This window comes from Monodelphis domestica, chromosome 3, assembly GCF_027887165.1.
Source record: "Monodelphis domestica isolate mMonDom1 chromosome 3, mMonDom1.pri, whole genome shotgun sequence".
NCBI lineage: Eukaryota > Metazoa > Chordata > Mammalia > Didelphimorphia > Didelphidae > Monodelphis > Monodelphis domestica.
The window spans coordinates 30,488,585-30,619,116 of NC_077229.1; the positions used below are offsets into that span (position 1 = coordinate 30,488,585).

Sequence of the window (130,532 nt, forward strand, 5' to 3'; positions counted from 1 at the left end):
TTTCTCATAAGTCCCTCAGAATTGTCCTGGATCGTTGCATTGCTGAGAGTAAGAGCAGAATTTTAAGCCATTTCTCCTGACTCTCAACTTCAAGTTTTTTCTATCTTTTCACAGGATCTCAGAAGCCAGCAAGAGGTTGAAAGTCCAGGAAGAAGAAATGTAGCATCTTAGAATGGCAACATAGAACCCTATGGCAACTTGGGTTCTAGTTTTGGTCCTGCCATGTAAAGTGAGTCTTTTTCCATAACTCATGAGCCCCCACCAGTATGTACTTTTATTCATCCAATCAGAGAAGACACATTAGCTTAAAGCAAAAGGTATTTCATTAAATGACCTAGAAAGATGTTTCCTATGTGTAAAATGAGAGAATTGAACTGGGTAATCTCCAAACTCTACTATTTTATGAATCTACAAATAAGAATGGGCTCCCACTTTCAGACAGAGATGGACTATGGTGAAAAAAATCCTCTCAGGCATTTATAGCTCTAAAAGTAGCACTAAGCCTACAACTCTCATCAGGCTTCTCCTTTGAAGGCAGGCTATTATACAGAAGTTTCTTCTGAGAGCTCAGCATCACAGATAGTGTTTTATCAGCTGTTCAAGTAAGCCTCTAAGCATATTTGGGATTTAGTTCTGGAGCTTCACAGAAACAGAATATAGAACATGTTTCAGAAATCTGGCATATGGGTGTGTGCTCTAGCAAAGAGATTTGGTCAGAGCAAAGGTCCTGGAAGATAAAAGTCCTTTCATGTTGGTCCAGCACTCAAGATAGAAGTCCTTGAGCAAGACAAGATAGAAATAAGCTTTTGGGTGAATCCAGAATCCCCCATTCCCCTCACCTACAAAACAGGTAGTCCAACCAAGCAGGTGACTAAGGCTATGCCTCTCTCTGCACCCCCCCTCTCTCTCCATCTCTCTGTCACTCTCTGTCTCTCTATATCTCTCTCTGTCTCTGTCTCTGTCTCTGCCTCCCTCTCTCTCTCTGTCTCTCCCTCTCTGTCTCTCTCTGTCTCTCTCTCCATCTCTCTCTCTGTCTGTATCTCCCTCCCTCCCTCCCTCTCTCTCTCTCCATCTCTTTCTGTCATTCTCTCCCTCTGTTCTCTCTTTGTCTCTCTCTCCTTCCCTCCCTCCCTCTCTGTCTGTCTGTCTGTCTCTCTCTTTGTCTCTCTCCTTCCCTCCCTCCCTCTCTGTCTCTCTCTCCCTCTCTCTCCCTCCCTCTCTCTGTCTCTCTCTCCTTCCCTCCCTCCCTCTCTATCTCTGTCTCTGTCTTTTTCTCTTTCTTCTTGGTCTCTAATGGTTAGGCAAAGTAGTGTAGAAGAACAAGAATTCATTCTTCTTCCACTGGTGGGGGCTCATGGCCAACAGATTTTGGAGTTTGGACTCATAGAGTACCTTGAACCCATTGGCCCGACTCCAGAAATATGAATGTGTTTGGTGGTAGCTCTGATGAGAATGCTGCCTAAGGTCTTCCATGATGGACCTAGAGCTAAGAAGCCGTAGATTAAAATCCTGTCCCCTATAACAAAAAATGGAAACAGTCAGTGGAAGTGCCCATCCCTTGAAGAATTGCTAAGTAAACTCTGGCATGTGGATATTTTGCCGTTGTTGTTCAGTCATTTTCAGATGTGTCTGATTCTTCTTGACCCCATTTGAGGTTTTCTTGGCAAAGATACTGGAGTAGTGGGCCATTTCCTTCTCCAGCTCATTTTACAGATGAGGAAACTGAGGCACACAGAATGAAGAGACTTGGTCAAGGTCAACCAGCTAGGTTTACTATTTCCTTCTCCAGCTCATTTTATAGATGAAGAAACTGAGGCACAGTGTAAAGTCCTTTCCCCCTGGGCACTTAGTAAGTTTCTAAGGCAAGATTTGAACATGGAAATGAGTCTTCTTGACTCTAGGCCTGATGCTCTGTGCACTGTGCCACCTTGATGCCCTTGTATGAATATTATTGCATGATATGAAAAGATGAGTGAGGAATACAGAGAAACATGGGAAGATTTGCATTAACTAAAGAAGACCAAAGGAAGCAGAACTCTGAAAACAATTGTCAGGATGACTATAAAAATGTAAGTGCAGATGACAATGAAATGAATCAAATGATAGAGAATTCTAATGGACCATCTTGGCCCTAAAGGGGAAATAAGAAAAATAAATATGGAGTGGAATATTGTAGACCCTACCACATGAGAGTGAAGTTAGTGCTTAATTGTTTTGTTCTTTTTCTTAAACCCTCGCCTTCCATCTTAGAATCAATGTTGTGTATAGGTTCCAAGGCAGAAGAGTGGTAAGGGCTGGCCAATGGGGGTTAAGTGACTTGCCTGGGGTCACACAGCTAGGAAGTATCTACAGTCAGATTTGAACCCAGGACCTCCTGTCTCTAGGTCTGGCTATCTATCCACTGAGCCACCTAGCTGCCCCCTTTAGCATCAATTCTAAGACAAAAGGTAAATTTTTTTTTAATGAATAAGTGAATTGGTACACAAGTCAATGAGTAATCAAGCAAGTGAATGAATAGGCAAGTGAGTGAACAAGTCAATGAATACATGAATGAATGGATGAATGAATGGATATTGATATCGATATTCTAAGGATACTCAGATCCTAAGAAGTGACTGCATCACTCAAGCAAATAAGGCTTCATTTCCTATACTAGGGAGACCAAGGGATTAATTTTCATTGACAAAGCCCTTGTGATAGAGACAGAATTTCCCAGATGCCTCTCCTTCCTTCCCATCCACAATATGAGAAAAAAAAAAAACAAAACCAAAGTCGTTCCCTGGAACCTACCTGGCTTTGGCTCCCTTGAAGCAGCTCCCTCATCTTCTAAGGACATAAACAGTCCCAGCCACATGAGTCCGGGACCCTTGGGCTTGCCATATTTCTGATGCCCACTCCAGGACTATGACCCTACTCTAATGACCAGAAGAGTTTCCATCTAGAAATGAAGGAGGTTGAGTCTAGAAATGGCGGGTACCACTGCATCTTTTCTGTTGGCTCAGTGACTCCCAAGGGACTCGTTTCATATCCATTCTGAACTGGATCTAAGGGAAGGAGCAGTGTTCGAGCCTTTAATAGTCTGGATCCTTCTGGGTCTTACATTCCAAAGGAGGGACAGGACTTGTGTCTGGCATATTCCCCCACCAGTTCTCCATCCTTTAGTCATCTAAGTACTTGAGTTTAATATAATGCAAGGCCAGGTCTTATGGGGACAAAGGAGAGCTCCAGACAGTGCTTGAGGAGAACTTGAGTTCTGTGAACCCCATGAGAGTGTTCTATTTAGCCAGGAAACTATCTGGAAAAATAAGGGGAAATACCTGAAACAAAAGAATGCCATACTTTAGTATTTGGTGAAATAGAAGATTTTCATCTGGCTGGGGGAGTGGGGCAAGGGAGAAGAGAGGGTCCAGAAGGTAGCATCTCTCAGATTGATCTCCTGAGGCTGTTACCCCAATCCAAACTCTACTCACTTCTGGCTAGCCTCCCACTTTCCCTACATCCGGACTCTTCCTCTTCTGTCCACCCTCCAAATGCTAACTGGGTATTCTTAAACATCTGAGTGCACCACTCCCTTTTATTAGAAGCTTCCTTCTTTTTAAGCCCTCACCTTCTGTCTGGAAATCAATACTAAGTATCAGTTCCAAGGCATAAGGCAGTGGGAGTGAAGTGACTTGTCCAGGGTCACCCAGTTAGGAAATGTCTGAGGCTAGATTTGAACCCAGGACCTCCCATCAAAGGTCTAGTTCTCTATCCACTGAATCACCCAGCTGCCCCCATCTTTTAGGGTTTTTTATTTGATAGAATGAAACACTTTCACTTGGGATGGAGGAGAGGGGAATGAGCATCTCTTGAATCCATCCCCTTCTCTCTATATATAAGCTACCACCTTAGCACAGGCCCCCATCACCTCTTGTTTAGAATTCCAAAGGTGGAAAATGTCCTGGACTTATGACATACAGTCTTAGAGAATTACTTGGAACTCTAAGAGGTTAAGGGACTTGTCCAAGACCAAACAGCTCGCATGTATCCAAAACAGGATTCAAACCTTGATCTTCTTCATCCAATGTCAACCTCTCTCTTAACCACCATACTTTGCCTCTGGTGTATTAAAAAGATAGTGACCAAGTGGGACAGTGAATACAGTGCTGGGCATGGAGCAGGAAGACTAATTTCCCTGAGTTCAAATGTGACCTCAGGAGGCAGCTGGGGAGCACAGTGGATAGAGAACCAGACCTGGAATCAGGAGTCCTGTGTTCAAATTTGACCTCAGACACTTCCTAGCTGTGGGACCCTGGGCAAGGCACCTGAACCCCATTGCCTAGCCCTGACCACTCTTCTGTCTTAGAACTGATACTGAAATAGAAGGTAAGGGTTTAAAAAAAAATCCATCCTTATTAGACACTTATTAGCTGTGTGTCCCTAGCCAAGTCATTTAATGCTGTTGGCCTCAGTTTCCTCATCTGTAAAACGAACTGGAGAAGGAAATGGCAAACTAGCTGTGTGACCCTGGGCAAGTCACTTTAAGCTGTTGGCCTCAGTTTCTTCATCTGTAAAAACGATCTGGAGAAGGAAATGGCAAACTAGCTGTGTGACCCTGGGTAAGTCACTTTAACCTGTTGTCCTCGGTTTCCTCATGTGTAAACCGTGATGGAGAAGGAAATGGCAAAAGAGTTGTGTGACCCTGGGTAAGTCACTTTAACCTGTTGTCCTCAGTTTCCTCATCTGTAAACTGTGATGGAGAAGGAAATGGCAAACTAGCTGTGTGACCCTGGGTAAGTCACATTAACCTGTTGTCCTCAGTTTCCTCATCTGTAAACTGTGATGGAGAAGGAAATGGCAAACTAGCTGTGTGACCCTGAGAAAGTGCCTTGCCCTTCCTACCCTTCTGTCTTGGAACTAATACTCAGGGCTGATTCCAAGTCGGAAGGGAAGGGCTAAGAAAAGGGGGGAGGAGTGGAACCAAGGTCAGAGAGGAGCCTTCCCGCGGGGCATCGCTTAGCCTCAGGTAGCTGAAGCAGGGGAGCAGGTGGTGCCGGGAAGATTGCTGGGAACCTGAGGGGATGGTTTATAAATAGCAGCATCTCCCTGCAGCTTGGAAGCTAAGTGTTCTGCCCCTGCCAGTCACCGGAGGGGAGCCACTGGGCCCTCCGCCGCTCACAGCTCCAGCCACTGCCTCCCTCCTCCCGGACCCCCGAGCCTGCCCAAGGGCTCTCGAGCCACGCCGCCTCCTAGTCGCATCCGATGCCAAGAATTTCAGCGGGCGCGCAGTGAGAGCGGACGCCTCTCTTTAAGGCCGTGTCACTGCTCCCTGGACCAGCTTAGCTCAGTTCGGAGACTCCCCAGCAGGCTGGCCGCGGGGGGATTAATTGTTCAGCCGGAGCAGCCCTCCAGATCATCCGCTCGGTCAGAGAGCTGGCGATCTAGGTCAGAGGAAGCGATGGCCCGAGCTGGCCAAGGAGCGCATCCAGGGACAATTCCGCCAGTATCTACTGTGCTTCTTCTCTGGGCCAAGAACCGTGCTGGCGCTGGAGGAGGCGCACAGTCCCGACAGGCTTCCCCCAGGAAATGGGTCCTCGGGCTGGGAAGGACTCCACGAGGGCACACGGGACGGGAGGGAGCGCTCACCCGCTGCAGGTGACAGTGGGACAGAGAGGGGAAAGCTCAGGGGGCGTCAACGAGAAAGAAGAAGCAGGAGGGAGCGGAAAAGACGCTCCAACCCCGAGCTCGGCCCTGGGGACGCCGGGCTGGGACGAGCGACTCTAGCTCCAATTTCAAGCCATTTCCAAATCGTGCCCCTCCCCGCCAGCCCTAACCCCCAACCCCTTTCCAGACCCCTTTTCCGTGTTTGTCTGGAATTCCTTGCAGAACTGCTAATGCCTTCTCCGATCAGACTACCGTCCTGTCTATAGATCCACGGACTGGCTTATTTATAGGTTGGAAGTAAGCTCCCCGAGATCAGGGGCTGTGTTAGGGAAACCTTCATGGCGGCTTGGAGGGTTGTTGGCTTAGTTTGGTTTTTTGTCCTTCTTTGTAGCTTCCCTGGCTTAGCACGATGCCTGGAACATAACAGACAGGGACTGTCATCTTGCCCCATTTGATGGCAAGCACCTCGAGGGCAAGAACTGGATTGTTTATTTATATTTGTATCCTGAGAATTTAGCACAGGACTAGAGGGCATAGTAACCTCATTTATTCATTCATTTAAAGGGAGAAAGGTGTGACCCTGGGCAAGTCACTTCACCTCCACTGCCTAGCCCTTACCACTCTTCTGCCTTGCAACCAATACACAGTATTGATTCTAAGATGGGAGGTAATGGTTTATTAAAAAGGGGGGGGGGGGCAGCTGAGTAGCTCAGTGAATTGAGAGCCAGGCCTAGAGAGTCCTGGGTTCAAATCTAGTCTCAGACACTTCCCAGCTGTGTGGACCTGGACAAGTCCTTTCACCCCCATGGCCTAGCTCTTACCACTCTTCTGCCTTGGAACCAATATACAGTATTGATTCCAAGATGTAAGGGAAGGGTTTTAAAACATTTTTTTAATAAAGGTAGAAAGGAAGGTTGGAACACAAATTATGTAGGCTCTTTTATACCAGGCTAAAGAGTTTGGAATGCCATGGGAGGAGGGAAAAACAAAGGTCAACAAATGATGCCATTATCCCTGTGTATTTAACTTTTTTTTTAAACCTTTACCTTCCATCTTAGGATCAAAACTGTGTATTGATTCTAAGGAAGAAGAGTGGTAAGGGCTAGGCAATGGGGTTAAGTGACTTGTCCAGGGTCACCCAGCTAGGAAGTGTCTGAGTCCAGATTTCAACTTAGAACCTCCTGTCTCTAGTCCTGGCTCTCAATCCATTGAGCCACCCAGCTGCCCCCTGAATTTAACTTTTTATAAAGAGTCTTGAATAGGTGTCTTTTTGAAGTGTTTTTTGAAAATAAGGATAATGTAGCTGTTTGACTGTGGCCAAGTCATTTAACCTCATTTGTTTAGCCCTTTCCCTTCTGTTTTTTTTTAAACCCTTACCTTCTGTCTTGGAGTCAATACTGTGTATTGGCTCCAAGGCAGAAGAGTGGTAAGGGCTAGGCAATGGGGGTCAAGTGACTTGCCCAGGGTCACACAGCTAGGAAGTGGCTGAGGCCAGATTTGAACCTAGGACCTCCCATCTCTAGGCCTGGTTCTCAATCCACTGAGCTACCCAGCTGCCCACTCCTTCTGTTTTAAAGAAAGAAAAAAAGAAAGATGGAAAAAAGAAAGAAAGAAATAGAGATGGAGAAAGAGAAGAAGGAAGAAAGGAAAGAAGGAAGGAACAGAGGGAGGGAGGGAGAAAGAGAGGGAGGGATAGAGGGAGGAAGGAAGGAAGGAAAAGAGAAAGAGAAAGAAAAACATAGAAACAAAGAAAGAGGGAGAGAAAGGGAGGAAGGAAGGAAGGAAGGAAGGAAGGAAGGAAGGAAGGAAGGAAGGAAGGAAGGAAGGAAGGAAGGAAGGAAGGAAGGAAGGAAGGAAGGAAGGAAGGAAGGAAAGAAGGAAGGAAGGAAGGAAGGAAGGAAGGAAGGAAGGAAGGAAGGAAGGAAGGGAGGGAGGGAGGGAGGGAGGGAGGGAGGGAGGGAGGGAGGGAGGGAGGGAGGGAGGGAGGGAGGGAGGGAGGAAGGAAGGAAGGAAGGAAGGAAGGAAGGAAGGAAGGAAGGAAGGAAGGAAGGAAGGAAGGAAGGAAGGAAGGAAGGAAGATGGTAAGACTTCATTAACTCTGATTCAGGTACTCTGAGGTCACTGTCAAATCTACTTTCAACTCATGACTGCCAGAGAAATGCTCCCGAATGTCCCTTCCTAGTTCCTGCAGGTTGGTGGTCCCCTCCTTCCTCCTCTCCCCCATATGAGGGTCCCTCAAGCTTTCTGCCCCTAAGAAGGACTCTTCCTTGCTCCTCAATCCTCCCTTTTCTTCCCTCCCTCCTCCATCCTCTCCCACTGCAGCCCAGTGATTTTCCTGCCTCTCACATGGCGATTTTATTAAACATCTCGAAAAAATATTCTCTCTCACTCCCTCTCTCTTTATTTATAAAAATCAACTTAACACCCTGCTCCTTTGTTCTATTTGGAAACGGGAACAGCCTGGTTTATATTTAGCCGGAATCCTGCTCCTTTCCCAGCAGAGCCCTGGGAGCCAGGAGCAGCTGGGGGAGGAGGAGAGGGAGAGAGGGCTGCCACTGTTGGAGGGAAGGGTGCTTTGAATGAACCCCATCAGCAATCAGGAGGAAAGGGGAGAAAGAACCAGCCCCTCTGCAGGCTCAGTAGGATATAATGAAATAAGGCAGATGGATCTGTCACGACCAGAGTGTGACTATGGATAAGTCACTTCAAGTCTTTGGACCTCAGTTTCCCAGTCTCTAAAATGGGCATAGCATGCTTTCCATCACATATTTCTTGGGATTGCTACAACTGAATGAGATAATGTGTGTAAAGAACTATATAAATGTAAGCTATTATTATCCATCTCATCTCCATGTCCTCAGAACCAGGTCTCCCCTCCTTCTTGCTCCCACTTTTATTTATAGAATTCAGAACTTCCCATTCTAAGGCCAGTGTTCTTGCCACTAGTCCACAGCCCATGGGGAACAAAGACACTGAATGAGAATCTACAGAGACCACTCAGTCTGTGCCCTTCAATACCTGACCATCACAAGGGGGCATCTACCCCAAGTCCATGAAGACTTCCCCCAGAGGAATGGCTGGATGAGAAGTTTGTTCCAACAGCCGTGAAGTCGGCAGAAGCAGGTACTGTAGTTAGACAAGGAAGACACCAAGGTCTTCCACTACATTCCGGCATATATCCATCAATATATCCACCAATAGTCCTGACTTTGGCCACTGGACTTCAAGGACTCTGGAAGACAGAGTGAGGCTGACGACTTGGCAATTCTGCCTCACTTCAATCCATTTTATGCTTCAGTCAAGATGCCACCAGTGCCGCCATTTTGGTCCTCCTCCAGTAAAAAGGGCAACATGCAACAGACGCTGCAGAGATCTTTACGAACCCTTCGTTTTACAAATGGAGAAACTGAACCCCAGAGAAGGGAAGGAAGGGAGGCAGGATTCCACAGCTGGCTTTTGGACTCAGTTCCATGTTCTGAGAACAGCAATCACACACATCAACACTGGCATTCCTAAAAAGAACATGTCTAGCAATAGTCCTGTGGTTCCGCCACATCCCTGGAATCCCCCCAATTCAAAACAGCCCTCACTGGCCACCGTTCCTTTCTAGGTGTAGTCTTCCCCTGTTCAAAGTAAGCTGATTGAGGACAAAGACCATCTTGATGGCATTTGTATTCCAAGTGATAGCACAAAGCCTTGGCATATAACAAAAAGATAATAGCTGGCTTTTATAGTATTTTAAACCCTTATTTTGTCTTAGTTAGTGCTGTATTAGCTCCAAAGCAGAAGAGTGGCAAGGGTATGGGCTATGGGGATTAAATGACTTGTCCAGGGTCACACAGCTCAGAAGTGTCTCAGGTCAAATTCGAACCCAGGACCTCCAGTCTCTAAGCCTGGCTCTTAATCCACTGAACCACTTCATTGCTCCTCCTCCCATTTGTAGCATTTTACAAACATCTCATCTGAGATATCGCATAGTAAATTGTTTTTCCACTTACTCCAAACCCAGTGTGCTACAATATCCATAACAGATGGGCACATCATTTCCTTCTTAAAAAATTTTCAAGGATGGTAGTTTTAGAGCCAGAAGGGACCTCAAAGTTCATCTCACCCAAACCCTTTTGGAAACATTCTCCCTAAATGACAGGTCAAAATGTACTTTGCCTCAAGAAGGTAATGAAGATGGACCAGGTCATCTAGATCAACTCTCTCATTGATAAAGGATGCTGAGGCACAGAAAAGTTAAGTGGTCTGCTGAAGATTACACAGGCCAGAAAACAAAACAACAAAACTCATCATTTCCTAAGGACTTTTAGCCCCAGAAAGGTAAGTTAGAAGGATTGTAGATTTGCAGAGAGAAATGACTTTGGAAGTCCTAACATCTGCTCCCCAGATAAGATGGGTGAGAGGCATGGAAGTAGAGTCTCTGCTGCTTGGTTCCTCTGTAACCTTGGGTAAGTCACTTAACTTGCACGTACTCTTATCAATGACACCAGCCTCCTTGCTCTTCCTCCTCTCAGCATTCAGTGCATTTTCAAGCTTGAAGACTCTCGCTGTATCCCGTTCAGGGTTTTCCTGGTTTTCTTCAAGTCTCAGCTAAAACCTCACCCTTTTACAAGGAGCTTTCCCCCCCTCCATTAACAACAGTGCCTTCCCTCTAAAATGACCTCCAAGGTAATTTGTACCTTTCTTGTATGAACAAAATTGTCTCTCCCATTAGATTATGAACTCCTTGAGCTCTGGTTACTGTTTTCACATTTTTCCTGCCCCCAAATTTGTATTAGCAACTAAGACAGGTTTGGTAAAAGGGCTTAGCACAGTTCTTGGCACATATAAGTGTTTAGTTCCTTCCTCCTTTTCTTCCTCCCTCCCTTCTTCCTTCTCTCTCTTTTCTCCTTTCCTCCTACATTTCCTCTTTCCCTTTCCCTTTTTCTTCTTCCTTCCTCTCTTTCTTTCCTTCCCCCCCCTCTTTCCTTCCATCCTTCCTTCCTTCCTTCTTTCCCTCCTTCCTTCCTTTCCTTCCTTCTCTCCTTCCCTCCCTCTTTCCTTCCCTCTCTTTCCTTCCTTCCTTCTTTCTTTCCCTATCCCTCCCTCCTTCCTTCCTTTCCTTCCTTCTCTCCCTCCCTCCCTCTTTCCTTCCCTCTCTTTCCTTCCTTCCTTCTTTCTTTCCCTATCCCTCCCTCCTTCCTTCCTCCCTTTCTTTCCTTCCTTCTCTCCCTCCATCCTTCCTTCCCTTCCCTCCCTCCTCTCTCCTTCTTTCCCTCCTTCCTTCCTTCCCAGTGCTTAGCACAGTACCAGGAGCATGGTAAATAAATGCTTAATAAATGATTATTGGCTTGACTTGACTTAGATCTCAGTTTTATCATGGGAAAGAAAGGACTTCTGAGGTCCCTTTAACCAATTTATCATTCCACAAACACTGGGGTTTTTTTTGTTTGTTTGTTTTGCCTATGGAAGGGATCCACTTTCCACCTATAGATTTATCATCCTATGAAACAGACCCATTAATGTTAGATGACTTGACCAAGGTCATACAGCTAGTAGAAGGCAGAGCCCAGATTTGACAGGCGATTCCCCTGTCTCCAAACCCAGAGCCTTTTGCACCCCCGGCCCGGCCTCCCCTCAGTGGGGAGGCAGTCTAGGACGCCTAAGAGACAGCCCCACCCCCCTAGCCTGGCTCAGTGAGTCTTGGCTCCCCGGTTATTTTTGACAACCGCCAAGGTCTGAGGGCGTCACTGGCAACCTCCAAGGAACCAGATGCCTAAAGTGGAAATAGATCGCAGGAGGAAATACTGACCCCCCCCGTGACGTCAGCCCCACGCACTGTGACGCAACAGAAGGTCTAGAGGAGACCGCCGATATCTTTAACTCTTTCACTTCCGGGGGCCTCGGCACCTGCCCTGAGCACTTTGAAAACTTCGGAGCAATGAACTGCCCGGCAGTTCAGTGGTTGGCGCAAAGTTGGACAGTTCTGTCCTAATTCAAGCCGGGAAGCAGAGGCTGGCCAACGTTTTGGGGTCGGGGGCGGGGTAGGGAGGAGAGAACAAGGGCGGTGCTGGGGGTCTGTGGAAAGTTGGGGAGATTAACGCTGGAAGGGTCCGAGGCAGCCTCGGGGAAGGAGGAGCCCAGAAGAACGAGCTGCCTGCCGAGCTGCCTTGGAAAGATGCCAGCTCAGGAGGGAAGGAGGGAAGGAATCATCCGGAAATCCGAGCGGGAGGAGGGGGCGGTTGCATCTCCTGGTAGGCGACAAAGAGGCGGCTGGAGAGCGATGGAGTGATTGATCACTGTGGCGGAAAGACAGAGACTCTCATAGAGACAAAAACACTAGGAGAGACACAGAGATCCAGAGCAGGGGAGAGTCAGATTAAACAGGAGAAAGAAAAAGAGAAAGGGTGACCGAGACAGGGAGAAGAAAGAGGGGGCGGGGGAGAAAGAGAGAGGGGGAGGGAGGGAGGGAGAGAAGGAGGGGAAGGAAGAAGGGAGGGGAGAAAAAGAGACATGAGGGAAGGGAGAATTCACATGGAGACAGTCAGACCAGAAAAGAGATCGAGACAAAGAGCGACATGCAGATAAGAGAAAAGTGGGAGACAAAAGAAACAGACTAAGAAAAAAGGGAATGAGAGAAAAAGAACTGGAGGCACCACTTAGAAATTTCGGAGCAGAGATGAGATAAAACGGGCAAAGAGGAGCTCCAAAAATAGTGGAGAGAGGAGGAAAAAAAGAGGGAGAGAGGAGAAGGGGGAGAGGGAGAGGGGGAGACAGAGAAAGGAACAAGAGAAGGAAGGAAGGAAGGAAGTAGAGGAGGAAAGGAACGAAGATAGGAGGGAGAGAAGGAGGGAAGGAGGGAGGGAAGAAGAAAAGAGAAGAGAAGAGAAGAGAAGAGAGAAGAGAAGAGAAGAGAAGAGAAGAGAAGAGAAGAGAAGAGAAGAGAAGAGAAGAGAAGAGAAGAGAAGAGAAGAGAAGAGAAGAGAAGAGAAGAGAAGAGAAGAGAAGAGAAGAGAAGAGAAGAGAAGAGAAGAGAAGAGAAGAGAAGAGAAGAGAAGAGAAGAGAAGAGAAGAAAGGTCCTGGGGTGGGAAATGTTGCTGTCTCAATTCATTCCTTTTAAAATTAGGCAGATGTTGCACTAGAGACCGGCTCAGGCAGGCACCTACCAATCCCCAACCTAGATGTAGGGCCCTCCTTTGACTTCAAGACTTTGGACCTTCGGTCCAAAGAGGCCGGCTGGGACCGCTTCGGACTAGTGTTATTGAGAGGGAACTGAGCAGCCTGAAGGGAGAGTGTTGTATGGGGTCAAGTCACCGGGACAAGACAGGATCATAAATTTAGAAGGTACCTTAGAGGTGACCTAGACTTTACAGTCAAGGAAACTGAGGCACAGACAGGTTAAGGAGTTGGCAAAGTCACCCAGGGAGTAAGTGGAGGAGTCAGGATTCGAACCCAGATCCATCCTTCAAGCTCCGTGGTATGGAAGGTGGTTCACTGAAGGTGCCTCCTGTCCTAGGCATGTGTCTCTGCACGTGAGAAGAGGCGGGGTGGGAGGGGAGCTGACAGCTTTTGAGGGCGCTGCCGCCAAAGCGCTTGTGACAGGCGTGTCGCCCCCTCCCCTGGTCCAATCCGCCTGATTAAGAAGCGCGCGCGCTCTCCCTCTCCCCCGTGCTGCTCAGCGGCTTGGTCCGAGGCGGCCCCAGCTGTTTCTCCCTGGCAGCTTAGCCCCAGTAACCTGGCGTCTCGGCGCTGCCACGGGGCAGCTCAGCGTAATTCCCACCTCAGCCCCCGCCGCAGCGCTCAGTGTGCCAGATCGCGACGGCGGCCTCCCTGGTCTCTTACATAAGGAGCCCTCCGCAGCCCTTGCCCAGGGCTTCCCGGGCAGCTCGCTCTGCGCAGACTCCCCGGGGAGCCGCCGGCTAAAGGGCCAAGGTGAGCCCACGTTGGGGTTGGCGCTTCAATTCCCTTCTCCTCCCTGCACACAGCCTTTCCGTGGCTCGCAGAGACTCCCGGAGAGCTGCCGTTGTGTCCTCCTTTGTCTGTGGCTCCCCTGCACCTGAGCGAGGCTCCTGGAGGCTGCAGGGAGGGCGGCACCCCCGGAGTGCCAAGCCCAGAGAACCCCGGGGCCGAGAGGGACCTTGAACCAGGAAAGGAGAAAAGACTCCCAGGGAGCACCGAGAAGAGAACCCGGAAGGATTTTTAAGGCCCAGACTATAGGAGCTGGGAGTGACCCGGAAAAGGAGAATGTCAGGGCTGAGAGAGGGTGCAGAACAGGGAATGTCAGAGCCTGGAGAGGGCTTAGAACAGGGACTGTCAGAGCCTGGAGGGGGCTTAGAGCAGGGACTGTCAGAGCTGGGAGGGGGCTTAGAACAGGGACTGTCAGAGCCTGGAGGGGGCTTAGAGCAGGGACTGTCAGAGCTGGGAGGGGGCTTAGAACAGGGACTGTCAGAGCTGGGAGGGGGCTTAGAACAGGGACTGTCAGAGCCTGGAGAGGGCTTAGAACAGCGACTGTCAGAGCCTGGAGGGGGCTTAGAACAGGGACTGTCAGAGCCTGGAGGGGGCTTAGAACAGGAACTGTCAGAACCTGGAGGGGGCTTAGAACAGGAAATATCAGAGCTGAGAGAGGGTGCAGAACAGGAAATATCAGAGCTGAGAGAGGGACTAGAACAGGGACTGTCAGAGCCTGGAGAGGGCTTAGAACAGGGAATGTCAGAGCCTGGAGGGGGCTTAGAACAGGGACTGTCAGAGCCTGGAGAGGGACTAGAACAGGGACTGTCAGAGCCTGGAGGGGGCTTAGAACAGGAAATATCAGAGCTGAGAGAGGGACTAGAACAGGGACTGTTAGAGCCTGGAGAGGGCTTAGAACAGCGACTGTCAGAGCCTGGAGGGGGCTTAGAACAGGGACTGTCAGAGCCTGGAGAGGGACTAGAACAGGGACTGTCAGAGCCTGGAGGGGGCTTAGAACAGGAAATATCAGAGCTGAGAGAGGGTGCAGAACAGGAAATATCAGAGCTGAGAGAGGGACTAGAACAGGGACTGTTAGAGCCTGGAGAGGGCTTAGAACAGCGACTGTCAGAGCCTGGAGGGGGCTTAGAACAGGGACTGTCAGAGCCTGGAGGGGGCTTAGAACAGGGACTGTCAGAGCCTGGAGGGGGCTTAGAACAGGAAATATCAGAGCTGAGAGAGGGTGCAGAACAGGAACTGTCAGAGCCTGGAGAGGGACTAGAACAGGGACTGTCAGAGCCTGGAGAGGGACTAGAACAGGGAATGTCCAAGCCTGGAGGGGGCTTAGAACAGGGAATGTCAGAGCCTGGAGAGGGACTAGAACAGGGAATGTCAAGGCTGGGAGAAACCTTAGAACAGGGGCTGTTTTCAGAGCTGGAATCTTAGAACAGACTATAGTAAATATAGCTGGTCAGAACAAGCTGTCCTATAGTCCAGATCCCTTATTTTATGGAGGGGGCAACTGAGGTTCAGAGAGAGCAAGAGACCTCCTCAAGGTCACACAGGAGCAGATCCAGGACTAGAAACAAGGTTTCACGACTCCCAGGTCCAGTTTTCTTCCCACTAGATGCTTTGTCTCTGGCAGAGGGACCCCTTCCTCACAACCTAGGGTCCTTCTTTGTAGGCCCAAAGGCCAATGGGGCCCGAATTCTTCCAGGCCTCTCTTGGGCCTTTCTCTTTAGGGTACCAAACAGCTAAGACCCCTTCCAGCTTCCCGGATGCCCCAAGTGTCCCTGATTCTCCGTCTGCCTTCTGTATGGGAGCCGGGGGCCTCCCAGGCCTGGAGGATGAGTGGGGGAGATGCAGAGGGAGCAGGGATCGAGAGGCGATGATGCTAACCTGAAAATGCTTTGGATTTTTTTTAAAGGAGAGAATGGAGGACATCCCCTCCTTCCTTCCCTGCCTCCCTGCCTCCCTCCCCCAAGCATACCATGAAATTCAACTGGAAATGAAATTCGAGCCTGCCCTGGGGTGACAACCTGAGCTGGGCAGCCTCTGATGCCTCGATGGCGGCCCGGGCATCGATTTCCATACATCCAGGCCTTGCGAGCTAGGTCAGAGGACCCAGCTGGCTCTGGTTTCCCAGGGCCCCCGGGGAGGAGGGGGAGGGGGCCGATGTCCCAGTGTCCTGGGTGTGTTCTGGCTGAGCCCACCACTTCTCTATTCCTGCCTCTGGCCTGGAGCCACGCTGGAGAAGTGACAGCTATTTTCCATTTTTCAGGCCCTCCTTCTGGGTGGGGGAGCGATGGGGGGGAGGAGAGCCTGGCAAGCACAGCCCAAGCTGGAAAGTGGGGGAGCCTGGGCAGGCCTCCCCCACCCCCATCCCCTGCTAGAGTAAGGGGGGGCTGGAGAAAACAGCAGAGGAAAGCTGGGAGTGTTCGTGGTTCTCTGTATCTGGAGAAGATGTGACAGACGGAGGTGAGAGAGGGACAAAGGAGAGAGATCCAGGCAGAAAAGGGGGAGAGGCCAGGATTGGGGGGGGCTCCTGGGAGGGCTCAGAGGACAAATGTTCCCAGATCCAGAGATGCCAGTTTCCGCCTCAGTGAGCTCCAGGTCACGGGGAAACTCTCAGAGCCCCCGGCAATGGCAGATGGAGGGTTTAATTTGAACCAGATTTTTTGTGCATGTTCTATTGGGGCTTTACATGGAATTTGTTTATAGGATTAGAGGGGCTTCAGGCCCTGGACTCCTGACAAGGGAGGAGGTGGCACAATAATGAAGGAGGCTTCTGAACGGCCCATGGCCCGACCTCCTTGGCCCTGAATGGCTTCTAAATGCCCCTGATCCTTCCTGTTCTAAAATTATAGATTTGGAGGGGCAGCTGGATAGCTCAGTAGAGTAAGAGCCAGGCCTAGAGATGGGAGGTCCTGAGTTCAAATATGAGTTCAGACACAGGTGACCCTGGGCAAGTCACCTAACCCTATTTGCCTCAGTTTCCTCCCCTGTCAAATCAGCTGGAGAAAGAAATAGTGAATCAGTCCAGTATCTGTGCCAGGAAGATCCCAAAGAGCCAAACATGACCAAAATCTCCTTTTATGGTGAGGAAACCGAATCCCAGGAAGGAGAAATCTTTGCTGAGTTTGTGGAAGTGACTCATCGACTCATCCCTGACCCACACAGCCACCCCTGTGGTACAAACCCTCCTCGCCCCTCTCCTGGCCTAGAGGAGCTCTACTACAGTATGGTGGAGGGGATCTAGCAGTGGGCACTCCGGGTCTCCAGGCTCCAACCAATTCATCCAATTCGCCAAGGCGACTCCCTAAAGCTCAGGTCTGACCATCACACATCCCATCAGTCCCCTGAAACACAGAAAGAAAGAGAAAATCATCCTCCTCCACCCAGCTTTCCAGGCATCTTCCAGCCTTCGCTCCTTCCTGAACGCCTCCAATGTTCTTCCTCCTCTCCACTTCCCTGGACTCCTTCAAGACTCCGCTTCCCTCCCAGCTTCTGCAGAAGCCCTTTCCTCGGCTCCTTCCCCTCTTCCCCAAGTCATTCGTTTTGAGATTATTTTCTATTTGTGCCCTATTTATCTTGTCTTGACGACAAGCTTAGACTGCTCTGATGGGCCACAGCCAGACCCGCCATACCTTAGCCCCAACTTAGCCATGCCATTTGGGTCCTCTTCAAAGCAGGAAGGACAACGGCCACCATATAGAGCTCCTAGGAGGGCAATTACAGGTCTAGCGTGTCCCCCACTGGAATGAAAGCTTCCTGAGGGCGGGGGCCTATGTTTGCCTCTCTTAGTGTCTTCTTAAGAGTAAATATTTAATAAAACCTCCTCAATTGGGCTTGACTCATCCACCTCTTGACCTTGGGCAAGTCACAGTCTCCAGGCCTCAGTTTCCTCACCTGTAAAATTTTGGAATTTGGAATACGGGATGACTTCTGAGGTTCCCATCAGCTTGATTTTGAAACTCTCGGCCATATGAATGAAGGACAGAAGCACCTACTCCATGCTTGGTACCATGACAAGTGCTTTATAAATATTACTTTGTAATATGGAAATGGGTCTTGATCAAGAACCCATGTAAAACCCAGTGGAAGTGCTCATTGGCTACAGGAGGGGGCCGGGAGGAGGGAAGGGAAAGAATGTGAATCATGTAACCATGGAAAAATATTCTAAATTAATTAATTAAATAAAATGTTTCCAATTTAAAAAGTCGGTCTTGTTCAATGACACATGTAAAACAGGATGGAATTTCTCGTTGGCTACAGGAGGGGGGTGGGAGGAGGGAAGGGAAAGAGCATGAATCATGGAACCATGGGAAAATATTCTAAATCAATTAATTAAATAAATGATTTTAAAAATATATTATTCCTGGGTGGTTCAGTGGATGGAGAGTCAGGCCCATAAATAAGAGGTCCCGGGTTCTAATTTGGCCTCAGACACCTTCTAGCTGTGTGACCCTGGGCAAGTCACTTAATCCCCATTGTCTCCTCCTTACTGTTCTTCTGCCTTAGAACCAATACCCAGTACCAATTCTAAGATGGAAGGTGAGGGGTTTTAATATATATATATAATTTTGTTTGATCCTCACAACTCTAGGAGGTAAGTGCCATTATTAAGCCCATTTTACAGTTGAGGAAACTAAGGCAAACAGAGGTTAAGGTCCCACAGCTGGTAAATATCTAAGGCTATAGTTGAACCTCATTTTTCCTCATTCTAGGTTCCATGCTCTATCCATGGTGCTACTGATGTAAAGAGATGAGCCTTGAGTTGGGAGCCAAAAGTCCTGGGTTCCAGGCTGGACGAGCCACTTCCAAAAATTCAGCAAACATTTCTCCTCTCTGGGATTCTGTTTCCTCCTTGTAAAAGGAAGAGGTGGACCAGAGGAACCCCAAGGTCCCTTCCAGCTCTTCGTACTTTGAATTAGAGTCAATACATTAAGTGAGTGGCAGAGCCAAGACCAGGACCCAGGCGTCCTGACTCCGTGAGCTTTTTCCCATGGGACAGTCTCTGAGCAGTCTATCAATAATGAATAACTCGGTTCCAATACGCTCTTGGTGGATCAGGTTCATGGAATCAGAGTTTGAGAACTGAGAGGGAGCGTGGTGGCCATCTGTGTGGCATTTCCAACAAGAATTCTCCATGATAACAAGCCTGAGAGAGCTGGGTTTTCTCTACTTGAAGACCTCCAAGGACAGGAAATTCAGTCCTGCCTAATGTAGCTGGGTAGCTCCGTGGATTGAGAGCCAGACCTAGAGATGGGAGGTCCTGGGTTCAAATCTGGCCTCAGACACTTCCCAGATGTGTGACCCTGGGCAAGTCACTTGACCCCCATTGCCTAGCCCTTACCACTCTTCTGCCTTAGAACCAATCCATAGTGTTGATTCTAAGATGGAAGTTAAGGGTTTAAAAAAATAATAATGGTAGCTAACATTTATATAGCACCTACTATGTGCCAGGCACTCTAGTAAGTGCTTTACAAGTATTATCTCATTTGATCCTCACAATCCTCTGGAAGATAGTTTCCATTATTATCCCTATTTTGTTGTTGTTGAGCTATTGCAGTCTTATCCGACTCTTCATGACCTCATTTTGGGGTTTTCTTGGTAAAGATACTGGAGCACCTTGACATTTCTTTCTCCAGTTCATTTTACAGATGAGGAAACTGAGGTCAAGAGGATTAAATGACTTGTCCAGGGTCATACAGCTAAGATACTAGAATGATGGGCCATTTACATTTCCAGTTCATTTTACATATGAGGAAACTGAGACAAACAGGGTTCAAGACGATGTCCAGGGTCACAGAGCTAGAAACTAGAATGGTTGGCCATTTCCTTTTCCAGTTCATTTTACAGATGAGGAAACTGAGGCAAACAGGGTTAAATGACTTGCCCAGGGTCACACAGACAGTAAGAATCTGAGATCATATTGGAACTCATGTCTTCTCTAGTCCATATCCAGCACTTTATCCATTGTACTACCTTACTGCCCAGATCCCCATTTTATGGATGAAGAAAATGAGGCAGAGGTTAAGTGACTTGTTCAAGGTCACAGAACTTGTGTCTAAAGTCTGGTCTTCCTGACTCCAAGCCTTGTGCTCTCTCCACTCACTGTGTCACCTAGACAAAGTGGCCATTCAAGTACTTCAGCCAATCATTCAGCAAATACTGCAAGGTTCTGGGGATATGAAAAAAAAAAAAAGGATATATGTGTGTGCACATAGACACGGCACCTAGATGGCATAGTGGACTAAACAGAAGACTCATCTTCATGAATTCAGATCTGACCTCTGATACTTACTAGTTGTGTGACCCTGGGCAAGTCATTGAACCCTGTTTGCCTCAGTTTCCTCATCTGTAAGATGAGCTGGAAAAGAAAATGGCCAATCATTCTAATGTCTTAGCTGTGTGACCCTGGGCAAGTCATTGAACCCTGTTTGCCTCAGTTTCCTCATCTGTAAGATGAGCTGGAAAAGAAAATGGCCAATCATTCTAATGTCTTAGCTGTGTGACCCTGGGCAAGTCATTGAACCCTGTTTGCCTCAGTTTCCTCATCTGAAAATGAGCTGGAAAAGAAAATGGCCAATCATTCCAGTGTCTTAGCTGTGTGACCCTGGGCAAGTCATTGAACCCTGTTTGCCTCAGTTTCCTCATCTGTAAAATGAGCTGGAGAAGGAAATGGCCAACTGCTCTAGTATCTTTGCGATATATAGATGTATGTATTTGTATATACATATAAAACACTTCAAAAGCAGTAAGTCCAGAGTACATCTTGTAATCAATGGTTCCAAGGCAGAAGAGTGGTAAGGGATAGGCAATGGGGGTTAAGTGACTTGCCCAGGGTCACACAGCTAGGAAGTGTCTGAGGCCAGATTTGAACCCAGGACCCCATCTCTAGACCTGACTCTCTATCCATTGAGCTACTCAGCTGCCCCCAAGGGTTTGTTTTTTAAGGACTATTGTAAGAGGGAACTAGGGTCAGAGCTATCTTTTGCCTCTCTCTACATCCCCAACTAGGTGGTGCAGTGGATAGCGCAGTGGGCTTAGAATTGGGAAGACCTGAGTTCCAAAATGATCTCAGACATTTCCTAGCTGGGTGACCTTGGACAAGTCACTTCACCCTGTTTGCCTCAGTTTTCTCATCTGTAAAAGGAGCTAGACAAGGAAATGGCCAACCACTCCAGGATCTCTACCAAGAAAACCCCAAATGAGGTCAGGAAGAGTCAGCATTGGGGGGTGCCCATCCGGCATCCCCAGCGGCAGTGTGGCCAGCGCCCCCCGCCGTCACTAGCTTCTCCCCGGCCCGAGCTGTCCTTCCGCGCCCCTTCCCAGCTCAGGATCTCGCTCCCCAGCCTCCACCCCCCAGCCCCCAGCCTGATTCCCCCAGGCCTCCTGCTCCGCACGGCGGGGGCCCGGGTGATTGCAAACAGCCGCCTGGCCTCATTAGGAGACGTGTAATTAGCGGCTGGCTGAGCCGGGAGACTGAGCCCGTTAATTACCGCTGGGAGCTGGCTGCGCCGCCGCCGCCGCCGGCACGCCCTAGAGCACCCACACACACACCCCCGGACAGGGAGGCAGGAGGGATGCTCCGATCCCGGCGTCTGTCCCGGCGACGGTGTCGGGCTCCCAGGAAGGGGTCTTGGAGATGGGCTCATACTGCACGACCCTCCCTTCGTTGGCTAGACAGAGAATTCGAAGTCCGGAGATAGCAAGGGACTTGCCCAAGGTCACACAGCGCCCTGGTGGCACACCTGGGACTCGGACCCGGATCTCCGGATTTCGAGGAGACGAGGGGGCTGTTTGGGCGCAGGGGAGGACGATCTAGATCTGCCTAGAGCTCCCGGCAGGCAGGGGCGGGGGATGGAAGTCTGGCCAGCCGGAACCGGTCCCGGGCTCTCTCTCTAGGTCTATTAAGCGCTAGACGGGATCGTTCAAACCATCAAGGACAAGCCCATCATTTTTACAAATGTGGAAACTGAGTCCTGAAGGGCGATTTGCCCGCGGTCGGTCACACAGGTTGTGGCAGAGTCAGGATTCAGACTCGACTTCTACCTGTTCCCAATTCAGTAAACCGCCTCTTCCTCCTTTCCTCCCAGAGCCTCTCGCTCCCTGGCCCCGGCGGAAGGGGAGGGAGCAAAAACTTTGCGATTGGGGCTCGACAGGCACCCTCCTTCCCCTCCCGAAGCCAACACGTCCTTCTAGAGCATCTTCACCCGGGCGGGCGTCTTGAAACTTGTCGCCTGGTCCAGACGGTCCCTGAGGAGGAGCAAGTCCCCCGTCTGTGGGCTGCCGGAGCCCCCTGCTGGTGAGGAAAAGGGAGGAGGCATCGTCACTGGCACTGCCGAGAGGCTGAGCCATTCAACGGAACTTTCCGGGAGAGGATGGACAGCAGAAGAGGAATCCGGAGATCCCCGAGTCCAACCCCCTCCTCTCGGGGAATGAGGACACAGGAAAAGCCGCGTTTCCCAGCAAAATCAAGATCGGAACACAGGCAGGGCTTCTGAGACCAGAGGGCGAGGGAGAGGGAGAGGGAGAGGGAGAGGAGGAGGAGGAGAGCGGAGAGAGGAAGCCTTTCTGAGCCTTATTTTCCACTAATGATCTCTCAAGTCTCCTAAGCCTTCCAGTGCTTAATATAATGCTTGTGGATTTTTAAAATGATCATTGCTAGATCTCCTATGGAGCACCGAGTGTCCCTCGCTTGAATGTAAACTTCTTAGGAACAGACACGATTTCTGGCTAGTGCAGACATTTTCCTAGCTATGTTCGACTTGAGGTTAGCTTACATTTACAAACTTTTAATGTCGCTAAAACCCCCAATTAGATCATGAGGTCACTCCTGAGGAAGGAAGGAAGGAAGGAAGGAAGGAAGGAAGGAAGGAAGGAAGGAAGGAAGGAAGGAAGGAAAGAAGGAAGGAAGGAAGGAAGGAAGGAAGGAAGGAAGGAAGGAAGGAAGGAAGGAAGGAAGGAAGGAAGGAAGGAAGGAAGGAAGGAAGGAGGGAGGGAGGGAGGGAGGGAGGAAGGAAGGAAGGAAGGAAGGAAGGAAGGAAGGAAGGAAGGAAGGAAGGAAGGAAGGAAGGAAGGAAGGAAGGAAGGAAGGAAGGAGGGAAGGAAGGAGGGAAGGAAGGAGGGAAGGAAGGAAGGAAGGAAGGAAGGAAGGAAGGAAGGAGGGAGGGAAGGAAGGAAGGAGGGAGGGAAGGAGGGAGGGAAGGAAGGAAGGAAGGAAGGAGGGAAGGAAGGAGGGAAGGAAGGAGGGAAGGAGGGAAGGAAGAAAGGAAGGAAGGAAGGAAGGAAGGAAGGAAGGAAGGAAGGAAGGAAGGAAGGAAGGAAGAAAAAGAAAGGAAGGAAGAAAAAGAAAGAAAGAAAGAAAGAAAGAAAGAAAGAAAGAAAGAAAGAAAGAAAGAAAGAAAGAAAGAAAGAAAGAAAGAAAGAAAGAAAGAAAGAAAGAAAGAAAGAAAGAAAGAAAGAAAGAAAGAAAGAAAGAAAGAAAGGAAAGGAAGGAAGGAAGGAAGGAAGGAAATTATCAATTAAAAAAAACATTTAGAAAAGTTTACAATCCAATAAACAGGGAAGATATTGACAATTACCTGGGACCAGGGACCAGTCCCAAAACTTATTGATGTCTATAGCAGGCATCAAAGAGCTAGCAGAGTCAGTAAGGATTTGAATTCACTTCTAAAAATAATTCCAGGGGCAGCTGGGTGACTCAGTGGATTGAGTCAGGCTTAAAGAGGGGAGGTCCTGGGTTCAAATGTGACCTCAGATACTTCCTAGCTGAGTGACCCTGGGCAAGTCACTTAACCCCCATTTCCTAGCCTTTCCTGATCTTCTGTCTTAGAACCAACGCACATTTGTTAATATAAGATGGAAGGAGGGGGAGCAGCTGGGTGGCTCAGTGGATTGAGAGGCCTAGAGATGAGGGGTTCTGAGTTCAAATGTGACCTCAGACACTTCCTAGATGAGTAACCCTGGGCAAGTCACTTAAACCCCATTGTCTCGCCTTTACATAGAACCAATACCCAGTATTGCGTCTAAGATGAAAGGAAAGGGTTTAAAAAAAAATTACCCTGTCCATCACATGTAAAACCCAGTGGAATTGTGCATCAGCTATGGGAAGGGGTTTGAGGGAGGGGAGGGAAAGAACATGAATCTTGTAACCATGGGAAAATATTCTAAATTAACTAATTCAATAAAATTTTTAAAAAAAGCTTAATAAATAAATTACCCTGTCCATGAGGAATATAGAATGCTGTAGGAAGGATACAAAAGATTTGTAAACATACTATGTCCCAGGCACTGGGAATACAAAGAACAAAAATCACAATCCCTTCCTTCCCTCTAGGAGCTCAAACTAGACAGGCATTTAGTAAGCACCTACTGTTTGCATGTTTGTTTTTAATCTTTATCTCTTGTCTTAATATCAGTGTTTGTTTTTAATCTTTATCTCTTGTCTTAATATCAGTTCTAAAAGAGAAGAATGGCAATCCAAGTGAAATGACTTGCTCAGGGTCACACAGCTAGGACGTTTCTGAAGTTAGATTTGAATCCAGGTCCTCCTGATTCCAAGTCTGGTTCTTTCTCTACTGTGATACCTAGCTGCCCCTTAAGTACCTATTGTTGTTGGCCAGGCCCTGTGCTAAGCAAGCTCTGGGGATACACAGAAAGACAAAAACAGTTAGCCTTCCAGCATCCCTAAGTGTAAAATGGGAGACTTTAAATAGAACTAGTGACTCCCAGTATCATGTAATGGCTATCTACATCAGTTTACTCACCTTTAAAATAGGAAAAATAATAGCCTCTACCTCCCAGTGTTATTGTGAGGATCCAATGGGAGATAGTCTTTATAAATCGAAATGCAAACCCTAAAGATTACCTAAATGCCAGCTGTTATTATTATAAGTAGATAAACTATTTACAGAGTAAATAGAGTAGAATATTTACAGCTGAAACTAACCTTAAAAGGTTAAGGAAAATGTCTACAGAAGGCAAAAACTATGTCTGCCCTCAAGAAGCTTCCATTCAAATGGAGAAACATGGTTCATAGGACAAGAATTTAAATGATGCTTTAAGGTTTACAAAGGGTTTTGCAAACTATTCTCTCCAGACAATCCTGGGAGGTTTGTTGTTGTTTAGTAGCATCTAACTCTCTGGGACCCCATTTGGGGATTTTTTGGTGGAGATAGTAGTGTTTACCCTCTCCTTTGTGAAGGGGAATTTTTATTCCCTTTGTCTATTTTAAGTTAATCAATCAAGAACATAAAGTATCCCTACTTAACACTTAGTAAGTCACTAACAAAGAAAACTGTATATAAGTGGGAGCCTGAGAGAGATTCGACTTCTGGATTCTTGCTCTCTTCATTGCTTGGCGAGCTCTGGTGGGATTCTTGGTGGTCCTGGCCTCGCGTTCTGGGAGGTTTTTCAGTGTCTTTGGCTCTTCAGATTTTGGCTTCCTGATCTGGACTTTGGATTCTGGTGAAATTTGAATTCTGATTCGAGTTGAAGTCTGGAAGTTCTAAGATTAGGATTTAGGGTATTTTTAGCTAGCCGAGATTTTCTACCTCCTTTCTATATTTCCCACTTTTAATATCTCTGCCTTGCTATAAAGTGACTAATAGCCTACTGACTCATTTTAACTTTAATAAACAGCAACCACAATTCTTTTTTAATCATTATTATTTTTGTCAAACCGATATTTTTTCATTCTTTTTTTTTTAAACCCTCACCTTCCATGTTGGAGTCAATACTGTGTATTGGCTCCAAGGCAGAAGAGTGGTAAGGGATAGGCAATGGGGGTTAAGTGACTTACCCAGGGTCACACAGCTGAGAAGTGTCTGAGGCCACATTTGAACCTAGGACCTCCGGTCTCTAGACTTGACTCTCAACCCACTGAGCCACCCAGGGGCCCCCTTTAATTCTTAATATTAGTCAAACCAAATTTTTAACTATTACATTTAGTCACCCAAATTTTAATTATCACACCTTCTCCAGCTCATTTGACAGATGAGGAAACTGAGGCCAGCAGTGACTTGCCCAAGGTCGCTTTGGCTAGAAAGTGTCTGAGGTCAAATTTGAACCCAAATCTTCCTGATTCCAGTATTCTCCCCATCACCCAAAAGGTAGGACGCTACTATGATCTTCATTTCAGAGGCAAGGAACCTGACCAGGCAGGTTACATAATGTGCTCAGGGTCACGAAGCTAGTATGCGTCTGAGGCAGGATTTGAACTGATGAAACGAAATTTACAGTGTAGGTGGAAAGGGGAAACATTACTGTGGGGGAAACAGGAAAAAGAACCTCTCACAGAAGATGAGATCTGCTGAGTCTTGAAGGAAACCAGGTGCATGAATAAAGAGGCAAAGTATTGCGGAATAGAGGACTGCCACTCAAAGGCACCGGGTTCGAGAGGTCTCTGGCACCTCCCAAGCTCTAAGGAGTACCAGTCCCCAGAGTTCTAACAACCCAAGCCTGAAGCTGAAAGAAGCAACTGGGTACGCATGACGCATGCGCAGTTCACGGGTCTGGGGGGAGGGCAAACCCTGGAGGGAGGTGAGAACTCGCGCACGCGCATACCAAATGAACCGCAAGGTATTTTAAAGCCCCGCCCATCTTCCACCACTCCGAGATCTGAGTGGCTGCCGAGTCACGGCGGTTCCACTTTCATTGGTCTGAGAGCCGGTCCATCCGGCCGGGGACCCCGGATTTCCGATTCGGACAGCGGCGTTGCTGTGGAGATGGTGCGCTTCAAACACCGGTAAGGTAGCTTCCTTTCCCTGCCCGCGGGCTTCCGGGGCCCGGTTCGCTAACTCGCTACCCCCTGTCACACCTCCCTTAGGTACCTGCTGTGTGAGCTCGTGTCCGAGGACCCTCGCTGCCGCGCCTGCTTGGAAGAGAGGATCCTGTTCAACCTCGTGCGGGACGCCATCGCCCGGGCTCACGGGGCCTTCGGCGCTGCCGCTTGTGCCCTCGCCTTCACGGGTGAGTGAGGCCCGGAAAAGCGAGAGGAGCGGCTGCGTTTATTTAAGCCTAAGGTCTGTGCCTTGGGCATGGTACCTCAAGGGGACAGGCGGGTGTCACATGGGTTCGAGAGCCAGGCCTGGAGACGGGAGAACCAGGGTTCAAATACGGCCTCAACACTTCCTCGTTGTGTGACTCAGGACAAGTCCCTTAAACCCCGTTGCCTAACCTTTACTGCTCTTCTGTCTTGGAACCAATATTCTGTATTGTTTTCAAGATGGAAGGTAAGAGTTTTTTTAAAAGTGGACCTCAAACTTAGAACCCCCTGAATCCTGGGCCAGAACTCTCCTTTGTACCATGCTGCTCCTTCTCGTCCTAATAGCTTTACTCGCCTCTACCTAACCTCTGCCTGTTTCTCTAGAGAATACTTAGAATCCATCACCTTCTTGACATTTACTTCCTAATTGGAATCTTCATGGCTTACAACCAAAGCTGTGCCCTTGTGGTCTCCCTTTTAAAATTCCTACCTTGGGGTAGCAAGGTGGCCCAATGGATTGAGAGCCAGGCCTGGAGACAGGAGATCCTGGGTTCAAAGTTGTTCTCAAACACTTACTGGCTGGGTGACCCTGGGCAAGTCACTTAACCCCAACTGTCTAACCCTTAACCCTTCTTAGAGTTGTTAAACCCTCCTACTTCATTCCCCACAACCAATTAAAACCTTTCGTTTCTCCTCTCATCACCCCCAGGTGCCCACATACATTTAGAGCCAGTGACTAGCATCCTTCTTCACTGTCAGATAGACGTTCAGTACCTAAGCTCCCTCTCCTTGTCTCAGAACTACTCAAAAACCTCCACCTTCTCCTCTAAGTTAGAGATGACCATACCTCTCCAGTACTTCTTTTATCCCTTTTTTCTTAAATCCTAACCTTCCATCTTGAAATCTATACTATGTATCATTTCCAAGGCAGAGGAACAGTAAGGGCTAAGCAACAGGGTTAAGTGACTTGCCCAGAGTCACATAGCTAGGAAGTGTCTTCAGGCCAGATTTGAATCCAGGAACTCCTGCTTCTACATCTGGCTCTATCCACTGAGGTCCCCCCCCCCCCCCAGGTTCCCCATCTTCCCACATTCTTGATCTCATTCCCATCTTCTTCCTTACTGCCCTCCTTTCTCTCGGTCCTCAATCTTATTTTTTCTGTCATGTTCTGCTTCTATCCCATCTCTCTCCTCCTCTTCCACTGTCACTTGGAAAAAAATATCCCTTCAACATCTCAACTTTTCCCCATCTTTGGTTTAGATATATTGTGGGTCAGCATAATTGGGAATTGTGGGGGAATTTTGCAGAAGCCAGCAGATAACACAGAAAAAAGTTCAGAAACTCATGTTTACCTAACATTGGCCTGCATATAGCCTTTGACCAAATAACCCAAATTTTATAATAAGGTATTGTTAAGAAAAAGAAAACAAATATCTCTGGTATGAGGGGAAGGCAAAAAAAACCTTATATTTTCCAGATCAAGGGGGTGCAGTATCCCAGCCCCCAGGATGTAGAAGAGATACCTGTAGATTTTTTTCTGCCTGACTCCGTTAGGAACAGACTCCTTTCTGACTCCTCTGTTAGGAGTTAGGTACAGCAGGTGGAATTTGCCAAAGGGCAGATGGGCTTGATGGAGATCAAGGTGACCTAACTAGCCAGAAGGATAGTAAAGATTCATTCACCAAAAGTCATCCAGCCTTTGCTTAATGATAATCCTCAGGAATATTGTAGAGGGGATCCTTATTCAAGTATGGGTTGAGTTAGATGTCAGTTGAATTTCTAACACTGAAATTCTTTAAGTTGAAAAAGCTTCTTCCTATACATGACTCACTCCCACCTCCTTACCTTTCCCCTGGTCAGCCCCTTGAAACTAGGCTTCCTGCCCTCACCATTCATATTGCTCTTTCAGGTCAGCAGCACTAAATTCAATGGTTCTCTTTCAGTTCAACTAACATTAATAAGCAGGACATGGGGCTTGCCTGATCTTTGTATCTTGTAATAATTGACATCCCCCTCCTACTACATCAGCATAACTGCTCTCCTGGTTCTCCTCAGTCTTGCAGATCTCTTCTAGACACCCTAAGGGTCTCCCTGGGTCCTCTTTCCTTAACTAGCTCTTGGCAATTTCCTCTTCCATGACTTTCACTAATCCTAACTTCTCCTGGTCTGAGCCCACACCTCCAAATGAATGGCCCACTAGTACATCACATTTTTCCCCTGAAGCCTCCTGCTTTCATTCAGTCTGTGATCCTACTTACTGGTCACTTGCTTGAGTAGCCTGGGGATAACCATGACTCTTTCCCAGTAATTTACCCATCCTAACCCTCCAGCCTTTTACACTACGAATTTAAATCAAGGTTTGGCTATATCACTCCTTTGCTTATACGTTGTAAGTAGTTTCCTATTATCCATGCCTTGGATGAGGGAGAGAATGGTCTCGTAATCAAATGTACAAGTGACCCAAAGTACACGGGGTGGTCACAGGATCTAAAGGGATCAGCATAGGCTAGAGCACAGGGCTGAACCCAGGGGGGTGGAATTCAGCCAGGCCTAAGTGTCAGGTACAAAAACAAGCCACTTGGTAAACCCAAGATTGATGGTGAGGCAACAGTTATTGGGGGGTTTCAAGAAAAAAGAAAAGATCTGGCAGTTTTAGTGACTGCAAGTTAATAAAATCTCAGGCTGCATTAAGCTCCCAGGAGGAGAGGTCTTATATGGCTCTTGGGCTTATTATGGGGTACAGTGTTCAACTTTGTTTAAAGATATTAATAAGCCAGATAGATGGTAGCCAAGAGAAAAGCTAGACTCATAAAAACGAGATCTGGTAAGGAGCTGAGCTTAATAAGCCTGAAGAAGACTCAGAGGGACAAGATAAATGTCTTCTAGTGTATAGACTTGAGCTTTAATAAGTTTTATTGAGGATTCCTTCTGTGCATGGATTGGCCCTTTCAACTCTTTAACTCTTAATCTGATCCGTCCTTTTTTTACCTGCCATTCCTACACTGCAGGAAGCTTTCCCTGGTTCCTAAACCTCTCACTCCCCTGGCCCTTTGGTGGCACAGTGGAAAGCACCTGCTGACTCTGGTAGATCTCAGCACCTTTTTCTCCATGGTGATTGGGAGGAAAGGGCTCTATAAGCCCAAGTCCCACATACCCGTGCTGTTGCACTCAGTCAGCATTCAAGGATTGCCCATTGTTTGGGAGAGATCAGATCAGAAATAATTGAGTGAGGACCTCCCCATCCTTTCTGGCCTCTGCTTCCCACAGTAAGAAGCTGGACCACACCAAGGAAGCGGCAGCACAGCCAGCACAGCCATCCGCTGCCACTACAGCTTACAAATAGCCACACCCTTTATTTACAGCTTGGTCACCAAGAAAAAAACAACTCTGATTTTGAGGCTAACCTGGTGACACTACAAAAAGCCTGGCCGTTTCGTCTGTATGGGCAGGGCTCTGGGGCTGAGGTGAAGGCATCCTCAATAGTTAATCAGCAAAATCCCAGGCTGGCCACACTACCTGCCAGTCAAGCATGGGCAGGTGGGCAAGCCATCTTTCTGAGAGGATTCTGAGAATTCACTTGCTAATTCATAAAAACCTCTGGAAATGTTATGAGACAGCTTTTTTTCTCCTAGTGAAGTACCTGAATGCCTACACTGGGGTAGTACTACTTCGATGTCGGAAAGAGTTCTACCAGCTCCTGTGGTCAGCTCTGCCCTTTATTACTTATTTAGAGAACAAGGGACAGCGATATCCCTGCTTCTTCAACACACTGCATGTAGGAGGTGAGTGAGATGGTGGAAAAGCCACTCCTGGATATTTGGCCCTCTCCAGAGCTGGTGAGAGCCCTCCCTTGATCAGACGCAGTCACAGCAGCAGAATAAGAAGAAAGGTCCCCCCTATGATGAACTCAAAAATGCCTTCTTTAGACCTAGCAGCAGGGCCCTCCCACACAAGCACTCCAGCTTTGTTGTTGACCACCAGATTCTTTCCTTTGTCAGGGACAATCAGAACCTGTCAGAAGTTCTTGATTCAGTACAACAGGCGTCAGCTTCTGATCTTATTGCAAAAGTGCACCAATAAAGGTAAGTGACCTGATGCTAGTGATTAAAGGGCAGACTCTCCTACTGGGGCCCAGTGAGGAAGAAACAATATGAGCGGGCTCACACAGAGACCTCTTTCATGATTATTCTGCTTTTGATTTTCTGCAGAAGAACGGGAATCCATCAAAAAGTCGGTCATGAGCTGTTCATTAGAACAGCAGGAAGATGAGCTTTCAGGAAGTGAAAGTGAGGAGGATGCCACAGAAATGGAATGAGTGTCTGATGGGATGTCCTTCCCAAAAGCAATAAAGTTTCTATTCCCCACCTAAATCCCAGCTAACAGTGGATTCAACCCAGACACCTTGGGCACATAGGCACATAGCCTCCCTGTTCTTTCAGAAGATTCAGGAGTAAAATTCTGCTGGTCAAGAACCATGAGTTTATGAAACGAAAACTATTTTCAAACCAGATTTCCTGCTGTTTATACTTTATTCAATAATTTTTGTTGCTGTGAATAAATACCTTCTTGATCCCTTTTAAAGTGGTTCTCCAGTTTACTTAGAAGCTGTTGGCAGAACAATGCAGTCAGGACTCCCTCCTCCAATGCCACCACAGAAGTTATTCATCATAACGTATCTAGCTGATACTTCTTCCCTTGTTTTTAGGAAAATCTTAGTATTATTAAGTGAGATCAAAAAGACATTGCAGAGCAGCTAGGTAGCTCAATGGATTAAGAGCCAGGCCTGGAATCAAGAGGTCCTGGGTTCAAATGTGGCCTCAGCCACTTCCTGTATGACCCTGAGCAAGTCACTTAACTCCCATTGCCTAGTCCTCACCATTCTTCTGTCTTAAAATTGATACTAAGACAGAAGATAAGGGTTTAGAAAAGAAAATAAAAACATGTTTGATGCTATTAAATGTAATTTGTATTAAACTGTGTTGACTTCCTTGGTTGGTCTTGGAACTTGAAATAAATTACTCTCCTTAATGGTTGCACTTAGCTCCAAAGAGAAAAGGACTAGCCCCACTTTGTCCCATTCCACTTGGTTTTCTTCAAGAAAAAAAAAAGGGGGGGGGGTCAGTAAGGCACTGCAGAAGCTAACCAACCCTAGAGGTTTGGATTGCTGGGTGAAGAATCCACAACCCAAATCAATCGCTGAGCTTGGGCCTGATCTCTTCCTCTTCACTTCCCAAACTCACAACTGCCCATTCCTCAGGCCTAGTACAGTTTCTCATCTCCAGCTCCCCTCTTCTTCCAAAAATGGAAGACTGCCTACTATGCAATTTGATGCAAAAGAAAGAAGGCCGCATGTGTGTTTTTGAGCTGGATACAGACTGGAGATGATTACCTGGGGTTCCTTTGGTTTGGCCAACAATCCTCAGTTTGGTTGTGTTTTTTTAAAAAAAGAAGGCTCACGCTTCCTCTTGTGCATATGATTTATTGCAACTGTTTGCCTTCGCCATTACGTTACACCTAGAGGTCACTTTATTCAACAACAAAAAACCCACATCACTGAAACTGCTTCAAACCAAACCACAAGCAGCGTGTAATGAGACTGCTCCAGAAAATGAGGGAGGCAGGTAGATGAGGCATTACTGCTTACAACCCAGCTCAGCACCAAGCCCGTGCAACCCAATCTGCTCTTCCTACATCCCAGCCAGAGGTCCTAGCTCAGCAGTGGTTCCCTCTGCCAGAAACTCTGCTGTCCCTGCTTGTGTCACTCAAACCCATCCCATAACTACCTCCTGCCCCAACCCTGAGGGCAGGGATACTGTCAACAGCAGCTTTCTAACCAATCCGATTTAATCACTTTTCCTTCTTGAGCCATCAAGGTAAGCGATTGAGAGAAGCCTCCCCTCTCCCAGACAAACCCAACATCCAACTACTATGTACCTGGAGGCCTAAAGCCCTATGAAGTTGGCACTACAGGCTCTCTGCTGGTCAGAAGAAAAACAATTGCAATTTGAGCTGGATGTCCTAAATCCAATCTACTCCCACACCCTTCTGTTCTTTAAAAAAGAAAAAGAAAATCCAGAACAGGTAGAAGAGACTAACTTGTAAAAAAAAAAAAAGATGTGAACTGTGATTAGTGTGTCCTCTAGAACCAAGATGCCCTGAAGCTTCCCCTGTGAGACAGGCAGCAGAAAAGGGGGTCAGATTAGTACAGCTGTACCCCAGAGTGAGTACACACTGTGGCTGCAGAAGGAGGGCTTGGCCTCCCAGGCACCAGAACGAAGCTGGACTCCAATGGTAAGACCACCCGCACATAGGCCAAAGGAGACCGAGTTGGCATGAACTCGAAACCTTGACTAAAGGTTCATTTCTGTGAGTGTCAATACTTTATTCTGGTGTAAATATGGGAAGCTGGAAAATACACTGTATTTAAATTAGTTCCTTTGGTTTCCCCTGGATCTGTGGAAACCCCCCCCTCCCCCAACAGAGCTAATCTGTGCAAACTCAAGTCCTTAAAAACTATAGCAGCAAAACAGAGCAAAGGGGAAAGCAAACAGCAGACGGAGAGGACAGGGGCCTCATCTGGAACATCACTTGGTGTGGACCACCGAGGTGCTGAACAGCAGCTTCTTCTTCTGTTTCTTCCTTTTCTTTCCTCCCTTCTCTTCTGTTAAAGGAAGTGCAAAGCCAGAGCTTAGCTCACAGGGCTCAGATGGCCTGGGGCAGTATTAAGCTCCTGCTCTGGGTGAGGCCCAGAGAAATGATGGAGCCAAAGGCAGGCCCACCCAGAAGAGAAGAACCAACCCTGAGTCTGAGGGAGCCTCAAGAACAAGCCAGTTGTAACTGTGGACACCAGGGGACAGAAGTCCTCCTAGAGGCATTCAGCACTCTGGTGTTGCCACTGAGGCAGAGATTAAGACAAAATGGTTCAAGTAGGGGACATGAAGGGGAGAGATGAGAAAGGGCCCTGGAGGGATGACAAACAGGAGCTAATAAGCAGTCTCAGAGAGATGGATTGACTTCAGGCTTTGATCCTTTTTGACAATTAATTCCACTATCAAAATGGGCCACAATCCTCCAGCTGCTGAGGAGGAATTTCATGTTTAAATATAATGTACTGAATAGATTTGGCTTCTCCATCCTTACCAGAGAGGAAGTCAGAGGAGGCCGGTGTGTCCAGTTTCAGGAAGGCTGCTTCAATTGCTTGGCTGAAGGAATTCTGGAAGCTGGGCACAGGCACACGATCAGAGTTGTCACTTTCCCCATCACTGTCCACAGGGGCAGGAGGAGCCAGAGTGTTCTCATCTAGAAAATGCCAAAGCACTCTCAGTGCAAGGATCCTGAGCCACCTAGAACCACAAGACTCCCCTTACAGCTAGGGATCTAAACTTAGTCTCCCTCACCTTTCTTGGAGGCAGTTTTGGGCCACATGTCTGCCTTGGCTTTTCCAACCCTCAGCATCTGCCAAAGAAAAGATGGGGTTAAGCAGGTCAACAAAACCTATTTGGCCTTATTGTGTTCCAGTTTCTGATATGCCCCCACCCTTTTACCTTGAGGGAAATATATCCTATTAAGCCTGGACTAGAGCAGTGCTTAACAGAGTGGCCCAGGCTAAAGCCAATCTATTGACCTGGATAAATTTCTTCACATGTGATTGGAAAGAATATAAGGTGGGGCAGAGCTAGGTGGCTCAGAGGATAGAGTACTGGAGACAGGGACTCCTGGATCCAGATCTGGTCTCCGGTACTTCCTAGCTGTGTGACTCTGAGCAAGTGACTTAACCCCATTTGCCTTGCTCTTACTTAGTATTGATCCTAAAACACATCTTCTACCTATCCTCTTTTAAAATCTCTGCTAAAGCAATGCAATGACCCAGGACAATTCTGAGGAACTTATGAGAAAGATGCTATCCACATCCAGAGGAAGAACCGTGGGAGTAGAAATGCAGAAGAAAAACAACTGCTTGATCCCGTGGGTGGATGGGGATATGATTGGGGATGTAGACTCACTCCCACTGGAAGTGGGTCTTGTTCAATGACACATGTAAAACCAAACCCAGTGGAATTGCAAGACAGCTACAGGAAGGGGGTGGAGGGAGGGGAGGGAAAGAACATGAATCTTGTAACCACAGAAAAATACTCTAAATTAATTACTTAAATAAAATTAGATATTCAAACCTTCAAAAAATAAAATAAAATCTCTGCTAATCTAGGAATTCAGATGTGATGAATATGAACAATTTATGTGTTCCAGTTCCAATAAAGGCAGAGAGGTAGTTAAGTGAATAAGAGTACTGGGCCTGGAGTCAAGAAAACCAGAGTTTAATAAATTCAACCTCAAACCCTTGCTAAACTGTGGGACCTTCAGCAAGCCATACCCAACCTGTTAGCCTGTTTCCTCAAATGTAAAATGGAGATAATGACGCCTGCCAAACAAGGTTATTTTGAGGATCAAATAAGAGAATAATTGTAAAGTGCTTAGCCCAGTGCCTGGCACATAGTAGGTGCTTCTTTCCTTCTTTTCCATACTAACTGCCTTCAGCTTATCAATTCTCCATTTTAATATCTCCATTCTCAGACCGCTCATATCCCTTTGCTTCAAGTTATAACCTCCCATTACAGTCACTGGCTCTCCTGAGATTCAGCCTTTGCATTTCCCCCAAAGTATTTGAAATCAACAGCCCCGCCTCCAACCCAGAAGAAAAGTGCATTTCTGAGCAGCAGCCCCACCCCTCCAGGCCAATGAGGCCTGCTTTGTCATGCTCATAAGCCAGCATACCTATCTGCCATTTGCAGACAGTGTTGTAACTAGGCAAATGTCTGGAAGCTGTTACATAATAGAAAAGCACACTGGTTTTTTTGTTCTTGTAAGGATGACTGGAAGCTTAGTGACAGGAACAGAGTCATTCTCAGTAGGATTTCCGGGTTCTAAACAGGTACTGCTTTACTTCTTGATCCAGGCAGATGTTCTTGCCCATAGGACAATAATTTTGTTGAAGGAGACGTGCCATCTGGATTTTTAATGTGAGGTCCTTAAGGGACCTCTAGGCTAATCTAATTTCAAAAGGAGGGAAATCAGCAAACCTAAGATAATTGCCAAACTCCTGGGCACTTGTCTGCCAGCTCGGACATCTGGGGTTAAATATCCGGCCCAAGCTCATTCCCTCATATGCCAGTGTTCAGTTTCAATCCATTATCTAGCAGCACCAGCTTAAATGGTCTTTGGTGAGGGCCAATTCTAGGTGCTCCAAGGAACTGTCCTGATCAAGATTTTAAATCAGCTCAACCACCTAGACTTTTAAATAATAAAACAAGTCATTCTAAACTAGTGGTCAAGGGAAAATAAATTCTCTCTCAAAAAACTTAAGCCACGAACAATCTTCACTAGCCGTAAGAGAGCCATTATTAAACTATCCTGTGAACTGGCTTGGCTAGTCACACTGCCCTATTATTTCAAAATATTCTACCATCTTAAAATAGTAGGGCTTCACTGCCAAGGGTTTTACCTAAAACAACCTTTATTCCCCCACCTCCTCCCCTTGCCAAAGTGAGGACAGGATCATGTGAAACAAATCTCTCCCTGAACTGAAAAGTTAAAGGGAAGGAAACTGCCCCTGCAGCTAGGTGGCTCAATGTATAGAGCCAGGCCTGAAGATGGGAGGTCTTAGTTTCAAATGTAGCCTTAGGCACTTCCTAACTATGTGACCCTGGGCAAGTCATCCAACTTCAATTGCCTAATCCTTACCACAACAGATACTTAGTACTGATTCTAAAAGAGGTAAGAGGTTTTTTTAAATAAAGATGGGGGGGGGGGGGGGGGCAGCTGGGTAGCTCAGTGGATTGAGAGCCAGATCTAGAGATGGGAGGTCCCAGGTTCAAATCTGACCTCAGACACTTTCCAGCTGTGTGACCCTGGGCAAGTCACTTGACCCCCATTGCCTAGCCCTTACCACTCTTCTGCCTTGGAGCCAATACACAGTATTGATTCCAAGATGGAAGGGAAGGGCTCCAAATAAAAAAAAAATAAATAAATAAATAAAGGAAGGGAACCCAGACATCCATTTTATACCCACAATTCGGTAACTTTCAAAGCTCATTAATATCCTTCCCATCCACAAGGTCACTGTTGGCTCTTCCTTGCAAAAACCAGAGCCAAGGCTTGCTCTCACCTCACACTGGCTGCTCCATCTCTAAGCATTCCTATCCAATAATGGCATCTTCCCCATGGTCATCATGGGAAGTATGGCTATTACATGAACTTGTATGTCTATTTCCAAAAAGAGGAATGCAGAGGAGAAGTTCATCTGCTTTATAGCCAGCTCTCAGTGACACCCACAGATCTGGAGAAGCCTAGAGAATTAGGCGTCAGGGTTCTGAACATGTTAGCAGATAGTTTCATTCACCAGGTCCTTTCAGTTTAGATGGCATGGATCTTGGAAAGGTCTAAGACAGAGTAAGCACAGTGCCAAACAGACTTCTGCATCTCTGACAGCAAAAGGTTTACCTGGGCAAAAGAAGGGAAGGGAGACTCTTCTTCCAGGCTCCCGACACAGAATGAAGGGTTCGCCTGACCATCAGTGGGTGACAAAGAAGCCAACATAGAGTCTGCAAAGGGAGAACCAGAGACCCAATCACAACAGTGACTCAATGAAAAGGAAAATAAGAATATGAGCTAAATAATCCATATAAAAGATACTAACCAAATGAAACCTGTTATCTAAAATTAAACCACTTCACTTTTTCACCTTCCTCAGAAAGTTAAAATGCTTGGTCTGGTCTATCACCCAAGAGGAATTCAATTTGGAAACAGAAGATTCCTTTCACCCTTCCTTCCCACTTGAAATGTCATCTAGCTCCCAAGCTCCAGAAATCTTGTCCTAGTCACTGTTCTTGAAAGCTAGTTTTATATAAAAAATCTCCTCTTGGAAGATCTAAAATGGGTAGATTGGTCTGTTTGCCCAAGTACAAGGACAAGGATCTGGGCAAGCCCACCAGCACAGCTCCTTTCTAACTTTGAGCTGACAACATGGCTCACCCTGCTAGAAGGGCCTCCAAGGACCTAGTACAACCCATACCTGAGCTTAGAAGAAGCCATTTCACAATATGACAATGTGGCATCCAACCTGACTCCACTTGAAGACCTCCAAAGAAGGGGAGCCCACTGTCTCCCAATGCAGCTCATCCCATTTTATAAGAGCTTTAATAGTAAAGAAATTTGTCCTTATGTCAACATTTAATTTGCCTCCCTAGGATGTCTATTCATGGCTCTAAGGACATGATGGTGAGAGCCTAGCTGGGAAAATGAATGGCTTCTCTCCCTCAATAGCTCTGTGTTCATTCCCAGCTACAACTGTCCAGTACTGACACTCCTGAAGCCCTTTGCCTGGGCTGGTCACCTCAGCCTACTTTAAGGGTGGTCTTCCTGACCTTCAGAAATATATCACAAGGGGACAGCTGGGTAGCTCAGTGGATTGAGAGCCAGGCCTAGAGACAGGAAGTCCTGGATTCAAATCTCTCAGACTTCCCAGCTGTGTGACACTGGGCAAGTCACTTAACCCCCATTGCCCAGCCCTTACCATTACCACTCTTCTGCCTTGGAACCAATACACAGTATTGATTCCAAGACGGATACACACACATAAATATATCACATGAAAACAACAAACAATACCCCATATATATATATATATATATTGAGGAGTTTTGGAAGGACAGGCTAATAACTTCAGCACTGGTGTTTAGTGCTGGCATCCAGGTAACTTCTGTGACTTTGGACCAGTGGAGAGACAATGACTTGACATATTCACCTGCGTGGGACCCTGGGCTTCGGCTAAGAGGAGACTGTGGAAAAGAGCCATGGCCCTCAGTGCCGGTGAGAACCAAAGTAGGATCAGAGGAACAGGCATTGAAGGCAGGAAACTGCTGCAGATTCTCTAGAGCAATGTGGACTTCAGGATCTGTGAAGGAAGGGCAGGACAACTCAGTCACAACCAGGATCCTTCCCTCAGGGCAGAGGCTCCAGAGCTTGCTCAAGTTTATGATAAGATCATAGCATCCCTGTCCTCATCCTCCACCCTACCCACCCCAAGCTAAAACTATGCCCAAGAGAAAGAGGAAGAGGATGGGTGTTCATCAATCCACAAGAATCTCCCAAGCCCAACTGCAAGACCAGACAATGCTGGGAATGGCAGAAATCAAGGGCAGAAAGAACACTAGGATCAGTGTCAGAAACTTTGTTTGAATTCCAGACAACTTACTTCACCTCTCTCTGGGTTTCAAATTCCTCATTTATAAAATGAAAGCACTGAACTAGATTTTCCCTAATTTGTCTGGTGTCTAGAATACTTAAAATGGAGCCCCAAGGTAACCCTTAAGTGCATGATCATGAGGAAGCCACACTTGGGGACACTCAAAGGACAAGCTTCTTTATTAGTAAACTGAGGATGGCCTTTAAGACCAAATTCCATGAGGAACATATAGCCTCTCCTGCCCTCCAAGGCTGCAAAAATTCAAAGATCCTCTCTAGCCAAGAGCAGATAAGCCATTGTCATCTCGGGCTTAGGCCACCTTTTTTTTTAACTCTTTTATCTTTTATTTTAGTATAAATTACTACTACATAAGAATGGCATGGATTAAGTAATCAGAACTAAGTGACTTACCCAGAGTTATAGGGCTAGGAAGTGGTCAAGGCCATATCTGAACTCAGGACCACCCATCTCCTAGCCTGGAGTTCTTTCCAAGGAGCCACCTATCTGCCCTAGAAAGGCAGCCTTCTCACTTACATTTGCCCTGCTTCTTGTTCTCTTCCATCTCAATCCTGCGCTCTCTCCGCCTCTCTTCCCGAGCCTTTTTCTGCCGTAGTCGTCGCCTCTTCTCAATGTCATCTATGGGTCAAAGGATAGGACTGAGTAAAGTATGACAGTGGAGGCACAGTCAGATGTCTGGGACCACACCTTCCTCATTCCCAAGCAGCAGTGCACACAAATTGGGTTATACTGAGGTAACCTTTTCCACCAAACATGACTCAGGCTGGAGAAGCTGCCACACACTGGTTTTCTGACCATAAGAGTAAGTAGAACACACTAGGGAGAGAAGCTCACCTGAAAACATGTCCAAGGTTTCCTTAGAAACAACAGGTGGCTGCAGAGCCAGTTCACAGATGCTGAATTCACAGGTGAGAGGCAGATGGCAGAGGTAACGATGCCGTTGTCGAACATCCTACAGTGCAGAGAAGCAGAGTGTCCGAGAGGGAAGAGGCTCTACCAGCCTCAAGCATGGGCAAAGGCCTCAGTACTAAACCAGCCGCATCTTGGAGGAAGGGCTCTCCCAAAGCTGCCCTGTCATCAGGGCTTGGCAGTTTAGCCAAGCTCAATCTCCGCCAGCCTTTTTTTAAACCCTTACTTTCTGTCTTAGTAACGATTCCAGGACAGCTTACTGAAGTTCACAACTAAGAAGTGTCCGAGGCCAGATTGGAACCCAAGACCTCCCGCCTCTAGGACTGGCTCTCTATCCACCGAGCTACCCCCTCATCTCCACTCATCTTAAGGATTCAAAGAATTATCAGTGCTTGTCTGCTCACAGTGCCCACCATCACTCAGACAGAGTAGCCAGCTCTCTCCACCACAGCTGCTCACCTCAGACATAGAGTAGCCAGCTATCTCTACCACTGTTGCCGTGATCTTCTCAGGACTCTGCTCCAGACTGCCATATTCCCTCACAAGGCAGCGTACATTCACGGGATGCAGAAACATGTACTGTCCATCCTCAGCTGTGGGCAAGAGTCACCATCACCATTCATCAGCCTTCTTCCCTCTCTTGGATTTACTCCTCCTCAAGTCTCGAAGCCCTCCCAATGGTTGAGAATAGGACCAGACCCCTTTGGTAATCTGGTCATCCCTTGGATTAAGTCATAAAAAGGTTCAAAGCATGTTCAGAGACACCCAGCCCGCCTCAGTGTCACTAACCTTGATAGAAATAGTAACAAGGAGAACTGCCCAAGGATCTGGCACCAAGTGTGGCCTTGGACTCCTGTTGGATGAATTTGCTGCAAGTGGTCCCTTCCACACCATTTCCATCCACTATATCTGAGTCATATACCTCTGGTAGCATCTCAGGCTCCAGATCAGTCACTGCTGCCTCCTCCTCTTCCAGCAGGTGAGAAGAGGGAAGAGGAATAGGAAGCGGAGCTGAGGAAGATCCTCTAGGGTGAGGGGCCACAATTTCTTCATCAAAAGCAGACAGATACTCCAGTATACACTGTTGAAATAAAGCAAATCTAACACCATCCTCAGGAAAAGGCTCAGGCCTGGAAACCAGGCCATCTGGACTCTCATGCTCACTGTCTTCTTTCTGAGAAATCACTTAGCTAGCCTAAAAATAGGAATCTAACCACCAAGCCTACTCTTTGGCAGAAATGTTAAAAATGAATAAGCACATGGTTAAAGGTTATGGGAGCCCTGGTTACCAAGACAAAGTACATGTCTACAAGCTCACTAGAAGTGACAGGTAAGCAATGACACAGAATAATCAGCATCAATGAACACACTCACCTCAGGGCTGGGTTGGAGCAAGGGCTCTTTGTCCAGGGGAGGCTCTTTGTCCAGAGGGGCTGCTATCAGTACCAATTCTTCAACTGCTGTCACAACATCAGTGACCTGGCCACTTCTGGTTTCATCCAACCCTGACAAAGCTTCTTCTCGAGCCTAATGCCAGGAAGAAACCAGTAGTTCATCATCTCATCTTGTTGAAAAATAAAATTGTTTTTTCAAGGAAAGGAATCATAACATCCTCTCCCAGGAACAATAGTCTGACAAAGAGGATTGTGTATATTGTACAAACTGAGAATCTCAGGTTGAAGACACCATCCCACAGGGAAAGGAAACCCAATCTGAAAGTTCTCTGGGAGCCAGATATGTTCTTCCTTGGTGTGGGTGGACTTCCCTAGGCTTTTTCTCTAACAAAATAATCCATCCATTCTTGCTAGCTCAGGCATGATAGATCTCTGCTCTAAGTCACTGTGATCAGGATAAAGGATGTGTGAGAAAACAAGGACACTCACCACCAGTGTCACCACAGCCCCAAAGGTCAAGGGCAGACTACTTTACCAAGCCTGCTTGCAGGCCTCCCTCACTTCTTCCCCATTATATACAGTCCTATGTGAAGAAAATCAAAAACATGGGCGGTGGTAGAAATTAAAAGACTAAAAATAAATATGATATTTTAACTTGAAATCCAGGCTTCTAAGAAAACACCTATGAAAGGTCCAGTTTCTGCCACTGTCGATGCTCTGAATGTCCACTGGGGGTCACTGGAGGGGAACCAAAAAGTCTCAACAGAAGGCCAATTTCCTCCAGGCTAAATTCTCCCAAAGGTACTTGGAAAACCTAGAAGTTAGAAAGCTTTCTAGAGAAAAAATATCAATTGACCAGAATGCTCCAGGAATAAGGGTTCTATGGCTTAATTACACAAAAACAGAATGAAAAGAGCACAACCAAGAAAAAAACAACAATACTATACCAATTTAAAGTCAACCCAGAGGTCAAAAAGCAGTTCCTATAATAAGAACACAGTATCCATCCTTCCTTTCTGGTCATCAATAAACTGAATGTTTTGGGGGTATATATTTGTTAGACTGCTGGGAAATATGTTTTGTCAAAACAAAACATATCAAATGAAAATGTTTAGAAATTTCTTTTTGTAAAAAATTCTTCTGCATGCTCTCCACATCCAGAGAAAAAACCGTGGGAGAAGAAACAGACAAGAAAAACAACTGCTTGATCACATGGGTTGATGGGGACATGACACATGTAAAAACCCAGTGGAATTGCTCCTTGGCTATGGGAGGGGGAAGGGAGGAAAGGGGAGAGAAAGAACATGAATCATGTAGCCATGGAAAATGTTTATTAATTAAATAAAGTTGAAAAAATAAAATTTAAAAAATATTTTTAATTCTTCTAAAATCAGTGTGTATAAACAGGAAGGGCTCTAAGATAAACTTGGCCATACTTCCCCCCCCCCCTTCACAATTACAGATACGTGTAAACCTGGCCTAAATGCCATTTGGATATTAGAATCAGTACTTCCAACTCAGCAAGTCAACCCTACTTCTATCTGCTTTGCACTCTTGACTTCCTCTTCCAAGTCACCGTGACTTGAGATCAAGATCTTCAATTCCTTCTTCCCTGGCCCCTTGAGGCAACAAGTCCCCACCTTTGGGGCAAGCACCTGTCCTCCCTCCTCCCCCTTTGAAAAACCCTTACCTTCCAGCATAGAATCAATACTAAATATTGGTTCCAAGGCAGAAGAACAGTAAGGGCTAGGCAAATGGGAAAAGGTGACTTCCTCAGAGTCACAGTTAGGAATGACCTATCTTTTTTCAACCTTCTGCTTGCTTACCAACATGTTTCTAACACTGATCATTTCTCACCAGAACTATTACTGGAAGCAAGAAAATCATTTAGTTATTCTACTTATTGCCTTTGCTCAAAGCCTCCAAGTCCTTAAATTTCCTTAAGATGGCATCCAAAGATATGGATCATCTATGGTCTCCCTCCAAACTTATCTCTCATCATCTCTTTCTCCTACCTTTATACTTTGGCCAAACTGCACTTCCCTGAGGCTGATCTTCCCCAGGGCTTTCCTCACTATGCTCCATATGCTGATCCCTAGGTAATCCCACAGGGTGCCTTTATCTTTCACCTCAGGCCATAAAAAACATACCCACCCTTCAAGGCTTGGCTCAAATGCTCCTCCTTTCCTCACAAAGGCTTTTTTGACTTCTCATTCAATAGCAAAAACTCTCACTGATGGTTCCAAAAGCATTTCTCTGTACCTCAATCACAGCACCAATCAAATTCTAATCTTGCATAATTAAAAAAAATTACAAACTCAACAATCACCAACCAAAAAAAATAATCAAATATAAAACAGAGCTCAAAATGTGTCTCAAATGTCTTGGCTTTTAACAAGGAAGAATTAAGTGAATTAAAAACAAAGATGCTAGTCTGTGATTTACAAAGCAGTCCAAAAATCTACCTATTTTTGACCTTGTTTTCTGCCTTCCTAAAAAAGGGTTGTATTCTATTAGATTATTTACATTACATTATAAACAGATATATATATTTGAAGTCTGTGAGTACAGTTCTGGTTGTGAATCGCTCTTCAATACTTTCCCGTACACCTTTGCACATTTTCCTTGTGTCTCAAATTCATTTTTTTAATGGCACCCATCTCCAGTTGTAGAGCACATTGACTATTTCCAATTCTTTGCTATTACATTTAGAATAGCTGTCTTTGACATGTAGCCATTCATAATTTTGCAATAAAGTCCCAAGGATGGAATCTGAGTCACATCAGATCATTGCTATTATGGCTCTTCAGGATATATGCACACCTGTCTGTGGCCCCACAGACAACATACTTGAGAGAGCCTCAACTTTGCTTAGAATGATACCACTTATTCCAGTAGAAGGTCCAAGAGGATAGGAACCATATTTTATTCATTTTTTCATCCCTCATGGAACCTGCCTATGTCTCAGTAAAGCAAGCACTCTATAAATATATCATTGAATAAGATACTTAAGGATTTAATGGTAATAAATCCTCCCAAATCTATGAAAATAGTCCACTGAAAAGAAATGAAAATAAAGGATTCGGGATCATTATTCTAATCAACCCACTGAATAAAACTAACTCATGGGAAATATGTGGCGAGTTAAAATCTCAAACTTGCCAATGTACATGATTTCAACAAGAAATCCCTCTCTTCAGCTTGCCTCTCAAATGGCAACTGCTTTCCTCCTTAGTCTCCTCACCTTGAGCTCTTGGAGGGCCGCCTCCACGAAGCAGGCCTCTGGAGAGTGCTTCTCCTCTGCCAGCTGCTGTTCCAGGGCTGCCTTCTCTTCTAAAATCACTCGTTGGAGCACCTGCTCCTTGGAGGCCAGGAGGAGCTTAGAGTACTGGCTGTGCTGGTCATCTGTCCGAGGAGGGGAAAACCCCCCAAAAAAACCCACTTGGTGAATCTACTAAAGAATCTATCACTATCAAGGTTACTATTGTGTTTAAAATATAATCAGGCTTGAAAGCTGAGGTTTCACTTCATTTTGCTGGTCTTATAATACTAATAAGAGAATCAATATCCAGCAGCACAATTGAGAATAGACCAAATTAGGATTGTCAGTAATGTCAGACTCAAACAGAAGAATCCCCTCTATTTGTAGCCACATATCAACTTAGAAAACTACAAATTAACATCATCTATATTGTTTTATTTTTATTTATTATCAAATATTTCCCAATTTCATTTTTAAAAAATCCCTACCTTCTGTCTTAGCATCAATTCTGAGAGAGAAGAGCAGTAAGGACTATGAAATTGGGGATAAGTGACTTGCCCAAGGTCACACAGGTAGGAAGTAGCTGAGGTTAGATCTGAACCCAGGTCCTCCCAACTCCAGGCCTGGCATTCTATCCACGGTGCCATCTAGCTGCCCCCTCTTCCCCAATTATATTTTAATCTGGTTCTCGTAGCACCTGGGAGTTTGAGGACCACTTGCATTGCAGGTCTCAAGTTTGATAACTATCTATCTACTCCAAAGTTAAAGATCATATTCAGCAGGCTCTGGAGAAGTTGTGCCAGGGTACTAGTAAGCAAGCAGGTAACTTAAACTCACCTCCCAGATGAATAGGCTGTTCTACATTCATCCATTTGGATTTGGGTAAAGCCACTAAAACACCCTTCTCCCTTCTCATGAGTTGCATTGTGATGGTATCACCAACAATGTATTGGCGTGACTCCGTGGCAACAACACTATAATTTGAGAAGAGAACCGTCAAGTGGAGAATCTTGCATTCACCTGAAGGTCTATAGGCTGCTAAACTGCCTCTGATCTTTACCTCTTGAGGTCCTTCTTGTGAACAGAGCTGTAACAAATGGGACATTTACTCCAGGTCTTCTCACTCAATGAAAGGTAGTGGAGGATGCATGCCCAGCAGAAAATATGCCCACAGCGAGTAATCTTGGCTGCAGTTGGTGGGTAAAGGCATATTGGGCAGGATGGCACTTCATGACTACAGATGCGCTAGAAAAGCACAAGAAACAGAATCAGTAAGAACACTTGCCAACCTGCCCTGGCCATTCCACACACTCTCCAAAAATCTTTGGACACTCGTGTGTTGGATTGTAGATGAGAGAAATGATGGGTGCATCATATTTCAAAGCAAATCTATTACATTTTAGGACTCTTATATTACATGGGTAACCCATTAGGTGACATGAAGTCAAAGTGTGTTCTATGCCCAGCAGAATTCAATTTCCAATCAGCTGAAAAGCATCTTGAGTTTGCCTTCAAGTGGCATTGAGGTTCATACCAACAGGAGTCCATGTTCTTTCCAACGCAGAGAGAAGAGGAAAGTGATTCTTAAATGTTTTCTCTCGCGTTAAAAGACATATTAGATATCAGGCACACTGGGATGAGTCAGCAAGAGACCATTCAAAGGCTTCCCAGAACTCAGCATTCGTAATGAATACTGAAAACAACAAGGACTTTTATGATGACTTTATTTTTCCCTTCTTCTGATGAGGAAATACAGCTGTGTGGCTCATTCAGCTGCTGGCTCTCTCCCTGGAAACTGGATTTGGGGATATTTTTACTTTGACTGGCTCTAAATATCTGCACAGCATGTATGATATCCAAATAGTCTGCTGCAAATGAAATCATGTTCCATGTAACAATCACATTCTGGGTCTAAAAGTCAATTCTTCCCCTCCTCCAAGTTCAAGTGGCTATTGCTTCTCGATATGAGATTTTTAATGGAAGGTTAGACCTTTTGCTAGAGCTCAGAGACGACAATTGAGTTTGCTCTATCCCAACTATCCTCAGAACCAGGGCTACATGCTGAGTTTCTGATCCATGGAAATAAAGGGGGGGGGGGGGGGGGCGCTTAAGAGCTTCACAACTAGGATTCTCCATTGGAGGACACAGAAGTCTCAGCAGAAACCTGATCTGACAGAGGGAGAGAGGGATCCCTTGGATTTCCTCACCCACACCCACTGTCAACAAGCTTAGCTGTGCTACTGACCACTTGTTCCACAAAGTCCCAGTTGACCAAGGTATCGGGGTCAGCAAAATGCACTGTGTAGTCTTGGTCTTCGGACACAACAAATTGGCAGCTGGAAGGGGATGGGGGATTGGGGGAGGAAAGAGCAGTCCATCAGATCTGGCAAATAACAGCCATCAGGCTGTCCAATTTCAAGTCAAAAGCAGCCTTTTATACTATCTCATACACAGAACTCTACACTCGGGTGCTACATATAATTCTCTCCTTTAGGACATTACAAAAGGTCCAGTGGACATCCATTTAATAAGAGTCATTGAACTGAATTTCTAATATAGCAAACCCAGGCCCCTCCCCCAAGCCTCTCTAGAACTAAAAATAGACCAGAATGAGGCTTTGTCAAAGGCTAAGCAGCCAGTTGTGTCCCTGGATGCTGGACTTGGAAAGCCATGGAATAAATGAAATGGCAACCTGGCTGCAATCCAAATTCCAGCCTTGAGTTATGGTAGGCTCCATACATCCTTAGAACGACATGTGTCTTTTATCACAATTCTAGGGAGTGAGATCTGAGGAAGAAAGCAGTTTTATGCTACACTTGATAGCAAGGTACCTCCACCAGGTGGGCCAGACTGGAGCAATGAAGTGCGTGCCTTCCTCCCAAACTATTCCCTCCATTCACCTGTTCCCCACCCTCAGCAACAGCCTCAAGAAAGCTCCTGCCCAGCTCGCTGGAGGAGAACACACCTCCCCACCCAGAACTCTACGATTCTACTCACTTGGCCTGTAAGAAGAGCTCCTTGTTAAAAGGCTTCTGTCCCCATTTGTTTCTCTTCCCCCAGTTGCCATGTCCATTGCCTTCAAAGTGACCTGCCTGGCCACGGGGTTCAAAAGTGAAATTCAGTAAGTGGTTTAGGTTTATCTTCTTAGGACCAGAGAACTGGGCAGGGCTGAACTCTGCCCGTTGAGCCTCTGCTACCTTGAGGAAAAATGGCAATATTTTAGATAAGGCTGAATTGCTATAGATGTCAGTACAGCACTCACTGTTCATTAAATTTTCTTTTGATCATTTGAAAAAATAAAGACATAGGTAACAGGTTAAAAGGTAAAACAGAGAAAAGCAAAGAATTTGCCCACTTCAAAGAGAACAGTTTAAGTAAAGAACAGCTAGGGAGCACAGGGAGAGAGCACAGGCCTGGGGTCAGGAGGACCTGGGTACAAATCTGGCCTCAGACACTTCCTAGCTATATGACTCTGGGCAAGTCACTTTTAACCCCAATTGCCTGGGCCTTGCTGTTCTTCTGTCTCTGAATTAATACTATGACAGAAGGTAGGGTTAAAAAAAAAAAACAAGAAAACAGGCCAAGTAAAAGAACCCAAGAGCTAGATAGGGAAATCTTTCTCATGCCAACTTTTTTGACTAAGACAGTTTGCGCTCCTGCAGGGCAATAAGTTATCTAAGAGAAAACAGCATGAACCTCTGTTTTGCAAGTCTTGGCACAAGGGAATTTTAATTTTATTTTCTCTTTTAAACAAAAGCCTCTGAGATGCCTACTTCTTCACCCTTGTTAGCTGCTTCTTCCCTGGACCAGTCTCTGCTGGCATTAACCCCTTGGCCTTTCACTTCTTAGGAGACCAACCTGCTGTAGCTCCCTCCCACAAGCTTAAGGATCTTGCCAGAAAATATTCTCAACACATTTCTACTCATTTTTTAAATTGAAAATGACAGAATTAGAACTTGTGGGCTAACTCCCAAGCTAGAAATAAAGTTTATCAGAATCAAATTAGAAACCAATTTAACAGGTAGCATAAATACACAATCATCTGAAAGAGAAATCCCATGACACAGGCTGGAGAAAACACATGGCCCAGCCTCTAAGCACTCCCATTATGAGAGTTTGTCATGCCACCGAGGAGTAGCTTCAAGCAAGACAGCCAGGACACAGATTAATGTCATTCTATACCTAAGAAATTCCAATGAGGACATGATGCCTGCAACTTCAAGACAAGTATCTACACAAAACTAAAGTTACCCACGTCATCCCAAACAGCTCAAAACCCAGCCATTATGATGCTATGATTGGCAGCCATCTTGAAAACATCTCTTGCCTCCAAAGGCATTGTTCACCACCTTCTGAGGAAGAAAGAGCAAGAGTTTCAAGGACAGAACCTTTACTCAAGCACTCAAGGCGATACTTCAGTGATCTTCACTATTGCTCTACTGCCTCCCTTTCCATGGACAAAGTGGAGACAACTGGCAGGCTGCCATACTTCTTGTAATCCAAGGAAGCTTCTCAGAAGCCTTACCTCATCTCGTCTTCCACCATTAGAAGAAGAGCTAAAGAGTTTGCTGCTGCCGCCGCCCCTTTGAGGGGGCGTCTTGTTAAAAGTTTTGCTTTTCTGTGAGTTGGAGCGACGGGACTGGTTGGTAAAGTTTTCATTTTTGGGATAGGAAGTTTCACGTTTGCGGTTATAACGTTTGGATCCACTCGCATTCTTTCCATCTAAAAAGTGAGAAGATAGGAGTTCAAGTTTCATGAAAAGTCCCATGATACACACCACCACCCCATACCCTCCAATGGCTGGATTTAGGCCAGGCCATTAGACTTCATTAATAGATGACAAAAAACAAAGGCAAGACTGGTTGCATTAGTTACAATTTCGTTTGGGAGGGGATAGCTAGGTGGCTTAGTAGATTGAGAGCCAAGCCTAGAGACAGGAGGATTATTAAAATCTGGACTCAGACAGTTCTAGCTGTATGACCCTGGGCAAGTCACTTCATCCCTATTGCCTAGCCCTTACTGCTCTTCTGCCTTACAACCAATACACAGTACCAATTCTAAGATAGAAGGTAAGGTTTAAAAAAAATATTAGTTTGGGTTCTACCGGTTCAAATTATTACATGAAAATCATCTTGAGAGACTGCATTTTGGGTAAGAATATCAGTTTCTTGATTATATCAGGTTTATTGGTTAGGCCAGCATCATAACCAATAAAGTGACATAGGTCTCCATGAACATCTTGAAGGATAAGGGACCTGGAAAATGGGTCAAGCATCTTAAAAGTTTTAGGACCTCATCATTCAGCCCCTACCTTGAACATCCCAAGACATTTCTAATTGATAGGTAGCTAAGAGGTTATCTTATCAAACCATCTATCCCTCCCCATTAATTTGTATTTATTAATTTATGTTACATATATCATATTATATAATAAATTAATTCATTCATTAATCAAATTCTGTTAAAAAAGATCTTTGGGATTCCTAAGGACAAAGAAAATGCAAGAAAGGGGTAAACTGGATGAAATCTCAGACTCAGACCTCAGACCCATAAATACACAGTAATTCTCCCTTATAGGAATTGATTTAGGGTCTCTACTGCCTTGGTATCAGATATAATACAGGATATGAAAAAGATTCTCACAAAATGAACACAGAAAGAGGAACTGGTGTAAATTAAGAGCAATACGAACAATGAAGAACCCAAGTTTTAACTTAATACATAATTATAATAATACATAATTAACAATTCCCAATTATTCAATCAAATTAAAGCATGTGAAAACACACATGTAAAGGAAGTTGAAAATTAAATTCAATCAAAAGAGTAGAATTATACATATTTTACAGAAAAACTTTTCAGTGTTGTGTCAACAAGCTTTCTTTAAACCAATAAGTATAACTTCAAACTAGGCATCTCACATGTATATAAAACAGGTATAAATTCAAGATAACCCATTTATATACTTTCCTAGTTTAGACCCTAAATTCGATATTAACAAAATATCATCATTAGTGTATTATGTATAAAAATCAGTGAACAAAACTTTAGGAAAACCTAATATATGCCTGTGATTTTTTACCCTAAATTGAACACTTAAGGGACCTTCCAACCAACTGCCCGAAGCCTGACACATGTAGGAAAGCAAAAGATAATACATTATCAGACAGTGTCAAGCTAAAAAAAACCAGCCAATGAGTGAGAAGTCCCTAAAACAGCTTTTGCCAAAAAGTGAAGAAGGTCCCCTCTCTAATACTTAATTCCTAACAAAGGCCAAAATCCAAATAAGAGGAGGCCTGGCTCTGAGTCAAAGGATGGCCTTGGTTCACTCTGCTGTTTACTATCTATGGGCCTTGGGACAAGTCACAACCTCTCTGGGCCTCATTTTCCTCCTCTGTAATTTAAGCAGATTTGACAAGATAATCTCCAAGGTCTGTCTCCAGTTTTAAATCCTATAAGCCTTCTAAAACCATTCTATTTCCAATTTATCTGTATATATCTTAATGCAAGAAAGGAAATCAGCAAATAAAGCAAAATTGTGGCTATCTTCAAAATACTTTAAGAAAAGTGAGACAGGCAGTTTGCTTAGTAGCTAAAGAGCTGGCTTCAAAACCAGAAGACCCAGGGTTCAAATATCACCTATTTAGCATACCAGGCATGTTAGCATCTGGGAAGTATGATTGATGTATTGATACTGTATTACCAGACACATGGTCAGACCTCTTGATGTTCATTGTATGGAAAGGGACAGTCCGAAGCTCTAGCATAGGCTGGGCCTTGGAGGCCAGGCTTCCTTGGCTCGGAGTACATTCTTTTTGCAAAGCGCGGGTTGGATTAATCTCCACCTCTTTGATCTCGTCATTGTCAATTCAACCAATGTTAAGACCTATGTCATGTTATGTATTAGTTGATCTCCCAATCCACATTCCTAAAACCTTCAATAAATACTGGGGAACTAGAGCGAAACTCGCTCTTACTAGCTCTCTTACTTTTACTCTTACTCTCTGTCTCTCTCTTCCCTCCTCTCCTCTTACCCTCTTGCTTCACTGTATCCTCTTTTCTAGCGATGCGGTCGTCCCCAGTGCCTCCTAGTAATGCTCAGACTGTCTTGTCTATAGGAGGTACCAAGGAGTTATGACTCCCCCCTTTTTCTAGCTATGCTGTCGCCCCCAAAGCAGACTCTCTTGTCTATAGGAGTATCAAGGAGTTGGTACTCCCCACCTATTCTCTTATTCCTCTTATTTCCTCGGAGTTCGCGTTACTCCCCATCTGCTTGAACCTGCTGTCTTTGAGTCTATATTATTTTCCCATTTCCTTAGTCTCCCTTCTCCATCTCAGGTTATTACCCACAGATAAATAATATAGGACTCCCGTGGGGGGTCACTATAACCTATGACACCCTGAGCTTAAAGTAAGTCCCTTAACTTCTCAGGACTCTAGATATCTTAAGACCACAGGTTGCAGGGAAGGTGCCAATATGTATGCTGATAGAGGGAATTTCCTTATAGAAATGAAATCACAGGTCCAGTTTGTAAACCACAAATTTGGGCAACTCCACCCTGAAATACCTGAAAAACAAGGGAATGTGCAATACACAACAGTGGCAAGAAAAATGAAAATTTCCCCTTCAGTAAAAACTTACCCAAACTAAGTCAAAACTACAAGTTCATTACTTCATGAAAACAGAAATCTACTATTTACAGTAGTTGGGGAGAGGGTTTGGGCTTCTTAATTGTCAAATGAAGAGAACTAAAGCTCTACAAGGTTTTCTCCCCAAATTATATGGGTCAAACCATTATTAGCCTTATAAACTAGAAAAAGGCTATTTTTAGAAGTCTGAATGGCTTAGTTGACTTCAAACCCGGATGTCAAAGAGAAAGTAGACTGACACTTCCCAGAAAAGGAAACTTGAGAATAAGCAACGGTCCTTCACATTTCAGCTGGAATGGTGGTCTCCAAATCCCCATGCTTGATAAGGTTTTTCAGGTGGGCTACATCAAATCCACAAACCCGATCCCTACACTGGCCCTCTGTTCTACTGCCTTTTGGGCAAAATGATAGCAGTCAGCAGTTATGACTAGCTGTTCACAAAAAAGGGGATTCAGTATGGGTTCACTCATTTTTGCATTCCTGAAAATTTTGGTCTATAGCAGTTGCTAAGATTTTCAAACTCTTGAATCAAGTTTAACACTTGAGTCTTATTTCTCTATTTATATCTGCTACCAAGGAGAGCTATCATAAATGATTGGATGTTAAGAAGGATTTGATTTTCAAAGATGGTGAGTTTGATATTAATCATGAAAATCCCCACTGAATTCATGAAAATTATGCTGCTAATCCCTCAAAAAAATCCTGAAAATTCAGAGGCAGATACTTGTACTTGCTCATTTCTTAGGGAATTAACCTTGAGAAGAGATTTTGTTAGGGGGAGAAGGGAACAATGAAATCTTAGCCATATTTTCCAGTTTTGCTTTCCTCAATTACTCAATGAGAGTAGATGGTCAATTTTTAATACTAGAGTTAACCACAAACATTTCAACATTTCGTAGGCAAGTTATTTAAGAGTGACTATGAAGCAACTGATGATTTAATAAATCGCTCCAAGTGATTTAAAGTAACTAAAGTTAGACTCCAATTTGCATAGACCTGAGGGTCAGTCTTTAGGATTTTCCTGGTCTCTTACAACACTGGCACAGAACAATTTCATAATGCTTACAGAATCACTCTGACAGAAAACAAGTCAGGGAAATACTCAGCTCTGAAACACCAGATGACTACAACTGACTGCTTTACAAATATGTGATTTTACACAGCTGTTGTATCCCTTACCCCAATCTTTTTGCTGCTGTTTCACCTCAGCTATCAAGTCAAGACAGCAGAACTGAGGATCTGGAATGTGTTTTCTCCAGCACTACACAACAGGCAGCGGAAAGATTGTAGGTGCAGTCAGGCCTGGGACCCAGAGATAAAAATTCAGAGCCCTATTTTTGTAAGGAGGCTGTTTGTTTATGGAAAGCTGGCTAGTCTAACTTAAGGGCAAAATTTTCTTTGCCAGACAGTGGCTTGGCCAATTTTTCAGACTATTTAGCATGAAGAGTTAAGATAGATCTTCACACTCAATGTATTTCTTACTTAAGGAAGCACTTAGACCTAACTAATGTTCCAAAACAGACTAGACAATGTTAAATGGTCCAAGAGCTCAAAATCTGCAATGGTCAACAAAGCAGGGTTTAAAAAGCTTAATATGGAGGCAGCATTGTGGGGCCATGTAGAGCCAATGACAAGGTCTCTGTCCACAACAGGGTCTCATTCTCCACCTCCAAACTAAGGACTACCTATCATTTTCAACAAGATTCACAACAGACCAATGATTTGGCAACATAGCCATACATAATTCTAATTGTGAAAGCACTGACAGGTGGTACTGGTTAGATCAGAGCAACAACTAGGAAGTTATTGCTGCTGATTCATAGTAAGGGCATGGTCAAGCTCCTTACCCACAACATTTGGCAGAGTAGATGACACACACTTACAATCAAACTGGGTTGCATATGAGTCCTCGTTAAGGACCTCATTTAGCTGACTATAAATATTAAATGAAAAACATGTTGATGTTTGGAATTGGAGGCCATGTAGGCAGGTGGTGCACTTCCTGAAGGACTATCTATTTTATGGATATGGGTAGAAGAGGCCATTTTGTAAGCTCCTTGGCCCTCAGTAAAAAAAAAAAATTTTTTTCCTTAAGTGGCCCCTTGCTGAGTTCCCACATAGGACTCCAGCACAGAAGACACAAATATTCTCAAAATGGTTTGGTTTTCAGATTTCCAAGGCCATCCTCTTCTCAAACTTCCTCTATAATCCTGAGAATTTTAAAATTGTCACTTTTGGTATAAAGGAACAGGAACAGCAGATGGCCATATTATTAGCCTGAAAAAACTGCCTCAATCCCTAAACTTCTGCTAACCTCTACAGTGCCTGGTCCACACCCCAGAAGCATGGAGTAAGGGCTTTCTGAGGCAAAAACTGGGCTTTGCTTCATGCTTTCTATGAAGCTAGGCTTCCTTCTTTCTATTCATTTGCTTTCATTTTTTTCCTCCCTTTTCTCTTGGGCTTTTTTCTGGGCCATGATCATGGGATATTTTACTATGAAAAGTTCTTATAGCTGTGTCTTTTCATTCTTTACAAGAATATTGCAACAACCTACTATTATGGAAAGAAGCTATATCTGTAAAATTCAATGCTACATCAATGTCAGTCACAGGAACATAACAAAGGTAAATAAGGGATATTATCTGGAAAAAATCCGCCATGCTGTAAAACGGGCTATTCCAATTTCAAAAGCCAACAAAATTTGGGGGAGTATTTCGATGAAGAGTGCACACCAACTGCTTATAGCAGACATTGACAAAGCACTTTTTAAAGGCCTGCAAAGGGCTACACATATATTCTCTCATTTGAGTACAGCATTTCTATTTTACAGAGGAAAGTGAGGCTCACTCAGAACTATCTTCTATGATATACTGCTTCACTACCAATAGAATTGCAGGAATGAAGACAAAGTTTTGTATTATAACTAATATAACACAACCATATTTTTTAAACTCTTTCCTTCCATCTTAGAATCAATACTGTGTATTGATTCCAAGGCAGAAGAGCAACAAGGGCTAAGCAATGGGGGTTAAGTGACTTGCCCACAGTCACACAGCTAGGAAGTATCTGAGGCCACATTTGAACCCAGGACATCTCATCTCTAGGAGGCCTGGCTCAAAATCCACTAAACCACTTAACTGTTCCCAACAAAATCATTTTCAATCTAATCTACTCAATTTAGCAATTTTAAACTATAGGCAGCTTTGGTAGGATTTTTGGTAAGATTCAGAAAAAGGAAGGAATGGGAAACTTTGAAAACTACAGCCTTTTCCCTTCTTTTAAAAGAGATAACAATTATGTCCCTCAGAGTTCCACACCCCTCTGCGGCTCCTGATTCTTGCTTCCCTTGAGGAAAGGGAGACTGTCTAAAAGCTTAGAGTATGAGAACTTCCAAAGGACTCAGCATCTGTTTATGGAATCATGCTGACTACACTCTGACTCTTTCATTAGAGGGAAAGGCTGTCAAATAAAGGACACGTCAATGCTATTCTTAGGCTTTATATGTTAACAGACACACATTCTACCTTCAATACAACCACCATGAAAATGAGTAAATACTTAACCCCTAAAAACACCCATAGTGAACTCTGTCCTTTAACCTTCATGTTTTGTTTGCAGGTATAACATTTAGGAGGGAACTAAATATCTCACTGCAAGCACACAATTGGAAATCTCTTTTTTTCCTGAATATCTAAGTAGCAGGCGAGAGAGAGGCACTGGTAAATATGGGCAGAGTCTACGGTTTTACAGATATACATGAGATTTCTTTGCTTTTAAACAAGTTATTTTGACAAAAACTTCTGTTAAAAGATTATAATCTGTACATTACACAGACTAAGAAAAAGCAACGCCTCTGGTTATGAAATTCACAGTACATTCCATAACCATACAAAAAAATCTAATAGTTATCTTAGAAAAGATATGTGTTGAATTTAAGGACTAGAGAGAATCCACGTTATGTAATAAGAATGAACCCATAACATCTATACAAACTATGACTTGCCAACAAGTTAACACAAAAATTTGTTTGTATCAGGCTATAAGCCAAGTCTCAATCCTCCTGGGGTCAAAACTAAAACCAAGCTCATTTATCCAACAAGTACAAAGGCAGTGGGGATATCTTCATATCTTCAATAAAAGGGTTTTTTTTAATAGTATTGCTAACTATTATATATTTTCTTACTGGGGGATACATTTAAAGGCTTTATTAATGGCTGGTTTGGAAATATAGTAGCTTCTTAAAGAGACTTAGAAAATTTCGTTCAAATTTGGAGGCCTGATATGGAAGAGTCACAGTAAACAGCTTTGACCTGGTCACTGCACTCAGTGTTTGAGGTATTTCTGTCATTTTATAGACTAGCTAACTGTTGATTTAGGTTCTGAAATGGCACAATGGATCTTTTGTCTTATTTACTCAGGTTTCATAAGCAAATGTTAAGTGGAATAAAACAGCTGGCAGTTTACAGATGAATGTCAAGTGTTTTGTAAATAGGATTTTAGCGAGTACCATTGTACCAAGGTCCAAGGCAAATTTTATATATGGACCTTGGTTAGAATTTGTTCATTGGGGCAGCTAGGTGCCTCAGGGGATAGAGAGCCAGGCCTGGAGTCAGAAGGTTCTGGATTCAAATCTGGCCTCAGACAGCTGTTTGACCCTGGGAAAGTCACCTGACCCCAACTGCCTAAGTAGGCCCTTACCACTCTTCTGCCTTGGAATCAATACTTACTTTCAATTCTAAGACAGGAGGTAAGGGGTACAAAAAAAAAGGGGGTGCCTCATATGGAGCCCTTTGCTCTATAAAAGGGTGCTGCCTCACAGTCCCCTTGCTCCATTTTGTGTACTTCAAAAAAGAAAATATTAAAACTCCTTAAAACCAAACTATCACACTTTTATTCTAAGCTTCCGAGGTTCTCTGGTAATAATGTTTAGAAAAACAATTCCCAAACTATTTCAGGCATCTCTAGCCTGTCTCTCAGGCTCTAAAATAAATCTTCCTTTTCACAGCAGGGCCTGTCTTCCAGTACCAACCTATGTTCCAAACCTGATCTGTTCAAATTTGGTTTAGCCTACTACAAGGTCAATCAAAATGAAAGTGAATGGGGAGAGGGGAGGAAAAGTTGGGAAATGAGGCCTGGACACAACAAGTAAGATAGGCCTTTGAAGGAGTCTAGTATTTGGTGTCAGACCTTGGCCAAGTCACTTCCCATCTCTGGGGTTTAGTTTCCTATTATATAAAATAATGGAATTAGGACTAAATCATCTCCAGGATTCCTTGAAGCTTTAAAATTCTCTATAATAGGCAGGCATGTGGAGGGCAGAGCTACCCCTTATAAACAGAGAACTTGAAAATCATCTAGTTCAAACCCTTCATTTTACAGATGAAGAAACTGAGACCCAGTTCCCAGTTTGTTGGTGGCAGAAACTAAAACAAGTCTTTATGAGGAAGCAATTGCTTGCAAAAAGAGCTCAAGTCAGAAAACCCACTCACTACCTAGTTCTAACCTTGGGCCACTCCCTTCCTTCCTTCCTTGTATGGTTCTCAGTTTCCTCATCAGTACAAGGAAGGAGTCTGACCAGGTGATCAGTGAGGTCCGGTTCTAAATCCTCTAACTACTGCAAAGCTCTTCTTCTGGGCTAAAATCTGAGGCCTCACCCTAAAATGCTGTGGCTGGGTCAGACAGGTAAGAGAAGAGCAAGTTTACAAATTACATAACAGTTGCTCTGAAGGGAAGGAACAGCTGAAAAGGCAAGGTCACTGGAAGGGTCATTAAAGTTGGACCATACAGTCCAACTTTCTCATGTTCCAGAGGAAACAGGTTCAAAGAAGGAAAAGGATCTGCCTAATATGGTGGTAGAAACTAGAAACCAGGTACTTGGGGGTAAGGCAGCAAGTACTGAGTGGTGAAAGGGCACTGGTTCTCAGAAACATGGGCACAAAATCAAAACAACTCTGAGGTGCCACCTCACACCTAGCAGACTGGCCAATATGACAGTAAGGAAAATAAATGTTGGAGGGGGTGTGGCAAAATTGGGACATGAATGCACTGCTGGAGTCGTGAATTGATCCAACCATTCCAGAAGGCAATTTGGAATCATGCCCAAAGGGCTTTAAAAGAATGCCTGCTCTTTGATCCAGTAATACCACCACTAGGTTTGTATCCCAAAGAGATAAAAAAAAAAGGGGGGGGGGGGTTCTGTTTATACAAAAATATTTATAGCTGCACTTTTTGTGGCAAAAAAATTAGAAAATCAGGGGATATTCTTCAATTGGGGAATGGCTGAACAAATTGTTGCATATAATGGTAATGGAATACTATTGTGCTATAAGGAGTGATGAATTGATGTATTTCTATAAGAACTAGAAAGACCTACTCAAACTGATGCAGAGTGAAATAAGCAGAACCAGAATAGTATACACAGTAACTGAAACATTGTGGGATGATCAAATGTAATAGCCTTTACTACTAGCAGCAAAGCAATGATCCAAGAAAATTCTGAGGGACTTATGGGAATGACATCCACATCCAGAGGAAGAACTGTGGGAGCAGAAACACAGAAAAAAAACAATCACATGGTTCAATGGGGATATGATTGGAGATGAAGACTGTAACATACCAGGCATATTAGCATTTGGGAAGTATGATTGTTGTATTAATATTGTACTACCAGACACATGGTCAGAACTCTTGATGTTAAAGGGACAGTCCTAGGCACTAGCAAGGGACGAGCAAATTCTTGGGTTGGGCGTGGACCCACTGCCTCTGCTCAAAGTAAGGTCATTAACATAGCACGGTTTGAATCCGGGCGTTGCTGGCTCGGGATTTCATTTACAAAAGCTCGGGATGGATTAAACTCTACCTCTATGATCCTGTCACTGTCAATTGGACCAATGTAAAAACCCATGTCATGATAGGCATATGTTCCTAAGACCCTCAATAAATACCAGGGGACAAGTGTGGACTCCTCCCTTCCTCCCTTCGCCCCCTCTCTCAAACTCCTCTCTTACTGACCCCTCTCTTACCCATACTGACTCCTCTCTTGCTCTCTCTTACCAGCTCTCTCACCAGGCCCTTCGGCCTTTGCTGCCTCTCTCTCCTCTCTCCCTTACCCTCCTCTCCTCTTACCACTCTTGCTTCTCTGTATCTTTCCTAGCGACCCCAGTGCCTCCAATTGAGACCCAGTATGGGAGGTATATTAAGACTCTAAAACAATCACCCTACTGCAAATATTAATAATATGGGAATAGGTCTTGATCACTGACCCATGTAAAATCCATTTGAATTGCTCATTGGCTATGGGAGGGAAGAGGAAAAGAACATGAATCATGTAACCATGGAAAAATAGTCTAAATTATTTAATTAGACTTTTTTTTAAAAGGTACGGGTTTTTTTAAAAGGGGGAGCTCTCTGGGTAGCTCAGTGGATTGAGAGCCAGGCCTAGACCAATGTTAAAGAAATGGACCTCCATCAGAAAACCTTGATTCTAATCCTAGCTCTGTTACTTGCCCTCCATACACAGGCCAAACCCCTTTGTCCCACTTGTTGGTAAAGTTTTCTTAAATCTGAGTTCTCTCCCAGCCCCAAAGCCCTGATCTACCATATGAGAAATAAAAGATAATGACCTTTGACCACTTACCTCGCCAGATAAAAGTGGTGTATAAAGGAACCTCCTCCCCCAGAAATCTCATACTGGGATCATCCTACCTGCATCCCTGTGCTATGTACACTATGTGACGTAAGAGTGTTATAGCATGAGGCATGGGACAGTGAGCTAAGCACACTGACCTGGAAAAGATCAGGTTAGGATTCAAGGGTAAAGGAGAAGAAATAAAAGAGGGGGTTCCAAGAAGTAGGTTCTCTTATTGCCTTGGATATGGCAGTAAAAGGAGGGTGGCTGAGAGAGAACCACTAGGAGGAAGAGCAACCATGTGGCCAGTTAAAATAGTTCAGAATAGCCTTCTGACTTTTAGTCAAGTAAATTTTAATAAACTCTATGGAAATTAAGGACCAGAGTTTTTAATTTAGCTTAAACAGTGGGAAGGAAATTGTTTTCAAGAGCTATATGGATAACAGCTATCAAAGGCTGGCACCATGTAAGTGACCCAGATATTAGGATCATCGATTTAGAGCTAAAGGGCTATCTAATCCTATTCCCCTCACTTAAAGTAAGAAACAGGAGCAAAGAGAAGTGACATGTCCAAGGTCACAGAGAAAATGGCAAAGGTAGAAGACAGATTCTGAATGCAGTAGTGCTGGCCAGGATGTCTTCCACCTAAGAAAAGGGCTAGCTTGGTCACTGTCACAGGCCCATTGCCTGTAGAGCTGGAAGAGACCTTAGACTCAATGGCTTAGAGATTATCTCTCCCAGCCCCGTTCATTTCACAGATATGGAAAGAAAGGGCCAGAGGAATGTCACAGGACCACTGACTTAAGGCTCCCTGAGACCTTGGGAATAATCTAATCCAACCTCACATTTGAGAGATGTAGTGGGGAGGGGAAGAGACTTTGCACAAGTCACACAGGTAGTAAATGGCAGTCCCTTTCAGAACTAGATCAGATCAATAAAAGATAAACAAGAAAAAAGTTAAGGAATCAAATAAAATTTTCAACAAGTTAGCTATGACCCATCTCTGGCACTAAATGAATGGGAATCAAAAGGAATAAAAAGTTCTTGGCTTTGCACAGTATCTTTCCAACAGCGACAATGTGCTAGCAAAGAAAAACTGAAACAAGTGAAGTATAAACAATAAAGGACATTTAGAGAAAAGCCCAGACCTCGATGGAAGCTACCTAACATCATGGAGACAGTAACTTCAGTAAACAGCAGAAGCCAGATTGCAAGATGAGGCCTCCTCAGACTTGAAGGTTTGCCCTTCCCACCTCAGAAGTGGATCTTCTAGTTCAAAGGCTACTCCCTTCTAGCACACACCCTGGTCACTGCTTGGAGAGGCAAAGAATCTACTTTAACAAGAGGAAAATGAGGCCTAAAGCAATTCAGGGACTTGCCCCAGGTCACACAGCTGCAGGATGGCAAGGTCCACATGGGAGCCTAGAACCTCCTAGTTCCACTCCAGTTCTCCCATCTTAGAGATACACCATCAGGTGGTCAACCAGGTCCCATAGGTCTTTCCTATGACTATTATCATTCCCAGGACTTGTGGCTCCTTATTGCCCCAGCCAAGCCTTAGGCTCACTAGCACTAAGATTTTAGAAATTATCTCATCTACCTGGGACCATAGAGAATCCAACCCCTAAGTGAGGAAACTGAGGCCCACAGTCCAAGGACAAAGTGAAAAGCTGGGCCCATTCTCCCTATCCAAATCCAATAGTCTCACACCTTTAAAACTGGGAGTGGATACTAGGATTTAATGAGTCCAACCCCACTCCCTTAAGGCTCAAAGGAGGAAAATGAGATAGGGAACAGGGAGAAATGACTGGTAACTGGCAGAGCCAGGCTTTTGACTGGACCCTCGGACTCCAGACCCAAAGCTAGTCACCTCAAAGACCCTGCCCAGTCCTTCATTAACTACTCTTGACAGCTGGGAAGGACCACTGAAATGATATAGTCCAATTCATTCATTTTATTAGGAAGGAAACTGAGCCCTAGAACAGAGAAGTGTCAGTCCAAAATCAACAGCTGTGAGGTGACTTGGAGCTCAGGACCTCAGCCTCCAAACCCAGCCTCCTTCCTCAGAGGTGAAACTGCCATCTCACCCCAGCCTTCCCAAGTCACGAGCTCACAGATGATAAAGCCAAAAGGAATCCAATACCATTTAGTCCTACCAACTTGATTTTATAAAAAAAGGAAAGTAAACCCTGGCCTTGGGAAGAGACTTGTTTGAGGTCACACAAGGACTACTACAAATAATATAGATAGATATTTCAATAAAGGCAGTAAGGTGGGTGGCCAGAAAGCTGCCTTCCAGGACAGGAGGACCTAGGTTAAAGTCCACCATTGGTTGCTTAATCCTGGTAGGCAAATTCCCAGGCTAGGTGAGAGATGATTCTCCAAATTTTAACTATAGAAAAGGCATAGATTTGCAATGACAAAAAAAGTTCCTCACAGGAAACTCTAAGCTGATGGACTCAGGTGCAGACAGAAACTGTTAACAGCTCACATTTATTATAATGCTTTAAGATGGTGAATGTTGTCTTTAGATCTTCACAAAGACCCCAGAGATGTGTACTATTGTTACTTTTCAGGCATGTCTGATCCTCATGAATCATATCACACCAATGCTGTCCAGGGAGTTTTCTTGTCAAAGACTCTGGAGTGTTTTGTCATTTCCTTCTCCAGAGAACTAAAGCAAACAGAGATTAAGTGACTGAACCCAGGTCACACAGCTGGGAAGTGTCTGAGGTCAAATTTGAACTTGGATCTTCTGGTCTTTAGGTCCAACTCTATCCCCTGAAAGCCATCTGGAGGGCCAATATTATTATTATTCCCATTTTAAAGACAAGGAGACTAGGAGTCTTTACCTAATTATTCAGAGGTCAGGCAATTAAACGTCTGAAGAGAGATTGTAGCTTAATTTCCCTTCCAAATTCAGCACTATAGCCTCTAAACTAGCCTGGATTAGAACCCAAAGCCTCAGGCTTCAAATCAAATCTAGAATTCTTTCCCAGCTAGTCAGAGAACATTAAGGATAGGAAAAAGGGAATTAGAGGTTCTAAATGACTTGCCCAGGGTCACTCGGCTAGTGTCTGAGGCAACCCACCTAGGAGACTCTTATATTTGGCCCAATCGAAAACAAATACTGGGAAGGCACTGAAGCCCAGAGAACCAGAATGTCTTGCTCAAGGTCCCGCACTCAAAAGGGGGTGAGGCCACAGAGGCCGAGGAGGGCCGCAAGAGAACACATGGCCATCCTTTTCCCTGGGGTAGCCCCTTGCAGCTAGCTCGTTCCCTCCCCTTACCGCTCTTGGGTTTAGACTCGCCGGCAGGCCCCGCCGAGGCTGCGCGGGGCGGCTGCTGCCCTTTGCTGCTGCAGCCCCCAGAGGCTGAGGAGGAGCTGGGGGGCCCGCTGGTCTTGTCCATGTCGGGGGTGGCGCTGCTGCTGCTGCTGCTGGGCGAGCTGTGCGGCATCAACGGGGGCCTCGGCGGCGGCGAGGGCGGCGAAGAGGGCAGCGGCGGCGGCGAGGGCGGCGGGGGCGGCGGCGACGGCGGCGGCTTCGATCGGAGCGGAGCGGGCGCGGCGGGGAGCCAGGCTCATGGCGTTGGGGGCCGGCGGCGGACGGCGGGGGCGGCGGCAGCGGTTCTCGGCCTTCATGGCGACATTGTCCTTGCTTCCTTCCTCGGCTTCGCAATCAGGACGGGCGCGGAGCACTGAGGGCTCCCCGACGCGGCTCAGGCCTGGCGGAGGAGGCCGGCGGCGGCGCTCGGACGTCCGGGCCGGGCCTGGCGGAGCGGGGCGGAGCGGGGGGAGAGGGAGGACGGGGAGGAGAAGGACGGGGAAGGAGGACGGGGCGAGATGGAGGGACCGCGAGCCCCGCCCGCCGGCCGGCCGGACTCTCTCGCTCTCCCGCCGCGGGGCAGGGGAGAGGGCAGCGGGGCGGGGGTCGGGGACTCGCCTCGCCTCAGGGCCGGGGCCGAGGCCGAGCTGCTCCGGGAATGGCGACGAGTCGCCAAACAGCGCCGCTGAGAACCCGGATGCAGTATTTATACTGGGGACGCCGAGCCTGAAGCATCCTGGGAAATGTAGTTTTAGGCCGGCTTCCTTTCCCTCCCCTGCCGCCTCCTATATAAATACAACCCCCCCCACTTCCCAGTCCTTTCTCGGGTCATCAACCAGCCGCACAGCACAGCCTTGTGGGAGTTGTAGTACGCGAGGCACCAGATCAGATCAGCCAGGCATGCCAGGTGTTGTGGACCGCTGGAGAACTGCTCCAGTAGGAAGACGGGCCACGTGCACAAACGCATTGCGAACCCGGTGCGGGGGAAGAGAGGGGTTTTCTGTGTGTTTCATAGCTAGACGTAAATTGCCTCTGTGGGTGTGATTACATAGATGGGTACCCAGAAGTAAATGTTCTGTTCCAGAAGCATTTAAGTTCCCATTGTGTGCCAGGTGATGTGCTTATAATAGACATGTGGGCATGCACATATGTATCTAATTGTTTCTGTTCAATTAGCGTTTATGATTAAGTTGTTATTCTGGGCCAGGCATTATTTACCTATACGTGTGTATGGGGTCCTCAGGGAGGAGTAATATCTTTGGTATGGAGGGCTTGTCGTGCCCTCCTAGGACAGCTCTCCAGCCTCTGACCCTCACCTGACACCCACCTCTCACTTGTGGCTCCCAGTAGTTGCTAGCATGTGGCAGGGGCCACAGCCTGGGCAATGGCTTCGACAGGCCAGATAAACCTTGTGAGGGTAGCCATCAGGTCATCAACCCCTGGTGAACCAGGGCTTTGCTCACCCAGCATATGAAGACTGCTTTGGCTGAAGAGATGGAAGAAACCAATAAGAAGGTTCAACTGCTGAGAGGGCGATGCAGCAAAGCACTGTGGAGTGCTCAGGGCGTGTTGGAGCACAAAGGACAACACGGCCATCCAATGCAGCTGAGGAAGTCTCCAGGTGTAACGACTCTTCGTGCCACTGGACCCAGGCTTCCAACGCCGAGAGAGTGGGACTGTGTCTGTGCCTGTGCATCGACTTTTCCACTTGAATCTTCATGCACAAGTGTCTTTGTGCACAAAAACGCACAAAGACAATCGTCATCCTCGGTTACCGGGAGACTACTACTACTACTACTACATAAATATTGTGTATGGCTACCCAATTCCATAAGGATTTTAAGTGCCTACTGCCTGCCCAGCACTGGACATAGACTTTTGTGTTGATGCCCATCAGTGTTACATATTTAAATATATATGTTTTTATATACTAAATTTAATTTAAAAAGCATGAAGCTCTAAGGATGGGCCAGGTATTATATTGGCAATTATCTTTGGATTTTATATATATAAACATATCTGCATATATAGAGAAATCCATACATGAGACAATATATGTATATATTTCTGGGAGATTCAGTCTTTGGGGATTCATTTTTTTGTTTGTTTTTTTAAACCCTTACCTTCTAATTTAAAATCAATTCAGTTCTAAGGCAAAAGATCAGCCAATTGCCCAGGATCACACAGCTAGGAAGTGTGTGACACTAAATTTGAACCCAGGATCTCCCACCCTCAGGTCCAGTTCTCAATCCACTAAACCACCTAGTTGGCCTGCTTCACAGTTTCTTCCTCTTTACTTCCCATTCTCACCAGCCTTGATTTGGAGCTCTTAGCCCCTAACATAGAACTGTGCCACTTGAATTTTAGAATCTAAAATCGGTCAAAGTAAATCAATAGTAGGACTTTAGAGCAGGTGCCAAAGGGTATTGGATTTGGCACCAGTGGACTTAAGTTTGAGAACTTGCAGAGGAAATACATGGGTAGTAAGTTCTCCTTTGTCAAAATAAAGGAGTTGGACTAAATAACCTCCAAAGTCCCTTTTAGTTTTAAATCAGTGACCCTAAAGGATGTCAAAGATCATCTTTAAACCCCTCCATTTTTCATTTGTGTCAACTGAGATCCATGAAGAGGAAATGACTTTCCCAAAGCCTAACGGCCACCAGGAAAACCAGGATTTGATTCCCAAACTTCCCATTTTCAACTCTAATGATCTCTGCTACAAGCTGCTGCCTCCCAGTCACCAGAAGTTCCACCTTCTCTCCATAACTGAGCAATCAATTTATTTGGTCTGTCTACCTATTGGAGACCTGTTGCCTATAACTAGATAACCCCAAATACAATAAGAACAAATTATTAGCCACCTACTATCTGGAGGATATTGGGCCTGACACTTAATCTAGGCACAACCCCTACTACCCTAGAACTTGTTTTGTATGGTTAGAGATAATGATACACAGATGTCAACAAATAAGCATAAGACACAGTACTATTTAAGAGAGTTATCATACATGTATAACCCAGTGGAATTACTTCTCAGCTCCGGGGGGGGGGGGGGGAAGAGGGGAGGGAGAGAACAGGAATCATGTAAACATGGAAAAATACATTTTTAAAAATTATATTGTAAAAAAAAAGTTATCAAACCAAGTGTTCCATCGCAGCAGTTGTCCAACTATGGTCAGGGTCCTTGAAATCCTTTTGGGGGACCCTTAAGGTCAAAATTATTTTTTCATTTCTTTTTTAAAATTAGTTAATTAAATTAATTTAGTTACATGATTCCTTTTCAACTTGGTTTTACTTGTATCATTGATCAAGACTTAAGGTCAAAATTATTGTCAAAATAATATTGACATTTCTTCTTCCACAACATGACCAGTATGGAAATGTATTTTGCATGACTGAACATGTATAACCTAGATCAAATTGCTTACTGTCTCAAAGAAGGGGAAAGGAGGGAGGGAGAAAATTTGGAACTCAAATTTTTAGAAAATGAATGTTAAATATTATTATTACCTATAATTAGAAATGTAAAATATTATCCTAAAATAATATTAAGATTTTAATTGCTAATACAATAAACTATACAAAATGTAACAAATGAAAGTTCTTGGGGGAGTAAAATTTCAATAATTTTAAGAGTATAAAAGGATCTTCCTGGACAATCCTGAGGGAATTACGAAAAAGAATGCTATCCACATCTAGAGAAAGAACTGTGGGAGTAGAAATGCAGAAGAAAAACATATAATTTATCACATTTATATAGGTATAGGATTTGGGGGTTTGGGTTTTTTAAAGATGACTCTATTACAAAGGTGAATAATATGGAAATGAGTATCAAGGATAATATGTGTATGACCCAGTGGAATTGCTTGTCAGATCCAGGATGGGGTAGGGAAAATGGATCATGTAACTCTGGATAAATACTTTATTAATAAATAAATAAAAATTTTAAATATAGAAATAAAGTATTAGAAATGGGGGGGGGGAGTATAAAAGGATCTTAAGCCTAAAAAAGTGGGCAGCTAGATGGCTCAAATCTGGCCTCAGATACTTCCTAGCTATGTGACCCAGGGTAAGTCACTTAACCCCCATTGCCTAAGCCTTACCGGTCTTCTGCCTTGAAATGAAAACATAGAATTGATTCTAAGATGGAAGGTAATTAAGGGTTTAAAAAAAAAATCAAAATTTTGAGAACTGGTGCTCTATCGGGTCTGATGGCAAAGGTAGCATTATTCTCTGAGAGATATGAATATAGTTATAAGAGCAATATAATCATTACAAGCATATTAGAGCAAAAGGGAAAGAGAGTCCTTAGAGATCATTTAAGTCAAGCCCCCCATTTTACATTCACCAAAGCATAGAAGAACAAAGTTAGAGAGAAACTTAGAAATCATGTAGTTCTATCACTTTATTTTACAGGAAACTGACTGAAATGCAGCAGGGGGCAGCTAGGTGGCACAGTGGTTAGAATGCCAGGCCTAGAGACAGCAGGACCCAGGTTCAAATATGACCTCAAGCACATCCTGGCTGTGTGTCCCTGGGCAAGTCACTTCACCTCTATTTGCCCTGATCCACTGGAGAAGGAAACGGTAGACTACTCTGGTGTCTTTGCCAAAATAAAAAACTCAATGGCCCCCCAGGTCAGAAAGAATCAGACACCACTGAACAAGAAGACCTCTCTGCTTCCATTAGCTGACTTGGATAGTGAGGAGGAAACTGGCATCTCATCCTAGTATATACTGGCATATCATAAATGATTCCTTCTAATCATGGCAGTGTTTATAACTTTCAGCAAGATGACTCACATTCTGAGAACCATCATTAGACATCTAACAAAAACAACATTTCTTAAAACATCTCAATTCAAAATAAGACAATTGAACAAAATATCTGTGACCAGAACCATCTCCCCCTACGCTAGCACCAATAAGTCCCTATCAACTAGAAAAAAAGAGTGTCCTTAAAAATCAATGCGTATTGATTTCAAGGCAGCAATTGGGGGTTAAATGACTTGTCCAGGATCACACAGCTAAAAAATGTCTGAGGCCAGATTTAAATCTAGGACCTCCCATCTTTAGGCCTGGCTCTCCATCTACTGAGCTTCCTAGCTGGCCCCTCTTTATTGATTATTTATTGATGAACATGCATTCAACTGCCAAGAACTATAGAACCTCTCTAACTCAGTAAGACCTGCCCCAGGCTTACTGTGCTTCCCCATTTCCGTTTAACACAGTTCTGTCATAAAGTACAATGGAATGGGCCTGTAGTTACATCCAGAATCATGTGGAAACTTATTGCACATCTGAAAGGTATAGTCAATAAAGTCCAGTGTCCCCAAATTTCTATTTTAAATTGTTCTTTTGTGACTAAGAGGCAGGTTGGTTTTGTGACTAAAGTTTTGGACCTAAGAGGATCAGGAAGACTTGAGTTCTGATCTCACCTTCCCACACTTCTAGGTCCCTGGGCCTAACAGGTCACTCTATAGGGCTGTGAATTTTAAAATTACTCCACCCAACTCAGACAGTACTTTAGGGGAAGATAAAGTTGTAAACTCCTGATTGAACAATGAAGGTACTTAGTTCTCACCTTATAGTGAAGCTAGAACTTTAAGCTGTCTATTTTTAGATCTAATACAAAAAGGTCAAGTAACTCACAAAAGGTGAGCTCAACAAAGGAGTGTGAAGTAGCTCAAAAGACATAATCTAACCAGAGAAGGTGAGAACTAAAGAGTGGACAGTCCTGGAGAAAATCTAATCCAAGAAGGTGAGAACTAAAGAATGGGCAGTCCTGGAGAAAAGCGTCTGCTGTGACTGGTAGACATGAAAATTTAGGGGAGGTGACACAAGAGAAAAGATCTTTAAAAGGAGGTCTATATGAGCAGCTAAAAGTCAGTTCAGAGGAGGAACTGAGCCTGGAGGATCTCCCTCAGGCAGCTTCCTTGAGATGGTCTCCTGGTGAGTGATAAGACTGACTCCCTTTCCCTTGGGCTCAGGGAGGCCACTTTGGCCAAGGCCTTTAACTCCTGGCTCAGCATGAGCCAGAACAGTTTAACTCTTTCCTCTCTCTCTCTCTCTCTCTCTCTCTCTCTCTCTCTCTCTCTCTCTCTCTCTCTCTCTCTCTCTCTCTCTCTCTCTCTCTCTCTCTCTCTCTCTCTCTTTTCCTTAATTCCTTCTCTCTATATTAATTAAAATCACCATAATTTCCAGCTCACTTGGGTATTTTATTATTTGGGATTTTTCCTGGTGACCAAATTAAATAGATTTTAAGTCACAATGTTAAAATCATCTTAACAGGGCTCAGTATCTTCATCTAAGATAAAATAAATTTAAGATAAAACTCTAAATAAATTCTAAAGTAAAAAAAGGGGGGGGCTTGAACTAGGTAACCCCTGAAGTCTTTCCCATTCTTCAGTCTATGATTAGATATAGAAGACACACAAAAGGACATCTTGCCTGGATTCTCTTTTTGACAGAGAATTGAAAAGAGGGAATGAAAGACTATTTCCTTCTATTATTCTCTCCCACCCCACCTCTGCCAAAAAAGTCAAACCTACCTTAGTAGAGTGATTCTTTCCCAAATCATTTCCAAAATGGTTTGAAAAATGCCTTCCATGTTACTTAGACCCACAACCAGAACAAGAAGATAAGAACTTTTTTGCCCTAGTGTGGGCTATCCATCTACCTTTATCTATTGATCATCCATCCATCCATCCATCTATGAATAATCAGGTTTCTTTGTCCTGTCCAGGCTGGAAGTGCAGGCACCACCCATTAGCCCCATCCCACTAGTGATCATCAGGGAAGCTTCATTTCCAGTGGTGGCTGGTTCCCTCCTCCTCCTCTTCAGGACTGAACTCATTAAGGCCAACTTTAATGCAGACACTCAGTCGATACCCTCTGCAGCTCAGAACTCCTGCACTCAAGAAACCCACTAGCCTTAGTCTTCCCAGTAGCAGGCATTAAAGGGATGAGCCATTAAGCCTTGGCAAGAGAGAGCAATTTAGAGTACCATTCTGGGCATATTCCCTGCCCTACCCAAAATATGCCTGATCCTGGGGTTCATCCTGAGTCCCAGCCCACTTTTGGCAGCACCCCTGATGAGGGCATCTCACCCTCCCAGCCACTTGCAAAAAGTGCTGGTCACAGCTCTGGCTTTTCTTTTGCCTCATTTCTGGTCTCTGCAAATTAGGCCAGACCACAGACCATAACTGTCTTTCAGAAGTTTCTCCACTTTCACACTAAGCTCTTGGGGTCCTGTATGCTTTCTTTAAGAACTCTGAGAAACATTTACAACATACATACATCAAAAACAAGCCTCAGAAAGGAAACACATGGAGAAACAAGCAAAACTCACCACCCCCTTCCTCCGTTTGCTCAAGATGGTCTGCAGCCTTCCTTCCATAAACACAGAATGTGAAGGGGGGGGGGGGGGAGGGAGTAAAACGCCTATACAGTGCCAACTGGAGCTGAAGCTGCAATCTCCTAGCAGCAGGAGATGGGGGTAGGGGGAGTGTGCTGGCTGGTTCTCACTTGCTAAATGGAAAAATACCCTGGGAATGCTTAGCAGATCACATATCCATCCCATGCCCACTCATGAAAGCTCATAAAGTAGGTAAACAAGGAGCAGCTAGGTGACCCAGTAGATAGAAAGCCAGGCCTGGAGACAGGCAGTCTTCTCCTGTGTTCAAATTGAACCTTGGACACTTCCTAGCTGTATGATCCTGGGCAAGTCACTTAACCCCCATTGCCTTAGCCCTCTGCTGCCTCAAAACTGATACTTGGTATCTATTCTAAGACAGATAGTAAGGGTTTATATATCTAGAAAAAGGAAGGAAGGAAGGAAGGAAGGAAGGAAGGAAGGAAGGAAGGAAGGAAGGAAGGAAGGAAGGAAGGAAGGAAGGAAGAAAGAAAGAAAGAAAGAAAGAAAGAAAGAAAGAAAGAAAGAAAGAAAGAAAGAAAGAAAGAGAGAGAGAGAGAGAGGGAGAGAAAGAGAGAGAGAGGGAGAGAAAGAGAGAGAGAAAGGAAGGAAGGAAGGAAGGAAGGAAGGAAGGAAGGAAGGAAGGAAGGAAGGAAGGAAGGAAGGAAGGAAGGAAGGAAGGAAGAAAGGAGGGAAGGAAGAAAGAAATACATTTGTAGTTCAACTCTCCTCTACTGCATACTATCTAGATATCTTTAGCCAAATAATTTTCCTTCACTGACCTTCAGCTATATCAAAAATAAAATAAAGAGATTGATATGGATAATTTAAAGTCCTTCCAGCTCTAAATCTGATCTCATTGTATGGGGTGGGGGTGAGGGGAGTGATCTCATCAGCTATAGTCAGTCTATCAAAAAGAAGCATCTATTAGTCACCTACTATGTACCAGGCACTGTACTAAACACTACAGTCACTTAACCTCAATTTTCCCTTGGACAAGCTGATGGCAAAAAACGTATGCAGTTCTTGAAGGTGTAACAAGGATAGAATTAGATGGCAGGAGAAATACAATGCTGGAAATTAGTAACTATACAGTACCATAAAGGAACCACTAGTGCCAATCAGCCTCCTAAAAGGTATGCAATTTTATGATTTATGGTGAAGTACACATCAAGAGGCAATTAGGTAAACCCACTGAAATTGGAATTGTGAAGCAAAAACAAATCCAGTAGAAAATTGCCAATATGAAAGCAAAAACTTGTTCCTAGGGATACTCCAAAGTGAAATGCAATGCCTTGGGCAATAAGGAAATCTCCTTCATTGGATGTCTTTAGCAAAGTTAGTTGGGGGGCAGCTAGGTGACTCAGTGGATAGATAGTCAAGTCTGGAGATGGGAGGTCCTGGGTTCAAATTTGACCTCAACTATATACTAGCTATGTGAACCTGGGCAAGTCACTTAATTCCAATTGCCTAGCCCTTACTACTCTTCTGCCTTGAAACTGATGCATCACTATTATTTATTCTAAGATAGAGAATAAGGGTTTAAAAAAAATAAAAAAATAATTGACCATTTGTCAGCTTGTTGAACATCTTTGCTTTATTCTGTTTGTAGCCTGTTCATGGCTGTTTGCATGTTGTTTTCCCAGATGACAGTGTGAGCTATGTGAGAGTTTTTTGCCTTTTTTTATTCATATCTCTAGAATTTAGCACAGTGCCTGGCACATAGTAGAATTAATAAATGCTTGTTGGTGAGTCAACTATTTTAGTGGGAATTCCTGGGCAGGGATAGGTTGAACTACATGGCTTCCAGACCTTCCAGTGATGATGATGTTTACAAAATATTGCCCCCAAAAGGTTATATAGAAGCAAATCATTAATAACAATAATGTCTATACAAGATGAGATCATTACTACGAGAAATAACAGAAAGGTCATCCTTATGAAGCCCAGATTGCTTGATACTGATTTTGCAAAGTAATGGTAGACGCTGTGCAACATCTCAAATTACAAAAATATAATACCAAAAAACATCTGGGAAGAAACTATCAAAGTGGTCAGAATATACATAGGCAGCTTGCTATCCATTAAAAATTAACATATCAAATCTCAAAACTGCAAATACAAAACTCCCAAAATAACCTTGAGAATTCAACAAATCATCTCTCCTCAAAGCACAGCTTGACAGGGGTATCTCTTTAAGCTAAATACAAAATGGAAGAACTTTTTTTTAAACCTTACCTTCTGTTTTAGTATTAACTCTAAGGCAGAAGACTGGTAAGGGCTAGGCAATTGGGGTTAAGTGACTTGCCCAGGGTCACACTGTTAGGAAGTATCTGAGGCCAGATTTGAATTCAAATCCTCCCAACTCCAGGCCTGGTTCTCTATCCACTGAGCCACCTAGCTGCCCCTCTTTCTTTTGAAGGCAGCTAATTAGGTGGCATAGAGGATAGAATGTTAAACTTGGAATCAGAAAGACCGACTTTGAATCTAGTCTTTAAAAAAAAACAACACATTACTTTCTGTTTTAGGATTAATTTTAAGACAGTAGAATGTCAAAGGCTAAACAAGCAGGATTAAGTGACTTGCTCAGGTTCATATAGCTAGGAAGTGTCAGAGACCAGATTTAAACCAGGCCTTCCAACTCCAGGTCTGATACTCTATCCTCTGTGCTACCTAACTGCCCCAGAACAATGTTTTTAATAGATAGTTATTGCCTTCCCAATTCTCATGAGCTCCAAACAAAGTCAAATGAAAAGCTTTCAAAATATAAAGAACCAGAAGAAACCATCATAATCATGTGTCTGAGACAAGATTAACCCTGTGGAACATCTGCTACTTGAGTTATTCCAGAAGGTGCTTATAGTAAACTTCCATAAGATAAATTTACATCTCAACTTTTTTTAATTACCAAAAAATCAGTTATTTCATCCCTGTGACAGTCAACAGATCATTATTAATAATAGTATTTGTAAGACTTTAAAGTTTTGCATAGTGCATTTCCCAAATATTATTTAAATTGTTCCTTCACTTCCATCCTGGGAGGCATTATTATTATTGTTGGCATTTTATTATTATCTCTATTTTATGGATAGAGAAACTGAGGCAGAGGTGAAGCGATTTGCCCAGCGTCATACAACCAGTAAATGTCTGAGGCAAAATTTGAACTCGGATCTTCCTGACTCCAGGGCCAGCACTGATATGGAAGAACAATAGTAGGGTCATGGCTTGTCTCAGGACACCGACTTCTATCCGAATTCAATACAATAAAAGATGAGAACGAAGAAGGGAAGCAATAAAATGAAATGGAGCTTAGGAAGCCGGCTTGTCCATGCCTAGGTGGAGTTGTCAAAGCGCTCTTGCCTCTGCCCCACCATGAGATGGGTAACATCCGCTTCGTCCCTGCAGATGGCAGAAGAGAGAAACATCCAGATGTGCAAACCTCTGGAAGGCCCATGAGGGGGAGGGACCACGCTCTCAAGGGGAATAAGAGCAGCAGCAGCGTCATCCCTAAGCATATACTTCCTGTTTCCAAGATCTTCGTTTCCGGGGAGGTGCCCTTGGGGTTCTTCCTGATTGGTTACAACTGTCTCTGTAGGCGCCCGAACGTTCACATGCTTCCTGGAGTCTCGATCCCTGGGTAGTTATGGCGGCTCGCAGTAGCCGGGCGCTGTGGCGGCTAAGCGGCTGGGGCTGGAGTCAGGCCCTGCTGTGTCCGAGGTTATGTTGGGGCTCAGCCCGGCTGCTCTCTACCGACAAGCCAGGGGTGGCCACGCATTTCGGGTTTGAAACGGTGTCGGAGGAAGAGAAGGGGGACAAAGGTGAAGAAGGGAGGGGGCGGAGCCCAATGGAGGGGCGTGGCCTGATGAAAGGAGTGAGTCTGAGGGAGGGGAGTAGCCCGGGATGGGGGCGTGACCTAAGGAGGTATTCCGTCTTGAGCCGGTGGAGAAGGGGCTTACTGCGGGGAAGGGAAAATGAAGGATTGGGGAGGGACTCCAAGGTCTGAAGGGGAGGGAGAATAAGGGGCTAGAGGATCGGTACTGTCTAATGTGAGGAATGGGGAAAAACTTTAAATGGGGGGAGCGCTTCTATGGGAGACGAAGGGCAGTGGGGATGGAAGAAAACACGAGAGTGAGCATCTGTGTGGCCTCTCCTATGTGCCGAACACTGTGCTAAGCTATATAAGTAATCCATTCGAATGAGCAGGATCCCAAAGGAGGAGAGGGGGCTGAGGGGCCAGAGAGACAGGGAAGGGGACTGGTGAGAAGGGGAGGAGCTGGGGGAGGGGGGTTTCAGTTGAGGGGGAAGGACCTGAGGAACCCTGCCCGGGGAATATGAAGAGAAGCATGAATGGGTCTGGGAACAAGAGAGAAGTTTGATATGAGGGTGAGGAGTGAGGGATCTGAGGGGAACGGGAAGAGGGATCTAGGGAGGGGGGATAATGATGGAGTAAGAGATTTGGGATGAGAGGATTGAAGAGACTGGGGTAAGGGGTCTAAGAGGCCTTCGTGAAGGGTTTAAGTTTTTCTTAGGGTCTTTGGAGGTAGATTATAGTGTTAATAGCATTTTTATAGTGCTATAAGGGTCACAAAGGAAAGCTATCTCATTTGCTTCTCATTGGATTGGATAAAGAAACTGAGGTAGTATCATGAGAGATCTAAGGGGTTATGAAGAGCAGGGGTGAACAGTCTAAGAGAGAATAAAGAGTTTAAGTAGTTGAAGGGATCTGAGAGAATGGGCTGAGGGAACCAAACTGTTTGGAATGAGGGACCAAGAAGACAGAGTAAAGGGTCTTACTGGTCTGAGGAAGAGTTCTAATAGAATGAAGTGAGAGGTCTGAATGATTGGAGAATGGAGCAAGGGCTACAAGGAGAGAGGATAAAGGGTCTAAGGGTTCTGAAGAGATGAGTCTGGATCAAGGGGGTCAAGGACTCTTAAAGATTCGGAGAGGCCTGGGGTAAAGGCTATAGGGACCAGGATGCTAGTATTGAGGGCCTGTGGCTCTGAGCACATTCTTGTTAGGTTTTGTCTTCTTGGAGCCTGACTACAGCTATAAAAGGATTGGAAAGGGAAAGAAGGCAAAGGATCCCTCCCTAGACAGTAGGGGAGTGGTACAGGCCAAGCAATCAAGGATTTAAAATGAGAAAGGACTTTGTAGAGCTATCTAATCCAACAGGCTGTCTAGTACAATGGAAAGAATGCTGAATTTGCAGTTAGACCATCAGGCTTCTGATATAATCACTGTCACTTACTCTATGCAAGGTGACCTTGGGCATGTTGCTACCCTTCTCCATGTGAGGAAGATGGAGGGCTGAACTAGATTACTCCTGAGGTCCCTTTCTGCTCTAAATCACAGAGCCCTTTTACAGAGAAACTAACAAAGGACATGGATATAGAGATCCGAAGTTTACAAAGTGCTTCTATGTGCATTGTCTCCTTACTGAGTCCCAGAGAGGGGAAGCATGCCCACAGCTTCTAGTTTCTCTACCTTTCCTGAAAGCCTCCCAAATACCAGCTCTGGAAGCAGAATTCCAGAGCTGGAAGAAATCTTAGAGCTTTCTAGTAGTCAAGCTTATAATTTTATAGAGTATTCAATCTGAGGGGCCAGAGGTATTAGGAAGAACCCAGGATTTGTCAGAGGACCTGGATTCTATTCCCAGGTCAGTCACTCCTTAATTATATGTCTTTGGATGAGTCATCAAATGCCAGACTTCGTTCATCAGCAAAAATGAATGGATTGGACTTATTCAGGAGTTCTTTGAATTCTTGGTATCCGGGACCCCTTTGGCAACTGGGTAAAGTGGGTGGACCTCTTCTTAGAATCCTGTTTTTAAGTGTGTAAAAGAAAACAGATAGGATTATAAAGGAAAATAATATTGAATAGTATTATTAATTTTTTTAAAAATAAATTCATGCATCTCAGATTAAGGACTCCTGGACTAGGTGATTCCCTAAGGCCTTTTCCCATTCTAATCTATGATACAGTAGGTTTTCCAAATGTTTTTGTTGGTGTTGATTGTTATTATTGTTATTTGTATTATACCTAGGACATCTTGGATCCTTGAAATATTATTATCCTCATTCTATGTTTCACAGATCACCTTGGCTCTTAACCTGGTAGCCATACTGGCCTTGCCTCTTCATACTTAAATATAACCCTCAGGCCACTGCCACTGTTGTGTTTTGCCCTGTTACAGTATTGTGCACTGAATTGCAAAGCATAGCAAGCATCTTTGATTTTGCCCATCACTACTTTTATCAATAGAGATATTAGGAACTGCTAAGTCCAGCGTCATCCAGCAGCCACACTAATGATCCTTTCTGACCTTTGCTGGGCTGATGGTGGTCCTTGGACAGGAGACCTACAGTCTGTCACCAAATTATTATACTGATGTTCTCCCCATTTTACAGAGAAGGAAATTAGGCATCAGTGAAATAAAGTGATTTCCCTAAGGTAACACAGCTACTAATTGTCAGTGAGGTGATTTGAATCCAGAACTTCCTAACTAGAAATCCAGGGTAGTTTTCCCTGCTGCTGCAGCATTAAGTAGCATGAATTCAGGAGCTGCAACTGACCTCTTCTCCCTATATTTCATGTAAAAAGGGAAACAATATGAGCAGATTGCATTTAATGAAAAGCTGATCCATGAGAGCTATTAAGTAAAGGCCTGATATAAAACTGTTGAAAGGTTTAATGTACTTAAAGAAAAGTAAAAAATGTAGGATATTCACCAGCAGCCCACTAGTGAAAGTCAGGTAAAAATTGTCAACTGGGGTCTGATTCCTTGTGTCAAAGTTTCTTAAGTTTGTGTTTTAAAATATAGCAGAATAAAAAATAGCCTTATCCCAAGGCTGTTCATTTAAGAACATTTATTTTGCTCCTATGGTATTTTGCAAAGGATTAAAGGAAAGAAAAGATATATATATATATATAATGGTCCCTGGCCTTATGAAACTTGTGTACCAATAAAGGAGATTGGAAGGACCCAGTGACTTGAAAGGTTATCATGAAGAAGAGAGATTAGCCTAAATTTAGGCTGGGATGGCTGAAAAAGCTTCCTAACATTTGGAATTACCCAGTGAGCTGGCTTTGGAGGGAGTATGTTGTTCATTAGAGGTCTCCAAGCAGATGCTAGATAACCACTTATCAGGTGTCTGGTGGTAGGGATTGCTTTTCAGGTATGGGTAGCTCTAGATCTAAAATTCTCCAAAATTCTGTGACTGTCTCCAACAAGGATAATGTCAATTCACAGTAAAAGTGTATTTTTGTTCATCCTGACGTCAGAGGGTGATAGCTTGACTTATTCATAAATTGAATTTAATCGAGGCAGTGGAGCATAAAGGTCTTTGTTCATATGAAAGAGAGAGAACCATTTGGGGGGGCTCCTTTACAAACGAGGCGGCATATGAGGAAAGGTAAGAGCAGGTACAGGTCTGCCTTGGTAGAATTCCTCAGTAGGAATGCCCTGAAATCTCGGGTCCAAAAAGAACATTTTTGGTTAATAGTTGGCAGTGGGAGAAGCTGGGAGGAAACACACAAAGCATAGTCGTACCAGATTGAGAAGTGTCCAGAGACAGATGGTCTTACCTACATCCTTTTCCTGGGGGGAAAAAAAAACATTTCGAAAATAATTGCCACTCAGTAACATACTCATGATGGGGTGTTTTTTTAGTCTACCAGGTTTTTGAAAGTGTGGCCAAAAAATACGACGTGATGAATGACTCAATGAGTCTGGGGATCCACCGGATTTGGAAGGATTTGCTGTTAGAGAAGATGCACCCTTTCCCGGGGACCAAACTTCTTGATGTGGCTGGAGGTACAGGTAGGGTTTTGTTTTATACCTTGATGATTCTTGGTCACAGTAGTGAGTCAGTTCCTTTTGGAGTAGCCTCATTCATCCTTTGTTAGGCCACAGATAGAAATAGAAAGCCTGATGCTCCATAGAAATGGAATATATGCCATTACTGTTCTTTGCCTTCAGATTATAAGCTTTCTAAGAGCAGAGACTTTAAACACCTTCATTTTTCTGCTCCAGCCTATAAAAAACCTCTTGCATGAGGCCTTATATTTTATAAGTGTTGTAGTTGAGTGGTATGGTTTAGGTCCACACCAATGAGCTTGGCGAGGCTTAACTTAAAGCTTTATCTTTTTTTTTTAAACTCTTACCTTCCGTCTTGGAGTCAATACCGTGTATTGGCTCCAAGGCAGAAGAGTGGTAAGGGCTAGGCAATGGGGGTTAAGTGACTTGCCCAGGGTCACACAGCTGGGAAGTGTCTGAGGCCAGATTTGAACCTAGGACTTCCCATCTCTAGGCCTAACTCTCAATCCACTGAGCTACCCAGCTGCCCCCTTTAAAGCTTTATCTTAAAATAACTTAAATCTGACTTTATTGCTTGGAGAAATTTTGGTGGTGACAATTACAGTATTAAATGGCAGTTTTTATTTTTGTGCAGCTTTCAGACTGTTTCTAATTGTTCTGCTTAATCTTCCAATGCAAGTTTGCTTGTGATTTTTTTTCTTCTTCACCCTTGGCCATTATAGTATAGTAAAAAGGCAGATTTGGATACGAGGCTTCTATATTTGTGGCCTTGGGTGAGCAGGTTAAGTTCTCTGGACCTCCTTTTTTTTTTGGTAAGCCATTAGGCACTTTCTATAGCTAGAGAATGCTTTTTGTCATCATCACCCCCTAGTGGCCTCATGGTGGGTTTAACTTCTCAGAGGACATGCCAACAAGGAAAAGCATGACTTGGGCTAATCCTACAAAGTTAGAAAGGCTCCAGATATTGACCCAATGATTAATTTATAAGGGTTAGACTAGCCAAGCTTAGTGAGCCTTATTACCAGATTATTGGCCATTAGATGATTTTGTCTTCATCATTGGGTATATTCATATGACATAAGGAGAAGCCTTGACTGATGGCTTTTCCTGTAATCTGTGCCACTAAGATCATACCTCTTCTAAATTATCAACACAACTCAGAAGTCTTTGCTAAGCACATGTTATAGGCAAGATATTGTATGACGTATTATTATCATATTGTATTATCTTCCCAGGTTTTCTGATGCAGCCAATTATTCTAAAAGTCTTTTATCCTCATCTTGTATATCTTATAATGGATAAAAGTATCCATTAGCTAATATAGTACTTTTGGGAAAATTAGGATACTTGTACCTGAGAGCTGGGCCTCTAAGATGCCTTTCAGGAGAATAGGGACTTCATAAATCTTAAAAAGCTATCATCCTGGGGGAAGCTGGGTAGCTCAGCAGATTGAGTCCTGGGTTCAAATCTGACCTCAGACACTTCCCAACTGTGTGGCCCTGGGCAAGTCACTTGACCCCCATTGCCTAGCCCTTACCACTCTTCTGCCTTAGAGCCAATACACAATATATTGATTCCAAGACGGAAGGTAAGGGTTTAAAAAAACAAAACTTATCCTCCTCTTGTCCTTCTCATCCTCATCATTTTAGCTAATATGAACAGAGAAATGATCAAATGTGTTTATTCAGCACTTCTGGGTTTTCCTGTCAAAGCCCAAGGTGGTTCCAGGGACAGAGTCCAGTGTTCTGGTAGGAGAGGGATGAGGCAGCCTGATTTGAAAACCTCCTTTTAAGTTTTACAAAGTATCTTATTTACATTATCTCTTTAGCTCCTTAGAACCGCCCCGAGGGGTGAGTGCTAGGGATAACATTATCTTCATTTTGCTGAGGAGATATCTGGGTAGGTTGTCCACAATCACATGGCCAATAAGGGTTTAAAACAGGATTCAAATTCAGGTCTTCCTGACTCCAGCACTGTATCCATTATGCCCCATTTCCTCTAAAGATTGTTGGCATTTTTACCACTAGTTTATCCAGGAGGTTGGTGTTAAATATGCCAGTTTATATATTGATGGTTTTCTAAAATACCATAGTTGGCACCAGATGAATTAATCTCTGACCTGAAGAAAGTGATTTATAGATTAAGATATTATTTTGGGGTGGAGAGGGACTTAAGCTTCCATAGCCCTTCAACTCTCACCCTTTGGAGTAGTCCGTTCCATTCAGAGAGCACTGTGATGCATCTCCTTTTGTTTGGTTTTACAGGAGACATTGCCTTCCGATTCATTAATTACGTCAAGGCTCAGAACCAGAGGCAGAGACAGAGGGAGGTGAAATCCCGGCAAAACTTATCATGGGATGAAATTTCCAAGTGGTACCAGAATGGCCAGGGTCCCTCGGAGGAATCCCATGTGGTAGTCTGTGACATTAACAAAGAAATGCTCAAGGTTGGCAAGCAGAAAGCAAAGACGTTAGGCCACAAAAAAGGTAGGTCCTGCAGGACGTAGACCAAGGGAATTTGGGGAAGGGAGAACTCTGGGAATTTCATTAAAGGATTAGAATGTGTTGCATTTTAGATTCACTGGGGAGTTCTTACAGGCAAGACTCATAGGTGAAATAGAGTCCCTGGCTCTGTAAAGCCAGAGAAGGGCCTTTCCCTTCTGTATTTGCCTTTGCTTTTTGTTTATCTCAGTCCTTCTTTCTCCTCCTACCACCCCCAGCAGGAACTGCTTTCCCAAGCCCTGGGCCACCCGCTTGTCTCAGTATCAGCCCACTTAGTCCCAAGGATGAAGGATTCTTTTGTTACCCTTCAACATCGTTCAGAAGATGGCCAGTCACAGTTGCTAGTGTATTTAGACAAAGGCACTGTGTTTTCCTCCTCTGTGGAGTCCCTGCATAAGGAATGAGGCTCCTGCACTTCTACCTTCCTGGTGTCAAGAGTGCCGAAATGATGACTGTTACTTCATCTCGGGAACATAGCTTTGGAGTATCTAGAGGAGGAGGCTAGCCGAATATGGCCCCCTGTGAAGCTCTGTACTTTGGACTTAGCTCCTAAGTGGCCAGCCTCAGGAAACAAAAGGTACATCCCACAGACCTAGGGCACTTTCCTGCGGTATGACTGGGAGTCCAGTGATCGGGGTTCTAGTCTTGCCTTGCCCACCAATGAGGTCACCGTATGAGCCTGGCTAAGTCATATCTGCTTCCTGTGCCTCATTTTCCTTATATGCAAATCGATGGGACTCTAATGATGAACTCTGAGGCTGTATAGATTTACTTGTGTGGGGTATGCAGTATGGGTGGTCTCTGAATCACAATGTCAGAGACTGATTTAAAATTGCTACGCCCTACTGTTTAATTGTAGCTATAGCATTTTAAGGTTTTCAAAGTACTTTTACAACTATTATCTAATTGGAGGTAGATGCTATTGTCCCCTTTTTACAGATGTGAAGAAACGGCTAGGCAGTGGAGGTGAAGGGACTTGCCTTCCCAAGTCGAGACTCCCAAGTCTAGAGCTCTGTCCACTGTGCCACATAGCTCCCTTTTCACCTTTTTCCTTTGCCCATATTCCATCTTATAAATACATAGATTCTTTGCCAAAAATAAGTCCAATTCAAATAAAGCAGGGAGGAGATAGGAGCATAGAATAGAAATTTTTTTTTTATGAAGGATATGGAGAACTATATCTGTCCATGGTAGCATCTCTTTGTTCTGTGTTTTGCAAGTTTGTTAAAAAAGTTTTCAGCACAATACATGTTTCATAATATTGAAACATGGTCATTTGCTCTGGGCACTGCTCAGCAGAGGGCAAGCCTGATGTTTCCTGGTTAGATCTCCGGGTTTGGGGATTTTCGAGTCAGCTGGAATTGGAATAAGTCCATGGTGATTTGGGGTTGTATGTGGTGGTGATCTGTGTTTTTATCTTAGTCCCTAACTAGAAGAGGAATACCATGATGGCCTGCAGGATTCTGTTTTCCTAACCTGTCTTTTTCAGTGTGCAGCTCTGGGCTCTAAAGACTCTTAATCTCTGTTTGAATCAACTTGGTAATATGGCCTCCAGAAGAGAGTGTGTGATCTTGGGCTGCATTAAAAGTAGAGTCATTAGGGTCTGGCAATAGAGCTGCCTTCATGGAGCACATCTGGAGGACCACTTTTTAGCATTGCTTGTCATGTCCATGGGGGCCAAGCAGAATGGTAAAAGACCTAAAGATCATAGAGCGTAACAGTAACTGAAAGGAGATGGGGCGACGTTTAACTGGGAGTCGGAGCTAAGAGAAGGAATAACATGCAGGAGGATTTGACCACTGAGGACAGAAGGAGGCACAGTGTTGTATGGTTGGAAGAGTTCTGCTCTAGAGTCACAAGACCTTAGTTCAACTGTCACCTCTGAGAGTGCCCTCCAGCGTGGTCACATGATAGTTTCCTCACCTGTAAAATGAAGGAATTAGAGTAAACAGCCTCAGATTTCCTTTCTAGCAATGTGTGGTCTTAGGATCTAGCAGTGGGTGAAAATGGCAAAGAGGCAGATGTAGCTTTAATAAAAGAAAAATTCCTAACAGTTGGAGCTATCCAAAATGGAACTGGCTGCCTCAAGGAGGTAGGAGACTTTGGGACCATTTGGAATTTAGATGGGCGTCAGCTCCTTCCCAACCTGAGAATCTGCCCACATCAGGCAGACCCTTAATGTTTATTTCATGAATGAATCCAACATACAAAATCCAAGGTGGATTGTTGTGCTCTGGGTTCCACTATAGTCCTTAAGGGCAAAGTCAGCTCTGAGCACAGAGGGTTCTGCTTCTGGCGTGGGGACCCAGCTCACATGTTGTTCTCTTTCAGGCCTGGCTTGGGTAGTGGGTGATGCTGAGGAGCTTCCCTTTGACGATGACAAGTTTGACATTTACACCATTGCCTTTGGGATCCGAAATGTCACACACATCGACCGGGTGAGCCAGAGGGATGCTTGGGTCCTGTGCTGCTCACTGGGTGACACTTGAGAGGCAGACTTAATTAGTGGGTAGGAAAAACAAGCAAACAGCTCTTGGGGCCCAGATTTTAGGTTGGGGTGCCCCTTTCAGGCATAGATTATAGTTCTTCACTATTTAAATCTGTAGTCTTCAGATACAAACTCTTTCTCACACAATGTTATCTTCCACTTATCAGCCTGTAATGTGTTACAGCTGCCTTTGTTGGTGACTCATTCACCCATTTAGCATTAAGCTCCTAGAAGGATAGGGCTATACGCAGAGCTCAGCACTCTGGATGTTGATTGATTTACATTGATATTTTGCCCAAAGCAAAACTTCCCAAGTCCCTTGATGTCAGACTATTTTCTCTAGTACCCTGGAGTTTATGCACTGAAATGGGAAATGAAAGGAAGATTAGCCATTGAATTCCTGTATCATAAGTTCTAAATTTAAAAAAAAATAACATTTTTCCTTCCCCCCAATCAAGTAAAATCTGAAGCCAGAACAGAACACTTTATAACCAGTACACACGCACAGTCAATTTCCCTGCATTAGACTGTATTCCAAAAATGCCTATTTCTTTCTGTATTTGGGAAGTAGGGAACATGCTTTGGCCTTGGGCCTCTGGAATCTTGCTTGGTCATTACATTGATCAGTACCTCCTCAGTCTTTCACAGTCACTTATCTTTACAATATTGCTATTACCATGTAGATTATTTTCCTGATTCTGCTCATGTCACTGCATAAGTTCATACGTGTCTTATTTGCTTTTGAAACTTCCATTCCACTATTTCTTGTGGCACAATATTTCATACATTTATATGTCATATTTTGTTTAGCTATTCCTCAATAGGTGGCACCCCCACATTTTCAGTTTTTAGTACAGTTTTTTTTTAATGCCCTCACCTTCCATCTCAGTATTAATACTCTCTATTCCAAGGAAGAAGAGTGGTGAGAGCTAGACAATTAGGGTTAAGTGACATGCCCAGGGTCACACAGCTAAGAAGCACAGGACCTCCCATCTCCAGGCCTACCCTTTCATCCACTGAGCTTGCCCCTAGTTAAAAAAAAAAAATGCTTTAGCAGTAGTCATATTTACTTAATTCCCAGGTGGAAGGGTCAAATTGTTGGGGTTATGTGACAGGTGAGACCTTTGATATTTCACTATAGAATAGAGGTTTCCTTTGGCCTTTCTCCTATAGCCAAACCAGCCACACACACAAGCTCTGACAGGTTTCATCAAGCTGGAAAGACCTCAAGAGCCCTGGCCCCTCCCTAGGTTCTCAGCCAAGCTTGAGGAGGGGTTAGTCATGTCCCACCCGACAGTAAAGCCTGGGTCATTTTATAACGTGCAGTGTTGGTTCAGAACTTTTGACATCTACTTCACTTTAGGAATTTCAGTTTTGCTGACCCAGGGATTTGTAAATGATCCCAGCAGCTTCATCACCATCTTTACTCCAAAACTAGAACCATCCTTCTCCCAGGTCCAGGAGGATGATTTGGTCCTTGTGTAGACTCAAAGAATCTTGGAGCATCTCCAGGGTCACTCTCAGCTTGGAGGTACAGGATTGTGTTTTAAACCCACCTGTTTATCCTGCCCTCTGTCTCAGGAAGCAACTGAGCATCCGAGGGAGGAGCACTTTTTCCCTCTCTCTTGGATGCATAGTGGAGGAACTTTACCTTTGGCCTCCCCTGAAAAAGGTCCTATTGTTTTCTTGTCTTTCTCAGGCACTTCAGGAAGCCTATCGGGTCCTGAAACCAGGAGGAAGGTTTCTCTGCCTGGAGTTTAGCCAAGTGAACAACCCCCTTATTTCCAGGTAGGAAGCATCTACTCCTTCGGCTGGGTTTTAGGACATAGTAGGCCCTTGGGAAATGCTGGTTAAGGGAGGGATCAATTGCCCAGGTGTCTCTATCTCTTCTGCATCCTGTCCCTGGCATGACAGGCAAAGTCTCTCTGAGCTGGCCAACCTCTTAGCTCATTTTTGGTCCAGAGCCCTTTGAGAGCAGGACAGTAATAGCAGACAGAACCCTTAGACCCTGTAGAAGTAGGGAGTTGGGGGGCTCTTTTCAACCTTTGCCATTTGCCTTCCTGTTCAGGCTCTATGACCTGTACAGCTTCCAGGTTATTCCAGTAATGGGAGAAGTCATTGCTGGAGACTGGAAGTCTTACCAGTACCTTGTGGAGAGCATCCGACGTTTCCCACCACAAGTGAGTAGCCCTAACTTCCCATAAAAAGCAGAGATGTCTTTGAAGAAAGCCGAATTCCAGGCCTTCTCTACTTCCCTTTCTCTTGCATTTTAGGAAGAATTCAAAGAGATGATTGAAGATGCTGGCTTTCAGAAGGTGACCTATGAGAGCCTCACAACAGGTATCGTGGCCATACATTCAGGCTTCAAGCTCTGACTCCAGCACAGTGCACCCATCACTATGTAGTCCAAGTGGAAAGGTCTGGAGGACCTCTGCGGCTCCCTTTTAGAGCTCCGGGCTTGGGAGGTAGGGGCTGAAATGACTGACCATCCTCAGTTACCAGAAGAAGCCACATCACTTCTCTAATGCTCAGCTGGTGCTTCCTGGGACCTTTTCCCAGGGGTGATGTTTGATTCATTTTCCATGTAATGCCTTTTGCTGGTTTTTCTTGGATGTGCAATGTGTGTTTGGGAGGAAATGAGCACAGAAACTCAGATTGGAACAATTTTCATGGCCTCTGCCTCCCCACCATGTCATCCATACCAAAAGGGAAATAAATGGACCCCTGTAAGCAAGTGGAAAGGAGGAAACTCCTCCTGAGGACACACATCAGATCACTCTTTACTCCTAGAACTGGGTATTCTGCCTAGGTGGGCTGACAGCTGTTGGACTTAGGTGTGACTATGGACAGCTTATTAAACAAGTTGACTTCTTGTGTCTGATTTCTCTACTGTCCTTCTCTGCTGTTCCTTTGACATTTCACAGGGTACAGCAGAGCTTAGATCTTTGCCTAACTCCATGCTGATCTGATTAAAAGAAATAGGGAAGGTAATTACATCCTGATAAAAGGCAACATAGACAATGAGGAAATATCAGTACTCAACATGTGTGCACCAAATGGTATAGTATTCAAATTTTTAAAGGAGAAACTATTGGAGCTTAAGGAGGAAACAGATAGTAAAACTATACTAGTGGGAGACCTGAACCTTCCTCTATCAGATCTAGATAAATCAAACCAAAAAATAAATAAGAAAGAGGTAAGAGATGTGAATGAAATCTTAGGAAAATTAGAGTTAATAGATATGTGGAGAAAAATAAATAGGGACAAAAAGGAATACACCTTCTTTTAGCAGCACATGATACATTCACAAAGATTGACCATGTACTGGGGCATAAAAACATTGTAAACAAATGCAAAAAAGCAGAAATAACAAATGCAACCTTTTCAGATCAAAATGCAATAAAAATAATTAGTAAGTGTACATGGAGAGGCATATCAAAAATTCATTGGAAATTAAATAATAATCTCCAAAATTGCTTGGTTAAAGAACAAATCATAGAAACAATTTCATTGAAGAGAATTACAATGAGGAGACATCATATCAAAATTTATGGGATGTAGCCAAAGCAGTACTTGGGGAAATTTATATCCCAGGGTGCATATATTACCAAATCAGGGAGGGAAGAGATCAAATGAATTGGGCATGCAAATTAAAAAACTAGAAAGAGAACAAATTAAAAATCCCCAAATAAAAACTAAATTAGAAATCCTAAAAATGAAAGAAATTAATAAAATTGAAAGTGAAAGAACTATTGAATTAATAAATAAGACTGGAAGCTGGTACTTTGAAAAAATAAATAAAATAGATAAAGTACTAGTTAACCTAATAAAAAAGGTAAGAAGAAAACCAAATTAAGAGTATCAGATGAAAAGGGCAATCTCACCTCTAATGAAGAAGAAATTAAGGTAATTAACTATTTTGTATAATTATATGGCAATAAATATGGCAATCTAGGTAATGTGGATGATTATTTACAAAAATATAAATTGCCTAGATTAACAGAAGAAGAAATAGAATACTTAAATAATCCCATATCACAAAAATAAATTGAATAAGCCATCAAAGAATTCAGTAAGTAAAAATCCCTAGGGCCAGATGGATTCACAAGTTAATGCTATCAAACATTTAAAGAACAATTAACCCCAATACTATACAAACTAATTGACAAAATAAGCAAAGAAGGAGTTCTACCAAATTCCTTTATGAAACAAATATGGTACTGATTCCAAAGCCAGACAGATCAAAAACGGAGAAAGAAAACTAGACCAATCTCCTTAATAAACATAGATGCAAAAATTTTAAATAGAATACTAGCAAAAAGACTCCAGCAAGTGATCTCAAGGGTTATTCATTATGATCAGGTGGGATTGATATCAGGAATGCAAGGATGGTTCAATATTAAGAAAACCATCCACATAATTGACCATATTAACAAGCAAACCAACAAAAATCACATGATTATCTCAATAGATGCAGAAAAAGCCTTTGACAAAATATAACTCCCATTCCTATTGGAAACACTAGAAAGTATAGAAATAGAAGGGCCTTTTCTAAAAATAATAAACAATATATGTCTAAAACCATCAGCAAACATCATCTGCAATAAGGATAAACTAGAAGCCTTCCCAATAAGATCAGGAGTGAAACAAGGATGCCCATTATCACCTCTATTATTTGACATTGTACTAGAAACACTAGCAGTAGCAATCAGAGAAGAAAAGGAAATTGAAGGTATTAAAATAGGCAATGAGGAGACTAAACTATCACTGCAGATGATATGATGGTCTACTTAAAGAGTCAACTAACTCCGTGCTAATGATTGAGGTTAGTTGTGGTCTGGACATTTTGATAGCTCATCTTTCCTTCAAGGCTGCCGTCTTTCTGATACTTCTAGCAAAGCATTATGGAATAGTAGAAAGAGCCTGAATTCAAATTCCAGCTCTACTACTCATCATTAGTATTTCATGTTGGCTAAGTCATCTATGTACTCCCCAGGCCAGTCTCCTCCCCTGTAAAATGAGAATGGTAAGCAGGACACCCTCTAAATCTCTCATTTTTGTCCTAGTCATCAAATTGAAAGCTTTCAACCAGCTGTGCCAAGTTCTGCTAAACCACTTTGCATTTTGAATTTATAGTTTGAAGTTCTTTGGCTGAGAAGGTTATAGGAAGTCCCCTAGATGTGACTTGTCTAGCAGCTTTCTTGTGGACAATAATAGTGGAATTATAGTTGAAAGGACACAGATATGCTGCATCATAGGCATGACCCATCTCCACTCTTGGCACCATCATGACACCTGACAACCATATTCCTGTCCATGGTAGTCATGTGATTCCCATTACTTGTCCTACCTGGAAGCCCAGGAAAGAAAAATGTCAAGAGTTTAGTGAGATGCCTAACATATATTGACCACAAAGGAAGGGCAATTAAATCTTGATCAAATATTAATAGGTTGTGACTTTTTTTGAAAAGCCTTTTGTTTCAACCCCTCTGGGCTTCCTCAACAGGGAAGAGCAGACAGGGAAAGAACTTGGTGCACTGTCAGCCCTGTCTCATCTCCATGGAAACATCTCATCTCACATCAGAATCAAAAATAGATTTTTTTTTGTAATTTGCCCCCATTTGCTGTTGAGACATGAGGGTCACGTTAAAATCTCAATCTCCGCTGGCTTTGTGGAGATGGACCTTGTTATTCGTATTTGGGCTCTGTGCAGAGACAGATCATGCCTGTTTACTGGACTGTTGGATTGGGTAGCCATTCTAACAATCAATAACAAGCTGAAGCCACTCAATTCTGTTGGGCTTCAGATGCTCAGAAAAGCAGCCAAGCTTGCTGGCTCACTCAATAAACAACTGTTTTTCACCAACAGTCAAACTGGGAAATTTGAAGGGAAAGGAGATTCAATTCTAAGACTACTCACATTTGCACATTTCTCTTACCCTGGTAGCTGCTTCCATTACAGGGGATGCCATCCAAAACTCATAGCAGCCACAGCAATTGACAATTTGTAGTGAATGGAGAGGGGAGGCAGATTTAAGATCTGCCTTAGAAACTTGCTAGCCATAATCGTGGGTAAGGAAGACACAGCTTCTCAGAGCCCATTTACTTGTGTGTAAAATGGGCATACTCCCAAGATTTAGCTCAGCCACAAGGGTGTGAAAGCAGCCTCCCGCCTTGGATACAAAACTGAAGATTACTGTGGCAAAAAAAAAACAAACACACATTGCCCTATAACCAGCCTAGCCTGGGTTGGACCAGGAAGTTCTGTTACCCATTTTTTTCTAAGTAGGATGGATCAGAACATGAATGCCACTGGTCTTTTGGGACCCAGGATCACTTCCACCCAACACTGAACAGCATAAGAGATTACTCGGGGCTGTATTATTTTTCACTGGCCACAGGTTAGTTGCTGAAATAGTACAGGCAATAAAAAAAATCGGCAATTTGAGTTAACAGCTACTAACTGAAATGGTTTTAAACATTTCAATCTGTTAGATGCCCTTGCTTGAGATTTTACTTTGATCTGGTGACATAGCTTAACCTTTGCAAATTTACATTCTCCTTTATCTTTTTATTTTTTTAAGCCTACCTTCTGAAGTCTTAAAACTGATACCAAGTATTGGTTCCAAGGCAGAAAAACAGTAAGGGCTAAGTGACTTGTCCAGGATCACACGACCAGGAAGTATCTGAGTTTAGATGTGATTGCAGGGCCTTTATCTCTAGGCTTGGCTCTCTTATCTTCCCTGATATCTCCTGGCTGATAGATGACCTTGTTAAAAGGCAGAAATGACCAGACTGATAGGAAACAAAAAGCATGGGATGGCCAGTGAGTGGGATGTAGTTTGTGTTTAGCTGGGGGTCTGCAGATCTGGCACTCATGGCACATCATGGCTTTGGGGGAAGACAAGATTAAAGTCATCATGTAATTGACAGCAGGAAATTTTTAAGCCAGGTTACTCAACTGCAGCCAGTTAGATGGTTAGGCTCTAATGAGCACGCCTCAGTTCCCAGTTAGTTGCTAGTAAAAGGTTTCTGACTCCTGCTACAGAGAGGTATATAACAGCAGGCTGCAGGTTTTTAGTGCCTGCCAAGATTTAGCAGCAATGAAAGGAACGCTGCTCCTTCCCAATCCTGCCAGTGGCTTAAAAAGGAGCCTTTTAAGAGACCTCCTCCCTCCTGGTCCCCAGAGCAGCCAGCATCTTCCAATCTCAAAGCACTTCCCCATTATCTCTTTGTCACGACTTCTCTGCCCTGATTTCATCCCTATTCTGTGGACGTCAGAAGCAAGGAGTAGCCATAGGGATGGCAGCTGTGATGGGAGTTCATTTGTTGCTCCAGCCCAGCCTGGCCTCTGCTTTTCCCCTCCCTTGGGCACAGTGCCCAGAACACTGCACCAGCAAACTCATCTTAATAAAAGGAATGCCTGGGTAGCACCGCTATTTCTTGCTGTCTAATTTGGAAGAGCATTTATTCCCCTCCTCCTATAGCCAATTTCTCATTCCCTTTTGTTGTTCAGTTGCGGCTGATACTGTGGCCTCATGGACCATGGGATGCCAAACCCTTGTGCCAAGCTCTCATCAGCAGTGCCCCTTCCCCCACCCTCCCAAAGTAGACCCATATGACAAAGGCCTCCTCAATCATGCCTTAAAAATATAAAGGGTGTAGGGCAGCTCAGTGGATTGAGAGCCAAGCCCGGGGTTCCCAACTAGCTTCGGACACTACTTCCCAGCTGTGTGACCGTGGGCCGAGTCACAACCCCCACTGCCTAACCCCTCGCCCCACTTCTGCCTTAGAACCTATGCTCAATACTCATTCTAAGATGGAAGGGGGGGAGGGTTTTTTAAATAGGACACATATATAAAAATGGGATTTAAAAAATTTCCATTGCTTGATAAAGAAGCCCTAGCAGAGGCGCAAGTTAACCAACAGGTTTCTTTTTCCAAGAGCTCCGTTCTTCTGGAGGGGGAAGGAGACAGCGGAGTAGGAACAGAAAATAAATACCCAGGTCAGTTGTGTTTTGCTAATTGTTTTATAACCACAACAAACTAGTACATAGGATGCCCTGTACAATAACAACACAATAAAGGCTTAAAGCTCGAGGTGTTCCCATGGCAACGCTGAAGATAGTTCAGTCTCTGGTATTTGGAATTTAGGCTGCAGTCCTTGTGATTTAGATGGCTCTCTGGGCGGGAAGCACAGGCCATGCTCTAACCAGACTTAAACAGGAGAATGGCAACCTGGCCCAGGTAGAAGTAGATGAAGTGCTTTGTCTCATGCGTCACGTAGCTGCCAAAGTTCCTCCCCACGATGCAGTGCCAAGTGGGATTGTACTTCTTGTCAAACTCCTGAAAAGGAACAACACCCCAGTTGGAGCAGGGACCTGAGAGCAGGGAGCAGGCACACCTCGGGCTGGAGGCGGGCTGCCCGTATCATTATGCCCATTCCAAGAGGAGGGGATTTTAGGAATGTTCCTTGGCTCCAAGGCGCCTACACACTTGCATTCATGCAAACATACTTGCAGTCTGAGCTCAGCTGCAAAATGGGAGGGTGCGTGGGGGAGAATCAGGCAAGTCAACATGTCAGCAAGGGACAGGGGAGGACTTTTCTGCTCCAGGATCTACATTTTCCTAAACGGTTCCCTCTCTGATCCCAGGCAAGTCAGTCAGCAGGAACGGGGAACTACTAGGAGTGACTTGTTGGAGTCCAGACAGTACCTTCCTGTAGCAAGCAGAGCAGATGGGGTGGTGGTCCATTATCCTTTCCTTTCCCCAGCTCATTATACTACTTAAACACTTCTCAGGCTTAAATAAAGGTGACACCCAAGAAGACCTGAATTGGTGACATTTACAGCTGCTACCAACTCCGTCGTTAGAGCAAAGTATGCTTCAAAACATACTAGACTAGGTAATCAAAGGGTTGCTGGGAGGCTTGAGACTGAATGTTTATAAAATGTGTATTTGCACTTTGGCACACCAAAGTAGCTAATATTTCTTTTAAGAAATCTAGCATTCCCTTTTTTCTTTTTTAACAAGAGAATAATACTTAGCATTATATAGTTCACTTGAAGGTCTCACAAAGAACCCAGTAAATATTAACTCATTGGGCCTTTAAGTCAATTGCCTTTTACAGAGGAAGAAACAAGCACAAAGGATGAGGTGAGGACTATGCCCAGGATCACCCAGCTAGTTGTCTCAGGCAGGTTTTGAACTCGGGTCTAACTACCAATCACTGCATCTGGAAGCAGAAGCTTTGATGCCCAAAGCGTTGAAAAGTCAGTTTTAAAAATTCAACCACCAAAAAGGAAGCTCTATAATTTGTTAACTGTGTAGGCCATGGACTAAGCCCCTTAACATTAAAATTTATTTCAAGCTTTTAAGTTTTCTAGTGTGTAAAATTGGGTAATAATGCTAGCATTACTTACCTCACAAGCCTCTGAGATAAAGCACTAATGCACATGTTGCAAACTTTAATACAAATGCCCCATCATGTATATTTAACTCTACACTCACACTAAATTGGTTTGCAAAAGAATCCCTTCTGAACAGCCAACTCTGACCAGCTCACTTCTCTGGCCCCTCACAGAGCTTAAGGGTAATTTTGAGGGGGTGACACCCATGGGTCAATTCTAAATCCTAAAAGTGGGTGGTCTTAGGTCCCTAGTTACACTGCTGAAGGGGGCTCATTCACAGTAACCTGGTTTTTCTCTGTTTCCTTTTCCAATTACAAGCTGTTCTTGCATGAGAGTCCATACAGGCTACAATTATGGTGTTTATCAGAATGGGTCTGATTTTTGTTCTAACATCTTTTATCTCAAGTCTCTTCTGAACCCTCCTCCCACTGCTGAGGCTGCCAGCTTCCTTGCCTTCAAGCCTGAAAGTTTGGCAGTTTTACTAGGTTTTTACAGACTGCCATCAGCAATGCCACCACCACCCCCCAAGAAAAGAGGGAAAAAAAAATCACCCAACCACCACCCACTTTCTCTTAAACCATGCAGAGCAGGCTAATTCTCCCCATTGGAGAGCTGACAAGATTTCCCTAGGGTTCTGTTGGAAACACCCACACAGTTTTTCCTAACAGATCTCACAGATGGGTCTGCAATGCGAGAAGAAAGAGGAGACCACTTGGTCCCGAACCTAGAAACAGTTGCTAGGTGGCATTTGATGGTGTTGTGTTGAAAGACCATGTCACTAATGTTCTTTACAGAATTCACATGGCCAGCCACCACCTCTCATTGGATTCTTGCAGCCTAGAAACTTCTCAGAGCTCCCAACTGGCACACCCAGGTAAGGAAAGTCCCCCCACTAGCCTCGCATTCACAAAAAGAGAAAATAGCTCTACTTTTAGCAGCAATTTGTGAGGTATGAAAAAACTTGAGGCACAATGGCTTTCCCAGCTAGCTGAGCACAACAGGAGGATGCCCAGTCAGCCACTGACTCCCTGTAAGGCTTAGGCAAGTCAGGACTCAGTTTCCCCATTTGTAAGAGGGGAGAGTGGAGCTAGATGCCATAGGAAGCCCCCCTCCCCTCACCCTGGTCCCTCCCGCTCACCTTCTTGATATGGGCTGCTATGTCCTTCTCTATGTTGTACTTCTCCAGGGCCTGGGTGGCACACTCCACGGAGTCCTGCTGCATCTCCTCCGACATGTCCGCATTTTTGATCACGGCCTTGCGGTCACACATGGTTACCTGGGGAGGGGGAGAAAGGAAGCAGGGAAGGAAGGGGAACGAGAAGGGGCAATAACATCAGGCTGGTCCTTGTAGCTCTAAAACAGAGGCCTCCCCAACCCCTGGGTACACAAATGGAGCGGGAAGGGAAGGGGGAGGGGAGAGGAGGGCGGTAGCCCCTGCCCTCAGGAACGTTCCAGGCTACTGGGGGATGTCTCGCTCGCTCAGAGTTCCAAAGGCTCTGAGGATTTGTCCCCTGACTGCGCCACAAGGCGGCAACTCGGCCAGGGTTTGGGTTCGGTCTCCTCGAAACCCCAGCCCCTCCCGGGACCCTGGCCCCAGCTCTCAACGTTACTGCAAAGAAGCAGACCCTCTCAGTGTCCCCATCTGCTGAAAGGGGGTGGGGAAACAAATACAAACTCTGGCGCCCCTCCCTCTCCCGTCCTGGTTCTCCATAGCCAAAAAACGGAGCGAAAGAAAAAATTGGACTAACAAACTTAGGCGCCCCCTGCCCCTCTACTCGCCGAGTTTCCCCATCTGCAAAAAATACGAGGGGTGAAATTCGACTAGAAACATCTGCCAGCTTTGCTGGCGCCACCCCCACCCCGGTCCTCGGTTTCCCCATCTGCAAAAAAGGGCATGAGAAATTCGGCTAGAGAATTAACAGCTCGGCCCCTGCCCTCAGTTTCCCCACCTGCAAGAGTGGGGGGCGGGGAAAAGCAAACTAGAAGCATCTTCCCCGCCCCCCCCCCCCGTTCGCTCCCCGGCCTTAGGCTCGTGCCCAGGTCCGCTACGTCCCGCCTAGGAACTCGGGCGCGGCGGCCCAGCTCAACCCCTCCCCCGCTCGGGCCTCAGTTTCCCCCCTACCCTGAACTGCTAGGGCTGGAACGCCAGGAGCCGCCCCGCTCAGCAGCACGCGCGCGGAACGAGCCCGGGAAGGGGAGCTCAGAGCCCGGCAGGGGGGAGGGGCGAGCGCCCGGCGGCCTCGCCGCGCGCCCTGCCCGGGCCCGGGGCACGCGCCACGGACCGCCTCGCGCCCACCCTGCCCAGCTCCCGGGCCCCGTGAGGCTCGACGCGTCCTCCCCGCCTCCCCAAGATTCGCTCGCCCTGCAAAGGGGGTGGCATGAGCGGTTCCTCACCGCGGGTCGGGGGTGCTGGAGGCTGCGACGGGTCCCGGAGGGAGGGGGCGGCGGCGGCGCGGCTCAGGCACTCCGTCCGACCTGGCAGGTGCTTTCACTGCCTAAGCCGTTGCGCATCTAAGGCACCCCACGCCAGATGCCGCCGCCTAGTGCCCGGCCCCGCCCCCCGCTCGCCGCCCGCCCCGCCCCTGTGCTGCACGCCGATTGGTCCGTCCCAGCGTCCTGCACGCCTCTCATTGGTGAAAGACCTCAATGGTTCCCGCAGGCTCCTTCGCCCGCATTTTGTTGCAGACCATAATGCACCGCTGATGGCGTCGGTTGCCACGGCGACGGTCTGGGGAGTGGGCCCCTCCTCTCACTTTTCTCGCTGCACGAGGTTTGGAGTTTCTGGGAAGCGTTTCACAGTAGGGGGCTTCCTGGGCGGGAGCTTTCCCAGGGAGGCGGACCGAGGGGCAAACTCCAGGAATTTAAGAAAGAGAAGGTTCTTCAGGGCCATGGGGTGGCTGCCAGGGGCACATGACGCAGTCAGAAAGCTTGGGCGCCCTCCTTAGAATTGGGGGAGTAACTGGGCGCCGAATAGAACATAGACTGTAGAAGGTAGTGGAATACGAATAGAATATAGACCCAGAGAGTTCTGAGTCTTGGAGGGCCGTGAGCCCTAGCATTTTACAAACGGAGAAACAGAGGCAAAGAACTTCACGGGACCATAAGGTTCATTGGAAGGGCGCAGCCTTTTATTTCACCGACTGGAAAACTGAGCCGACCAAGTCTATAGAATTTAGAAGGGCCAGTATTAGCCCAACCTGCTACAGATAAGGAAACTGAGTCCCAGAGTGGGAACTGAGTTGCTCAAGTACATAATTTTTTTAAAACCCTCACCTTCTCGATTAGAATCAATATTGTCATTGGGTCCAAGGCGTGAGAGAGGTAAGGGCTAGGCAATGGGGGTTAAGTGACTTGGTCAGGATCACACGGCTAGGAAGCCCGGGGAGTCTGAATTGGAACCTAGAACTTCCCATCTCTACCACTTACATAATTTTAAAAAGCTAATTAATATAAGGATGCCTAAAAACAAGCTAGCCTAACCTCCTTTTACTTAAAAAGTCAACTGAGGCCTAGAGAGAGGGAAACTGGGTTGCCCAAATCCATAAAGGGTTTGGAGCTGAAGATACGACTAATAATGATCACTGAGCTTAAACACCACCACTACCACTCCAGTTTTAAAGATAACCCTTGTCCAAGTCCATAATCTTTTTCTTAAAAATCCCTTACCTTCTTTATTAGCATTAGTTCTGATAGAAAATCAGCAAGGGGTTAAGGGACTTGCCTAGGGTCACACAGCTTGGAAGTGTCTGAGGTCAAATTTGAACCCCAATCCTCCTAACTCCAGACCTAGTGATCTATCCACTGTGCTATCTATATAGCTGCACCCCAAATCCATAATTTTTTAAAGCTAGAAGGAGTAATTTTTAAAAAAGCAAATCTAATTCTCTCATTTTACAGATAGGCAAATTGAGGCCCTAGAAAAGGAAACTGAGTTGCCCAAGTCCATAATTAAAAAACAACAACAACAAAACACTTAGCTTCCTCTTAGAATCATACTTTCCAAGGAAGAAGAACAGTAAGAGCTAGGCAATTGGAATTAAGTGACTTGCCCAGGGTCACACTGCTAGAAAGTGTCTGAGACCAAATTTGAACTCAAGACCTCCTGTTTCTAGGCCCGGCTCTCAATCTAGGGAGCAACCTAGCTGCCACCACACCCCACACCAATTCCATACTTTTTTTTAAAACCAGAAAAGTGCCTAAAGATGATCTATCCCAACACCCTCATTTTACTGATAGGGAAACTGAGGCCAAGAGAGGGGAAATGAGTTACCTGGCTTCCATATTGGTTAATAAAAATCACTGAGCCTAACCCCACTTATTTACAGATTGGAAAGAGAAAAATGTACTTGCCCAGAGTCACACAGGTTTAGCTCAGGAGGAAGTCTCTGTCTCTGAAAGTAATGGGAAGCCGTCCTGAGTTAAGGGTGTCTCCCAGGACTGAGGGAGACTCCCTCTGGTTTGAGGATCTAGCACAGGCTGGCCTTTTTATATAATGCTTCACAATTTACAAGGCTTTCTTTCCTCACAACAGCTCTGTGAGGTAGGCAGTGTAAATGCCAAATTTATTATATCCCTATAATATAGGTGAGAGAAAAGGGTTTTGCCCACACAGAGTTGATATTCTCCCTGTCATGGTGTAAACTCTCAGTTTACTGAATGTTCTTTTCACTAAACCCCACAGCCCTTTTCTTCAGAGATAATTACAAATAAAAGGAAGGAGGAAAAATAAAATTTAGAAAGACAGCGACCTTCCGCAGATAATAAATCTAAAAAGATTATTTATTATGGCTGACCTGGGTTCAAATCTCATGTGTGACACAGATTAGTTCCATGAACCTGGAGAGAAGTGATCAACCTCTCTAAGCTCCCAGGCAGCTCCCTGAGAGATTATATATGGGTAGGGGGATTGTCCACTCCTAGGAGTATACCAATGAACTCGTGGTCCGGGCCCCATGGCTACTCTAGCAGGGAGCAGCTAAGAGAAATGTGCAGAATGAAGTAATGGGAAAGAGAAGGTCTGCGTGCCCCCAGAATTCACAGCAATATGATGCCGCTAGTTCTTCACCCAAGTTTATGCCATCAAAAGAGCCCTTTAAGTCCCAGTAAAAATCCTGGCTTTTACAGGAAGCCTTCTTCCCTCTTTGTCCTTGTCTATAAATGCTTTTGTCTATATGTGTTTGCTCGTTGTCTCTCTCCCATTAGATTGAAAGTTCCTTGTAGGCAAATTCTCTTGGCCCTTTTTGCATCCCCAGCTGTTTAGCATGATCCCCAGTATAGAGTAGGTGCTTAATAATTGTTTATTGATCGACTTGGAGTCAGAGGACCTAGACTTGAGTCCCTACCTCCAGGCTTACTAGTGAGGAGCCAGGATGCGGGTGCCTCTCTCCATCTGGGGCCCTGCTGGGGTCAAAACAGAGCTCACAGTGATGCTTTCTGCTCGCTCGCTCGCGCTCCCTCATGGGGTCCTCAGGAAGAAAGAACTTGAATTCATTTCAGCCAGCAGGATTCATTCACTGTTGCACCTAAGCCTCTCTGCTCTGTCGGCAGTAGGGACAGGAACAGTAAAAAGGATCATGCCACGCTCTCCCAACACCCCGAGGACCCAGATTCGCAAAGGAGGAAGGAGGCCGGATCCCAGGAAAGAGCAGCAGGGAATGAAGGGAAGGCTTCCTAACTAAGGCCCCATGAAGTCTCACCGCGTCCAGGGCATGAGATGGAGCGGCCCTGCCCGGGCTACAGCGTTCTGCAAGGGAGGGATGAGGGTGCAAGGGCACCAGGGGTGCTGGGGCGGGGGACGAGGGGCTGCCGAGAAGTCCATCTAGAGCTACCCTCCCCTCTGCGCTAGGGAAGACTACTACTGCGACTGTGACGACTACTCTTCACTGCTACGAGTACCACTTTTTCCACTACTACTGCCACCACCGGTCTCACCAGGGCTCTAAGGAGCTGTCGCATGGGCAGCAGCCACACTGCAGTAAACCAGGTTGAAGATAACCAACAACCCATCAGTGAGTTACAGTGCCTACCCCAAGGGTGGAAGACTTCCTCCGGCGGAATGGCAGCTGAGAACAATTTCTTCCATCAGCCATGAAGGCGGTTGAAGCAGGTCAGACATCTAAGACGCCAAGGTCCCCCGCCACATCCCGAGCCATTCCCAGGTGTCCCGACCTTTGTCCTGCCGCCGGACTTAGAGGACTCTGGAAGACTGTAACTCTGCCTCACAAATCCAATTTATGCTCAAGTCAAAGGACATCACCCAGTGATGCCATGGATCTTCGAAAACAAAGGATGTGGGCAGCGGGGAGGCTCAGTGGATGGAGCGTCAGGTTTGGAGACGGGAGATCCTGGGTTCAAATCTAGCCTCAGACACTTCCCAGCTGTGTGACCCTGGGCAAGTCACTTGAGCCCCATTGCCTAACCCTGACCACTCTTCTGCCTTGGAAACCAGTACACAGTATTGAGTCGAAGGTGGAAAGTAAGGGTCTAAAAAGTCAACAACAACAAAAAGCCAACAAAAAACAAAGGATGAACAGCAGTGGATGGCAGATCCCCACGTGTGGTGTCTAGAAGATGGACAAACAACAACTACTATTATTACTACTACCAGGACCACTTCTCTACCTCATGTCCCTGCAGTTCCACATTCTTAGTAGCCCATCACTCCGCTCAAGAATCAGAATGTTCTCCAACATACCCAAGAACACCAAAAGAATTCTGCAATAGAATGGTCCCAGAGAACTCAGCCTAAAGGAGAGTATGTGGCACAGTTTTAACCAGAAGTCAACTGTGGATTCACATGTTCTAGCCCCGACCCAGAATCACGAGAAGGGATCCTCCAGACAGAGCCCAACTTCTTCCTTTTTACAGAGGAAGGAACGGAGGCCGTCAGGAAGGAACCTCAAGATCATGCAAGGGCAGTAAGCGATCAAGGCAGTATTCGAATCCAGATCTTCTAGCGCCAAACCCAGGGCTTTTTTGCACAGCACACAGTCAAGAAACTGGAGTCGGGGTTCTTTGCTCTTCACCCTTCTCTATTCCAGAGAACTCTCCAACTGAACTTTCATCAGGTGGCCCTGGATTAAACTGGACGCCTAGGGCAGGGCCTCTCCTAGTGTGGTCCGAGGAATCAAGAGCATCTCCATAGTATACTCTGCTGTATTTACCTGTGAAAATACTCCTCCCTTTCCTATTTGTGTATCTCGACAGATGGAATGCAGAAGCAGCCCTGAGAGTCCAGCTGTCTTCTTTAAGTCCTGGCATCAAAGACATTTGTAAACAATTTCAAAAACAATGCCATCTTCTAATGGAATGTTTATGTTTTGGAAAATATAGTTGATTTTCATAAAGCTATGTTACATGAACATGTGTTGGGTTTATTACTTAATGAATAGGTTTTTAAAAGTGATCCCTTTTTGTATCTAATAAGATAAATATAGATATAACCACATAAAGCAAAACTCTTGATTGAGAGTCAGGCCCAAAGACGAGAGGTCTGGGTTCAAATCTGGCCTCAGACACTTCCCAGCTGTGTGACCCTGGGCAAGTCACTTGACCCCCATTGCCTTGCCCTTAGCACTCTTCTGCCTTAGAGCCAATACACAGTACTGATTCCAAGACAGAAGGTGAGGGTCAAAAAAACCAAAACTCTTTAGAGGCATCCTCAGACATTTTTAAGAGTATAAAGGGGTGCTGAGACCAAAACCTTTGATAACTGCTGCCCAGGAGCACAGCAGGTCCCAGACTCAATCTCGTCTCCCTGTAGTTTTCATAACCAGAGATGACTGGCGTTAGGGCTAACCCTTATTTCATTTCCCAGCTCTCCTACAAAACTGAGAAAGAGAGGAGAGACAGAGACAGACAGAGGCAGAGAGAGGGGGAGAGACAAAGAGGAGGGGGAGAGCGCACATTTATTGACTGCTGGGGGTCCAAATAAAATGAAGCAAAACAGTCCCTGCCCTCAAGGAGCAAGGAGGAACACATAGGGAGGCACGTCGTATTTAAGGGAACCTACAGGGTGGGAAATCTGCCACTATCTTCTCCTCCTAGTTGGTTACTATTCTAGAAAACAAATAGTGGCTCCTGTTCTAAGCTAATGAACAGCTTGGTGACACAGTGGATAGAGGGCTGGACTGAGTCAAGAAGACTTACCTTCCTCAGTTTCAATACATCCTCAGACACTTACTAGCTATGGGACCCTGGGCAAGTCATTTTACCCTATTTGCCTCAGTTTCCTCATCTGTCAAATGAGCTGGAAAAGGAAATGGCCAACCATTCTAGTATCTTTGCCAAGAAAACCCCAAATGGGGCCATGAAGAGTCAGGCATAACGGAAACGACTCCACAACCACCATTCTAAGCTAGCAAACCCAGAAATTCCAAGTTCCTTTCTCCCAGGACTCCTTAGAACTTGCCAGCAGATCACTGTCACTTTTTGGAACTCCTCTGGAAAATGAGGGCTCGGAACTTTGAAAGACTTTAGAACTTTGATCAAGACAGCATTAAGCACATGCAAAAGAGTAAAGATGAGGCTGATCAATAAAAGCGCTCACCTCTTGACACAGTCAGAGAAGGGGATGATGGACTTAAGTGCAGAAAGGACTCATGTGGGAATTTGTTTCACTGGATTGTGTCACCAGGTTTTGAGGGATTTCAGCTTTGCAAGACATTTTCCATCTATTATCATGAGCCTCCTAAGAGCCCCGTTCAGTAAGGACAGATTTTGGGGATGCCCGGTATTTTATGTGTTACTTCCTTTTTTTACCCAAAAGTGTTAGAAAGAGGAAGTGATTTGTCTGAGGCTAGATGGTAGAGGGAGATAGATCCCTCCACCTGAATTTGTAAGACTTGAGTTCAATTCCAGCCTCACTACCATTCCACACACTTTACTACCTGTGTGACCCTGGGCAAGTCACTTAACTTGTCTGCCTCAGTTTCCTCATCTGTAAGATGGGGATAAATCAGAGCACCTTCCTCCCAGGGTTGTTGTAGGGATCAAATAAGCTCCTATTTGTAAAGCACATGCTTGTTTCCTTCCTTCTCTCTTTTCTAAAGAAACCTAAATCCCCTGTCTGAGTTTGGGGAGGCCTCCAATTAGGTAACCAGATGAGCAGTCTCTTTTATTTCCTGTCCCAAGGTAAAGTAGTCTCTTTTGTCTTTTTTGCTAAGGGGTGTCATGATTTTCCTGGAGTTTCTGGGCTCTGTTAAGAACTAGTACAGCACCAAGATGAAGAACCCCCACACCTCAGACACAATCTGTGTCATTCAGCTTTACTGAGGGAAGCTCCCACCCCTTTTCTTCATCTGTAAAACGAGGGGGCTGGATTTGGTGCCCCTCAAGGTCCCAAATCTATGGTCTCCTCCCAGGTGGTGGAAAGGATAGTGGAGAAGCCTTGGCGTCAGAAAGACCTGTGTTCAGATTCTGAACCTGGCCAAGTGAATCTCTCTGGGCCTCAGTTTCTCCTTCTATAACATGAGTGGAGGAGGCTGGCCTCTGAGGTTCCTTCCAGCTAGGTGGTACAGTGGGCCTGGAGTCAGGAAGACTTGAGTTCAATTCTAGCCTCAAATACTAACTGTGTGAACCTAGGCAGGTCACTTCATCTCTGCCTCCATTTCCTCCTCTGTAAAATGGGGATAATAGTAGCATCTATCACAGAGAGTTGTACAGATGAAATGGGATAATAACGGTAAAGTGCTTGGCACAGTGCCTGGTACCTAGTGAGCGCTATATAAGTTTGGCTGTTATTATCATCATCGTCATCCTAGGTCTAATTTGAGCATCAGTTCCCCCTCTGTAAAAGGAAGGAGTTGGACTGGTCCTTGAGGTCTCTCCCAGCTAGGATCCTCTGAAGTGCCTCAATGATCAGGGCTCCGACAGGGACAGGACTCACAGCGTCCTCCCCTTCCCCTCCCTGGTCAGTCAGTCAGTCAATAAGCATTGATTTAATCACCTACAGGCATTTGCAGAGCTATTGGTCCTCCCACTGAACTGGGGTGGCCCCAGTCCTAGTTCCAAGGATGTGGGCTCTCTTGGGTCTGTGGGTCATTTTTTAGGCCCAAGAAAAGGGCCTTGATCCGGGCTAGGAGAGTGCAGAGGGGACCTGGCATGGGAGCTGCCAAGGGCTGCAATGCAGAGGCAGCCAGAGCCAGGCTGTGAAAACCCCAGGATGAGGAATCACTGGGCACACCTCTGCCCTCCGGAGGCCTTCGAGCCCCGAGGAGACTCTTGGTCCAATCCCTCCATGGGCCCCCACCCAATAGCAGAAATGGGATTCGCACCCAGACCCTTGGACTCCAAATCCCACATGCTCTCTCCCCGCCGTGGCCTATTAGGAGCTGTCCCGCCCTTGTGGGGCAGCCCCGATGGTCAGAGCTCTATCCTGAGCTCACTTTCCTTTCCCGGAGGACGGAGGACGCCTCCTCACACATGAACACAGTGGATGTCCTTCGAGGCTCAGCGTAGGGGCCACCTCCTGGGAGAAGCCTCTGCCGATCCCTTGGATCACGGCTCTCGCCCCGCTCCGGTGATCTTACTAATAACGGAATCGAGCGTGGCAGCTGGGCCACCGCGTGGTCAGAGCGCCCGGCTTGGACATGGGAGGACCTGGGTCCACATGGGGCCTCCGACACGTCCGGCTGCTTGGCCCTGGGCAAGTCATTTCCCTCCGATGTCTGTCCTGCTTTGTGCCTTAGCACTAAGACTCTGGATTCTGAGACAGAAGGCGAGGATGCAAAAATAATGAATGAAGCCGGCGAGAGCTCCCCCGGGCGCCCTTCCAGCTGTGATGGGCCCGCTCGGCGCCCGTGTCCACGTATAGACCCGGAGCTCCCCGCCGAGGACGGCTTCTCTGGGGTCTCCCGGCACAGAGTAGATGCTGAGGAAAGGCTCCTGGGCCCGAGGCCTCGGAGGAGGAGCTCACCTCAGTTCTCCAGGACAAAGAACTGTCCAAGCCAACCCAACCGCGGGGGCTGAGGAGAGGAGGAATGAGGCTGGCTCATGTGTCTCCGCCCTGAAGGAGGGAATTTGCAAGGAGATTCTGGATCACCCTGGACTGGATCAGCCAAGACAAGCTAAGCTTTTCTTTAAACCCTGCCCTTTCCTCTTAGGATCCATCCAGGGCTGGGCCCTGGGGGTGAAGTGACTCGTCCAGGGTCACACAGCTGGGACGCGTCTGAGGCCACATTTGAACCCAGGACTTCCCGTCTGGGCCACAGAGCCACCCAGCTGCCCCCGGAACAATTCCTCTTCGGTACTCGTTTCTGTCTTCTGAGTTTCTCCTGCTGTATGGAGGCCCCTTCTGGGCGCCCGAGCCTCCGGCTACATCCCCTCTCCCAAGGGTTTAGGCAGGCTTTCCTTTAGGAGACTCCAAGAAGGGAGGCCCGTGGCTCAGGCCCAGTAATCCCGTTACTGGCTGTCCTTCGTACTGCTGGGCCGGGGCGATGGGTTAAAGAAATGTTTGTGGAGAGCGTCACTCCCTGGAAGGGGTGAGCTGGGCCCCTTGAAAACAAGAGGGCCCGGGAAGCAGCCCTGAGGAGGCGTCCGGACAGCCAGCGTCTCTGGACACTCTTCTCAACACTATGGATCGGTTCCAAAGCTGAAGAGCAGTCAGGGCTGGGCAATGGGGGTTCAGTGACTCGCCCAGGGTCACCCGGGTAAGAAGAATATGACGTCACATTGGAACTCAGGACCTCCCGTCTCTAGGCCTGACGCTCCATCCACTGAGCCACCCAGCTGCCCCCTGTGGACAGACTCTTGAGGGGCAAATGAAGCAGCTCTCAGCTGGCCATCCTGACCAACCCACAGTTGTCAGGCCAGAAGCCGGTGCTCTGGAACTGCGAAACCAGGTCTGAGCTTCCCCAGGAATTCTGGGCGGCGGCCCACTTTCTGCTTCCCTTCCTGGGGTCCTCGCTGAATAACGGATAACCCGTGCTCAGACTCCCTTCGGCGGCCACTTTGCACGTCTAGCCTTCCTCTCTTGGATCCCAAGATGGTCGTCCCTCCAGACGTCTCTCTTTGTGTCGCTGGAGGCTGACATCCGGCAGGTCTCTGACCACTTGTATTTGCTACTCTCGACTAATAATAAATAAAGCCCATAGTCACATAGAACGGCATGGGAGACGGGGCTAGGGCGGCTCTCTCAGCTGAGGCTCCCTCCCAGTCTACCTAGCCAGGAGACCTTGGGCAAATCTCTTGTCTGGGACTCAGTTTTCTCATCTGCAACATGGAAGCATTGGCCTGCCTATTTTAAGAGCAAAGGGCATTGGATTTGGAGTCACAAAATGTAGGTTAGAATCAGGATTAACCAGATAAAATAACCACCCAGACTCTGGAAATGACCCTGCAAATGTTTCTGCCTGAGAACAGTTGACTAGGCCTGAGCAGACCAAGAAGACTCCTGGACCTTGAGACCTCCCAAACAGCTGGCTTATCCCTGCGGATTGCCAAGAAATCCCTATCCCCCTCCCCCACCCCATCCCATGGCCGGAGCCCCCCCATCAGCCCATTGCCCACCCATTGTCTGCCTCCTTGTGTTTGGAAAACATGTAAGCCCCTTTCCTGCGATTTCAGCGAAGTAAGCTCTTCATCAACAGGCAGGATTGCTTCACATGCATGTGTTGTAGCTGTATAATAAAGCTTATTCTTGACTTACACAGCCACAAAGAGGGATTGAGGTCCTACTGAGGCCAGAGAGGTCCACTCTGGCCCTACTGATCTCTACAGTTTCCTTCCCTTCAGGGAAAAAAGGGTCCGGGTCCCATAGAGTTTGTGCCTCAGTCTACAGTATAAAAAAGACCATAAAAGGGGAAGCTAGGTGGCTCAGTGAATAGAGAGCTAGGCTCAGAGATGGGCAGTCCTAGATTCAAATCTGGCCTCACACACTTCCTAACTGTGATCCTGGACAAGTCACTTAACTTCCATTGCCTAGCCTTTATTGCTCTTTTGCCTTGGAACCAATACGCAGTATTGATTCTGAGACAGAAGGGAAAGTTTGTTTTTTAACAAATAAATAAATAAAAGCACAAAAAATTTGAGAACCGTTGCTACAAAGCAACAAAATACGGGAGAAAATTTTAAAAAGAAAGATTGCATTTGAAGCAACTACAAAATGCATAAAATATCTAGCAGTCAATGTGCCAAATCTCATTTAATGCCTGCAGAATGACAAAATTACCCTTAAAGAAATAAAGAACAATGGAAAGAATCCAAGGGATATTTAGTGTTCATGGCTGGGCTTTGTCAATAATGAAAATGGCAAATCTACAGAAATTAACTTATGGATTTAATGCAATGTTAGTCAAATGAGCAAATACTGTATAGAGTCAGACAAAATAGTCACAAAATTAATTTGAAGGAATCATAGATCCAGAATATTAAAGAAAATAATGAAAAAAGTAAGAATAAAGGGGAAATAGTGCTTCTGGAATCTGTCGACATGGAATCTAGAAACCCCAAACTTGTAGTTTTGTAGGATCTGATGAACCCCAAGTTTTAGGATTAACTTGTAGAGTGGAGACCCCAAAGTTTGTACTAATTCCTGGTTCCCATGAGAATCCACCACTTAAGGTAATTGACAATTTCAGTCAGGTTGGGCTAAGCAAATACTAAGTACTCTTTCTGTCTTAGGTGGTCTTTCCCATTCTATCAGAGGCCCTTTCCCAACAAGACCCTCACGTGGGCAGAGACCACCTTTTTGGTATCCATTGTAAGCAGCCCCTTCCTTTACACCAGGGGTCCCCAAACTACCACCCATGGGCCACATGCAGTCCCCTGAGGCCATGTTTCCGGCCCCCACTGCACTTCAGGAACTACTTCCGGCATAATCCTTGGCACCTTAGAATGAGGCATGCTGAGCAGAAATCTGGGGGAGGGGATTCCACACGGTATATACTGCTGCCCAGTAAGGGTTAGGGTTAGGGTCAGATTTTTATAGTCTGGCCTTCAATAATCTGAGGGACAGTGAACTGGCCCCACTGAGTAAAAAGTTTGGGGACCCCTGCCTTATACCCTCCCCTCTAGTTATGATTGCTTTCCCAAGCTTGTCAGTATAGTTTGGACACTCCCATTTCCTTATAACCATTGTAATGTCAATCAATCCTATTTCCCAAATTCTTTTGTCCTTGGAGTCATCATCTAGCATGGTGTCACTCCCAGGGATAATGTCCCCAGAGTCCAGGGTGCAAACTCTGTCAAAGTAAAGGGCCAAATATTGGCCTTATATCCCTTTCCTCCTGATTAAGGCCTTGGTTTTTCTGACTACTTTGGTAGTTCTGTGTTATTTCCAAGTTAACACACTGCAACGATATTTTACAGGAGTAATCATCAAAAGTATTGGGCACTGACTAGAAATGGAAAAGTAGGCCAACGAAACGGACCTGACAAGAAAGAACCAGATATAACACAATTCAAAAATCCAGTGTTGCCCAAGATCCCCAGACATAAGTCAACCAGGAAAGATCTCCCTGTTTGACAAACATTTCTAAAGAAACTAGAAAGCGGTTTGGATTAAATTAGGTTTACACCCAACATCTTGCATAAAATAACGGAAAAGTACATAAAGAATATATGACATGACTATTAAAGATCATTCCTTAAACAGTTAGAAGAAAACCAAACTTAATATCTTTGGCTAGGGGCTAGATTCTTAAACATACCAAAAATTCAAGGGGTAACAAAAGATAAAACAAATCACTTTAATTATATAAAATTTAAAAGCATTTGCATTAAGAAAATGGATGCAGGGGGCAGCTGGGTAGCTCAGTGGATGGAGAGTCAGGCCTAGAGACAGGAGGTCCTAGGTTCAAATCTTACCTCAGACACTTCCCAGCTGTGTGACCCTAGGCAAGTCACTTGACCCCCATTACCTAGCCATTGCCACTCTTCTGTCTTGGAGCCAATACACAGTATTGACTCCAAGATGGAAGGTGAGGGTTTTAGAAAGAAAGAAAGAAAGAAAGAAAGAAAGAAAGAAAGAAAGAAAGAAAGAAAGAAAGAAAGAAGGAAGGAAGGAAGGAAGGAAGGAAGGAAGGAAGGAAGGAAGGAAGGAAGGAAGGAAGGAAGGAAGGAAGGAAGGAAGGAAGGAAGGAAGGAAGGAAGGAAGGAAGGAAGGAAGGAAGGAAGGAAGGAAGGAAGGAAGGAAGGAAGGAAGGAAGGAAGGAAGGAAGGAAGGAAGGAAGGAAGGAAGGAAAGAAAGAAAGAAAGAAAGAAAGAAAGAAAGAAAGAAAGAAAGAAAGAAAGAAAGAAAGAAAGAAAGAAAGAAAGAAAGAAAGAAAGAAGTAGGGAAGGAAGGAAAAAGGAAAGAAAGAAAGAGAAAAAGAAAGAAAATGAATGCAACAAGGATAAGAAAGTGGTTGAGACAAATCTTTGTATGAAGCATCTCTAATAAAAGCTCAAATATCCAAAATATATACACCACCATCAGAAATATATGACCATAAACCATTTCCCTAATAATTCAATGGTCAACTATTGTTGTTTCATTTTCAGTCATCTGACTCTTCAAGACCCCATTTGGGATTTTCTTGGCAAAAACATTAGATTGATTTGCCATTTTCTATTTCAGCTCAATTTAAAGATGAGGAAACTGAGGCAAAAAAAGGTTAGGTGGCTTGCCTAGGGCATACAACTAAGATACTGAAGTGGTTTGCCATTTCCTTCTCCAGCTCATTTTCTAGATGAGGAAAGTGAGGCAAACAGGGTCACCTGTTGAACTCAGAAAAATGAATCTTTCTGACTCCAGCCTTGGCATTCTATATACCATGCCATCTAGCTGTCCAAATAGTCAACAGATAGTAAGAAACGGAAATGTAAATCACAGCAACAGAATAATGGAGATTGGATTTGTGAAGTCATAATGACCAAGGCTGGTCCCAAAGAGTTATGAGAAGCTACATCCCCTCTACTTATTTGGAGAAATGGAGGACTATGGATGTGAAGGATTTTATCTGATGTCAAAATTTGTCAAAATGTTAATTTTGTTGAACCTTTTTTAAAAATTCATTTCTTCTATGTTATAAGGGATAATTCTTCAGGTAGATGGGGTACAGTGGGAAATATAAATGTAAAAATAAAAGATGCCAATGAAAATGTATTTTTAAAGTATTTTTTAAACCCTTACCTTTGTGTCTTAGAATTAATACTAAATGATAATATATGTATAACCCAATGAAATTGCTTATCAACTCTGGAAAGGGGGAGGAAAAGGGGGAGGAAGACAACAAGAATCATATAACCATGGAAAAATTTTAAAAATCAAATTAAAAAAAGGAATTAATTCTGAAGGTAAATGCCTCAAGAAAAGACTACTTAGTTTTTATATTTATTTCCTCAACATCCAGCAATATCCCTATCACAAAGTAGTCCCTTAAGGAAAACTTCATGGACAATTAGGTGACTCAGTAGATAAAGAGCCAGGTCTGGTGGCTGGAGGTCCTGGATTCAAATCAAACCTCAGATGCTTCCTAGCTAGGTGACTCTGGATAAGTTACTTAACCTATTGCCTAGCCCTTCTGCCTTAGAATCTATACTTAGTATTGGGTTTAAAACCCTTAGTAAAGGTTAAAAGAAGCCCCCCAAAAAATGAAAAAAAGAATTCCTACTAAGTATCAGTTTCAAGGCATAAGACGATAAGAGCTAGGCAATTGGGATTAAGTTATTTGCCCAGGACCACACAGCTAGGAAGGGTCTGTAAGAGTTAAATTTAAAAGATTCTGGTCCTTAGAATTTTTATAAAGTTTATTAGAATTACTTGGATAGGTAAAGGCAGAGAGATAGAGAGAAAAGCCTATTCTAGCTAGCCATGTGGATGGTCTCAGCCTGGCCACCACAGCAGCTCCCCCAGAGTGGTCATTGGAGATAGAACATGAGCACTTCCTAGATCATCTCTTTTATTCCTTCCCTTTATACCTGGATCAAATTCAGTTACTTCTGGATCAGACTCGGTCACGTATCCTATGTAGGTCAGGTAGACTCATTCAGACTCAAGTGACCTAATTTACCCGATGATTTCCCTCACATAGTCTTCACTGCTGGACTTATGCTTGAAAACTCATGCCAGGTACACACAGTGAAAAGAGGGGAGAGAAAATTTCCTTTTGCACAATTCCCCCCTTGATTCTTTGAGAGACCAGCATGTTAAATCTCCCCACCTGGGGTTTCTAGGAGATTAACATGTTAGGTCTCCCCAGTGAATCATTTCACATATGTAATATATAATAAAGATTCTCTTACTAGAGGTGCACTTTACATAGAGAGAATTACAACAATTTGGGGAATAAAAGGGAAAGAAAAGAAAACAAAAAAATGATTGATAGATGCATTGACAAAGCCAATTGGAGACATCCCCTTTGGCATAAGAGTTTACATTCAGAATAAATGATAGGTTCAACCCCTTTCAGTTTAGTTCATTATATCCCAAAGTTCACTCTGGATCTTTTGATCTAGTACACGATTTCTACAGGCATCCTTATGACATCTTCTCCAGAAGATCCATTTTCTTGAGTTGGGGTGTTGGCTCTTCCTAAAATTGCTTTAAAAGATCTTAAACCTTGGATTTTAGGATAATTATACAGGTCTGTGTTCAAATTTGAACCCAAGACCTCCTGTCTCCAGACCCAACTCTCAATCCACTGAGTCACTTAATTGTCCATAAAGTTTTCCTTAAGGGACTATTTTGTGACAGGGATGTTGCTGGATGTTGTAGAAATAAATATAAAAACTAAATAGTCTCTTCTTGAGGCATTTACCTTCTCCTTGGGAGACCCCCAAATGATACAGGCATAATTAAATACATACGAGAAAATATAAAAACACATTGAATATATGGAATTCTAATATAATTATATATAATATAATACATAAATATATTATATATAAATATGTAGATAAAATATATAGTTATAAATTATATAAATAGAATATATAAATTATGTAATTTATAAACTATATAAATATACTATATTATATAAACAAACTATAGATAAATATGTAGATAAAATATATAGTTATAAATTATATAAATAGAATATATAAATTATGTAATTTATAAACTATATAAATATACTATATTATATAAACAAACTATAAACCACAGAAATATATTTGATATAAATTATATTAAAATGTCACAATATAAATTATATAAATATGAAATATAAATACAAAATATAAATTAAATATGTATAATATATAAACATAAATACAAAAGAAGTTGGGAGCTGGGGAAAACTGATCATTAGAGGAATAAGGAAATGAGGTGGCTTCTGAACTGAACTTTGAAAACTTGGGAGCTGGAAAAAAGGAGGAAAAATGTCACGATCCACACACAGGTGATACAAAGTCATGGAGAGGGGGCATGGAATCCTGACTCCCAGGAACAACAAATAAGCCAGTTTACCTGGAATTCCAGGTACCTGAGGAGGAGTAATAAGAAGGAAATGTAGCAAATTAAACTGGAGAAATGAGTGAGAGCACAAAGAATCAACTATATATGACAATAACAATGGACATTTCTTAAGTAGGCTCTACTCTGTGCCAGGCACCAGGTGTGGTTCCTTTGAGCCTGGAAAGGTGGGGGCTATGATGATCATGGGCCCCCTATCTTTCATTTTTGACCCCAAGAATCTCTACCATGGGCATCAGCCACACTCTGGTAAAACAGTGTTGGCACATGGGTTAGACCAAATTGAGAGAAACCAGCAGATCTGACAGCTGTGGCTGAGCTATGGGAATGTCTACCCCAAGCATGTGAAGATTTTCCCCAGGTGGAATGGGTGAAAGGGAACAATCTAAGACAGAAGGTAAGGGTTTAAATTTTTTTAATAAATAAATAAATTCTACAGAGCACAGAAAAAGCTCACTAGTACTGAAACTTTATCAGATATTTTTTCTGCAGGGTATCATATCTTTAATATTTTTATTTTGAAATAATAATACCCATAGTATCTACTTCATCTGTGAAGAGATGGTATCCATAAAATGCTTTGTAAATCTTACCACACACAGTCAGCTATTATTATTCTTAAATTCCAGCTATTATTATTATTATTGTTCATCTCCGTGACTCAGTTTCCAACCTGAGATGTCTCTTTTCAGAAAGCCTCTGCTCCCCCCCAGGGTAAAGGATAGCAGGGAACTAGTTATTCCACTTTAGTCAGGGGGAGTAGAAGTCTAAGAAATCCATTCTGAGCACTCACTAAAGGGGCCACAAATCTAGGAATTAATCCTGAAAATTAGAATATTTCTTCTCAAAGGAACTTCCCTCAAGGGGCCAAAAAATATTTCCTGGAAAATAACTTCTTAGCAAGGTTCTAATTCTGTATTGTTAAGAAAAGGAGATGGGTGCAGGGCTGGGGGAATGGAAAGTCTTTGGCCCTAAATTCCATTTTGAATTTTGTATCATATTGAATTCATGATCCTTTTTGAGAAAATAATAGCAGCGAGGTAAGCCAGTGGATAAGAGTGCCAGACTTGGAGTCAGGAAGATTTATCTTCTTGAAATCAAATCCAGCCATTGACCCTGACTAGCTGTGTGACCCTGGGCAAGTCACTTCACCCTATTGGCCTCAGTTTCCTCATCTATAAAGTGAGCTGGAGAAGGAAATGGCAAACTAGTTGTGTGACCCCGTGCAAGTCACTTCATCCTGTTGGCCTCCGTTTCCTCATCTGTAAAATGAGCTGGAGAAGAAAATGACAAATCACTCTAGAATTTTGTCAAGAAAACCCCAAGATGGCTTCTTAAAGAGTCAGACACACCTGAATAACAGCTACATTTGAGAGAATAAAATGAAGCACTGATACAGTATACCACTGGCTTTTTTAAACTTAATGTCTTAGACATGACAAGATCATAGACCTAGATCTGCAAGAACCCTTAGAAGTTGTCTGATCTGCCCTTTTCATTTTACAGATCAGAAATCAAGAAAAGGGAAGTGGTCTGCTCAGGGTCCATAGGCTTTAGGGGGCAAAGTCATGCTTGACATCTAAGACTCTGACTCCACACTGCCTTCATATTATCCTCCATAAAGACCCAACTGCAAAGCATCCCTGCCAGGGTTATGCACCCAGTTCTTATTTTTCATTCATGTCTTCTGACTCTTTGTGACCCCATTTGGGGTTTTCTTGGCAAAGATATTGGAGTGGTTTATCAGTTCTTACTCCAATTCGCTTTTCTGATGAGGAAACTGAGGCTATCAGGGTGAAGTGACTTACCCAAGGTCATCCAGCTAGTGTCTGAGGTCAGATTTGAACTAAGGAAAAGGAGCCTTCCTGACTCCAGACTCACTGCCCCACTGCTTAGCCTCAGATTTAAGGGCACCGTATGGAGGAGTGACTGTCTTGGTACCCAAATCCCATCCATTCAAAATGGTAGCCCAATGAGATAGTGATTACTTCTACTCTACTCTATTCTGAGGATTCTAGGAGTAATTTTGAAGGCTTGAGATTTCTAGCACAATTGATCACAAGCCCCCATCAGTGTGCTCCTCAGGCAGAATTAATTAACTTAGAGAAAGAATGTTTTCTGAATTAGTCAACAAAGACAAATGATATAAAAACCAGAGGACCTGGTTGCCTCTGAACCAGGGAAACATTCTCCCTTCATGGTGTCTTTATGAGGTTCCCCTCAGGTATGGCTTTATATTATAGGTCTTGTAGAGTCCTGAAACTGCTTCTCCTCAGTGGACCTGGTTTGTTTTAGGTGCAGGCAGCCACAGTTCAGAGAATATCACTATTAATGCTGGTGGAACTTCCAGATCTTCTGACTTTCAAAGTTCATAAGATCATCCTCTGGTCAATGGAGTTAAGGACAAAGGAGAGAGAAACTCAATAGAGTTCTCCATTCCCTTCAAAGAGCAATTCTCCTTTCCGAATCCTTCATCATTTCATTTGACCATTATGGCTGGTATTTGAGATTCTGAACTAGCTTGCTGGTACCCCAAAGTGTGCCCATTTCTTTCAGCTTTCTTTTTAAAACTTTAAAAGATTTTATTTTAATTAACATTCTTTTACATTGTACTCATTTAATGGGGGAAAGAGTTATTATTTCTCTTTGAGTACATAGGGGTGAGTGATTGTAGGGTGTTGTCAGCCAAGACAACATGATTCAGGCCCAATGCAATGATAACAACAACTTTAAATCAGGATAGTCCTGGGCTTTGGGCTCAAGTACAATGGAAGAAGAAAGAAGAAGGGTATTATTCAGTGATGATTCTGTAGAGAAGTTTGGCCTCTTTGTAACCAGCTTTTCTAGCTCTCTGGTCCCTCCTCCATATTGTGTCCTTAAATCAGAGGCTAATTTAGCTAAGCAGTGGCTCAGTGGATAGTGCTGGGCTTGGAGTCAGGAGTACTTATCTTCCTGAGATTAAATCCAGCCCTAGACACTAGCAGTATGACCCTGGGCAAGTCACTTAATAATATTTGCCTCAGTTTCCTCCTCTGTTGAATGAGCTGGAGAAGAAAATGATAAACCACTCCAGTATCTCTGTCAGGAAAATCTCAAATAGGGTCACAAAGAGTCAGACACAACCAAGAACAATAAACAACAATAATTTAGCTAAGATTCTGTAACTGAAACCCAGCCTAACAGCAAGTAACATGATCTCACAAAGTTGTTTTTTTTAATCATTATCTCCAGTCTTAGAATCAATACTGTTTATTGGTTCCAAGGCAGCAGAGAGGTAAGGCTAGGCAATAAGGGCTAAATGACTTGCTCCAGGTCATACAGCTAGGAATTATGAGGCCAGACTTGAACCTAGGACTTCCCATCTCTAGGCTTAGATCTCAATCCACTGAACCACCTGGATGACCCATCACAAAGATTTGAAGAGCCCCATCAATTCTGAGCTATCACCTGAAGAGGAGCTCTATTGAGTTCAGAGTTCCTTAGACTCCTGGCTTTGGTCCAGGACTCAGATATTATTTGCTTTCAACTAATCACCCAAAGGCCCTAGATTTTTTCAAATTAATTAAAGACTTATTCACATCTAAGATACTTTTGATTGATCCTGTCATTATATTGGTCCTCATTGTCAGGAGCAGAGCTAGGAGAGCAGTGAGTTGACTGGTCTCACTACTTTCTCAAAATGGTGGTTCCAGAAGGAGTCCACCACTCAGAAAGGGGCCACAAGGGCAGAGAGATATTTCATGGTGAGGAGGTTGCTGGGGCATGAAAGAGAAGTCAAAGAATGGAGCCAGGAGAAGAGAAGACAACGCATGAGGTTTTACCCATACATCCAATGGAAAAGCTCAGGGGTCATTTGTGTCCAGTGGAAAAAGTGGATAGGGATACATTATCTTTTTGTTTTAAACATTTTCTTAATTTTCTTTCTTTTATTTTAATAAGAAAGTTCCACATAAGTTTTCTAAAGTTATATGATTCATGTTGTCTCCCTTCCTTCTTCTTTCCCCTCCTCCCAGAGTTGACAAGCAATTCAATCTGTGTTATACATGTATTATAAAGCAAAACACATTTCTGTATTACTCATTTTTGTAGGTGAATAATCATATAAAGCCAAAATCCCCAATCCTATACCCAAATAAACAAGTGATAAATCTTGTGTTTTCATCTGCCTTCCCCTCCAACAGTTCTTTCTCTGGAGGTGGAGAGCATTCATTGCCTTAAGTCCCTCCAAATTGCCCTGGATCATTGTATTGCTGTTAGTAACCAAGTCTCTCACATTTGATTGTTCCACAATGTTGCTGTTATTGTGTACAGTGTGCTCCTGGTTCTGCTCATTTCACTCTGCATCAGTTCACATAGGTCTTTCCAGTTCTTCTGGGAATCATTTGGTTCATCATTCCCTATAGCAAAATAGTACTCCATCCCCATCACATGCCAGTTTGTTCAGCCATTCCCCAATCGAGGGACACCCCAGCAATTTCCAATTCTTTTCCAGTAGAAAAAGATCAGCTATAAAGATTTTTGTACAAACAGGTCCATCCCCATTTTTTTTTTAATCTCTTTGGGATACAGACCTAGTGGTTGGTGGTGTTACTGAATCAAAGGGCAGGCATTCTTGGATCGGTTCACAAACTCCACCAGTAATGCATTAGTGAGGGACGCATTATCTTTAATGCCATCCATATCCATCAACAAAACTACTTAATTCACTGCGTTCACTAATAGGGAAGGGAATTCAGGTGAGAGGCAGCTCCTGCCCTCATGAGCTCACAGTCTTGTAAAGGGTAACAGGAAACAATACACAATATAATGTGTTGAAATTAGAAATCTAGAACAAGATGTCATGTGAAGCCTGGAAAGGAACAAAGTCCTTGGAGGGTGGTTGATACTGTCAGGGAAGATGAGGGAAGGACGAATGGAAAGACTGGACTGGAAAGACTTGGGAGGGATTTGACAGCTGAAGAGAGGGAAAGAACATTTCCAGTTTGGGGAAGAGGAGGAAGAAAGACAAGGAAGGAGTCATGTTCTACAGAAAGGGTGGTTTGGCTGACAAAGAAGAGAGAAATAAAAGGAGAGAAGGCTGGAAAACTCCAGAGAAACCACCTCAAACCATCTTAGAGACTGAGTATTCCCAGAGAAGATCAAGAGGCACTCCTATCTGGCAATCTCTCTGTTTCCACAATGCAAGGAAAATAGCAAAGCAGCAAATATATGGCGCTGGAAGGAACACTTTTTAAAAAAAATTATTTAAATTAATTTTTAAAAAACCATTACCTTCTGTCTTAGAATTAACACTGTGTATACGTTCCAAGGCAGAAGAGATGTAAGGGCTGGGCAATGGGGGTTAAGTGACTTGCCCAGGGTCACACAGCTAGGAAGTGTCTGAGCTCAGGTTTCAACTGTCAACATGGAATCTAGAAACCCCAAACTTGTAGCCTAGTAGGATCTGATAAACCCAAATTTTAGGACTAGCTTATAAGTTGGATACCTTAAATCTATTATTGAGTCCGAAACTGCTAGCCTGAGATTCCCTTCAGGGTGGATTCTCACGGGAACAGGGAACAAGGACAAGCTTTAGGGTCTCCAACTTAAAAGCTAGTCCTAAAACTTGGGGTTTATCAGATCTTACTAGGCTACAAGTTTGGGGTTTCTAGATGTCCATGTTGACACACTCCCCATTTGAGCAAAGGCTTGATGCTGCTGCCCAAATAAATGGACAAATGGGTGATGCTTTATAGAGTTTGACTCTGTTACTAATAGTGGAAAACTTTGGGGTCTCCAACTTACAAGCTAGTCCTAAATTTTGGGGTTTATCAGATCCTACTAGGCTACAAGTTTGGGGTTTCTAGATTCCATGCTGACAGAACCTAGGACCTCCAGCCTCTAGGCCTGGCTCTCAATTCATTGAGCCATCCATCTGCCCCAAGGGAACACAGTTTATCCAGTTCAGCCTGCCTGATTTTACAGATGAGGAAACTGAGTCTCAGAGAGATGGAATGTCTTGCCCATGGCTATTAAATGTCAGTCAGGATTCTAACTCAGATCTTTCTTATTCCAAGTCTAGCTCTCTAACCATTATACCAACAGTCCTCAAACTTTTTGGTCTCAGGACTCTTTTATACTCTTAAAAATTATTGCACACCCCAAAAAGCTTTTATGTGGGTTATATCTAATGTATGGAGTGTTCAGAGAGGAATAGTGCCCCTGCTGGGAGGGCATGTTGAGTCCTTTTCAGGGCTGCTCATCCACCTTTGGTGTCCACCTATGGCTCCAAGAAGCTCTAACATGCCCATGAGTCCCACCCTGGTAAATCTATCTCTGAAGACAGGCTAAACCAGGTTGAAGGGCCACCAACCCGTCAGGGACTTAGGGGAGTGTCTCTTAAGCATGTAAAGGCTTCCCTTAGTGGAATGGGTGGAGTACAATTTGTTCCAATGGTCAGGAAGGCAGAAGCAGAAACAGGTGCTATGGAGCACCCAGAAGTCCATCAGACATCAAAGATGCCAACATCATCCATTGCATCCTGGGCCATCACAAGCCATCTTGACTTTTATCTTGTCTCTGGGAGAGCGAGTGAGGCTGAAGACTTTGGGCAACTCTGCCTTACTTAAATCCAAATCACTTGCAAGTTAAGACATCACCCTGTGAAATCACTGATTTTCTATGAAACAAAAGAGGAAAACCAACACTCTTTGGACATTTACCATATTAAAAATTAAATGGATTTAGTATTATTGTGAAGGTAGCTTTGCCCTTGGGTACCACCTGAAAGGGTTGTGGGGATCCCGATGATCCCTGGACCACACTTTAAAAATGCTTCTCTCTAGTATCCAACCTTTCATCCTAAGATTTAGAAATAGGAGGGCATTAAAGATCATCTGCTACAGGGAGTCTTAACCCTTTCTTGTGCCATGGCCCCTTGTGATAATCTGATGAAGCCTAATGGATCTCTTTTCAGAACCATAATTAGTGACATGAATATTGATGAAATGCATAAAGATGAATATCATTTCTGCACTTAAATGCATAAAATAATTTTAATGCAAAAAGTACAATTTTTAACACACCAAAGAAAATAGCATCAGAAAACTGTACAAAGAATGCCAATTACATTGAAGTAGAATTATCCTTTTATTTTTAAAGTTTCCAGACCCCAGAATTAAGAACCACTGATTCTATAGAATATAAACCTCTATAGTGGAAGAATCAGCTTTTTTTCGATCTTTGTACCCCCAGCACCTCATCCAGAGCACTACACATGATAAACACTTAGTGAATAACCAGTGAAGTGGATCCAACCCAATGCTTCCATTTTGAAGATGAGGAAACTGAAAAATCATTTGCCCACTGTCCAAGAGGTAGTCAGTAGCGAAGCCAGGATTTGAACCTGCATCTCCAGAACTCAGGTAAGGAGAAATAACAGGGCAGATCTCCAGAATCTAAATGCAGCCCACTTTCTTCATGGTGACCTCATGGCTAAAGCCATCTCAGTGATTCTCTGGGGAGTCACAGACCCCAGTCTATGGTCCTTCCTGGCAAGGGATTAACTCTTTAAGTGCCTGGCAGTCAGCTGGCTTTATTCCTTGAAATCTAGCTGGGGTGGCTGGAAACTCTTATCCTTATCACTTCCCGAAAGAGCAGCTAAGACCCTCTCTAGGAAACATTCAGGAGGGGCTCTGATTGCATTCAAGGGGCACAGGAAAGAACTTGGAACCCATCACTGGAAAGGAATCCAGCCCTGTCTTCGGGGAAGGTGGGATCAGAGGCCATATATAAATTTTCTGGTTGGTCCATCTTTTTTTTTTTTAAACCCTTACCTTCACTCTTGGAGTCAATATTGTGTAGTGGTTCCAAGGCAGAAGAGTGGTAAGGGTTAGGCAATGGGGGTTAAGTGACTTGCCCAGGGTCACACAGCTAGAAATTTTTTTGTTTTTTTGTTTTTGTTTTTTAATTTAAAAAAAAAATTTGGGGGGGTCCATCTTATTGGTCCCTCTAGTCCCTTACTATCAGGTTTAGGGAGTGTCTTTAGCCTCTTTTTATGGTCTGAGTAAAAGTAAGAGTCAGTAAACACTAATTTGCAGGTGTTTAATAAGTGTTTATCGACTGACTGACCACGGATCCTGGGTGCCACAAATAGAATATTTCACATATTCCTTGAGTTAGAGGGAGAAGGCACTTTACAGATCATCTTGGGCCAACTTTCTCCTTTTAACAGTTAAGGAAACTGAGGTCCGGAAAGGGTCCAAGATTTGCCTATGGTCGTCCAGGTTGCAAGGAATAGAACTGGGATTTGAACAAAGATTCATTATAAATCCAACATTCTGCAACCTTGCTCGTTAGTGATGTAATATTCTTTTTAATAATAGCACATATAATTTATGCTGGAAAAATCTGCTCTCCGTGGCTCATAGCTGTTTATTTTATGAGGTCAAATCATGAGAGGAAGTTTGTTTAATAGTAGACCATGAGTCAAAGTCATCAAAAATTGCAAAGAAAAGCACAATTTGTCCCTGTCTAATGGAGAAAACAACATGCAAACAACTAAAGATAAACAAGGTAAAATTGGAGGATATCTCAGAGGGAAGGCACCACCATTAATAAGAATTAAGAAAAGGAACACCTCAGTGGTTCAGTATATTGAGAGCCAAATTAGAGACTGGAGGTATTGGGTTCAAATGTGACCTCAGGTACTTCCTCACTGTGTGACCCTGAGCAAGTCATTTATCCTCTGTTTCCTAGCCCTTACTGTTCATCTGCCTTGGAATGAATACACAGTACTAATTCTAAAATGGAAGGTAAGGGGGTCAGCTGGGTAGCTCAGTGGATTGAAAGCCAGGCCCAGAGGCAGGAGGTCCTGGGTTCAAATATGACCTCAGACACTTCCCAGCTGTGTGACCCTGGGCAAGTCACTTGACCCCCATTGCCTAGCTCTTACCACTTTTCTGCCTTGGAACTAATACACAGTATTGATTCTAAGATGAAAGGTAAAAATATTTTTAAAAAAAAAAGAAAGAAGGGGCAGCTGGGTTGCTCAGTGGTTTGAGAACTAGACCTAGAGATGGGAGATCCTGGGTTCAAATCTGACCTCAGACACTTCCCAGCTGTGTGACCCTGGGCAAGTCACTTGACCCCCATTGCCTAGCCCTTACCACTTTTCTGCCTTGGAACTAATACACAGTATTGACTCCAAGGTGGAAGGTAAGGGTTTTTAATAAAAAATAAAATAAAATACAAATAAAATGGAAGGTAAGAGTTTTTAAAAAATAAGAAAAAATGGGAAAAACTTCTTACAGAGGATAAAATTGTAGCTGGAACTTGAAGGAATCTATTTTTTTTTCTTGTGTTACAGATTTTGTTGGCAGACCTGGTGAAGCCCATGTACCCTTTTTCAGAATAACATTTTTTAAAAGATCATAATAGGAGGAAGTGCTAAATTTGAGGAAGGCGTTAATAAAAATAAAAGTGTATTTTCCCCCATCACTCTGTATAGTCATATGAAAAAAGCTCTATGTTACTAATAATTAAAGAATGTAAATTAAAACATCCCTGAGGTACCACCTCATACCCATCAGATTGTCTAAGAGGAAAATGACACATGCTGGAGAGGATGTGGGAAAATCGGGACACCAATGCACTGTTGGTGGAATTGTGAACTCATTTTGGAGAACAATTTGGAATGATGCCCCCAAAACCATTTTTTTTTTAAAACCCTTACCTTCCATCTTGGAGTCAATACTGTGTATTGGCTCCAAGGCAGAAGAGTGGTAAGGGCTAGGCAATGGGGGTCAAGTGACTTGTCCAGGGTCACACAGCTGGGAAGTAGCTGAGGCCAGGTTTGAACCTAGGACCTCCCGTCTCTAGGCCTAGCTCTCAATCCACTGAGCCACCCAGCTGCCCCCCAAAACCATTTTTTAAAAACTGTCTTCAAGTATTTTTTTGTTGTATTTTTTCCCCCAAGTACATACAGAAACCATTTGAAACTTCAGTTTTCTAACATTTTGCAATCTAAACTCTCTCCCTCCCTCCCTCCCTCCCTTCCTCTCCCTCCCCAGCTCGAAAGCAATATTATACATGTGCTCTCATGTAATACATATTTTCATATTCCTCTTGTTGTGAAAAAAGACATCACACATTCAAGAAAAAACTCACGAAAGACATAAAGTAAAAAATGGTATGCTTTGATCTGCCTTCAGATTCTATCAGTTCCTTCTACAGCAGTGGTTAGCCTTTATCATCCTTTGCACTATGAATAATCATAAGGTTAATAATATTTATAGTTATATATAAATAATATATAAAAATAAAGTTAAAAATAATAAGGCATTCACAGTTAGTCATTGTATGATATTGATGTTAAGGTGTATAATGTTCTGCTGGTTCTGCTTACTTCATTTTGCATCAGTTCGCATAGGTCTTCCCAGGTTTTTCTGAAACCATCTTGCTCCTCATTTCTTATAGCACAATAGTATTCCATTATAATCATATAACACAATTTGTTCAGCCACCAAAAAGCTATAAAATTATCCATACTCAGCAATACTGTTATTAAGTCTATGGCCAAAGAGATCAAGAAAGAGGAAAAATAGTCATGTGTACTGTATAAGTGGAAATTTCATATCCTTTGGACTCCATCTCCCAGAATTCTTTTCTTGTCCCAAGAGTCTTTTCCCCCTTCCTTCGTTTGTTACATAAGTTTTGGGCAATACCTCTGGTGTCCTCTCTTTTTCACGTATGAGGCTGGTGAGCTCTCTTTCTGTTTCTCCAGCCTTTTATTTTCCTTTGCTTCAAGTTTTATTATTAATAAATCTTATAAACATAATACTTGGCATATTTAATATTAATTTTTAAAATTTACAGTACAAAAGTATTTCTAGCAGCTCTTTTTGTGGGGCAAAGAATTGGAAGTTGAGGGGATGCCCATCAATTGGGGAATGACTGAAGAACTCATGGTGTATGATTGTGATGGGATACTATTGCGTTATGAGAAATGAGGAGAACAGGATGATTTCAGAAAAACTTAACTAGCCCAATATAACTGATGCAAAGTGATTCGAGCAGAACCAGGGGAACATTGTACATAATACTAACAACATTTTAACAAGGATCAAATGTGTCAGACTTAGCCCCTCTCATCAATATGATGACACAACACGATTCCAAAGGACCCATGATGAAAAATGCCCCCCACCTCCAGAGAACTGATGAATTCTGAATGCAAGCTGAAACATATTTTGTTCTCTTTCTTGATTTTTGTTTGCCTTTTCTCCCCTATAATATGGAAATGTGTTTTGCATGACTCCCTATGTATAAAGGATATAATATTTATTGCCTTCAGAATAGGTGGTGGAGGAGTAGAATTGGAAAGAGAATTTGAACCTGAAAATAAAAATTAAAAACCATTTTTTAAGAGTCTAAAAGAGTCTTAAAGAGCCTAGTCTAGTAAACGGGATGAGGGTAGACTGCTCATAGTCTTGGGTTCTTTTGACTTGTACCTGAACACTTGGAGAGGGACAAAAAATGGACTCTTGAAGAAGCCATTTCCAACCAGGATGTCTTAGCAAATGGACAGAGTCCCCAAATGCTGAACTAATGAGGAAGCCAGACACATGCTGCTGCCTCTTGGCACTAACGAATAAGTCATAGCAATAGGATATTATTCACAGAAGCCGCACACATGTGTTGGCTGTGGGGGAAAGTGAGAAAAAGCAGACCAGATGGAACTCAGCTACTGTGTCTTTCATGTGTTAGCTTTGGGGGATGAAAAGATCTCGAGCTTCCCGGCTGTGTGTGTGTGTGTGCCTGTGTGTGTGTGTGTGTGTGTTTGTTACCCAGAAAATCAGCTGATTAGGTTCAAATTATATTTTTCATGTTTTTTTTTTTAATCCAAAAGATGTACCGGAGGCCCTGAAAGAGTAATTCATTAATAAATGAAATTCATGTTTATTTTTTATTATTGTTCACTTGTTTTTCAGTCGTGACCACATTTGGAGTTTTTCTTGGCAAAGATACTAGACTGGTTTGACATTTCACTTCCTGGGTAATTTGACAGATAAAGAAATTAGAACCAATTGGGTTAAAGTGACTTGCCCAGGGTCACACAACTAGTTGGTATCAGAGGCCAGATTTGAACTCAGGAAGATGAGTCTTTTTGACTTTTATGACACTTTATCCACGGTACCACTTAGCTGCCCTGCTATTGAAAAATGCTAGCTCAGTAAAGCAATGACCCAGGACAATTCTGAGGGACTTATGAGAAAGAACACTATCCACATCCAGAGAAAGAACTGTGGGAGCGGAAACACAGAAGAAAAACAACTGCTTGATCACATGGGTTGATGGGGATATGATTGGGGATGTAGACTCTAAAGGATCACCCTAGTGCAAATATTAATAATATGCAAATGGTTCTTGATCAAGGACACATGTAAAACCCAGTGGAATTGTGGCAGGCTATGGGGACGAAGTGAAGGGAAAGAACATGAATCATGTAACCATGGAAAAATACTCTAAATTAATTAATTAAATATAAATTTTCAATTAAAAAATGCTGTTAAAATTACTGTATAATTTATTCATTCAATCAATAAACATACATTAACTATCACAATGTAACAGTCAAAGTGGATAAAAGTCAGGAAGGTCTAAGTTCAAATCCTGTATCAGCTACTTAACCTTTTTTTGCCTCAGTTTCCTCATTTGTAAAATGGGGCTAATAATATTATCATCCTTACAGAGCATATATCATTTTGACTTTAAAATATCTGCAATCCATCTAATCTGAGATGTCCAAGAAGCAACTGGTGCCATAGGACTGGAGCTCAGGAGAGGGATTAGGACTGGATATAGATTTGAGAAGTTATCAATATCTAAATAAAATAATAATATAGCTAGCACTTACATAGTGCTTTAAGGTTTCCAAAGTGCTTTTATAAATACTGTGTTTTTCCTCACAATAACCCTGAGAGATAGCTACAATTTTTACTCAGATTTTACAGATAAGGAAACTGAGGCAGGTATTGGTCAAATGACTTACCAGGGGCCAAACGCTGAGTTCACCATCTCTCTGTCAGAAGATGGGGTGTGTGTTTCATCATGAAGAAGACCAGAATTTATTAAAGCACCTACTACTATGTCCAAGATAGGGTCACACATCAAAGGGTAGAAAAATCAAAGGATTAAAAGAAAAATCAAGAGATGATTTTTCAGGGAATAATTATTATCAGGATGTGTAAGAGGAAAGGATTGGAATCCATTGGGTTGAATTCTGAACTGTGAACTTAATCCCCATAAAAAGAAGCCTTTTTTGACAAAGTAAATGTATTTTCGATATAATGGCAAGGAAAAAGAAAACTCCTTCAGCTGAGACTGAATTCCTTCCATGCCCACTCTTTCCCCATCGTTTCTGGCCGGCATCTGAACCGATCTCATTGAAGTGACTCACCGTTCCATTGCTACCCCTTCTCCCCATCCGGTCCCCTCTTGCCCACTGGCTCCTCCAGGGCGGGGAGCCTGGGAGGAGCTCACAACCAACCCTGATTAAAAAGGGAACACTTTGGTGGGGTGCCAGTGGGAACTGATGTCACAGGGAAAGTGAGGAAACCAGATGGACGAGTTTACTGTGTTTTTCTCCTAACTTAATTATTTTATTTTTTCTGGGCAGGATCCAAGGAGGGTGATCAGGATGGTAAAAGAGTTAGAGAACATGCCACATGAAAGAACTGAGGATGGGAAATCTGGCCTCAGATATTTCCTAGCTAGGTGACCCTGAACAGATCACTTAACCCTATTACCTAGCCCCTGCTACTCCTTTGTCTTAGAATTGGTACTAAAGGGGGGGGGGGGCAACTGGGTAGCTCAGTAGTAAACTGAGAGGTCCTGTGTTCAAATCTGGCCTCAGACACTTCCCAGCTGTGTGACCCTGGGCAAGTCACTTGACCCCCACTGCCTAGCCCTCACCACTCTTCTGCCTTGGAACCAATACACAGTACTAATTCTAAGATGGAAGGTAAGGATTTAAAAAAAAGGAAAAAAAAAAAGAAGAAGAATTGGTACAAAGATAGAAGGCAGAATGCAGAGCTATGGGGAAGAAAATGTGGAGCATATTTTAGCCCCGTACATGATAAAACCTTCTAATAATTAGAGTTGTCCAAAAGTGCAATGGGCTGCATCCTAGAGTAACTGAGCTTTTCATCACTTGAAGTATTCAAGTGGAAGGTGGGTACTTCCTAGGGTTGCTGTAGAGGAGATACCTTGCCTAAGAAACTTCTGAGGTCCCCTCCAGCCTTCAAATGCGGAGTCACTCCCTCCCTGTGGGAGCCTTCTTACCTCTTATTCCATAGGTATAACCAACTTTTTCTGGGATGTTTGTTATCAAGCCTACTTTTAAGTCAGTCTCCCTTGGTTGTACTAACACCATCAGCCGTATTCGGAATTCTACAGGGAACCAGCCCTCACTGAGTCTTATTTATAAAACTCTCAAGGACAGGGTCTGCCTCTTCTCTCTGCCAGCTCACAGTGTGTCCAGGACAGCCCACATGGCAGACGCTAAATAATGATGCTGATCTGCCAGTCGATGCCCAGCAGGACCTGGAGCCTCCCCAATCTCTAGCCAAGACCAGTTTGTCTTTGAAAGGTGGCTGGAGGGGCTCCTTCTAGCCCTGGCAATCATCTGAGACTGACCTAAAGATATAACACAATACACAAAGGGTGCCGGTCCTTAGGGATCTGAAGCTAGACGCTTGCCATTCCCAATGGCCCATGAAGAAGCATGGCCACCATTTTGTACTCCTAGAGTATCTTGGGGAGCTAAGAAGCTCTATATTCTTCCCTCTCTAATATCGTGCCAAAGGGGGCAGCTGGGTGGCTCAGTGGATGGAGAGTCAGACCCAGAGATGGGGAGGTTCTGGGTTCAAATCTGGCCTCAGACACTTCCCAGCTGTGTGACCCTGGGCAAGTCACTTGACCCCATTGTCTAGCCCTTACCACTCTTCTGCCTTGGAGCCAATACACAGTATTGTTTCTAAGATAAAAGGTAAGGGTTTTTAATAATAATAATATAGTGCCAAAATATTCAAAATCAGGGGGCAGCTGAGTGACTCAGTGGATGAAGACCCAGGCCTAGAGATGAGGAGGTCCTGGGTTCAAATCTGGCCTCAGATACTTCCTAGCTGTGTGACCCTGGGCAAGTCACTTGACCCCCATTGCCTAGCCCTTACCACTCTTCTGCCTTGGAACCAATACACAGTATTGACTCTAAGACAGAAGGTAACTTAAAAAAAAAAAAATATATATATATATATATATATATACAAAACCACAGAATCTTAATAGTTAGGATTACTGACCCCATTTGCCTAGCCTTATCCTTCTTTCTTAGAGTTGCTAATAATGATTTTTTAAAAATGAAAATAATGATTAAAAAAAAAAAGAACCCTTAATCCAGGGGTTCTCAACCTGTTCTGAGTCATGGACTCCTTTGGCCTTGTCAGGTGAGGCTAAATGGACCCTCTCAGAATCATGTTCCAAAATCTACAGGATAAAAAAACGAAACAAAGCCTGGTAATATTGAAATACTTGTTAAATTGCTTTTTGAAATTGGGGTCCTAAAAGGGAAGGGCCTCTATGTACAAAACTATTTAAAGCAACTCTTCTTGTGTAGAAAAAGAATTGGAAAAACCCATCCACTGAGAATGCTGGAGAAAGTTAGAGTACGGGGTTGTAAGGGAATACTACTGCGCTAGCAGAAATGGAGCAGGAGGAGCTCAGAAAAACCTGAAAAGACTTACATGAATGGATGCAGAGTGAAGTAAGCAGAACCAAGAGAGCACAGCACACAGTTGCAGCCATACTACATAAGGAATGATGAAGAAACTTAGCTCTTCTCCACAAATCAATGATCCAAAACAATCCCAAAGGATTCATGATAAAACATGCCATCTGTCGGCTTCCAGGGAAAGAACTGATGGAATCTGAAGCTAGACCAAAGGGAACTTTTTTCACTTTCTTTCAAAATTTGTGTTGGAGTTTCCTTCCTCCTCCCACAAAAGGATGAATCTGGAAGAATGTCTTACATGATTGCACATGTAAAATCTGTATCAGCTTGCTTACCCTCTCAGTGGGAGGAAGTGGAAGGGAGGGGGGGAGGGACAGAGTACAAATAAAATAATAAAATAAAAAGAAGAACCCCTGATCTAGTCTGACCCTTCTAATGGGTATCAGAGACGAGGCCCAAAGAGGTCAAATCTTGCCTAAAAGTCATCAAAGAAGTTAGTACCTGAGCCAGGAATATTCCTCTTTTCTCTTGACATTTTTATTATGTTGCCTACCCAAGACAATGTCTAAAACATTCTGTTTTCTCCTTGGGGCAGCTGGGTGGCTCAGTGGATGGAGAGGCAGGCCTAGAGACTGGAGGTCCTGGGTTCAGATATGGCCTCAGATGCTTCTTAGCTATGTGACCCTGGACAAGTCACCTGGCTGCAGTTGCCTAAGCCTTTCCCATTCTTCTTCTTTGGGATAGATAATATTGATCCTTTTTTTTTTTTAAACCCTCACCTTCCAGCTTGGAGTCAATACTGTGTATTGGTTCCAAGGCAGAAGAGTGGTAAGGACTAGGCAATGGGGGTTAAGTGACTTGTCCAGGATCACCCAGCTGGTGTGAATCTTAAAACTACTCAGACTCTACTTCATAAGATTTGATTAAGCTATTCCCCATTTTTAACAATGGAGGTATTTGGTCAGGAATGTATTTAGAACTTTTAAAATTACTCCACCCTACTCAGACAGTGCCTTAGGGGAAGACAAAGTTGCAAACTCCTGACTGAACAATGAAAAGTCCCCAACTCATACTTATAGTGAAGCCTTGTGTATTGGTTCCAAGGCAGAAGAGTGGTAAGGGTGAGGCAATGAGGGTTAAGTGACTTGTCCAGGGTCACCCAGCTGGGAAGTGTCTGAGGCCAAATTTGAACCCAGGACCTCCCATCTCTACGCCTGACTCTTCATCCACTGAGCCACCCAGCTGTCCGGTGACATTTTCTTAATATTCTTTATATCATGCAGAAGCCCAGAACTTCAGAGAACACAAATGGGTAAATCTTGGTGTCAGGTTGAGCAACACCTTTTTTGGAGACTGTTGGCACCCTTGAAGGAATCTGGGTGGTTCCAACTGAGTCATCAGTGGAGTCCCAGAAGCCTCCCATCATTACTGTTCTCACCTCTCCCCTGCCCCAGGGGAAGACCCAGACCTTCCCCTCCAATGGCCCTTTGGCTGGGTCCTCCCAGTCTTCTAGAAGGGGTAGATGCAAACGTGACTCCACGGGGAAACAATTCCAGACGGATGCCCTCACCCGTGAATCACTGTTGGGTTTACCCTGGCCTGTGGCCCTCTTCCCAGCCTTTCCTGCTGAAATGTTCAAAAAGCCTTGAGAGGGGCAGCTGGGTAGCTCAGTGTATTGCAAACCAGGCCTAGAGATGGGAGGTCCTGGGTTCAAATCTGACCTCAGACACTTCCTAGTTGTGTGACCCTGGGCAGGTCACTTCACCCCCATTGCCTAGCCCTTGTGGCCCTTTAGTCTTGGAACCGATACACAGTATGGATTGCAAGAGGGAAGATGAGGGTTAAAAAAAAAAGGCTTGAGAGTGTGGAAAGGACCAAGAGCCCCCCAATCTGGGTTCGAATCCCAGCTCTGACATTCATGAGCTGTGTGACCTTCGGACAAGTCTCAGGGGTCCTCTCTGTGCCTCCTGGTCTCTGGGGTAAACCTGGAAGCCTCCCTGGGGGACTCCCCACCTCCTGGGGCAGAAAGAATTCTGAAAACTCTGCAGTGCTAGGAAATACACTGAGGGCATGAAAATGGCTGTTTTTGTCATTCATTCCGGACATCCCAATAGTTCGCATTTATAGAAGCCTTTAAGATCTACAAAAACTAGACACCCATTTCCAGGCCCCCCAAACCATCTCTGCCAGAGGAAGTACTTGGGTTCAGGGACCCCCCAGCCCTCTCCCCTCTGCTTGGGGGCCCCCATTCTCCATCAGCTGGGGGACAAGCCCATCCAGAGGGTACCCCCTCCCCCTGCTCCCCCTTTTTCTGCCATCTTCCCCCCATTAGAGTGTAAATTCCTCCAGAGCAGAGATTGTGTCTCTTTCTTATTTGTAACCCTAAAGTTTACTTAGCACAGTGTTTGGTGCCTAGTAGGGGCTTAATAAATGTTTGCTGAATTATTTCTGCTTATTCTCACAACCGCCCAGGGGAGGTTGGGGTCCTCATGGTGATTCCTTCATTTCTCATCCGCCAAACTGCTTGGATTCTGCTCCGCCACCATCTTGCCTTTCCCCCATTAGAATATGAGCTCCTTGAGGAGAGGGATTGTCTTTCCTTTTATTTGTATCACCAGCGCATAGCCCATAGTTGGCGCTATGCACCTATGCGTGGATAGTGCCTGGCACACAGTAGGTGCTTGTTCAGTTGTTTCTATTGTGTCAATTCTCCTGACCCCTTTTGGGGGTTTCTTGGCAGAGATACTGGAGAGCCTTTTCTTTCTCCAACTCATTTTACAGATGAGGAAACTGAGGCACAGAAAGGTTGTGACCTATCCAGAGTCACGCAGCCTGTAAGTGTTGAAGGCTAGATTTTAACTTGGGTCTTCCTGCCTTTTATTACTTAAATGAGCTAATTGTATGAAGAGCCAGGATCTAGGCCTTTCCATCTTGGAGAATGGGGTCCAGATACCAACTGAGAAAGCCATACATAGTCCTGGGCTTGAAGTGGATAAAGTCCTGGGCCTGGAGTCAGGAAGACTCATTTTCCTGAGTTCAAATATATCTGCAGACATTTACTAGCTGTGTGACCCTGGGCAAGTCACTTCACCCTGTTGGCCTCAGTTTCCTCATCTGTAAAATGAGATAGAGAAGGAAATGGCAAACTGCTCTAATATCTTAGTCACTTCACCCTGTTGGCCTCAGTTTCCTCATCTGTAAAATGAACCAGAAAAGGAAATGGCTAACTACTCTAGTATCTTAGCTGTGTGACCCTGGGCAAGTCACTTCACCCTATTGACCTCTGTCATAAAATGGGGATTTCTAGATTTCCATGTTGACACCTCTGTTTTTTCATCTGTAAAATGAGCTGAAGAAGGAAATGGCCAACTACTCTAGTATCTTAGCTGTGTGACCTTGGGCAAGTCTCTTAATTCTGTTTGCCTCAGTTTCCTCATCTGTAAAATGAGCTGAAGAAGGAAATGGCCAACCACTCCTGAGTTTCTGCCAAGAAAACCCCAAATGGGGTCAGGAAGTCAACACAGCTGAACACAATCCTACCAGAGCAGGCTGCAGGGTGTGATGGGAAGATGGTAAGAGCCCTCCATTGGGATCAGATCCCGGCCTCCTCTAGTGCTTGGAAGCAATCAGCAAAGTCCATTTCAATTGCAAATTCCCGGCTACAAACTCTAAAAATTTAAAGGGAATCGAACTCCAGAAACATGGAGAATATTTGGTAAAATCGCTCATTGAAAGGAAGAGATTTTA

General features: G+C 44.4%; 4 protein-coding genes across 5 annotated transcripts; 2 read left to right on the plus strand and 2 right to left on the minus strand.

Moving 5' to 3' along the window:
* Nucleotides 1–26,093: 26,093 nt before the first annotated feature.
* POP5 (POP5 homolog, ribonuclease P/MRP subunit) lies at nt 26,094–31,541 on the plus strand. Its single transcript, XM_001376705.3, has 5 exons — nt 26,094–26,327; nt 26,409–26,551; nt 30,200–30,349; nt 30,566–30,649; nt 30,776–31,541. Exons 1-5 carry the CDS (start codon nt 26,308–26,310, stop codon nt 30,880–30,882), a joined length of 504 nt encoding a protein of 167 aa, XP_001376742.1. The 5' UTR covers nt 26,094–26,307; the 3' UTR covers nt 30,883–31,541.
* A 489-nt stretch (nt 31,542–32,030) lies between these two features.
* Nucleotides 32,031–63,718, minus strand: RNF10 (ring finger protein 10). The gene is made up of 17 exons (XM_056821639.1): nt 62,959–63,718; nt 48,917–49,113; nt 47,389–47,588; nt 46,637–46,727; nt 45,452–45,636; nt 45,229–45,365; nt 44,374–44,534; nt 41,110–41,262; nt 40,525–40,816; nt 40,195–40,328; nt 39,661–39,778; nt 39,343–39,444; nt 38,368–38,517; nt 37,065–37,165; nt 33,965–34,022; nt 33,708–33,866; nt 32,031–33,228 (listed from the first exon to the last, which is right to left on the minus strand). The coding sequence occupies exons 1-17, from the start codon at nt 63,125–63,127 to the stop codon at nt 33,152–33,154; spliced, it is 2,484 nt and encodes an 827-aa protein (XP_056677617.1). The 5' UTR covers nt 63,128–63,718; the 3' UTR covers nt 32,031–33,151.
* A 10,251-nt stretch (nt 63,719–73,969) lies between these two features.
* Nucleotides 73,970–86,094, plus strand: COQ5 (coenzyme Q5, methyltransferase). Its single transcript, XM_001376716.4, has 7 exons — nt 73,970–74,225; nt 78,078–78,227; nt 80,489–80,710; nt 83,057–83,163; nt 84,913–85,001; nt 85,282–85,393; nt 85,487–86,094. Exons 1-7 carry the CDS (start codon nt 74,051–74,053, stop codon nt 85,586–85,588), a joined length of 957 nt encoding a protein of 318 aa, XP_001376753.1. The 5' UTR covers nt 73,970–74,050; the 3' UTR covers nt 85,589–86,094.
* Nucleotides 86,095–91,223: 5,129 nt separating this feature from the next.
* Nucleotides 91,224–97,108, minus strand: DYNLL1 (dynein light chain LC8-type 1). 2 transcript variants are annotated; one of them, XM_007489980.3, is made up of 3 exons: nt 96,973–97,108; nt 93,761–93,898; nt 91,224–91,558 (listed from the first exon to the last, which is right to left on the minus strand). In XM_007489980.3, exons 2-3 carry the CDS (start codon nt 93,890–93,892, stop codon nt 91,421–91,423), a joined length of 270 nt encoding a protein of 89 aa, XP_007490042.1. In that variant the 5' UTR covers nt 93,893–93,898; nt 96,973–97,108; the 3' UTR covers nt 91,224–91,420. The 2 variants fall into 2 exon arrangements, with proteins under 2 accessions (XP_007490042.1, XP_001365264.1); XM_001365227.5 differs by lacking the exon at nt 96,973–97,108 and adding an exon at nt 95,017–95,195.
* Between the last annotated feature and the right edge of the window lie 33,424 nt (nt 97,109–130,532).

Bases quoted from the DNA above. Each gene is read 5' to 3' on its own strand.
- POP5 (XM_001376705.3), top strand. From the start codon at position 26,308: ATGGTGCGCTTCAAACACCG. The intron at 26,328-26,408 runs GTAAGGTAGCTT...CACCTCCCTTAG, and splicing joins ATGGTGCGCTTCAAACACCG to GTACCTGCTGTGTGAGCTCG. The intron at 26,552-30,199 runs GTGAGTGAGGCC...TTTTTCTCCTAG, and splicing joins TTGTGCCCTCGCCTTCACGG to TGAAGTACCTGAATGCCTAC.
- RNF10 (XM_056821639.1), bottom strand. From the start codon at position 63,127: ATGCCGCACAGCTCGCCCAGCAGCAGCAGCAGCAGCGCCACCCCCGAC. The intron at 47,589-48,916 runs GTAAGGCTTCTG...TTTTTCCTCAAG, and splicing joins ATGGTGGAAGACGAGATGAG to GTAGCAGAGGCTCAACGGGC. The intron at 39,445-39,660 runs GTGAGCTTCTCT...TTTGACCCATAG, and splicing joins AACCTTGGACATGTTTTCAG to ATGACATTGAGAAGAGGCGA.
- COQ5 (XM_001376716.4), top strand. From the start codon at position 74,051: ATGGCGGCTCGCAGTAGCCGGGCGCTGTGGCGGCTAAGCGGCTGGGGC. The intron at 78,228-80,488 runs GTAGGGTTTTGT...TTGGTTTTACAG, and splicing joins TGATGTGGCTGGAGGTACAG to GAGACATTGCCTTCCGATTC. The intron at 80,711-83,056 runs GTAGGTCCTGCA...GTTCTCTTTCAG, and splicing joins GACGTTAGGCCACAAAAAAG to GCCTGGCTTGGGTAGTGGGT.
- DYNLL1 (XM_007489980.3), bottom strand. From the start codon at position 93,892: ATGTGTGACCGCAAGGCCGTGATCAAAAATGCGGACATGTCGGAGGAG. The intron at 91,559-93,760 runs GTGAGCGGGAGG...GTTCCTTTTCAG, and splicing joins TAGCAGCCCATATCAAGAAG to GAGTTTGACAAGAAGTACAA.